The 144,179-nt window shown below is 39.3% G+C and overlaps 2 protein-coding genes, 1 long non-coding RNA gene and 1 pseudogene across 3 annotated transcripts; 2 read left to right on the top strand and 2 right to left on the bottom strand.

The window, feature by feature from the left end:
- Window positions 1-77,592: 77,592 nt before the first annotated feature.
- LOC147603712 (suppressor of mec-8 and unc-52 protein homolog 2-like) lies at window positions 77,593-93,881 on the bottom strand. Its single transcript, XM_086795785.1, has 12 exons — window positions 93,579-93,881; window positions 82,190-82,276; window positions 81,863-82,009; window positions 81,582-81,749; window positions 81,433-81,481; window positions 80,319-80,408; window positions 80,019-80,087; window positions 79,736-79,822; window positions 79,569-79,611; window positions 78,965-79,293; window positions 78,466-78,882; window positions 77,593-78,386 (listed from the first exon to the last, which is right to left on the bottom strand). The coding sequence occupies exons 1-12, from the start codon at window positions 93,782-93,784 to the stop codon at window positions 78,108-78,110; spliced, it is 1,971 nt and encodes a 656-aa protein (XP_086651911.1). The 5' UTR covers window positions 93,785-93,881; the 3' UTR covers window positions 77,593-78,107.
- A 3,484-nt stretch (window positions 93,882-97,365) lies between these two features.
- Window positions 97,366-97,771, top strand: LOC147603711 (uncharacterized). Its single transcript, XR_015265493.1, has 3 exons — window positions 97,366-97,451; window positions 97,538-97,631; window positions 97,739-97,771. It is a non-coding gene; the product is annotated as an uncharacterized LOC147603711 (long non-coding RNA).
- Window positions 97,772-100,617: 2,846 nt separating this feature from the next.
- On the bottom strand, window positions 100,618-101,461 carry LOC147603710 (uncharacterized; annotated as a pseudogene).
- A 36,247-nt stretch (window positions 101,462-137,708) lies between these two features.
- LOC147603709 (putative uridine nucleosidase 1) lies at window positions 137,709-141,507 on the top strand. The gene is made up of 9 exons (XM_086795995.1): window positions 137,709-138,777; window positions 139,326-139,441; window positions 139,522-139,581; window positions 139,703-139,885; window positions 140,003-140,107; window positions 140,323-140,419; window positions 140,590-140,697; window positions 140,848-140,983; window positions 141,095-141,507. Exons 1-9 carry the CDS (start codon window positions 138,645-138,647, stop codon window positions 141,201-141,203), a joined length of 1,047 nt encoding a protein of 348 aa, XP_086652121.1. The 5' UTR covers window positions 137,709-138,644; the 3' UTR covers window positions 141,204-141,507.
- The last annotated feature ends 2,672 nt before the right edge of the window (window positions 141,508-144,179 follow it).

The following is a 144,179-nucleotide window of genomic DNA, read 5'->3' as shown; positions in this document are numbered from 1 at the left end:
TACGACTACCCACATCCAATCATACATATCCATCCATCCAATCGTTCACCTATACGACTACCCACATCTATTCATATCTATCACTTCACATCCACATATATTCATGTCACATCACATCTCTTTTCATCACATCACATTCTTTCGCATACACATCCACATCACATTCTTTTATGTGAAAGAATGGATGTGAATGTACATTCTTTCTCATGTACATTCACATCCATTCTTTCACATACATCCACTCACATCCCATATCATTCATTTACATCTTGATTCACATCACATCTATTCATCCCTTCTTCACATCTATGTGATTCACATCTATCTAAATCACATCACACATCTCATCACATCTATTTACCTCACATCTCATCACCTCTATTCACATCACATCTATTCATCCCTTCATTCACATCTATCTGATTCACATCACACATCTCATCACATCTATTTACCTGACATCTCATCACCTCTATTCACATCACATCTATTCATCTGATTCACATCATTTCATAGAATTTAAACATAGAATTTAAGAGAATTCTGATATAAAAATTCTTTATGCATCTATTTATACATTAAAATGAACGTTAATGAGAATAACACTTTTGAAATAAAAATAATCCTTTATGCATCTTTTTGTGCATTAAATCAATTTTAATGAGAATAACACTTTTGAAATAAAAATAATTTAAATTCAATGAAAATAACACTTTTATAATAACAATATTTCCATTATGCATAGAAATTAAATTCAATGAAAACAACACTTTTATAATAAAAATATTTCCATTATGCATCTTTCTATGCATAGAAATTAATTTTAATAATTTTATATCAATGATATCCATGCATATTCATAGGTGAATATGTACATGGAGTAAATTAGAATATTTCTTTTAGAATGCACAAAAAGTGGGAATTACTCTTTAAGAATAACATAAAAATAAACTTTCTTTTTCACCAAATTCAAGAAAATTTTACCATAACCTCCTTTGTATGGCTGACCATTTCTCAATTTTTAACATTCTATTTTCAATTTAAATTAACCCCAATTAGATATAAAGGACTCTAATCGACACATTTTTTAGTTTCCAAGAGAGTAAACAATAAGAAAAGTTTAATTAATCTATTTGTTAATCATTCTAGGATAAAGAATGGCTGAATTGTAAAGAAGAGAAGGGGATGGTCTTTTCATCAAGGCATAGCATCAGAATTTACTTTAATCAACTATAAAAAACAAGAAAATAAAAAAACCATAGATTTGAAATTAAAAAGTAGAATTTTTAGGCTAACATGGAGTTGTAAGCTTTCCTTTAGCTTGAGGGATTGAGGGTTCTACTCTTGTTTGAAGCAAGAGTGGCCACCAATTACTTTGGAGAGGATTAAGTCAAAAACAATTGAATTATCAAGAAAATTCAATGTAATTGGCTCTAGGTAGGAGTAGCGTAACAGTGCATAAACACCATTAACCTTTTACAAAGGGGGAGGCTTCTATTTATAGGAAAAAGTGATCCTCTAACTAAGCAAATTGATTCTAGAATTTTCCAGATTAGTTTGGTCAATTTTTGACCATTTTTGGGTCAGCTTAGCTTACTTTTTGGATCTAGTTGAAACAGGAGAGAGGAGAGATGAAAATATCTCATTATTTTTTTGTTTAAAACTCCTCCACACATGTGAAATAGGTGCCTCCTTCATGAGGGGATATCCCCACACTGAGGTGTCAAAAATGCATCATTTCCTCTAAATATCTCTTCTTTTTTAACTAATAAACCTTGTCCTTAGTCAACTCTTCATCTTATGTGAGCATTTACTCATTTTCAGGGGATTTTCTTTTATTCTTCAATTTGTCTCCTCAGTACATTTGGATTAATCTTATTGGTCTATAGGAACCTTAATTGGTGCATAATTCAAAAATTTCTTAAAATCTAGACCCTTAGGCTAAGGTCCTTTATACCTATTTTTATTTAATTCCAATTGCACATTGGAAAGTTCTTTTTGAATTTCTGTTTCAGGGAAAATAATTTTAGACACTAGGAAGATTTTTATATCCAAAAATATCTTGATTTTGAATTACCTCCCTCTACACATTTTCTCTCTCCAGGCCAAAATAGATGGAAACAAGATTTGTTATTATTCTGAAAAGGGGTTGATTACAGGGGGAGAAACTGGACATCTTGAGGGGCTAGGGAGAAATCCTACATCCTACTCCACTTAAAAAACACGAGATGTCCTCATCTCGGAGGTGGAGTATGATCTCTTTCATCATCTTCTTCTTCTTCAATCACTTCCAGCGTTACTGCCTTGGAAGTGGACGGCCAATTTGGAAATATCTCTCTTTGACTTCCCCTATTCTGAGGCGTAGGTCCTGTATTACGTTGGATTGAGACTGGGGGTTGGTTAGAGGGTCTACCTCTTGGATTTCCTTGATTTTGGCGGAAAGAAACTTGATTACTCTGGAAGGAAGGACCTGGAGTCTGGAATCTTGATCCCTGATTTCACTGCGCCACGAAAACCTTGATCCAAAAGGAGTTCGGCAATCCATACTGTGATATCCAAATCCTTGATAGTTATAACATTTCACTCCCTTGTTCGAGGGTGGAACTTCTGAAGTTGAATTCCAAGGGATTGAGTTTTGGGAAAAGGACATTTCTTCCATTCTAGAACTTCCCATATCTTGGGCGACCCTGATATCTTTTAGGCGGAGGAAGGCTCGAATCACCTTGTGGAATTAAAAACCTTTTGAAAGTTGATGGTGCTGGCTTCGGGGAGACTTTGACATCAAAGGCCTTGGTGAAATCCTTTGCCATCTGCACTGCTTCAGCCATGGAAAGTGGCTTGGCAATCTTCACCACGATATTCAAAGGTTCGTTCAGTCCCCGAATGAACCTGGCCATCAACTGTTCTTCATCCAGCAGTGGCAAGTATTTGAGGAGAGGAGAGCGAATGCTTGATGATATAATTCAATAGTTCTGCTCCCCTGGGTTAACTCTAAGAATTCGTTCATTTTTGTTTCCAAAAAGGCGAGAGGACAGAATCTCGTCCTTAGGTAAATTTTGAGATCATTCCATGTCTGGGTATTTCGATCCAAACGATTTGTCTCATAGTGGTTTTTCCATGCCATTTTGGCTATTTCTACTATCTTCAGCCTTGCAAGAGCCATTTTTCTCTTCTCATTGTACCCGGTGACATCAAAGTACTCTTCTATTGCTTCGATCCACTTTTCCACAGCCTCACCCAAGTTTTTTCCTTCACCCTTGAAAGGTCCAAGCTGCAATCTATGAAGAGTTTTACGAACAACCAAGTCGAGCTCTTCCTCATCAAGTTGGGGGTTATCATTTCTACCACGATGACCTCGATCCATGCTCCTATCAATACGAAAATTCTTGTTAAGTCCCTTTATTTATGATTCAAATCCAATTTTAGATTCACTTGATTTTGGGGTTCTTTAGATTGGTCAGTTTCTCACAGAATCATGGGATAAAGATATTCATATAGAACTCATTATTAGATATAATAATTCATTCAGAACATATCATTTATATCTTTAACACAATAATGGTCCATTAGACTGAAATTTCCATCTGAACAGTCCTCCATGGGAATTTCAATTATACAGATTTTTAATTTGTCATCCCTTAACTTGATCCACTAAGTCAAGTGTTAACAGTAGCAATTTGTCAGCACAATCCACTAATCTTATAGTGATTTGCTGAAGTCATTATCGTCATTCTAGTTACAAACATCATCAGAGGGACTCATCCCATTCATCCTCAATGTGGTTTTGCTCAGCTTATCGCTTTTCAACCAAAATTCAAGAATAATCCAAATCAACTCATCAGTTCTCAACCAGAATTTTAAAATCATATCAACCACATTTGAATTCATCATCTAGATAGCATTTTTGCTTATAATTTCAAGAGCTTAGATTTACTCGTATATACTGCCAGTAAAGAGCTGCAGCTATACCCTCGGTATATACGGGTAATCATGGTCCTTGGAATTTTAAGGTAAATATCATCATGTCTAGGCCTTAAGAAAGTCAGGGATTCCATGTTATTGCGGTTCTTCCATCTGAAGACCCAATTACTAATTTATGAATTTCAGTCTGAATATCAATTTGTATGAATTTCATCACACAATTACAACCTTTTATTGTTACTTTATAAATTTTTGACATTTTTGGCTTCTCGGTTGATCCACTTTAGCCACTTTGCTCTGATACCAGCAGCTGAAAGATCCTTGGCCCCATCGCGCAACGAATTCAGGGGTGCTAGCACAATCAAAGTAGCAATTCTTGCATGGGGCAGGGTCCCTCACTCGGGGCCTCGCCCCCACAGATATCCGGACAAGAGACTAATCCATCGGTTCATCCAAAACCAAACCCAGAAAAACTTCCCTTGCCCAGAAAGCACGGGCGATTCCTCCAGGATAATTTTGCTCTAACGTAGTCAAAAGCTTTAACTAATTGAACTGATCTGACCAAACCCGTAAGTCCCATAGTTAGATCAGGGAAAAGATTGCTCTTGAATCATAGAGACCAACACTTTTTTCCTCATTGAGAGGCACAATCGTTGATTCTTTTCCATAATACAATTTTTGTCCGGGATTTACTTCATCTATCGTACCATAACAAAATTGAGTCTCAATTTAGGGATCTATCAGTCCAACCTAACCCCGTCCAGTCCCGTGGGTTAGCAACCACTGTAGTGATGGGATCCATTTAAGAATTTGGTTAGGTTTTGTCCCGGGTACCAAGGAGGAAAAGAGTTCCTAGGCCCCCTAGCCGTATATTCATACAAACTTAGAACTAGTCACACCACTTACACACCCAATATGAAATTGCCTTTTTCACAGAATCAGCTATCTTTAAAACAGTCATTTAATAAAACCATAGTGTCACTGATCATAATCCTCAAAATCTTTAATTGAATACTTATTTTCAATCATTCCTTCATCGGTGTACCTATGGCATCATTGGCAACCAGAACGCTCACCACCTGTCCACACTGAGGGGCCTTTTCGATGGTTCCTAGCTCATAGTACTCAGCAATATATTCACATATCAAAATGGAATATCGGTTGAAGATTATCAAGATCAACCAACAAATCCATATAAAAGAGACATAGACTCATCCATTGAGGATCAGCGAGGTCAATCGACGAGATCCATGCCCATATTCAGAAAACAACCAACAGATCCATATAAAAGAGCCATAGACTCATCCGTTGTTGAGGACTAGCAAGGTCAATCGACAAGATCCATACCCATATTCAGAAAACAACCAACAGATCCATATAAAAGAGCCATAGACTCATCAGTTGAGGACCAGCAAGATCAACCAACAGATCAACCAACATATCCATATAAAAGAGCCATAGACTCATCCGTTTGAGGACTAGCAAGGTCAATCAACCAGATCCATGCCTGAATTCAGAAAACAACTCTTGCTCCTTGTTCCCCACGACGCACGTGTGGGTATCTTTGGCGACCCAGAGCCCGAGCACCGTATGGTCAGCACCCTCTAGGATCCTTCACAGGTGACCTAGCGCTTCACTCATAGGCCGCTTCCTTGGTCCCTCATCCACCGTACTGAAAGCTCACCATCTCAAGACCTCGGCCGACCTTGCTACGCGAGACGTCCTCCATTGACTCTCGGTCAGCTGTTGCAATTTTATCAGATTAGGTCTCCCACGACCTCATTCACAAGATGGTCAAAATGCTTCCCCAGCATTCTTGACATAAAACAGTCATCATAAATACAGTTTCTATAGTGAACTCTCATCTTTCCACATTGTTCCACATCAATCCTCATTTATTTAATTTGTATTCCAATTCTCATCGCATCATAATCATTCACATCACATATCACATCTATCCCAATTTACATCACATCTCATTCATTCACATCCCGATTCACATGACATCACATCAATTCACGTCCATCACATTCATTTACATCACATCCATTTACACCCATCACATCACATTCATTCATGTCCATCACATTCGTTCGTTCATACCCACCACATACATTCTCATAACCATCCCATCACATACATTCTATCCACATTATATCACATCACTTCTATCCACATCATATCTCATTCATACACATCCATCACATTCATTCATGTCCATCACATTCGTTCGTTCATACCCACCACATACATTCTCATAACCATCCCATCACATACATTCTATCCACATTATATCACATCACTTCTATCCACATCATATCTCATTCATACACATCCATTCCAATCGTTCACTCACTTGTACGACTACCCACATCTATTCATACAATTATATCTATCACTTCACATCCACATATATTAATGTTAGAGCACATCTCTTTTCATCACATCACATTCTTTCGCATACACATCCACATCACATTCTTTTACATACATTCACATCCATTCTTTCACACACATCCACTCACATCCCATATCATTCATTTACATCCTGATTCACATGACATCACATCACATCTCATCTATTCATTCACATTTATCCGATTCACATCACATCTATTCATTCCTTCATTCACATGTAAGAGGTGTGTGGTTCTAATGAAGAGGGACAGAAGGATTTGGTCAAAGCCATTCTGAATATCAAGGATATTCTCTCAATTATTACTGACCCTCATCATCCTAAAATACGCCAAGCTATTATCAGCAATGTAGGGAGTGAGATTACCACCTCCATCGATTCTTCATTAATTCAACAATGAAAGGGTACCAAGCAATCCGTCAGGTTGTAAAAGATGCATTTCTAAGACAAGGAATCATTGGCAGTTTATTTCCTACACTCAAGGTGATTCACAATGTCAAGCGTATCAATAATGATGATGTGCAGCGAGCTATAGGACATTTTTTATCACGTTGAGGGCACACTAACATTAGACACAGGGTCGAGCAGAAAGAAAATCAAGACAACAAGTACAGAATTTCACTATGATGTTTACAATAACATCTTTATTCATATTGAGAGACTACAACAACCTATGGTGAAGTTCTATGGTCTTTCACCAGAAGGTGAGAACTTGCAATTGCTACTATTCATGTTTTTTCGTAGAAAATGAAGACGATTATTTTGTTTTGAATATTGTAAATTACCGTTTATTTACAATTTTGGGGAGCACACTTTCATTTGTACTCAAGCTAGATGAGTGCCAAATTGTGAAAGGTCGAAAGCTAGAACGTATGAGCATTACGCTCATGAATGAGACCATGATTTGTGCATGGGAAAAGATTACCAAACCAAGTTTTAGTGTGCAATCTGAGAAAGAGGTCTGGTGGCTTGGTGCATTCGAGGTACAGAAGGAGACACATGAGGTATTGACATGGATGTTTGAAAGGACTCCCTGGATAACAGATGTAATCAAAAAGCAAATTGATTGGTCAACTTTTAGATGTAGAAAACATAGGAAAGTTCAAGGTGGATTGGCATCTTGGGGGAGAGTTGAAGACAATTAAATGCATGATGGGTTGTGCTCAAGGCGCGACATCAAGATGGCCTTGTCCATACTGCAATGCTCAGATTGATATTCCTAGGTAGAAAAAGATAAATGGAAAAGGTATACATAAGGTTGGTTCTGTTAGGAGAAGGATGCCTCGAAAGGTCCCAAGAAAGGAAAGAAGCAACAAGAAGATGCAGTAGATCCAACCGAGTCAACTGATGATGAAGATGAGGAACAACCAAATGCAAGATGGGTGGAAGGTGTCATGTCTCGTGATATGCTAGGAGAACCAAACAGGAATTCAAATTGGAGCCCCATCATTAATTTTCCACTAAAGAATGTTCACTTTTGCACACTTCATGCATTCATGAGAATCTTTGAAGTGCCATATCGATTATGCATTCAACAATGCCTACACAAGAGAGGAAAGTTGCAACCCTTAGTAAATTAGAGCATCTTTTGAATTCTCTGGGCTGCCATGGCCGAAACGTGAAAATTGGAGTGAATAAGCAGGCCTCTGGTATGTCATACGAGGTTGCTCAAAAGGTCTCCACCCCCATGACTGGATCAAAGGCAAGGAGATTTTTGGAGAAGCCAGCAAACATAGAGAATTCAAAGAAGACTTGGGGACTCTAGAGAGACCTGTGTGCAATCACCACAAATGTAGATTGTCCAATGCCAGCTCTTGTAAATATGCGCAAACAGCTTTGGATAAATTTCAATAACATGGTTCGCATTATGAATCAAAGTAGCACAACTGCCCAAGAACGAGCATCATTCCAACAACATATCATAGAATTCACCAAAAGTGTGCTAGGTGCTTGGGGAGAGAGTAAAGTAACACACCATATGGTAAGTTGTACAATAAAAAAATAAACTGGTGTTTTAACCTTGACTTTTTCTAATTAAATTCTATGGTCATGTGTACATCACATAGTTTATGCACATGGTGCGTATTTCATGAACAAGTATGGATCGCTTGACATGTGGAGTACCCAAGGGATGGAGAAATCACATTATAAAGCAAGAGGGGTTTATTTCAAAAATACAAGACATGGAGGTGGAGCTTCTATAGGAGGAACACGTACAAACTATCTACAAGAGATGTTCAATTGGTTTTATCGCACAACCTTTGGAAGGGTATTGGTTAGGGAGCGGGCCCAACAATCTAAGCTTGCGCAAGAGGCACGCAAGGCTGGAAAAAGTCATGCTCAACTTGAATGGTTGCAGACCAATGCTCCCCATAGGCATGGTGCTTGGCGTGCACGAATGAGGAGACAAGGGAGGCATTGGGTTGTGCACGCACCAGCATAAATCTAGATGTAATAAGGCTAAGAAAATATGTTTAGTTAGGTTTTTTTTTCCCTTAAAAAAACTATTAATAGTTCCTTCTCTCACTTCATTTTCATTTCACTTTTTTAGAGAGCTTGAGCTCAAGATCTACGTAGACACCCACGTAAGGACACCAGCACACCACGTTAGCATAGATGTACATGGATATGGAACACACCAAGAACACCGGACGTGTTACCATGCCTTCACAAAACACAGTGCAAGGCACCCAACGACCACATACTGGGTGACACCACGGAAGAGAGTGACCCCTTGGATTCTAGGACATGCCCAATGGGATCACCAGAGTCCAACCCTCCTCCCACAGCAACACCAGCCCACACACATGCAGGCCCTTCTAGTGGGAGCAAGCGTGTGAAGAAGACCCCTCAATGCAGCCACCCCAGAGATTAAGACAGAGAGGCCAATGATGAGCAGTTCGACTCGGTTGGTGAAAACATTCCTACATTGCACAGCACCATAGGTGGCAAGACCCTACTACCAGGACAGGGTCCCCTACCTACCCGGGAGGAACTTGATTACACAGGTACCACAGCAACAGGAGGAGGAGGATTCAGACTATGAGAGAGATTAAGAGGAGGTTCCTGCAAGTGCGCGCAACCGTAGAAAGGTCAAGCTCTTCAAGCCAAGGAAGTCCCAACCTCGCCAACGCACTAACACAACACAGAGAGCTCCAAGGAGAAGGATGTGCCAAGGGCATAGGGCTCTACAAGAAATCAAGTTTTATCAGAGGAACATTGAGTTGCTTCTGATAAGAAGAGCCCCTTTTGCTCGCACAGTGAAGGAGATTCGCCAACGCACTAACACAACACAGAGAGCTCCAAGGAGAAGGATGTGCCAAGGGCATAGGGCTCTGCAAGAAATCAAGTTTTATCAGAGGAACATTGAGTTGCTTCTGATAAGAAGAGCCCCTTTTGCTCGCACAGTGAAGGAGATTCTCCAACGATATAGAACAGAGTTTCGTGTGCAAGGGATTGCCCTTGAAGCATTGCAAGAAGCCTCCGAGGCTTACCTTGGTGGGCTTTTTGAAGACACCAACCTCCTTGCAATACATGCAAAGAGGATTACCATATCTGCCAAAGACATGCAACTAGCTCGGAGCATTCGAGGCGAGCAAGCGAGACACGATCTAGAGATCTTAGATGTTAACCTTTTTTTTTAAGCAACTCTTTTGTTTCAAACCCCCTTTTGTAACAAGCCTATCTGGCTTTCATTTATAACCTTTTGATAATTAAAATTTTAAGTTTCTCTTACAATGTCTCGATGTCATCATGTTTGTTTAACATGGAGTGTCTATCATGTGCCAGTTTGTCACCCAAGGCATATCAGAAATACTCCTGGAGGACTGAGGAAGCTGTGCCAGAGCAGTGCAAATTTGGCCTCTACAACGGCGATGTAGGCTCAAAATTTGCACTGCTCTGGCACTTCTCCCCTAGCCACTCAGGATTATAATGAAGTTGAGCACACTAATTGTGAGAAACTGTAGGGGCGGGCATATTGTTGAATGTACTTAAGAAGCTCAACAGGCACCCATCAATCATTGGGGCAATGGGGAAAGGAGATGGAGTGGGGAACCAAGTATTTCTCCATGTATGCAATCTGCATCTCATAATGTTGGGACACAAGGGCAAGCGACTTTTTAAAGTCGACTTCACGAGAGAACATGACAAAGAGCTCGCTCTTGCCTGCCCACAGGGTGGTGGAGAGGAACTCACAAAAGTTGTCAAAGTGGGTAGCCCTCCTTACAAATATACATTGTTTTTGTTTGGTGCATTGGCATGGAATCAAACATGTGCACAAAAACATGTAAAGGACAAAACCAATTTAGCCCTATTGACCTAGATGCCTTTGAAAACTTGAGTGATGTCTTGATATCACTTACCATCTTAAACACTTGCTAAATAAACCTCGTTTTTTATCTACAAAATATGAGTGAGAAAAGAAAAAGATATTGTTCTATATACAAGATCACTTGGGCTTTGAGATACAAACATTGCCTCTCCAATGGATGCATGCATAGCATAGAAAACTCCAGTGACGCTTTGGAGTGGTTGTTCCTCAACATAATTAGAGGGAAAAATACCTGCAGAGAGACATAAGAAAATGGAGAATCATAAGAAAACAAAAAATCCAATATTAGCATGTTGTTAAAGCTGTGTTTATGTTACACTGACAATTTGAAGAAAACCTTGGTCGTTGGCCTTAAATGTACAGGTCTCCAAGGGTATACACATGTTGCACTATGGCACCTAGTCCTTCCTTCTTAGTATGCTTGAAGCCTTGTAGCCACCCCTTCCAATGATGTAGCATATTCCCCAGTTGACGCACTCGATGTGGTCCCTTAGAGCTTGGTTGCATGTAGACCCAAGCCCCAACCCTGAATCTTGTTGGAGAGCCCAAACTCCATTCTCATCTCTTGTGTTATGTAGCACAAGCTCTTCCACCTTCTCCCTAGGTCTTCTCACATTACTGGAAGAGGACATGGTGGTAAGAAAAGAGAAGAAGGGAAAAGAAAAGCTTGTTTTACAACAGAAGAGTGGAGAGGAGAGAAAGTTTAGGGTTTTCAGTGCAGCAATGGAAAGCTTAACAGAGGGTTAGAGTTTGAGAATAGGCTTCCTGAACCTAGAGTAGACTAAAGAGGTTCAAAATGACAAGGAGGGAGAGCTTGAGAGGTATAGAGTTTCTGCAGCAATGGAGAGCTTAAAAGAGGAAGAAAGAGGTTCAAAATGAGCTTTCCAAACCTAGAGTATGTTGGGGGGACGTGTTGAGAGGGAAAACACACTTTTGGAAAAAAATTAAAATTTTTTAATTTTTAGGGCTTTTCATCTATGCAATTCTAGGTGGGGGGACCTCTAAGTTTGGGCCCAAGAGGTAGGGGGACAAGAGTAGTAATTAGGCCCCATTAGCAAACCAAAGCCTAGGAGAAGTTAAAAATGTGCACCTAGCCCTCTTCCTATTGGTCCATTCCTAATCAAAAGTTAATCCAAGAGGCCCTCTTTGGGTCCAAAAAATTCCTAATGTGAGGGATTGAGGATTCTACCCTTGTTTGAAGCAAGAGTAGCCACCATTTACTTTGGAGAGGATTAAGCCAAAAACAATTGAATTATCAAGAAAATTCAATGTAATTGGCTTTGGGTAGGAGTAGAGTAACAATGCATAGACACTATTAACTTTTACAAAGGGGGAGGCTTCTATTCATAGGAAAAAGTGAGCATCTAACCAAGCAAACTGATTCTAGAATTCTCCAGATCAGTTTGGTCAATTTCTGACCATTTTTGGGTTAGTTTAGCTTAGTTTTTGGATCTAGTTGAAATAGGAGAGAGGAGAGATGAAAATATCTCATTATTTTTTAGATTGAGGGGAGATCCCCACACTGAGGTGTCAAAAATACATCATTTCCTCTAAATATCTCTTCTTTTTTAACTAATAAACCTTGTCGTTAGTCAACTCTTCATCTTATGTGAGCATTTACTCATTTTTGGGGGATTTTATTTAATTCTTCAATTTATCTCCTCCCTACATTTGGATAATCTTATTGGTCCATAGGAACCTTAATTGGAGCATAATTCAAAAATTTCTTAAAATCTAGACCCTTAGGCTAAGGTCCTTTATACCTATTTTTAATTAATTCTAATTGCACATTGAAAAGTTTTTTTTGAATTTCTATTTCAGGGGAAATCATTTTAGACACTAGGAGGATTTTTATATCCAAAAATATCTCAATTTTGAATTACCTCCCTCTAGACATTTTCTCTCTCCAAGCCAAAATAGATAGAAACAAGATATGTTATTATTCTGAAAAGGGGATTGATTACAGGGGGGAGAAAATGAACATCTTGAGGGGTTGGGGAGGAATCTTACATCCTACCCCACTTAAAAAACACGAGATGTCCTCATCTTGCAGCAGCAGGTGGAGTATGATCTCTTTCAATTTCTTCTTCTTCTTCAATCACTTCCAGCGTTACTGCCTTGGAAGTGGATGGCCGATTTGGAAATATCTCTCTTTGACTTTCCCTATTCTGAGGCGGAGGTCTTGCATTAGTTTGGATTGAGACTGTGGGTTGGTTAGAGGGTCTACCTCTAGGATTTCCTTGATTTTTGGTGGAAAGAAAAGCAGGAAGAAGGAGCTAGAGTCTGGAATCTTGATCCCTGATTTCCCTGCCCCGAAAACCTTGATCCAAAAGAAGTTGGGCAATCCATACTGTGATGTCCAAATTTTGACAATTATAGCATTTCACTCCCTTGTTCAAGGGTAGAACTTCTGAAGTTGAATTCCAGGGGATTGAGTTTTGGGAAAAGGACATTTCTTCCATTTTGAAACTTCCGATATCCTGGGCTGACCCTGATATCTTTTAGGCGGAGGAAGGTTGGAATCACCTTCTGGAATTAAAAACCTTTTGAAAGGTGATGGTGCTGGCTTCAAACGGGACTTTGACATCAAAGGCCTTGGTGAAATCCTTTGCCATCCGCACTGCTTCAGCCATGGAAAGTGGCTTGGCATTCTTCACCACGATATTCAAAGGTTCGTTCAGTCCCCGAATGAACCTGGCCATCAGCTGTTCTTCATCGAGCGATGGTGAGTATTTGAGGAGGAGAGCGAATGCTTGGTGATATAATTCAATAGTTCTGCTCCCCTAGGTTAACTCTAAGAATTCGTTCATCTTTGTTTCCAAAAAGCCAAGAGGACAGAACCTCATCCTTAGGTAAATTTTGAGATCATTCCTTGTCTAGGTATTCCAATCCAGACGATTTGTCTCGCAGTGGTTTCTCCATGCCACTCTGGCTGTTTCTACTATCTTCAGCCTTGCAAGAGCCATTTTGCTCTTCTCATTGCACCCGGTGAAATCGAAGTACTCTTCCATTGCTTCGATCCACTTTTCCACAACCTCACCTAAGTTTTTCCCTTCACCCTTGAAAGGTCTAGGCTGTGATCTATGAAGAGTTTTACGAACATCCAAGTCACACTCTTCCTCATTGATCCACTTTTCCACAGCCTCACCCAAGTTTTTTCCTTCACCCTTGAAAGGTCTAGGCTGTGATCTATGAAGAGTTTTACGAACATCCAAGTCGCACTCTTCCTCATCGAGTTGGGGGTTATCATTTCTACCACGACAACCTCGATCCATGCTCCTATCAATTTTAGATTCAACTGACTCTGGGGTTCTTTAGATTGGTCAGTTCTTTACAGAATCGTGGGATAAAAATATTCATATAAAACTCATTATCAGATAACAATTCATTCAGAACATATCATTCATATCTTTAACATAATAATGGTCTATTAGACCAAAATTTCTATCTGAACAGTCCTCCATGGGAATTTCAATTATATAGATTTTTAATTTGTCATCCCTTAACTTGATCCACTGGGTCAAGTGTTAACAGTAGCAATTTGTCACAGCACAATCCACTAATCTCATAGTGATTTGCTGAAGTCATTATCGTCATTCTAGTTTACAAATATCATCACAGGGATTCATCCCATTCATCCTCACTGTGGTTTTGCTCATCTTATCGCTTTTCAACCAAAATTCAGGAATCATCATTTTTTAATCAGAATCCAAATCAACTCATCAGTTCTCAACCTGAATTTTAGAATCATATCAACCACATTCGAATTCATCATCTGGATAGCATTTTTACTTATAATTTCAAGATCTTAGATTTACTCATATATACTGCCAGTAAAGAGCTGTAGTTATACCCTTGGTATATACGGGTAGTCACGACGGTTCTTGGAATTTTAAGGTAAATATCATCATGTCTAGGCCTCAAGTAAGTCAAGGATTCCATGTAATTGCGGTTCTTCCATCTGAAGACCCAATTACTAATTTATGAATTTCAGTCTGAATATCAATTTGTATGAATTTCATCACACAATTACAACCTTTTACTGCTGCTACTTAAATTTTTGACATTTTTGGCTTCTTGGTTGATCCACTTTAGCCAATTTGCTTTGACACCAGCTGAAAGATCCCTGTCCCCATCGCGCAATGAATTCAGGGGTGCTAGCAGTAGAAGTAGCACTTCTTGCGCGCGGTAGGGCCCCTCACTCGAGGCCTCGCCCACGGATATCTGGACAAGAGACTAATCCATCGGTTCTTCTAATACCGAACCCGAAAAAGCTTCCCTTGCCCGAAAAGCACGGGCGATTCCTCTAGGATAATTTTTCTCTAACATAGTCAAAAGCTTTAACTAACTGAATTGATCTGACCGAACCCGTAAGTCCCCTAATTAGATCAGGGAAAAGATTGTACTTGGATCATAGAGACCAATTCTTGTTTCCTCATTGAGAGGCACAACCATTGATTCTTTTCCATAGAATAATTTTTGTCTGGGATTTACTTCATCTATCATACCATACCAGAATTGAGTCTCAATTTAGGGATCCATCAATCCAGCCTAACCCCATCTAGTCTCGTGGGTTAACCAACCGCCCAACCACTGTAGTGATGGGATCCATTTAAGAATTTGGTTAGGTTTTGTCTCGGGTGTACCAGGGAAAAGAGTTCCCAGGCCCCCTAGCCATATATTCATGCAAACTTAAAACTAGTCACACCACTTCCAGACCCAATATGAAATTGCCTTTTTCACAAAATCAGTTGTCTTTAAAATAATAATTTAATGAAACCATAGTGTCACTGATCATAATCCTCAAAATATCCGGTTGAATCCTTATTTCCAATCATTCCTTCATTAGTGTACCTATGGCATCATTGGCAACCAGAACGCTCACCACCTGTCCACTCAGGGGCCTTTTCGATGGTTCCTAGCTCATAGTACTCGGTAATATATTCACATATCAAAATGGAATATCGATTGAAGATTAGCAAGATCTTACATCCTACCCTACTTAAAAAAACACGAGATGTCCTTATCTCGCAGGTGGAGTATGATCTCTTTCATCTTCTTCTTCTTCTTCAATCACTTCCAGTGTTATTGCCTTGGAAGTGGACGGCCGATCTAGAAATATCTCTCTTTGACTTCCCCTATTCTGAGGCGGAGGTCTTGCGTTACTTTGGATGATTGAGACTGCAGGGTTAGAGGGTCTACCTCTGGGATTTCCTTGATTTTGGTAGAAAGAAACCTGATTACTCTGGAAGGAAGGAGATGGAGTCTGGAATCTTGATCCCTGATTTCCCTGCCCCAAAAACCTTGATCCAAAAGGAGTTGGGCAATCCATACTGTGATGTCCAAATCCTTGACAATTATAGCATTTCACTCCCTTGTTCAAGGGTTGAACTTCTGAAGTTGAATTTTTTTAGGGCATTGAGTTTTGGGAAAAGGACATTTCTTCCATTCTGGAACTTCCCATATCCTGGGATTGACCCTGATATCTTTTAGGTGGAGGCCTGATTGGAATCACCTTCTGGAATTTAAAACCTTTTGAAAGGTGATGGTGCTGGCTTTTGCGGGACTTTGACATCAAAGAAAGGCCCTGGTGAAATCCTTCGCCATCCGCACTGCTTTAGCCATGGAAAGTGGCTTGGCATTCTTCACCACCACGATATTCAAAGGTTCATTCAGTCCCCGAATGAACCCAGCCATCAGCTGTTCTTCATCCCATGGTGGCAAGTATTTGAGGAGGAGAGCAAATGCTTGGTGATATAATTCAATAGTTCTGCTCCCCTGGGTGAACTCTAAGAATTCGTTCATCTTTGTTTCCAAAAAGCCGGGAGGATAGAATCTCATCCTTAGGTAAATTTTGGGATCATTCCATGTCTGGGTGTTCTGATCCAGACGGTTTGTCTCGCAGTGGTTTCTCCATGCCACTCTGGCTGTTTCTACTATCTTCATCCTTGTAAGAGCCATTTTGCTCTTCTCATTGTACCCGGTGACATCGAAGTACTCTTCCATTGCTTCGATCCACTTTTCCACAGCCTCACCCAAGTTTTTCCCTTCAACCTTGAAAGGTCTTGGCTGTGATCTATGAAGAGTTTTACGAACATCCAAGTCCAGCTTTTCCTCATCAAGTTGGGGGTTATCATTTCTACCACGACGACCTCGATCCATGCTCCTATCAATACGAAAATTCTTGTTAAGTCTCTTTATTTATGATTCAAATCTGATTTTAGATTCAACTGATTCTCGAGTTCTTTAGATTGGTCAATTCCTCACATAGTTATCGGATAAAGATATTCATATAAAACTCATTAGTAGATAACAACTCATTTAGAACATATCATTTATATCTTTAACACAATAATGGTCCATTAGACCCAAATTTCCATCTGAGCAGTCCTCCATGGGAATTTCAATTATACAGATTTTTAATTTGTCATCCCTTAACTTGATCCACTGGGTCAAGTGTTAACAGTAGCAATTTGTCAGCACAATCCACTAATCTCATAGTGATTTGCTGAAGTCATTATCGTCATTCCAATTACGAACATCATCACAGGGACTCATCCCATTCATCCTCATTGTGGTTTTGCTGAGCTTATCACTCAACCAAAATTTAGGAATCATCATTTTTCAATCAGAATCCAAAAATCAACTCATCAGTTCTCAACTAGAATTTTAAAATCATATCAACCACATTCGAATTCATCATCTGGATAGCATTTTTACTTATAATTTCAAGATCTTAGATTTACTCATATATACTGCCAGTAAAGAGCTGTAGTTATACCCTCGGTATATACGGGTAGTCACGATCCTTGGAATTTTAAGGTAAATATCATCATGTCTAGACCTCAAGCAAGTCAAGGATTCCATGTAATTGCAGTTCTTCCATCTGAAGACCCAATTACTAATTTATGAATTTCAGTCTGAATATCAATTTGTATGAATTTCATCACACAATTACAACCTTTTACTGCTAATACTTCATAAATTTTTGACATTTTTGGCTTCTCGATTGATCCACTTTAGCCAATTTGCTTTGATACCAGCAGAAAGATCCCTGTCCCCACCGTGCAACGAATTTAGGGGTGCTAGCAATGGAAGTAGCACTTCTTGTGCAGGCCTGGGTCCCTCACTTGGGGCCTCGCCCACCACGGATGTCCGGACAAGAGACTAATCCATCGGTTCTTCGAAAACTGAACCCGAAAAAACTTCCCTTGCCCGGAAAGCACAGGGGATTCCTCCAGGATAATTTTTCTCTAACGTAGTCATAAGCTTTAAGTAACTAAACTGATCTGACCGAACCCTAAGTCCCATAGTCAGATTAGGGAAAAGATTGCGCTTGGATCATAGAGACCAACGCTTTTTTTCTCATTGAGAGGCACAACCGTTGATTCTTTTCCATAATACAATTTTTGTCCGATATTTACTTCATCTATCGTACCATAACAGAATTGAGTCTCAATTCAGGGATCCATCAGTGTCTAGCCTAATAGTCCCGTGGGTTAGCCAACCGCCCAACCACTGTAGTGATGGGATCCATTTAAGAATTTGATTAGGTTTTGTCCTCGGTACCAGGGAAAAGAGTTCTCAGGCCCCCTAGCTAGATATTCATGCAAACTTAAAACTAGTCACACCACTTACACACCCAATATGAAATTACCTTTTTCAGTTGTCTTTAAAACAATCATTTATTGAAACCATAGTGTCACTGATCATAATCCTCAAAATCTTCGGTTGAATCCTTATTTCCAATCATTCCTCTGTCGGTGTACTTATGGCATCATCGGTGTACTTATGGCATCATTGGCAACCAGAACGTTCACCACCTGTCCACTCAGGGGCCTTTTCGATGGTTCCTAGCTCATAGTACTCGGCAATATATTCACATATCAAAATGGAATCTCGGTTGAAGATCACTAAGATCAACCAACAGATCCATATGAAAGAGCCATAGACTCATCCGTTGAGGACCAGCAAGGTTAATCGACCAGATCCATGCCTGAATTCACAACCCCTACTTCTTGTTCCAATATCTTCCACAACGCACGTGTGGGTATCTTCGGCGACCCAGAGCCCGAGCACCGTATGGTCAGCACCCTCTAGGATCCTTCGCAGATGACCTAGCGCTTCACTCATAGGCCGCTTCCTTGGTCCCTCATCCACCGTACCGGAAGTTCACCACATTTTAATCGAACCGATGCTGGTCAAGACCTCGATGGCCGACCTTGCTACGCGAGACATCCTCCATTGACTCTCCATCAGCAGAGCAGCTGTTGCAACTTTATTAGATTAGGTCTCCACGACCTCATTCACAAGACGGTAAAAATGCTTCCCCAGCATTATTGACATAAAATAGTCATTTTAAAAACATGTCATAAATACAGTTTCTATGGCGAACTCTCGTCTTTCCACATCAATCCTCCTTTATTTCATCTGTATTCCCATTCTCATCACATCATAATCATTCACATCACATATCACATCTATTCCAATTTACATCACATCTCATTCATTCACATCCTGGTTCACATGACATCACATCAATTCACGTCCATCACATTCATTTACATCACATCCATTTACACCCATCACATCACATTCATTCATATCCATCACATTCGTTCGTTCATACCCACCACATACATTCTCATAACCATCCCATCACATACATTCTATCCACATTATATCACATCACTTCTATGCACATCATATGTCATTCATACACATCCATCCAATCGTTCACTTGTACGACTACCCACATCTATTCATACATTCATATCTATCACTTCACATCCACATATATTCATGTCACATCACATCTCTTTTCGTCATCACTGATGAAAAATAGGTAGAGGGAGAGGAGACACACACACAGGAGCAAACCCTAACCATAGAGGGAAGCCATCTCCCTTCTCACACAATGCATAAAGCCATAATCCATAATACACAAGACACACTATGAGTAGTATCCACACACTACTAACCCTAGCTAATGTCGACACACTATGACCAGCTGGACGCGGTCATTTATGTCTCACACATGCTGCTACCTAACATGCCAGCACATAGCACAACTGGCACACACTGACATCAAGCTTGAATCTCAACAGCCCCTCTCAAGCGCATGATGTACTGCCAGAGATGAAGATGTAGATGAGCTTGGGCTATCAAAGCTCTTAACACTCCCCCTCAAGCTCATCCCACGTACTCCCAACATAGTACGGAAGTACTATGAGCTTGGGCTATCAAAGCTCTCAACACTCCCTCTCAAGCTAAGTGGCTTTGTAAAGATGTCGGCCAACTGCTCTTCAGTCTCTTCACATACTGCAAATCCATTGTACCATCGAGCACTTTATCTCTGACAAAGTGATAGTGGACCTCTATGTATTTGGTCCGCGCATGAAAAACTAGATTCTTGGCCAACTGTATGCTGCTCATGTTGTCACAATGAATGACAACCTTGCCATCAATAGGCTCACCCAAATCAGCTAAGAGATTCTTTAACCATATTCCTTCACATGTAGCAATGGCTGCACCCTTGTATTCAGCCTCTGTACTAGATAAAGCAACAGTAGGTTGCTTCTTGCTACTCCAACTCACCACGGCACTTCCAAGTGTAAAGGCATAACCACTAGTAGACCTCCTGTCATACGAGCTACCTGCTCAATCTGCATCTGTGTAGCCATGTATATCCAAGCCTTTACCATGCTCATAAAGAAGACCATAATGTGCAGTGGTCTTTACATATCGCATAATGCGTCTCACTACATCCAAATGAGGTTTTCTGGGTCTCTGCATAAATTGGCTTACTAGCCCCACAGCATAACTGAGATCCGGGCGTGTGATAGTCATGTAAATGAGACTTCCAACCATCTTTCTATACATAGATGGATTATCCAATTCTTCACCAAAATCAGCCCGCAACTTCACATTCTGCTCCAAAGGTGTACTCATTGGCTTACACCCTGTCATGCCATATTTTGCCAACATATCCAATGCATATTGGCGTTGCACTAACCATGTACCTGCATGGTCTTTGATCACTTCAATTCCAAGAAAATATCTTAATTCACCCAAGTCTTTCATGTCAAACTGCCCACTCAATGCCTTCTTCACATGCATCACATCTATAGCATGATCTCCTGACAATCAAGTCATCCACGTAGATGACAAGTAGGACGATCCCATGATCTGTTTTCTTCACATAGAGTGAAGAATCTGCTAAAGAAACCTATATCTTGGGTGTACATATCCTTCTGGCTTTGCCATATACACTTCTTCTTGTAGATCACCATTTAGAAATGCATTTTTCACATCCATTTGATGCATTTCCTAACCATTTGCTGCAGCCATAGCAATGACTGCCCTCACTGTTCCCATCTTTGCAACTGGACTAAATGTTTCATCATAGTCCAAGCCTTGGGTTTGTGCATAACCCTTAGCTACCAATCTCGCTTTATAGCATTCAATGGAACCATCTGACTTGCATTCCACTCTGTAAACCCATTTTGCAACCAATAACATTTTTGTCCTATGGTAATGCAACCAAATCCCATGTTTCATTATGAACCAAAGCGTCCATCTTAACATCCATTGCCTTCTCCCATACATGCTTTCCGCTTCTATATAGCATGTAGGTTCCACATGCTTCACCAAAGAGGTCATATATGCATAATGCATAGCAAAATCACGATATGTCAACCTGTCAACTGGATATCTTACCCTTTGGGATCTCCGCAATGCATGCGGATCATCTGAACACCTGTCACTCTAGCATGTGGTGGCACATATCTATCCTGCCTAGCACCAGGTGTGCATAAAACTGGTATTCCAAGTTCCTCATCCAAACTCTCTGAACTTGATGACTCATAACCTGTAATTCCAATTCCTTCAACTTTCTTTTTTCCTTTATCCACAACACTACTCCCAATGCTCACACTTTCATGTCTCAAGCGTCCTGACCATGGACGTATAGTGCTACTCTCAGATCTGCTGGCCCAGACATAGAAATAGAACTAGAACTTGCTTGTGGCAAGTTCACATGCACATCAGCATCAAGAGAATCAATGACACCCTCATCCTTTACTTTGTACCAACTAGCAAGTTCATCAAACACCACATCTCGTGAGATAACCACTTGCCTAGTTTGTGGATTGTAACATTTGTATGCCTTGCGATCCTGTGCATATCCAACAAACACACACTTTTCTGCCTTAGGATCCAACTTCCTCCTTATCTCGTCAGGCACATGTACATAAGCTATGCAACCAAACACTTTGAGGTGTCCAATGTCTGGCCTAAAACCTGTACCTGCAAGTTAATTGCCTTCTTATACCATGCTTTCTCAAGAAATGCTCAAAAGCATGTGAGGTGTATTCACCACCTCCATCTGTCCTCAAACATTTTATCCAAGAGCCATATTGCTTCTCTGTAAAAGCTTTGAAATCCATAAACTTTCCCAACACTTCACTTTTCTCTCTGAGAAAGTAAATCCAAGTCATTCTACTGAAATCATGAATGAATGTCACATAATATAAGTTGCCTTTAATGGATGGGTTTTGTGCAGGACCCCATACATCGCTACTATGAACTATTTCAAGTGGCCTGCTACTCATGTTGCCTTCTCTAGGAAATGGCAACCTTGCCTGCTTTCCAAACTCATAGGCATCATAAACATGCATATTCCCATCAAACTTGAATCTAGGCAACCCACTAACAATGCCTCTTACCTGCATGTTCTTTAACCTTTGTATATTCACATGTCCAATCCTCTTATGCCACATATCAATGTCATGTACCACATTTCGGCTTTTAGAGAACATGGCTGATTTCAACTCAGGAATCCCAACATCCAGCTTAAACAACCTGCCTTCTTTCTTGCTTTTAGCAATGACTCTACATCCATTTTTGAAATCCTCAACGAAGCAACCATGCTCGTTGAAACGAACCTGTAATCCATGTTCCACCATTCGACCAACTAATGCCAAACTTTTTGTAATAGAAGGCACATACAAGATATCTGCCATAGATTTTGTTTCACCATTATGCATAACCAATGGTACACTTGCAACATGTGTGATAGCATGTTGGGTATCATCTCCTGTCTCCACATAGCCTTTCACCTCCATAGGCTTCATATGCTCAAACCATTCACCATGACAAGTCATATGGTTTGATGCTCCACAGTCCATATACCAAGTGTCATCATTTTCACCATTCGAAATCATAGATCCCACAATATGTTTCATGGCAAGTGATTTGCACTGCCATCATTGTTGCTTGATGCATAATTTCCACCATGTTGTGCATAATGTCCACCATGTTGTGCTCTACCCCCTCTCAAATCTTTTTGTTTGTGAAAACAATCAAGTGCCATATGACCAAATTTCCTACAGTAATGGCAGTAATGGCATTCCACATTTTGCATAGATGTTTGTTAGCCTTGCCAACGTCCTCTACCACGAGGATTACCTCTGCCTCTCTGAGGTGTATATCCACGACCACCTCTAGCACCATATGTAGGCTGAAAATTCTGTTGTAGTGACTTGTCCTGCCATCCACGGCCACGTGATGCAAATCTCCCCCTGCCTCTAAATCCTCTTTGTGAATAGAAAGCCTGATCGATGGTGTAAGATTCCTCCCTCCGACTTTTGAGGTGTGCAAGTGTAAGAACCTCCCCTTCTGATCTTATAATTATTCCCCTGCCATTATCATCATGGCTAGTAGATGCATCATGAAAGGAGTCACTGAGTTTGATTTCCTCAACAAGCAAGAGTGAAACCAACTCATCAAAGTCTGGTAAACCTATACTCCAAACCGAGATGGATGTATCAAAAGACTTATACTCCTTGCCAAAACCACGCAAGGGAAAAATATCTCATTATTTTGAGTTTTAAACTCCTCCACACATGTGAAATAGGTGCCTTCTTCATGAGGGGAGATCCCCACACTGAGGTGTCAAAAATGCATCATTTCCTCTAAATATCTCTTCAAACCTTGTCCTTAGTCAACTCTTCATCTTATGTGAGCATTTACTCATTTTTTGGGGATTTTATTTTATTCTTCAATTTATCTCCTCCCTACATTTAGATTAATCTTATTGGTCCATAGGAACCTTAATTGGAGCATAATTCAAAAAAAATTAAAAATCTGGACCCTTAGGCTAACGTCCTTTATACCTATTTTTAATTAATTCCAATTGCATATTGGAAAGTTCTTTTTGAACTTCTGTTTCAAGGGAAATCATTTCAGACACTATGAGGATTTTTACATCCAAAAATATCTCAATTTTGAATTACCTCCCTCTATACATTTTCTCTCTCCATGCCAAAATAGATAGAAACAAGATCTCTTATTATTCTGAAAAAGGGGATTGATTACACGAAGAGAAATTGGACATCTTGAGGGGCTGGGGAGGAATCTTGCATCCTACCCCACTTAAACAACACGAGATGTTCTCATCTCGCAGGTGGAGTATGATCTCTTTCATCTTCTTCTTCAATCACTTCCAGCGTTACTGCCTCGCAGGTGGAGTATGATCTCTTTCATCTTCTTCTTCAATCACTTCCAGCGTTACTGCCTTGGAAGTGGATGGCCTATTTGGAAATATCTCTCTTTGACTTCCCTTATTTTGAGGCGGAGGTCTTGCATTACTTTGGATTGAGACTGCGGGTTGGTTAGAGGGTCTACCTCTGGGATTTCCTTGATTTTGGCAGAAAGAACCCTGATTACTCTGGAAGGAAAGAACTGGAGTCTGGAATCTTGATCCCTTATTTCCCTGCCCCAAAAACCTTGATCCAAAAGGAGTTGGGAAATCCATACTGTGATGTCCAAATCCTTGATAGTTATAGCATTTCACTCCCTTGTTCAAGGGTGGAACTTCTGAAGTTGAATTCCAGGGGATTGAGTTTTGGGAAAAGGACATTTCTTCCATTTTGGAACTTCCCATATCCTGGGCTTGACCCTGATATCTTTTAGGCGGAGGAAGGTTGGAATCACCTTCTGGATTTAAAAACCTTTTGAAAGGTGATGGTGCTGACTTCGGCGGGACTTTGACATCAAAGGCCTTGGTGAAATCCTTCGCCATTCGCACTGCTTCAGCCATGGAAAGTGGCTTGGCATTCTTCACCACAATATTCAAAGGTTCGTTCAATCCCCAAATGAACCTGGCCATCAGTTGTTCTTCATCGAGCGGTGGCAAGTATTTGAGGAGGAGAGCAAATGCTTGGTGATATAATTCAATAGTTCTGTTCCCCTAGGTTAACTCTAAGAATTCATTCATCTTTGTTTCCAAAAAGCAGGGAGGACAGAATCTCGTCCTTAGGTAAATTTTGAGATCATTCCATGTCTGGGTATTCCGATCCAGATGGTTTGTCTTGTAGTGGTTTCTCCATGCCACTCTAGCTATTTCTACTATCTTCAACCTTGCAAGAGCCATTTTTCTCTTCTCATTGTACTCGGTGACATTGAAGTACTCTTCCATTGCTTCGATCCACTTTTCCACAGCCTCACCCAAGTTTTTCCCTTCACCCTTGAAAGGTCCAGGCTGCGATCTATGAAGAGTTTTACGAACATCCAAGTCAAGCTCTTGCTCATCGAGTTGGACGTTATCATTTCTACCACGACAACCTTGATCCATGCTCCTATCAATACGAATATTCTTGTTAAGTCCCTTTATTTATGATTCAAATCCGATTTTAGATTCAAATGATTCTGGGGTTCTTTAGATTGGTCAGTTCCTCACAAAATCATGGGATAAAGATATTCATATAGAACTCACTATCAAATAACAATTCATTCAGAACATATCATTCATATCTTTAACACAATAATGGTCCATTAGATCGAAATTTCCATCTGAACAGTCCTCCATGGGAATTTCAATTATACAGCTTTTTAATTTGTCATCTCTTAACTTGATCCACTGAGTCAAGTGTTAACAGTAGCAATTTGTCAGCACAATCCACTAATCTCATAGTGATTTGCTGAAGTCATTATCCTCATTCCAGTTTACGAACATCATCACAGAGACATCCCATTCATTCTCATTATGGTTTTGCTCAGTTTATCGCTTTTTCACCAAAATTCAGGAATCATCATTTTTCAATAAAAATCCAAATCAACTCATCAGTTCTCAACCAAAATTTTAAAATCATATCAACCACATTTAAATTCATCATCTAGATAGTATTTTTGCTTATAATTTCAGGATCTTAGATTTACTCGTATATACTGCCAATAAAGGGCTGCAGTTATACCCTCGATTTATACGAGTAGTCACGGTCCTTGGAATTTTAAGGTAAATATCATCATGTCTAGGCCTCAAGCAAGTCAGGGATTCCATGTAATTGCGGTTCTTCCATCTGAAGACCCAATTATTAATTTATGAATTTCAGTCTGAATATCAATTTGTATGAATTTCATCATACAATTACAACCTTTTACTACTACTTCATAAATTTTTAACATTTTTGGCTTCTCGGTTGATCCACTTTAGCCAATTTGCTCTCATACCAGCTAAAAGATCCCTGTCCCCACCGCGCAATGAATTCAGGGGTGCTAGTAGTGGAAGTAGCACTTCTTGCACGTGGTAGGGTCCCTCACACGGGGCCTCGCCTATGGATGTCCGAACAAGAGACTAATCCATCGATTCTTCCAAAATCGAACTCAAAAAAACCTCCCTTGCTCGGAAAGCATGAGCGATTCCTCTGGGATAATTTTTCTCTAACGTAGTCAAAAGCCTTAACTAACTAAATTGATCTGATCAAATCCGTAAGTCCCATAGTCAGATCAGGGAAAAGATTACACTTGGATCATAGAGACCAACGCTTTTTTCCTCATTGAGAGGCACAACCGTTGATTCTTTTCCATAGTACAATTTTTATCCGGGATTTCATTCGTCTATCATACCATAACAAAATTGAGTCTCAATTTAGGAATCCATCAGTCCAGCCTATCCCATCCAGTCCCGTGGGTTAGCCAACCAGTGTAGTGATGGGATCCATCTAAGAATTTGGTTAGGTTTTTTCCCGGGTATCAGGGAAAAGAGTTCCTAGGCCCCCTAGCCAGATATTCATGCAAACTTACAACTAGTCACACCACTTACACACCCAATATGAAATTGCCTTTTTCACAGAATTAGTTATCGTCAAAACATTCATTTAATGAAACCATAGTGTCACTGATCATAATCCTCAAAATATTCGGTTGAATCCTTATTTCCAATCATTCCTTTATCATCAATGTACCTGTGGCATCATTGGCAACCAGAACGCTCACCACCTGTCCACTCAGGGGCCTTTTCGATGGTTCCCAGCTCATAATACTCGGCAATATATTCACATATCAAAATGGAATCTCGATTGAAGATCAGCAAGATCAACCAACAAATCCATATAAAAAAGCCATAGACTCAACCGTTGAGGACCAGCAAGGTCAATCAACCAGATCCATGCCCGAATTCAGCAAACAACTCTTACTCCTTGTTCCAATATCTTCCACGACGCATGTGTGGGTATCTTCGGCGACCCAGAGCCCGAGCACCGTATGGTCAGCACCCTTTAGGATCCTTCACAGGTGACCTAGCGCTTCACTCATAGGCCGCTTCCTTGGTCCCTCATCCACCATACCGAAATCTCACCATTTTAATCAAACTGAGGCTGGTCAAGACCTCGGCCGACCTTGCTATGCGAGACGTCCTCCATTGACTCTCCATCAGCTGTTGCAACTTTATCAGATTAGGTCTCCACCATGACCTCATTCACAAGACGGTGAAAATGCTTCCCCAGCATTCTTGACATAAAACAGTCATTTTAAAAACAAGTCATAAATATAGTTTCTATAGCGAACTCTCGTCTTTCCACATTGTTCCACATCAATCCTCATTTATTTCCTCTGTATTCCCATTCTCATCGCATCATAATCATTCACATCACATATCACATCTATCCCAATTTACATCACATCTCATTCATTCACATCCCGATTCACATGACATCATATCTCATTCATTCACATCCCGGTTCACATGACATCACATCAATTCACATCCCGGTTCATATGACATCACATCCATCACATTCATTTACATGACATCCATTTACACCATCACATCACATTCATTCATAGTATCGCATTTGTTCGTTCATACCCACCACATACATTCTCATAACCATCCCATCACATACATTCTATCCATATTATATCACATCACTTCTATCCACATCATATCTCATTATATCACATCACTTCTATCCACATCATATCTCACTCATACACATCCAACCCATCACATCATACATTCTATCCCTATTATATCACATCACTTCTATCCACATCATATCTCATTCATACACATCCATCCAATTGTTCACCTGTACGACTACCCACATCTATTCATACATTCATATCTATCACTTCACATCCACATATATTCATGTCACAGCACATCTCTTTTCATCACATCACATTCTTTCGCATACACATCCACATCACATTCTTTTACATACATTCATATCCATTCTTTCACATACATCCACTCACATCCCATATCATTCATTTACATCTCATCTATTCATTCACATTTATCTGATTCACATCACATCTATTCATCCCTTCATTCACATCTATCTGATTCACATCACACATCTCATCACATCTATTTACCTCACATCTCATCACCTCTATTCACATCACATCCATTCATCCCTTTATTCACATCTATCTGATTCACATCAAACATCTCATCACATCTATTTACCTCACATCTCATCACCTCTATTCACATCACATCTATTCATCCCTTTATTGACATCTATCTAATTCACATCACACATCTCATCACATCTATTTACCTCACATCTCATCACCTCTATTCACATTACATCTATTCATCCCTTCATTCACATCTATTTGATTCACATCATTTCATAGAATTTAAGAGAATTCAAGAGAATTTAAACATCTCATCACCTCTATTCACATCACATCTATTCATCCCTTTATTCACATCTATCTAATTCACATCACACATCTCATCACATCTATTTACCTCACATCTATTTACCTCACATCTCATCACCTCTATTCACATCACATCTATTCATCCCTTCATTCACATCTATCTGATTCACATCATTTCATAGAATTTAAGAGAATTTAAACATAGAATTCAAGAGAATTCTAATTTTGATATAAAAATTCTTTATGCATCCATTTATACATAAAAATTCTTTATGCATCCATTTATACATAAAAATCAACTTTAATGAGAATAACACTTTTGAAATAAAAATAAATCCTTTATGCATCTTTCTGTGCATAAAATCAATTTCAATGAGAATAACACTTTTGAAATAAAAAAAATCCTTTATGCATCTTTATGTGCATGAAATTAATTTTAATGAGAATAACATTTTTTTAAAAAAAATAAATCCTTTACGCATCTTTCTGTGCATAGAATCAATTTTAATGAGAATAACACTTTTGAAATAAAAATAAATCCTTTATGCATCTTTCTGTGCATAAAATCAATTTTAATGAGAATAACACTTTTGAAATAAAAATAAATCCTTTATGCATCTTTCTGTGCATAAAATCAATTTGAATGAGAATAACACTTTTTTTATTTAAAAAAATCCTTTATGCATCTTTCTATGCATAAAAATCAAATTCAATGAAAAAAACACTTTTATAATAAAAATATTTCCATTATGCATCTTTCTATGCATAGAATTTAAATTCAATGAAAACAACACTTTTATATTTCAAAATATTTCCATTGAGCATCTTTCTATGCATAGAATTTAAATTCAATGAAAACAACACTTTTATAATAAAAATATTTCCATTATGCATCTTTCTATGCATAGAATTTAAATTCAATGAAAACAACACTTTTATAATAAAAATATTTCCATTATGCATCTTCCTATGCATAGAAATTAAATTCAATGAAAACTACACTTTTATAATAAAAATATTTCCATTATGCACCTTTCTATGCATAGAAATTAATTTTGATAATTTAATATCAGTGATATCCATGCATATTCATAGGTGAATATGTACATGGAGTAAATTAGAATATCTCTTTTAGAATGCACAAAAGGTGGGAATTACTCTTTAAGAGTAACATAAAAATACACTTTCTTTTCCACCAAATTCAAGAAAATTTTACCATAACCTCCTTTGTATGGCTTACCATTTTTCAATTTTTAACATTCTATTTTTAATTTAAATTAACCCCAATTAGATATAAAGGACTCTAACCTGCATAATTTTGAGTTTCCAAGAGAGTAAACAATAAGAAAAGTTTAATCAATCTATTTGTTAATCATTCTAGGATAAAGGAAGGCTGAATTGTAAAGAAGAGAAGGGGATGGCCTTTTCATCAAGGCATAGCATCAGAATTTACTTTAATCAACTATAAAAAACAAGAAAATCTGAAAACCATAGATTTGAAATTAAAAAGTAGAAATTTTCAGCTTACATGGAGTTGTAAGCTTTCCTTTGGCTTGAGGGATTGAGGGTTCTACTCTTGTTTGAAGCAAGAGTGGCCACCAATTACTTTGGAGAGGATTAAGCCAAAAACAATTGAATTATCTGGGTAGGAGTAGAGTAACAGTGCATAAACACTATTATCCTTTTACAAAGGGAGAGGCTTCTTTTTATAGGAAAAAGTGAGCCTCTAACCAAGCAAACTGACTCTAGAATTTTCCAGATCAATTTGGTCAATTTTTGACCATTTTTGGGTCAGTTTCTAGTTGAAACAAGAGAGCGGAGAGATAAAAACATCTCATTATTTTTTAGTTTTAAACTCCTCCACACATGTGAAATAGCTGCCTCCTTCATGAGGGGAGATCCCCATGCCAAGGTATCAAAAATGCATCATTTCCTCTAAATATCTCTTCTTTTTCAACTAATAAACCTTGTTCTTAGTCAACTCTTCATCTTATGTGAGCACTTACTCATTTTTGGGGGATTTTCTCTTATTCTTCAATTTATCTCCTCCCTACATTTGGATTAATCTTATTGGTTCATAGGAACCTTAATTGGAGCATAATTCAATTTTTTTTGCAAATCTGGACCCTTAGGCTAAGGTCCTTTATACCTATTTTTAATTAATTCCAATTGCACATTGAAAAATTCTTTTTGAATTTTTGTTTCAAGGAAAATCATTTTAGACACTAGCAGGATTTTTATATCCAAAAATATCTCAATTTTAAATTACCTCCCTCTAGACATTTTCTCTCTCTAGGAGCCAAAATATATAGAAACAAGATCTCTTATTATTCTGAAAAAGCGGATTGATTACAGGGGAGAAACTGGACATCTTGAGGGGCTGGGGAGGAATCTTACATCCTACCCTACCTAAAAAACACGAGATGTCCTCATCTCCCAGGTGGAGTATGATCTCTTTCATCATCTTCTTCTTCTTCAATCACTTCCAACGTTACTGCCTTGGAAGTGGATGGCTGATTTGGAAATATCTCTCTTTGACTTCCCCTATTCTGAGGCGGAGGTCTTGCATTACTTTGGACTGAGACTGCGGGTTGGTTAGAGGGTCTACCTCTGGGATTTCCTTGATTTTGGGGGAAAGAAACCTGATTACTCTTGAAGGAAGGAGCTAGAGTCTGGAATCTTGATCCCTGATTTCCCTGCCCCGAAAACCTTGATCCAAAAAGAGTTGGGCAATCCATATTGTGATGTCCAAATCCTTGACAGTTATAGCATTTCACTCCCTTATTCAAGGGTGGAACTTCTGAAGTTGAATTCCAGGGGATTGAGTTTTGGGAAAAGGACATTTCGTCCATTCTAGAACTTTCCATATCCTGGGCTTGACCCTGATATCTTTTAGGCGGAGGAAGGTTGGAATCACCTTTTGGAATTAAAAACCTTTTGAAAGGTGATGGTGCTGGCTTCGGAGGGACTTTGACATCAAAGGCCTTGGTGAAATCCTTCGCCCTCCGCACTGCTTCAGCCACATGGAAAGTGGCTTCGCATTCTTCACCATGATATTCAAAGGTTCGTTCAGTCCCCGAATGAACCTGGCCATCAGCTGTTCTTCATCATCGAGCAGTGGCAAGTATTTGAAGAGGAGAGTGAACGCTTGATGATATAATTCAATAGTTCTGCTCCCCTGGGTTAACTCTAAGAATTCGTTCATCTTTGTTTCCAAAAATCTAGGAGGAAAGAACCTCGTCCTTAGGTGAATTTTGAGATCATTCCATGTCTGGGTATTCCGATCCAGACGGTTTGTCTCCTCGCAATGGTTTCTCCATGCCACTCTGGCTGTTTCTACTATCTTCAGCCTTGCAAGAGCCATTTTGCTCCTCTCATTGTACCCTATGACATCAAAGTACTCTTCCATTGTTTTTTATCCACTTTTCCACAGCCTCACCCAAGTTTTTTCCTTCACCCTTGAAAGGTCTAGGCTGCGATCTATGAAGAGTTTTACGAACATCCAAGTGGAGCTCTTCCTCATCAAGTTGGGGGTTATCATTTCTACCACAATGACCTTGATCCATGCTCCTCTCAATACGAAAATTCTTGTTAAGTCCCTTTATTTATGATTCAAATCCGATTTTAGATTCAATTGATTTCGAGGTTCTTTAGAATGGTCAGTTCCTCACAGAATCATGGGATAAAGATATTCATATAGAACTCATTATCAAATACCAATTCATTCAAAACATATCATTTATATCTTTAATAGAATAATGGTCCATTAGACCAAAATTTTCATCTGAGCAGTCCTCCATGGGAATTTCAATTATATAGATTTTTAATTTGTCATTCCTTGCCTTGATCCACTGGGTCAAGTGTTAATAGTAGCAATTTGTCAGCACAATCCACTAATCTCATAGTGATTTACTGAAGTCATTATCGTCATTCCAGTTACGAACATCATCACAAGGATTCATCCCATTCATCCTCATTGTGGTTTTGCTCAGCTTATCGCTTTTCAACCAAAACTCAGGAATCATCATTTTTCAATCAGAATCCAAATCAACTCATCAGTTCTCAACCAGAATTTGAAAATCATATCAACCACATTCGAATTCGTCATTTGGATAGCATTTTTGCTTATAATTTCAAGATCTTAGATTTACTCGTATATACTGCCAGTAAAGAGCTGCAGTTATACCCTCGGTATATATGGTAGTCACGGTCCTTGGAATTTGAAGGTAAATATCATCATGTCTAGGCCTCAAGCAAGTCAGGGATTCTATGTAATTACGGTCTGAAGACCCAATTACTAATTTATGAATTTCAATCTGAATATCAATTTGTATGAATTTCATCACACAATTACAACCTTTTACTGCTACTTCATAAATTTTTGACATTTTTGGCTTCTCGGTTGATCCACTTTAGACAATTTGCTCTGATACTAGCTGAAAGATCCCCGTCCCGACCGCGCAACAAATTTAGGGGTGCTAGCAGCAATGGAAGTAGCACTTCCTGCGCGCGGGGCAGGGTCCCTCACTCAGGGCCTCGCCCACGGATATCCGGACATAAGACTAATCCACCGGTTTCTCCAAAACCGAACCCGAAAAAACTTCCCTTGCCGACGAGAAAGCACGGGCGATTCCTCCATGATAATTTTTCTCTAGTGTAGTCAAAAGCTTTAACTAACTGAACTAATCTGACTGAACCCGTAAGTCCCATAGTCACATCAGGGAAAAGATTGCACTTGGATCATAGAGACCAATAATTTTTTCCTCATTGAGAGGCACAACCATTGATTATTTTCCATAATACAGTTTTTGGCCGGGATTTACTTCATCTATCGTACCATACCAGAATTGAGTCTCAATTTAGGGATCCATCAGTCCAACCTAACCCCATCCAGTCCCGTGGGTTAGCCAATCACCCAACCACTGTAGTGATGGGATCCATTTAAGAATTTGGTTAGGTTTTGTTTCGGGTACCAGGGAAAAGAGTTCCCAGGCCCCCTAGCCAGATTTCCATACAAACTTAAAACTAGTCACACCACTTACACACCCAATATGAAATTGCTTTTTCACAGAATTAGCTGTCTTTAAAACAATCATTTAATGAAACCATAGTGTCACTGATCATAATCCTCAAAATCTTCGGTTGAATCCTTATTCCAATCATTCCTTCATCGGTGTATCTATGGCATCATCAAAACGCTCACCACATGTCCACTCAGGGCGATGGTTCCTAGCTCATAGTACTCGGCAATATATTCACATATCAAAATGGAATCTCAATTGAAGATCAGCAAGATTAACCAACAGATCCATATAAAAGAGCCATAGAGTCATCCGTTGAGGAACAGCAAGGTCAATCAACCAGATCCATGCCTGAATTCAGAAAACAACTCTTACTCCTTGTTCCAATATCAAGAGAATTTAACCTTAATTGGAGCGTAATTAAAAAATTCCTGAAAATTTAGACCTTTAGGCTAAAGTCCTTTATACCTATTTTTAATTAATTCCAATTGTACATTGGAAAGTTCTTTTTGAATTTCTGTTTCAGGGGAAATCATTTTAGACACTAGGAGGATTTTTATATCCAAAAATATCTCAATTTTGAATTATCTCCCTCTAGACATTTTCTCTCTCCACCAAAATAGATAGAAACAAGATCTGTTATTATTCTGAAAAGGGGATTGATTACAGGGGGAGAAACTGGACACCTTGAGGGGCTCGGAAGAAATCTTACATCCTATCCAACATAAAAAACACCAGATGTCCTTATCTCGCAGGTGGAGTATGATCTCTTTCATCTTCTTCTTCTTCTCAATCACTTCCAGCGTTAGTGCCTTGGAAGTGGACGGCCGATTTGGAAATATCTCTCTTTGACTTCCCCTATTTTGAGGCAGAGTTCTTGCATTACTTTGGATTGAGACTGCGGGTTGGTCAGAGGGTCTACCTCTATGATTTCCTTGATTTTGGCAGAAAGAAACCTGAGTACTCTAGAAGGAAGGAGCTAGAGTCTAGAATCTTGATCCCTGATTTCCCTGCCCCGAAAACCTTGATCCAAAAGGAGTTGAGCAATCCATACTGTGATGTCCAAATCCTTGACAGTTATAGCATTTCACTCCCTTGTTCAAGGGTGGAACTTCTGAAGTTGAATTCCAGGGGATTGAGTTTTAGGAAAAGGACATTTCTTCTATTCTAGAACTTCCCATATCCTGGACTTGACCCTGATATCTTTTAGGCGGAGGAAGTTGGAATCACCTTCTGGGATTAAAAACCTTTTGAAAGGCGATGGTGCTGGCTTCGGCGGGACTTTGACATCAAAGGCCTTGGTGAAATCCTTCGCAATCCTCACTGTTTCAACCATGGAAAGTGGCTTTGCATTCTTCACCACGATATTCAAAGGTTCATTCGGTCCCTGAATGAACCTGGCCATCACGTGTTCCTTATCCAGCGGTGGCGAGTATTTGAGGAGGAGAGCGAATGCTTGGTGATATATATAATTCAATAGTTCTGCTCCCCTGGGTTAACTCCAAGAATTTGTTCATCTTTGTTTCCAAAAAGCCGGGAGGACAGAACTCGTCCTTAGGTAAATTTTGAGATCATTCCATGTCTGGGTATTTCGATCCTCCAGATAGTTTGTCTCACAGTGGTTTCTCCATGCCACTCTGGCTGTTTCTACTATCTTCATGCTTGCAAGAGCCATTTTGCTCTTCTCATTGTACCCGATGACATCGAAGTACTCTTCCATTGCTTCGATCCACTTTTCCATAGCCTCACCCAGGTTTTTCCCTTCACCCTTGAAAGGTCTAGGCTGCAATATATGAAGAGTTTTTCGAACATCCAAGTCGAGCTCTTCCTCATCTAGTTGGGGGTTATCATTTCTACCATGACGACCTCGATCCATGCTCCTATCAATACGAAAATTCTTGTTAAGTCCCTTTATTTATGATTTAAATCCGATTTTAGATTTAATTGATTCTAGGGTTCTTTAGATTGGTCAGTTCCTCACAGAATCATGGGATAAAGATATTCATATAGAACTCATTATCAGATAACAATTCATTCAGAACATATCATTCATATCTTTAACACAATAATGGTTCATTCGAGTGAAATTTCTATCTGAACAGTCCTCCATGGAAATTTCAATTATACAGATTTTTAATGTCATCCCTTAACTTGATCCACTGGGTCATCCCTTAACTTGATCCACTGGGTCAAGTGTTAACAGTAGAAATTTGTCAGCACAATCCACTAATCTCATAGTGATTTGCTAAAGTCATTATCATCATTCCAATTACGAACATCATCATAGGGACTCATCCCATTCATTCTCATTGTGGTTTTTCTCTGCTTATCACTTTTCAACCAAAATTCAAGAATCATCATTTTTCAATCAAAATCCAAATCAACTCATCAGTTCTTAACCAAAATTTTAAAATCATATCAACCACATTTAAATTCATCATCTAGATAGCATTTTTGCTTAAATTTCAAGATCTTAGATTTACTCATATATACTGCTAGTAAAGAGCTGTAGTTATACCCTCGGTATATACGAGTAGTCACGGTCCTTGGAATTTTAAGGTAAATATCATCATGTCTAGGCGTCAAGCAAGTCAGGGATTCCATGTAATTGTGGTTCTTCCATCTGAAGACCCAATTACTAATTTATGAATTTCAGTCTGAATATCAATTTGTATGAATTTCATCACACAATTATAACCTTTTACTGCTACTTCATAAATTTTTGACATTTTGGGCTTCTCGGTTGATCCACTTTAGTCAATTTGCTCTGGTACCAGCTAAAATATCCCTATCCCCATCGCACAACAAATTCAGGGGTGCTAGCAGTGGAAGTAGCACTTCTTACGTAGGGCACGGTCCCTCACTCAGGGCCTCGCCACGGATGTCCGGACAAGAGACTAATCCATTGGTTCTTCCAAAACCGAACCCAAAAAAACTTCCCTTTCCCGAAAAGAACAGGCGATTCCTCCAGGATAATTTTTCTCTAACATAGTCGAAAGCTTTAATTAAATGAACTGCTCTGACCGAACCCGTAAGTCCCATAGTTTGATCAGGGAAAAGATTGCGCTTGGATCATAGAGACCAACGCTTTTTTCCTCATTGAGAGGCACAACCGTTGATTCTTTTCCATAATACAGTTTTTGTCTGGCATTTACTTCATCTATTGTACCATAACAGAATTGAGTCTCAATTTAGGGATCCATCAGTCCAGCCTAACCCCATCCAGTCCCGTGGGTTAGCCAACCGCCCAACCATTGATCATAACAATTCATTCAAAACACATCATTCATATCTTTAACACAATAATGGTCCATTAGACCAAAATTTTCATCTGAACAGTCCTCCATGGGAATTTCAATCATACAGATTTTTAATTTGTCATCCCTTAACTTGATCCACTGGGTCAAGTGTTAACAGTAGAAATTTGTCAGCACAATCCACTAATCTCATAGTGATTTGCTGAAGTCATTGTCATCATTCCAGTTATAAACATCATCACAAGGACTCATCCCATTCATCCTCATTGTGGTTTTGCTCAGCTTATCGCTTTTCAACCAAAATTCAGGAATCATTATTTTTCAATCAGAATCCAAATCAACTCATCAGTTCTCAACCAGAATTTTAAAATCATATCAACCACATTCGAATTCATCATGTGGATAGCATTTTTGCTTATAATTTCAAGATCTTAGATTTACTCGTATATACTGCCAGTAAAGAGCTGCAGTTATACCCTCGGTATATATGGTAGTCACGGTCCTTGGAATTTGAAGGTAAATATCATCATGTCTAGGCCTCAAGCAAGTCAGGGATTCCATGTGACTGCGGTTCTTCCATCTGAAGACCCAATTACTAATTTATGAATTTCATTCTAAATATCAATTTGTATGAATTTCATCACATAATTACAACCTTTTACTGCTACTTCATAAATTTTTGACATTTTTGGCTTCTCGGTTGATCCACTTTAGCCAATTCGCTCTGATACCAACTGAAAGAACCCTGTCCCCACCGCGCAACGAATTCAGGGGTGCTAGCAAGCAGAAGTAGCACTTCTTGCACGGGGCAGGGTCCCTCACTCGGGGCCTCGCCCACCACCACGGATGTCCGAAGAAGAGACTAATCCATCGGTTCTTCCAAAACTGGACCCGAAAAAACTTCCCTTGCCCCGAAAGCACGGGCAATTCCTCCAGGATAATTTTTCTCTAACGTAGTTAAAACCTTTAACTAACTGAACTGATCTAACCAAACCCATAAGTCCCATAGTCAGATCAGGGAAAAGAATACGCTTGGATCATAGACACCAACGCTTTTTTCCTTATTGAGAGGCATAACCGTTGATTCTTTTCTATAATACAATTTATGTCCGGGATTTACTTCATCTATCGTACCATAACAGAAGTGAGTCTCAATTTAGGGATCCATCAGTCGTCCAGCCTAACCCCATCCAGTCCTCTACGTTAGCCAACCGCCCAACCACTGTAGTGATGGGATCCATTTAAGAATTTGGTTAGGTTTTGTCCCGAGTACGAGGGAAAAGATTTCCCAGGCCCCTTAGCCAGATATTCATGCAAACTTAAAACTAGTCACACCACTTACACACCCAGTATGAAATTTCTTTTTTCACAGAATCAACTGTCTTTAAAACAGTCATTTAATGAAACCATAGTGTCACTGATCATAATCCTCAAAATCTTTGGTTGAATCCTTATTTCCAATCATTCCTTCATCGGTGTACCTATGGCATCATTGGCAACCAGAACGCTCACCACCTGTCCACTCAGGGGCCTTTTCGATGGTTCCTAGCTCATAGTACTCGGCAATATATTCACATATCAAAATGGAATCTCGGTTCAAGATCAGCAAGATCAACCAACAGATCCATATAAAAGAGCCATAGACTCATCCGTTGAGGACCAACAAAGTCAATCAACCAGATCCATGCCCGAATTCAGAAAACAACTCTTACTCCTTGTTCCAATATCTTCCACGATGCACGTGTGGGTATCTTCGGCGACCCAGAGCCCGAGCACCGTATGGTCAGCACCCTCTAGGATCCTTTGCAGCAGCTGACCTAGCGCTTCACTCACAGGCCGCTTCCTTGGTCCCTTATCCATGGGAGCTCACCATTTTAATCAAACCGAGGCTGGTTAAGACCTCGACCGACCTTGCTATGCGAGACATCCTCCATTGACTCTCCGTCAGCTATTAAAACTTTATCAGATTAGGTCTCCACGACCTCATTCACAAGACGGTGAAAATGCTTTCCCAGCATTCTTGACATAAGATAGTCATTTTAAAAACAGGTCATAAATATAGTTTCTATAGCGAACTCTCGTCTTTCCACATTGTTCTACATTAATCCTCATTTATTTCATATGTATTCCCATTCTCATCCACACTTTCGCATACACATCCACATCACATTCTTTTACATACATTCACGTCCATTCTTTCACATATATCTACTCACATCCCATATCATTCATTTACATCCTGATTCACATGACATCACATCTCATCTATTCATTCACATTTATTTGATTCACATCACATCTATTCATCCCTTCATTCACATCTATCTGATTCACATCACACATCTCATCACACCTATTTACCTCACATCTCATCACATCTATTTACCTCACATCTCATCACCTCTATTCACATCACATCCATTCATCCCTTCATTCACATCTATCTGATTCACATCACACATCTCATCACATCTATTTACCTCACATCTCATCACCTCTATTCACATTACATCTATTCATCCCTTCATTCACATCTATCTGATTCACATCATTTCATAGAATTTAAGAGAATTCTAATTTTGATATAAAAAATCTTTATGCATCTATTTATACATAAAAATCAACTTTAATGGGAATAACACTTTTGAAATAAAAATAAATCCTTTATGCATCTTTCTGTGCATAAAATCAATTTTAATGAGAATAACACTTTCAAAATCAAAATAAATCCTTTATGTATCTTTTTGTGCATAAAATCAATTTTAATGAGAATAACACTTTTGAAATAAAAATAAATCCTTTATGCATCTTTCTGTGCATAAAAATCAATTTTAATGAGAATAACACTTTTGAAATAAAAATAAATCCTTTATGCATCTTTCTGTGCAAAAAAATCAAATTCAATGAAAATAACACTTTTATAATAAAAATGTTTCCATTATGCATCTTTTCTATGCATAGAAATTAAATTCAATGAAAACAACACTTTTATAATAAAAATATTTTCATTATGCATCTTTCTATGCATAGAATTTAAATTCAATGAAAACAACACTTTTATAATAAAAATATTTCCATTATGCATCTTTCTATGCATAGAATTTAAATTCTATGAAAATAACACTTTTATAATAAAAATATTTCCATTATGTATCTTTCTATGCATAGAAATTAATTTTAATAATTTAATAATAGTGATATCCATGCATATTCATAGGTGAATATGTACATGGAGTAAATTAGAATATTTCTTTTAGAATGCACAAACGGTGTGAATTACTCTTTTAGGATAACATAAAAATAAACTTTCTTTTCCACCAAATTCAAGAAAATTTTGCCATAACCTCCTTTGTATAGCTGACCAGGATAACATAAAAATAAACTTTCTTTTCCACCAAATTCAAGAAAATTTTGCCATAACCTCCTTTGTATAGCTGACCGTTTCTCAAATTTTAACATTCTATTTTCAATTTAATTAACCCCAATTAGATATAAAGGACTCTAATCTACATAATTTTAATTTTCCAAGAGAGTAAACAATAAGAAAAGTTTAATCAATATATTTGTTAATCATTGTAGGTTAAACAAAGGCTGAATTGTAAAGAAGAGAAGGGGATGGCCTTTTCATCAAGGCATAGCATCAGAATTTACTTTAATCAACTATAAAAAATAAGAAAATCAAAACACCATAGATTTGAAATTAAAAAGTAGAAATTTTTAGCTTACATGGAGTTGTAAGATTTCCTTTGGCTTGAGGGATTGAGGGTTCTACTCTTGTTTGAAGCAAGAGTGGCCACCAATTACTTTAGAGAGGATTAAGCCAAAAACAATTAAATTATCAAGAAAATTCAATGTAATTGGCTCTGGGTAGGAGTAGAGTAACAGTGTATAAACACGATTAACCTTTTCCAAAGGAGGAGGCTTCTATTTATAGGAAAAAGTGAGCCTCTAATCAAGCAAACTGATTCTAGAATTTTCTAGATCAGTTTGGTCAATTTTCGACCATTTTTGGGTCAATTTAGCTTACTTTTTGGATCTAGTTGAAACAGGAGAGAGGAGAGATGAAAATATCTCATTAATTTTTAGTTTAAAACTCCTCCATACATGTAAAATAGGTGCCTCCTTCATGAGGGGAGATCCCCACACTGAGGTGTCAAAAATGCATCATTTCCTCTAAATATCTCTTCTTTTTCAACTTATAAACCTTGTCCTTAGTCAACTCTTCATCTTATGTGAGCATTTACTCATTTTTGGGAGATTTTCTTTTATTCTTCAATTTATCTTCCCTCTACATTTGGATTAATCTTTTTGGTCCATAGGAACCTTAATTGGAGCATAATTCAAAAATTTTTGAAAATCTAGACCCTTAGGCTAAGGTCCTTTATACCTATTTTTAATTAATTTCAATTGCACATTGAAAATTTCTTTTTGAATTTTTGTTTCAGGAAAAATCATTTTAGACACTAGGAGTATTTTTATATCCAAAAATATCTCAATTCTAAATTACCTCCCTCTAGACATTTTCTCTCTCCATGCCAAAATAGAAACAAGATCTGTTATTATTCTAAAAAGGGGATTGATTACAAGGGGAGAAATTGGACATCTTGAGGGGCTGGGGAGGAATCTTACATCCTACCCCACTTAAAAAACACGAGATGTCCTCATCTGGTAGGTGGAGTATCATCTCTTTCATCTTCTTCTTCTTCTTTAATCACTTCCAGCGTTACTGCCTTGGAAGTGGACGGCCGATTTGGAAATATCTCTCTTTGACTTCCCCTATTCTGAGGCGGAGGTCTTGCATTACTTTGGATTGAGACTGTAGGTTGGTTAGAGGGTCTACCTCTCTAGGATTTCCTTGATTTTGGCGGAAAGAAACCTGATTACTCTGGAAGGAAGGAGCTGGAGTTTGAAATCTTGATAGCATTTCACTTCCTTGTTCAAGGGTGAAACTTCTGAAGTTGAATTCCAGGAGATTGAGTTTTTTGAAAAGGACATTTCTTCCATTCTGGAACTTCCCATATCCTGGGCTTGACCCTGATATCTTTTAGGCGGAGAAATGTTGGAATCACCTTCTGGAATTAAAAACCTTTTGAAAGGTGATGGTGCTGGCTTCGGCAGGACTTTGACATCAAAGGCCTTAGTGAAATCCTTTGCCATCCGCACTGCTTCAGCCATGGAAAGTGGCTTGGCATTCTTCACCACGATATTCAAAGGTTCGTTCAGTCTCCAAATGAAGCCATGGAAAGTGGCTTGGCATTCTTCACCACGATATTCAAAGGTTCGTTCAATCTCTAAATGAAGCGGGCCACCATCAGCTGTTCTTCATCCAACGGTGACGCGAGTATTTGAGCAGGAGAGCGAATGCTTGGTGATATAATCAATAGTTCTGCTCCCTTGGGTTAACTCTAAGAATTCGTTCATCTTTGTTTCCACCAAAAAGCCGAGAGGACAGAATCTCGTCCTTAGGTAAATTTTGAGATCATTCCATGTCTGGGTATTCCGATCCAGACGGTTTGTCTCCCAGTAGTTTCTCCATTCCACTATGGCTGTTTCTACTCTCTTCAACCTTGCAAGAGCCATTTTGCTCTTCTCATTGTACCCGGTGACATCAAAGTACTCTTCCATTGCTTCGATCCACTTTTCCACAACCTCACCCAAGTTTTTCCCTTCACCCTTGAAAGGTCTAGACTACAATCTATGCAGAGATTTTCGAACAATCAAGTCAAGCTCTTCCTCATTGAGTTGGGGGTTATCATTTCTACCATGACGACCTCGATCCATGCTCCTATCAATACGAAAATTCTTGTTAAGTCCCTTTATTTATGATTCAAATCCCATTTTAGATTCAATTGATTTCGGGGTTCTTTAGATTGGTCAGTTCCTCACAGAATCATGGGATAAAGATATTCATATATATATAGAACTCATTATCAGATAACAATTCATTTAGAACATATCCTATCTTTAACATAATAATGGTTCATTAGACTGAAATTTCCATCTAAACAGTCCTCCATGGGAATTTCAATTATACAGATTTTTAATTTGTCATCCCTTAACTTGATCCACTAGGTCAAGTGTTAACAGTAGCAATTTGTAAGAACATTCCACTAATCTAATAGTGATTCGCTGAAGTCATTATCATCATTCCAGTTACGAACATCATCACACGGACTCATCCCATTCATCCTCATTATGGTTTTGCTTAGCTTATCGCTTTTCAACCAAAATTCAGGAATCATCATTTTTCAATCAGAATCCAAATAAACTCATGAGTTCTCAACCAAAATTTTAAAATCATATCAACCACATTCGAATTCATCATCTGGATAATATTTTTGCTTATAATTTCAAGATCTTAGATTTACTCGTATATACTGCCAGTAAAGAGCTGCAGTTATACCCTCACTATATACGGGTAGTCACGGTCCTTGGAATTTTAAGGTAAATATCATCATGTCTAGGCCTCAAGCAAGTCAAGGATTCCATGTAATTACGGTTCTTCCATCTGAAGACCCAATTACTAATTTATGAATTTCAGTCTGAATATCAATTTGTATGAATTTCATCACACAATTACAACCTTTTACTACTACTTCATAAATTTTTGACATTTTTGGCTTCTCGATTGATCCACTTTAGCCAATTTGCTTTGATACCAGCTGAAAGATCCCTCTTCCCACCGCGCAATGAATTCAAGGGTGCTAGCAGGGTCCCTCACTCGGGGCCTCACCCACATAAATGTCCAGACAAGAGACTAATCCATCGGTTCTTCCAAAACTAAACCCGGAAAAACTTCCCTTGCCTGGAAAGCACGAGCGATTCCTCCAGGATAATTTTTCTCTAACGTAGTCAAAAGCTTTAACTAATTGAACTGATCTGACCAAACCCGTAAGTCCCATAGTCAGATCAGGGAAAAGATTGCACTTAGATCATATAGACCAACGCTTTTTTCCTCATTGAGAGGCACAACCGTTGATTCTTTTCCATAATACAATTTTTGTCCGGGATTTACTTCATCAATCGTACCATAACAAAATTGAGTCTCAATTTAGGGATCCATCAGTCCAGCCTAACTCCATCCAGTCCTCTAGGTTAGCCAACCGCCCAACCACTATAGTGATGGGATCCATTTAGGAATTTGATTAGGTTTTGTCCCCGGTACTAGGGAAAAGAGTTCCCAGGCCCCCTAGCCACATATTCATGCAAACTTAAAACTAGTCACACCACTAATTGGATCTATTAGCAGCAAGAAGGAATTTAGGATTGGAAATGAATTGACAGAGAATCCTTGTGATGGGATAAAAGGTGACATAAATCCTTATTTCCAATCATTCCTTCATCGGTGTACCTATGGCATCATTCGTAACCAGAACGCTCACCACCTGTCCGCTTAGGGGCCTTTTCGATGGTTCCTAGCTCATAGTACTCGGCAATATATTCACATATCAAAATGGAATCTCAATTGAAGATCAGCAAGATCAACCAACAGATCCATATAAAAGAGCCATAGACTCATTCGTTGAGGACCAGCAAGGTCAATCAACCAGGTCCATGCTCGAATTTAGAAAACAACTCTTACTCCTTGTTCCAATATCTTCCACGATGCACGCGTGGGTATCTTTGGTGACCTAGAGCCCGAGCACCGTATGGTCAACACCCTCTAGGATCCTTCGCAGGTGACCTAGCGCTTCACTCATAGGCTGCTTCCTTGGTCCCTCATCCACCGTACCGGAAGCTCACCATTTTAATGTGGTCAAGACCTCAGCCGACCTTGCTACGTGAGACGTCCTCCATTGACTCTCCGTCAGCTGTTGCAACTTTATTAGATTAGGTCTCCACGACCTCATTCACAAGATGGTCGAAATGCTTCCCCAGCATTCTTGACATAAAACAGTCATTTTGAAAACAGGTCATAAATACAGTTTCTATAGCGAACTCTCGTCTTTCCACATTGTTCCACATCAATCCTCATTTATTTCATCTGTATTCCCATTCTAATCGCATCATAATCATTCACATCACATATCACATCTATCCCAATTTATATCACATCTCATTCATTCACATCCTGATTCACATGACATCACATCTCATTCATTCACATCTGGATTCACATGACATCACATCAATTCACGTCCATCACATTCATTTACACCACATCCATTTACACCCATCACATCACATTCATTCATATCCATCACATTCGTTTGTTCATACCCACCACATACATTCTCATAACCATCCCATCACATACATTCTATCCACATTATATCACATCACTTCTATCCACATCATATCTCTTTCATACATATCCATCCAATCGTTCACCTGTACGACTACACACATCTGTTCATACATTCATATCTATCAATTCACATGCACATATATTCATTTCACAGCACATCTCTTTTCATCACATCACATTCTTTTGCATACACATCCACATCACATTCTTTTACATACATTCACATCCATTCTTTCACATACATCCACACACATCCCATATCATTTATTTACATCCTGATTCACATGACATCACATCTCATCTATTCATTCACATTTATCTGATTCACATAACATCTATTCATCCCTTCATTCACATCTATCTGATTCACATCACACATCTCATCACATCTATTTACCTCACATCTCGTCACCTCTATTCACATCACATCTATTCATCCCTTTCATTCACATCTATCTGATTCACATCACACATCTCGTCACATCTATTTACCTTACATCTCATCACCTCTATTCACATCACATCTATTCATCCCTTCATTCACATCTATCTGATTCACATCATTTCATGGAATTTAAACATAGAATTTAAGAGAATTCTAATTTTGATATAAAAACTCTTTACGCATCTATTTATACATAAAAATCAACTTTAATGAAAATAACACTTTTGAAATAAAAATAAATCCTTTATGCATCTTTCTGTGCATACAATCAATTTTAATGAGAATAACACTTTTGAAATAAAAATAAATCCTTTATACATCTTTCTGTGCATAAAATCAGTTTTAATGAGAATAACACTTTTGAAACAAAAATAAATCCTTTATGCATCTTTCTGTGCATAAAATAAGTTTTAATGAGAATAATACTTTTGAAATAAAAATAAATCCTTTATGTATCTTTATGTGCATAAAATCAATTTTAAGGAGAATAACACTTTTGAAATAAAAATAAATCCTTTTTGCATCTTTCTGTGCATAAAATCAATTTGAATGATAATAACACATTTTAAATAAAAATAAATCCTTTATGCATCTTTCTATGCATAAAAATAAAATTCAATGAAAACAACACTTTTATAATAAAAATATTTCCATTATGCATCTTTCTATGCATAGAATTTAAATTCAATGAAAACAACACTTTTATAATAAAAATATGTCCATTATGCATCTTTCTATGCATAGAAGTTAAATTCAATGAAAACAACACTTTTATAATAAAAATATTTCCATTATGCATCTTTCTATGCATAGAAATTAATTTTGATAATTTAATATCAGTGATATCCAGGCATATTCATAGGTGAATATGTACATGGAGTAAATTAGAATATTTCTTTTAGAATGCACAAAAGGTGGGAATTACTCTTTAAGAATAACATGAAAATAAACTTTCTTTTCCACCAAATTCAAGAAAATGTTACCATAACCTCCTTTGTATGGCTGACCATTTCTCAATTTTTAACATTCTATTTTCAATTTAAATTAACCCCAATTAGATAGAAAGGACTCTAATCTACACAAATTTCAGTTTCCAAGAGAGTAAACAATAAGAAAAGTTTAATCAATCTATTTGTTAATCATTCTAGGATAAAGAAAGGCTGAATTGTAAAGAAGAGAAGGGGATGGCCTTTTCATCAAGGCATAGCATTAGAATTTACTTTAATCAACTATAAAAAATAAGAAAATCAGAAAACCATAGATTTGAAATTAAAAAGTAAAAATTTTTAGCTTACATGGAGTTGTAAGCTTTCCTTTGGCTTGAGGGATTGAGGGTTCTACTCTTGTTTGAAGCAAGAGTGGCCACCAATTACTTTGAAGAGGATTAAGCCAAAACTAATTGAATTATCAAAGAAAAGTCAATGTAATTGGCTCTAGGTAGGAGTAGAGTAACCTTGCATAAACACTATTAACCTTTTCCAAAGGGGGAGGCTTCTATTTATAGAAAAAAGTAAGCCTCTAACCAAGCAAACTGATTCTAGAATTTTCTAGATTAGTTTGGTCAATTTTTGACCATTTTTGGGTCAGTTTAGCTTACTTTTTGGATCTGGTTGAAACGAAGAGAGGAGAGATGAAAATATCTCATTATTTTTTAGTTTAAAACTCCTCCACACATGTGAAATAGGTGCCTCCTTCATGAGGAGAGATCCCCACACTGAGGTGTCAAAAATGCATCATTTCTTCTAAATATCTCTTCTTTTTTAACTAATAAACCTTGTCCATAGTCAACTCTTCATCTTATGTAAGCATTTACTCATTTCTGGGGAATTTTCTTTTATTCTTCAATTTATCTCCTCCCTACATTTAAATTAATCTTATTGGTCCATAGAAACCTTAATTGGAGCATAATTCAAAAATTAATCTTATTGGTCCATAGAAACCTTAATTGGAGCATTATTCAAAAATGAAAATCTAGACCCTTAGGCTAAGGTCCTTTATACCTATTTTTATTAATTCTAATTGCACATTGGATAGTTCTTTTTGAATTTTTGTTTTAGTGAAATCATTTTAGACACTAGGAGGATTTTTATATCCAAAAATATCTCAATTTTGAATTACCTCCCTCTCTAGACATTTTCTCTCTCCAGGCCAAAATAGATAGAAATAAGATCTCTTATTATTCTGAAAAGGGGATTGATTACAGGGGGAGAAACTGGACATCTTGAGGGGCTGGGGAGGAATCTTACATCCTACCCCACTTGAAAAACACGAGATGTCCTCATCTCGCAGGTGGAGTATGATCTCTTTCATCTTCTTCTTCTTCTTTAATCACTTCCAGTGTTACTGCCTTGGAAGTGGACGGCCGATTTGGAAATATCTCTCTTTGACTTCCCCTATTCTGAGGCGGAGGTCTTGCATTACTTTGGATTAAGACTGCGGGTTGGTTAGAGGGTCTACCTCTGGGATTTTCTTGATTTTGGCGGAAAGAGACCTAATTACTCTGGAAGGAAGGAGCTGGAGTTTGGAATCTTGATCTCTGATTTCCCTGCCCCGAAAACCTTGATCCAAAAGAAGTTGGGCAATCCATACTATGATGTCCAAATCCTTGACAGTTATAGCATTTCACTCTCTTTTTCAAGGGTGGAACTTCTGAAGTTGAATTCCAGGGGATTGAGTTTTGGGAAAAGGACATTTCTTCCATTCTGGAACTTCCCATATCCTGGGCTTGACCCTGATATCTTTTAGGCGGAGGAAGGTTGGAATCACCTTCTGGAATTAAAAACCTTTTGAAAGGTGATGGTGCTAGCTTCGACGGGACTTTGACATCAAAGGCCTTGGTGAAATCATTTTCCATCCGCACTGCTTCAGCCATGGAAAGTGGCTTGGCATTCTTCACTGATATTCAAAGGTTCATTCAGTCTCCCTGAATGAACCTAGCCATCAGCTGTTCTTCATCCAGTAGTGGCGAGTATTTAAGGAGAGGGAATGCTTGGTGATATAATTCAATAGTTCTACTTCCCTGGGTTAACTGTAAGAATTCATTCATCTTTGTTTCCAAAAAGCAAGGAGGACAGAATCTCATCCTTAGGTAAATTTTGAGATCATTCCATGTCTGGGTATTTCGATCCCAGACGGTTTGTCTTGCAGTGGTTTCTCCATGCCACTCTGGCTGATTCTACTATCTTCAGCCTTGCAAGAGCCATTTTTCTCTTCTCATTGTACTCAGTGACATCGAAGTACTCTTCCATTGCTTCGGTCCACTTTTCCACAGCCTCACCCAAGTTTTTCCCTTTACCCTTGAAAGGTCCTGGCTGCAATCTATGAAGAGTTTTATGAACATCCAAGTCGAGCTCTTCCTCATCGAGTTGGGGGTTATCCTTTCTACCACAACGACCTCAATCCATGCTCCTATCAATACAAAAATTCTTGTTAAGTCCCTTTATTTATGATTCAAATCGGATTTTAGATTCAACTGATTGTAGGGTTCTTTAGATTGGTCAGTTCCTCACAGAATCATGGGTAAAGATATTCACATAGAACTCATTATCATATAACAATTCATTCAGAACATATCATTCATATCTTTAACACAATAATGGTCCATTAGACTAAAATTTCCATCTGAACAATCCTCCATGGGAATTTCAATTATACAGATTTTTAATTTGTCATCCCTTAACTTGATCCACTGGGTCAAGTGTTAACAGTAGCAATTTGTCAGCACAATCCACTAATCTCATAGTGATTTGCTGAAGTCATTATCATCATTCAAATTACGAACATTATCACAGGGACTCATCCCATTCATCCTCATTGTGGTTTTGCTCAGCTTATCGCTTTTCAACCAAAATTCAGGAATCATCATTTTTTAATCAGAATCCAAATCAACTCATCAGTTCTCAATCAGAATTTTAAAATCATATCAACCACATTCGAATTCATCATCTGGATAGTATTTTTGCTTATAATTTCAAGATCTTAGATTTACTCGAGCTACAGTTATACCCTCGATATATACGGGTAGTCACGGTACTTGGAATTTTAAGGTAAATATCATCATGTCTAGGCCTCAAGCAAGTCAGGGATTCCATGTAATTACGGTTCTTCCATCTGAAGACCCAATTACTAATTTATGAATTTTAGTCTGAATATCAATTTGTATGAATTTCATCACACAATTACAACCTTTTACTACTACTTCATAAATTTTTGACATTTTTGGCTTCTTGGTTGATCCACTTTAGCCAATTTGCTCTGTTACCATCTGAAAGATCCTTGCCCCCATCGCGCAAGCAGCGGAATTCAAGGGTGCTAGCAGCAGAAGTAGCACTTCTTGCGCGGGACAGGGTCCCTCACTCGGGGCCTCGCCCACGGATGTTCGGACAAGAGACTAATCCATCCGTTCTTCCAAAACCGAACCCGAAAAAACTTTCCTTGCCCGGAAAGCACAGGCAATTCCTCCAGGATAATTTTTCTCTAATGTAGTCAAAAGCTTTAACTAACTGAACTAATGTGACCAACCCGTAAGCCCATAGTCAGATCAGGGAAAAGATTGCACTTGACCAACGCTTTTTTCCTCTTTGAGAGGGAGAACCGTTGATTCTTTTTCATATTTATGCATAAACATAAAAATCAAATTTTCATGATTATAATGAGAATCATTCAATTAATCTAGGATGATCAATCCTAGAATATGGTAGGAAGTCCTCTTTTCATATTATGAATGAAAATGATTTATGTGTTAATTTTTTAAAATTTTGCCATAGCTCCGCTGCTATTATTGATAATTCTCAATAATTTGAAAGCATAAAGTTTAGTAAGATCCCTATGATTACAATAACCATTAATTGGATCAATATCTAATTATGGACTTGATCCTTAATTTTTCCATAAATTAAATAACATACAAGCATTAAAAAGTCACTTATTTGGCCTCAATTAGACAAGCATAGAAATTACTTTTAGATTAGAGAATTGCTTCATGTGAGAAGCTTCATTTGAATATAGAATAGGTCATAGGAATGACCATTCTTTGGGGGAGAGAGAGAAAATTATAACTTAAGCATAAATGAAAATTTATGTGTTTTATGATTACAATTTCATTAAAAACTTCAATTTTATTCAAAAGCCATTCAATTGAATGATTCTCAAGCTTGAGAGGGATTGAGAAGAGAGAAACATTTGGAGATTAAAGAAAAAAGACCATAAACCACATTTTACCTCCTAGATTGCTTGATTCTTTGATCAAAGTAGAGGCCCCCAACCAATCAATTGGTTTGGTATGTTAATGAAGTCTCCAAGGAAGATTGAAGAGAGAGAGAAGCTCCAATCTCTTCAATTTGTAGAGGGTTTTTAGAGGATAATAGAAAATAAGCTTATCTTAGAGTAATACCGGCATAGTTTAGTTCACAGATGAGAATACAAAAGAATGAGGGTCTATTTATAGGTGAGGGAGGCCACTAACTGAGTCCAACTAAGTTCTAGAATTTTTGAGCTTCAGTTTGGCTGAATTTGGATAAGTTTTGGACCAATTTCTCCCTTTTTGATTTGGTTTGATCTAGGAGAGAGGAGAGATAAAAATATCCTATTACTTTTGAGTTTAAAACTCATCCACTCATGTGAAATAGGCGCCTCCTTGAAGGGCCCCCTTCTCCTTACCAATGTGTCAAAAATGAATGATTACTCTAAAATATCTCATTTTTTTTATTAATACTTCTTAGTTTTTAACTAATAAATCTAGTACTTAGTCAACTCTTCATCTTATGTGGGCATTTACTCATTTTTGGGTATTTTCTTTTATTCTTTGGATTTATCTTATCCCAACACTTGGATTAATCTTATTGTTCCATAGGAACCTTAATCCAAAACGTTAAAAAAATCTTGACCCTTAGGCGGCTAAGGTCTTCTACATCATTTTTAATTAATTCCAATTGCGCCTTGGAACATCTATTTTGATTTTCTATTTCAGGGAAATATTTTTTTGATATTTGTAGAATTTATTTATCCAAAAATATCCCAATATTGATTTACCACTCACTAGAAATTTTTCTCACTAGGCTAAACAAGGAAAAATAATATTTTCTTGTATTCAGAAACATAGAATGATTACAAGGGATTGAAGTAGAGGCTTAATCAATATTCAGACCGAGGAGGAATCTTACACATCTCAACTAATTTCAAAAAAATAACAACCTTTGGACTCTCAAGCAACACCTCTATCCACTTTGTAAGCATTGGCATGTATGGGTATGTGTGTTGTGTTGTACTTTTAATTCCAGCCAATTCAAAAAAAAAAAACCTAAACCCTAGACCACACAACTTTTGGTCTCTTTCATTATATCTTGGGTATCACTGTCTTCTTCTTCCTTTCCCTTCTTACTTTCCCCTTCTTACTTTCTTCTTCTTCATTTCCTCTTCCTGGATTTGTGGTGTGGAGCTCCAATGGCACCAAAGAAAATTCTAACCAGGTGATTGGCCTCTCCCTTCCTTCTGCATCTCTACTTCCCTCTCTACATCTCCTATGCCATGGTCTTCTTCTCCTCAATCGCTTCATCTCCTATGCCATTAAAAAAAAAACCCCCGTGAGCAAGCTGCACCGCGTGGCCTGCTTACAGGGGGTTTTTTTATTTTCTAAGGCATGGCTTCTTCTTATAGAGAGGCATGGAGAAGAAGTAGAAGAAGCCAAGCCTTATAAAATTAAAAAACCCCCATGAGCAAGCCATAGAGGTGCAGCTTGCTCACGGGGGTTTTTTATTTTTCATGGCATGGCTTCTTCTTGTAGAGAGGCATGGAGAAGAAGTAGAAGAAATCTTACAAGTAGAAGAAGTAGAAGAACTATTGTAGAGGGTTTTTTCCATTTTCCAACTAAGTAGTAGAAGAAGCCATGCCTCTTGCATTGCCTAATCCTCTAATGCCATGGAAAAAAAAAACTGGATTAGGCAATGCAAGAGGCATGGCATTAGAGGATTATAAGGCATGGATTTTTTATTTTGAGAATGTATAGAGGCATTCGAGAATGTCTTCTTAACTTGTGCATGGCTTCCATACCTCTCCTTGCCATGGAAAATAAATTTAAAAATCCCGTGAGCAAGCCGCTCCGCGGCCGGCGGCTCACGGGGTTTTTTTTTAAATTTTCCATGGCAAGGAGAAGGTAGAGAGGCATGGCTTATTCCTTGCCTCTCTCCATCCTCTAATGACATGGGAAAAAAAACCCGTGAGCAGGCCGTGCTAGCGCGGTCTGCTCACAGGGGGTTTTTTTCCCTTGGCATTAGAGGATTAGGCAATGCAAGATGCAAGAGTTCTTCTACTACTCACTTGCATTAGAGAGGCATGGCACGGCATGCTCACTGGGTTTTTTTAAATTTTGCATGGCATGAGAAGAATTAGAGAAGGCTAGGAGAAGGCAAGGAAGCTGTGATGTTGGAAGCTCAATAGGGTTGATTAAGAAGTTAATTAAGAAGGTGATTAAGAAGTTGTGGTAATAAATTTGGCAAGAAGGTGATTAACAAGTTTTCTCTTTTTTTTGTTGTAACAATCCTACAAATAAAAGCAAAAGAAGATGGGGACAACGACCATGCGCCTTTACCCAGTGACATGGACCAAGTTAGCCGTGTATTGGAAAGTTAGCCGTGTATTGGAAAGTCAGGCAGGAGAAGATGCTGGGGGTGAAGTGGAGAGCCAAGTGCTTGATGCAAATGCCACACAATGTCAACATGAGGTAGAAAATGAGCTCACACCGCATGAGGTAAATCTTGCATTGGTGCCTTATGTAGTTTGTCCGGAGATTCCTAGTGATGAAGGGCTCGAAGCAAACTTGTACCTTGCCAAAGGGGAGGACATCATGAAAAACACCAATTCTGTTATACAAGATATTACCTTATGCCAAAGTTAGAGGACTTTGGAAAGATTTGTCGGGTTTGAAAGTGGCATTTGGGAAGGAGGGATGTCCCTGAAAAAGGAGCATTCATTGTGTCCTCATGAACTTGCTCCCATGAGGAATCCATGGTCATGGATGTGGTGATGTTTTCTTGGGATCCATTATGGCAAGCAATTAACAGGGAGCTTGAGGATGAGCTCTCTAGATCTCCAACTCTCTCACTACTCTCCAACCCTCTCAGTACTCTCCAACCACATGTTCTATGTGTGGGAGGGAAACCACCGATTGGTGGCATGGATTGCAGCAATCAAGGAGAGGTTCTCAATGACAAAGGAGAAACACTATCAAGTCCTTTGCACGATCATTGATCCGTGCAAGGTGAGCGAGATTGCATTGCACTCAAGTTTGCAACGCATGAACTTGTGAGTCTCTTTTTTCACTATAATTAACATGAATTCAATGTAATTCATGGGAACTAACATGACGTGTTGTTTCAGTCTCAATACACATACCTTTGTTCCCACTACATTGAGGGATGAGATTATCGACTATATAAATATATATGCAGTTGATCGTCCTCGTACATGCATGACTTATTAGAAAGGGATCGGAGGCTCATCATGGAGATTAGGAAAAAGTACACAAAGGGTGTTGAGACTTGGTATCCATTGACACAAAGATATTTAGCAAAGCTTATTTACAATAAGTACTTTGCAATCACTGTTGTTTGACTGTTCATGCTTCTCTTCATGTGATTTTTAAACTACCTGCTCAATGGCCATGGTCATACACGTTCAAATGACACTGCTTTGAATAAGAAGCTTGATCTTAAAAGGGCGGCACTAAGCAAGAAAGAGTTACAAAAGGTGAGGTAGTGTCCCTTGCATCACGTTATGGTGATCGGATAGGCTATTCTCATGGCTAGTGAGGTATTTCATTGTATATGGTTTGTCAAAACTAACTCTCATATTCATCAAAATATCCAAAGATTCTCAATATCATCGACGCTTGACTTGGGGTGGCATGGTGTGACAAGGTATTTTCATTAAAATGGGATTACAAGAGCTATGCAACATTGGAGAAATTGAATCTTCTCGCAATATGTGAAGCCCCTGTTGAATCAAAGGTCTTATGGTTTTCTCTATTGGAGGCAAGTGGGGCTACTAAATCCATGTACCACCTTGCCCGTGGTGATCATTTGTATAGACAGTGAGTGATTTTTCCCTAAACTTGTTTCTCTTATAAATTGATCATTGTGGTTAATGTGCTAATCTTTTGTTCGTGTAGTTGGATACATATGGAAGTCTTGCTCAAGAATATCTTGCATTTGGCAAGAGATATCTTGAGGGACTTTGTTGAAATTCCAGGGGGCTTAGTCTTACCTGCGGATTTGTCCTTGTCAGAATACTATGACGAAATCAAATTGGAGAGAAGAAAGGTCATGTTTCCTCTAGAGACACGTATGAAGAAAAAGGAGAAGGGAGTAACCGACAAGTCTAAGAAGAACAAGTAGTTAGTGTAGTTGGCCGCTCAGAGATTGGTATTTAGATAACTCCAATTCTCGGCTATTTAGACACTAGTCCTTCAACGTATCAATACTCAGCTATTGTGCATGCGATGTTATATGTGAAATTTTTCAACTAGGTATTTTTCGACTTTGAAGGAGAGAGGATATATTGCATCGATCCCAGAGCGATGGCTAGGAAGAAGTGGACAGATGCTGCAGAGGAGGCCACTTGTATTTACCCTGAAGAGATGGAAAATCTCACAGAGTGGGAAATGGCAAATTGTCCTTGGTGGCTTGACATGGCAAAGGGACATGTTTTAGTAAAGGAAAAGGACTTGTTTGAGGCTAAGGAGCAAAGAGGTGAGTGTGGAAAATATAGTATCGATCAAATTATGATACTTTTATGTTTGTTATCTTGTGGACATGACCACACTTTATTTTACAAGGCCAGTGAGGCTTTCATATAATACTATTGTATGCCACGCAAAGCATGAGGCCTTGAAAGGCCTATGGTTGTTGTCTTGGTTTTGAAAATTCGTTGAGTTTACAAAGAAAACTCTGTCCATTTTTTTCCAGTGAAATGTGACTTGATTTGTAAACCCTTCTTGCCTATTTTGGGTTTAACGCAAGCGTCTAGTAAATTGGCTAATTTTACATGAGCCATGTGACATGACATGCAAGATGTGTGGAAAGAAGAGCCATCACAACCATTTGGTATGCATGTATCGATTTCCTTTTCTTTGCTTTTCAATCTCTGCAAAATGATTCTTTGTAACAATCTTTAAGAATTCTATTCCTTTGCATTATGTGTCTATGTTTTTTGTGTAGGTGGGCGTGATAGGCTACATGTCAAGAAATCCATGTCCTATGTTTATTGTCACAAGGATACCATAGGCCCTGCTATGCAACTCAAAGAACCCAACCGTATTGCAGTAGTTCGTGATTTTGTGGAGATAGGATGTGATTTCGTTCCGGGATTGAAGAACACAACCTACACTCAAGTCCATGAGCATATGCTTAGGTGTGCAAGTAAGGGCAGACAGTATTTAAGGAAGGGTAGATTAGTGTCATGGGCTGCGGATTTGGTGTTCTTAGATCTCCCATTTGGCAGAGTTCTCCACCACGGACAAGTTCCATGTCCACAGTGGGATGCGCATTTAGAGGATCATTTTTGCTATGGTGTTTCATATTGGTAGCTTTCTGGAGCGCTGTTTGTGATGGCATCCACAGGAGGTAACAATCCCAGCCACTCCACAAATGTCTAGTTTCTATTACTTTGTTTCATAATGTCCCTTGCATTGAATAGGAGACACTATTGGTTGGGTGGAGCGCTATTGTCATGTCTCTGACTTGGAGATATCGAGGAGAGTTCTTGTGATGCATCCCTCCCCATATGGCTATTACGAGAGCTCGAGACTATGCACCAAGGCAATTGCTTCACCCTTGGCCACTTTTTTGCATTGTCAATTTTTCATGATTGGAAAATGTTTACAATGTCTTCTTGTGTCCTTTGTAGTATTGTACCTCCATGATATTCATTGCATGGAGGTGTGGGATGGTTGTAGCTTCATTTCACCAGGAGAGCATGCCTTGCTTTGAGGCTTTGGGCATGAAGCCCAAGGATTCTGTAGTCTATCACCACTTGACATCCGATGTGCGGGCCAAGTCACATATGGGGGAGGAGTTGCGTGGTGTGATGGAGTGTAGTGTGCCCTTTGTAGCATGCTTCATGGAGATGCTTTCTCCACCAGATGGTATATGCTCAGAGCTTGGTTATGGGACAGTGCCACTTTTCTGAGCACGCCTACGCATAGGCCGTGTTTGTGCAATTGTTGATAGGGATGAGCATATCATGTCTACCTTTGTGATCCCTATGCTACATAGGAGTCCAGGGAAGCAGGCAGATTTGGGTACCTCATGGAATGTTGGAGATGATTTAGATGTACATGCTGGAGAGAACCCCTATGACTAGCGAACTTCCCCATGCCACTTGGTTTTGGATTGCCATTTTTTGCTATATTACATTATGGATTTGTGGATTTTTGGATTTTTGCTTCTCCATTTGTTTGAATATTCCATTGAGTTATGTGTGACATAAATTTATTCTACCCTTTCTTTTTGGTTTCGAAGTGTACTCCTACAGTATGCAGAGGCGATGGCTTCAACTATGGCAACTGATCGATGCTATGATGTAGATACTCGAGAGTTTTCTCAAGATGCAATCCCTTTTTGCCGATGAATGTATATCTAATTGATTGATGCATATGGATACATGCCATACTTGGAATTCCATGTTTTATTTTGACTATATCTTTTTTGTATTGTGGCTTAGTGTTAGAATTCGATATGTGCTTATGTTATTGTCATTTTTTTGCTTAGTGTTAGAATTCGATATGTGCTTATGTTATTGTCATTTTGTGGTGAATTTATGTTGCACACCTTTGGTGATCACTAAAACATTGTCGCAAGCTTTTCCCCATATGCTTTGATGTTCTCATTTCTCATTGTGATGTTGTAATTGATTTGTGTTGAAATCCATTCCTAGATGTGTTGAATTTGTGTTGCACATTACTAGGGTGTGACTGTTCCTTGGAATGTGTCGCTCAATTTTCCTTCGTTCGAAAAGTTTCGCTCAAAGAACGGGAGAACCCAGACCCAAGGACTTCTTACTCCTCTACCAATCCCTAATGATACTTGGGAACAAATATCTATGGACTTCATTACAGGTTTGCCTACTACATCGAGTCATAATGATATGATTTGGACTATAGTTGACTGTTTAAGTAAGCAATCATATTTCTTACCTTGTAAGAAAACTTTGACTTCTTAGCAAGCCGCAATTATGTTTATCAAACAAATCTTTGTACATCACAGATTGCCAAAAGTCATTATTTTTGACAGAGACTCAAGATTTTGTAGTAACTTTTGGATCACTCTTTTCTTCAACTTAGGCACTTAAGTAGACTTTTCCATAGCTTTCCATTTGAATTGAGAAATGTGGTGCCAAAGAGAAGAGGTAGGGAGTGAGAATGAGTAGCCAAGAAAGTGCAAAGCATAACATGCAGCCACATCTCAGCAAAGGGATTTATCCCACATTGATGTACAAGCCCAAGGGTGTACCTCCTCATATAAAAGGGGGCCATTTCAAGCAATGAAATCATATCACTTACACACATCTCAAGCCTCTTTATTATGAGTACAAGTCTTAATCTTGTAACCTAATTGTGCTTGAGTCTATTCATCAACATGAGTAAACTTAGATTATATCCACCTTAGATTAATTCACTCTAATCATATTAGATTAGTATAAGATTAGCACTAGTCACCTTGTACATGTACATAATATCCATGATTGTCAACATGGTATCAAAGCCTTCCCTATCCCCACATCACTAATCTCAACTCACATTAGTCCAATTACTTCATGAATCATCTAATTATCCCACTAATCTCAACCTTATCCATAGCTCCCACTTGTGGCCAAAATTTCTCTAGCTTGATTCTCCACACCCACTTTACCATTGATAAATTCCCCTTAGATATATCTTTTTGACTTCACTGCTAAACTACAGCCCCAAAGGTTTAGCTCAATTATACCCAAATCATTTGAAATTCGTAAATTTCTGCCGACTGTGTTTTTTCTCTATTTGCTTTGTGTAGTGCACATTAGCTCAAGCCCTTTTCAAACTAGTTAGCAACTATAACAAGGACTACATAGCCCAAGTCTCAAGCAATTTGATGCACTATACGAGCCGGGAGACATGAAACTACAGACACTCTACAAACAGGCTCAAATTTGCCAATTTCTTGCGGTTTCAAGTTGAACCTCCCACTTAGGACATTGGTCCTCATCAAGGGCAAGAAGCTAATACAAAAATCCCCATCAAATTTGACTTCCTCAAGCTCAATTGAAGCCTCCAATAATCAGCCTTGTTAATCATTATGATTAAGTACTATGATTAAGCAATAAACAGCCCTACTCAATCACTATGATTAAGCACTAATCATTATCATTAGTGTAACATTAGCAAAAAAATGAGCTAATTAAGGTTCAAAATTGGAAACTTAAGGTGTAAATATATAGTGGGAAGTTCTCTCTTGCATCAAAATCCATCGCACGCATCTCCATTGCTCAATTTGAGTACATTTTTATTCAAGAAAATCCAGAGCATATTGCCAACCTTGTACGAGATTAGACACTACCAGTGAAGCAAAACACAAGCTCGTTTTTTGGTAAGACCTTCTCAAATGGCAAACATATTGCACTTCAATCATTTGGGGAAGGGTTGAATCCTTGGGAAACTCATCATGGAAAAATACATGTGCATAAACATCAAAAGCAAAGAAAAGATGCATTTACATTAAATCTAAACATGTCTAAAGCACTAGTGCATGAGATGACCAAAGCTCACAGCATGGCATCCACACTAAATGCATTAAAGGAATCATTAAATCACCAAGCATCAACTGGCAACAAGAAGAATGATGTTCACACCAAAGGAGCTGTCAAAGAGCCAAGAGTGAAGCCAAAGAGCAAAGACCAAAGAGACAATAAGCATCCAACAATGCAAAGAAGAAAAAGGACACAATATCGACATAAAGAACAAAGAAAGCAACAAGGGATCTTCATCAAGCAAAAGTAAGCAGATCTCGACATCAAGCTATCGACCACTACTCTAACCATGATATGTTGTAAAAGCCACCAAATGAGTAGGCACATTTGTATGTTTTGAGCACACTTAACTACTTAACCACTTATGAGTACCCAGAGAGCGCCTAGGGGAAGTGATGCAAATGTAAAATACTCGATCACCACCAGAGAGTAGCCAAAGTAGCACCTTGGGGGAGTGAAAATCAACCCACCCACCTCTAAAAGTAACCTATGAGCTAGAGAGTAACCAAGCTAAAGAGCCTTTGAGTTACCCACCCAAGTTAGAAATGAGCGGGGGTAATGACATGTTGTAAACCTCACATCAAAAAACCTTGAGTAGCCCAAAGATTTGGCACCAAGGGGGGTGTTGAGAAATGTGGTGCCAAAGAGCACAAGGAAGAGCTAGGGAGTGAGAATAAGTAGCCAAGAAAGTGTAAAGCATAGCATGCAGCCACATGAGCAAAGGGATTTATCCCACATTGATGTACAAGCCCAAGGCCGTACCTCCTCATATAAAAGGGGGCCATTTCAAGCAATAAAATCATATCACTTGCACATATCTCAAGCCTCTTATGAGTACAAGTCTTAATCTTGTAACCTAATTGTAACCTAATTGTGCTTAAGTTTATTGCACTTAGTCATCAACATGAGTAAACATAGAGTACATCCACCTTAGATTAATTCACTCTAATCTCATTAGATTAGTATAGGATTAGCATTAATCACCTTGCACATGCACATGATATCCATGATTGTCAATAGTCCTTGTGTGCGATCCTCTTCTAGTTGTGTTGACATGAATAAATATCGCCACAAAACCCAACCAACTCCATTCTCTCTGCACCCTAGCCAACCGGGCTACCTACACTTGCTCCTCCTTCTTCAAGTCTTACTCCTTCATATGATGGGCCTACTTCCACATGCACCTTACCTTTGTCCTTTATGTAACTGCCTGCTCTCACTACCCTAGAGGTGACTACTAGCCTACCCACACCTTATCTCAAGCTCTTCTTTCCCCCCTCGATCATCTCTAAGCTCTCCCTCCTTCCACGTCTCCTTTTGCTTCTTATTGCTACCCAAGAATGCTCCCTTCCGCACCCTCCTATGCCTTCTTCCTCTCCCTCTCCACTCTATGAAGCCTCCTTCATAGGCACTTTGTTTGCTTTCCGTAGTCGGCTCTTAACAAAAAAAATTGCACCCACCCTTGCTGAGAGCCCATGCCTCCCTCCAACACGAGTATACCAAGTTTGAACTTGTTAAATCTTTCCATCACCTTGCACTCCTCACATGTCAATGCCTCTCTCCAACACGAGTATACCAAGTTTGAACTTCTTAAATCTTTCCATCACCTTGCACTCCTCACATGTCAATGCCTCCCTCCAACACGAGTATACCAAGTTTGAACTTGTTAAATCTTTCTATCACCTTGCACTCCTCACATGTCAATGCCTCCAATCCCCCCTGTGTGCTAACATTACTCAAGGAGCTTGGATGCCTTGCCGAAGCATGTGTCTTTAGGTCTTTCTTTTAGTTGCCATAAATGCAACTTCCCATTGTGGATATGCTAGCTCGTCCGTCACGTCCTCACTCTGTTGTCACACCAAAATGATCCTTGCCAAAGGGGTGAAGGGAGAGCTCTCAATGATGCCTGGATGGAGGCAAGAAGATATGGTCCTTCCTAATGGTTTTCTCTCACAAAAAGTAGAAAAAGAAGAAGATAATGGAAGAGGAAAACCTACAATCAAATCTATTGAAGTAATCATTCATCTAGCAAGCATGAACTAATGGAGCCTATAAAAAGGCACTCTATCTAATGGATTAAACATATGTGCTTTTGAGCTAAACCACTTATCTTGTCATTATGCTTCATTTTTGTCATTAGCATTATCATTAGTATTAATCTCTTTCTTGTTTTCTAGCATTCTAAGATGTTGATTATTATCCATTTATACACACTCTAATCAACTCTAGATACAAATCTAAAGTAAGAAAAGGAAAGGAGAGCTCACAAGCAAGGGAATTATTGTTTCTTGCTTATTGTCAAAAATGACTTGCTGATAAAAGTTAAGTATTGTGCTCGTTCACGCAGGTAAGATGGCAAAGCGCCTTATGGCCGGTAGGTCGGGCAAGCAAAACCGTGTTAACCTACAGTGGGTGGTTAATAGAGATGGAGTGTTGAATTTTCTTCTTCTGTTTTCACTTCTTTACAACCATAACAAAAAGATAAGTGTATACTATATGAGAGGGTGAGCTTAAGTTCCTTGTTTACAAGAAAACTTCTTCACACACACACATAAGAGGAGACTAGTCCACAAGAGACACATAGATGGCTGAATTTTCTTCTTCTTTTCTTCACTTCTCTACAACCATAACAAAAAGATAAGAGTGCATACTATATAGAAACTACTCTACTACTAAAACATGCAAGATCCATAATGTGAACCTGACTCTATAAGTCGGTCTTATAACTATGCCATAATGTGAACCTGACTCTATAAGTCGGTGTTATAACTATGCCATAACTTTAATAAACCAAAGTGACTATCATACAACCTATAAACCACTGGTGGTACATCAACCATAATCTCACTAACAATGCCAATGGAATACTTGTGGAGGTGTCATCCTCGTGCGCCATCCATATCTGCACTAGTTGAGCTCGATATCTCAACAATCCCACTCGAGCGCAACTCCATATCATGCACTCCAAGTAAGCTTCTAAATCTATGAAACTTCTATGTACCCAATGTCTTCGTGGATGAAGATGATCTTTTGCATGAAAATAAATCAAATGCACGTCACTTGCTAGAACCTTCTCCCTCACAAAATGATGATATACTTCAATGTGCTTTGTCCTAGCATGATACATTGGGTTACTGGCTGGGGGTCACTGGCCAACTGTATGGTGCTCATGTTGTCACAATAAAGACAACTACCCTATCCATGGACACCCATATCTGCAAGTAACTTGTGCAACCAACATGTTGCCATAACAGTGCCCCTATACTCATCCTTTTTACTCGACAAAGAAGTCATCAACCGCTTCTTGTTGCTCCAGCTAATAATAGCACTCCCAAATGAGAATGTTGCTTGCAAATGAAGATCAATACCAGGATGCAACAAAAACGATACTTAGGGCTCTTGAAAAGAGTTCCACTTTGTAGATGAATGTGGGAGAGGGTTTGATAATAATCCCACATGGGGACTTATGGGAGTTCTAGAATTTTTGTATAAAAGGTGGCTCATTTGAGAGCTTAGACACACTTTGGGCTTAGTTCATGCAAGAGCTCCTTTGAGAGACCTACTCTCCCTCTTCTCCATAGAGGTGAAGACTCTTCTCTCACCCCATCTACATTATTGTATGAGGTAAATCTCTTCATTGAATCATTAGCAATGTCATGAGTCTTTCTCATCCTCTTCTCTAATCATTTTACTCTTATGCATGCTTTTAGTATTTCATTTTTGAGTACATGGATTGATTTGAAGCTTTCATGGAAGCTTGATGCTTGAATGTGTGCATGCTTGTAGGAAGATAGGAGTGGAGTGAGGTCTTTCTCTTTGCTTGAGTGCATAGTGATTGTATTCCTCTTGCTTGTATTTGTGAATGAAGGGGTGTGTAGGAATGAGGACAAGTTGAGCTTGTGTGCATGCTTAGTCTAGTGTCAAGTGATGGTAGCCATGAGCATTCTCTCCATTTGTGGATAAGCTCTTGTGCACCGGTACGGGTCGAATCCCTAGCTCCGAAAGGGATGCAAATCCCATTGGATTGAGCTTAGTGTGGATCGTACTCCTCTTGCTACAAGAGAGAGAGTTTTTCGTCTCTCCATTGGCGCCGCTGCCGGGGAGAAGACTCAAATCCGGTTGAGAGTGTGTGGAAACCACCACTATTTCCTCTTTTGGTTGCAAAACCATTGAGTGATTAGGTTAAGTTCGGGTGTGTGATCCCGGTGAGTGGATAAGGTTAGGATAAGAAAAAAACCATTGAGCGGTTGAGGTTTTTCCCGCATTGTTTTTTATGTTTTATTGCTTTTTCCAAGTACCGTTCATTAAGTTTACCTTCATTGTTTTTTGTCATTTCATTCTTTCATGCTTTTCGTTAACATGTAATTAGTAAAGAAAAGAGGTGCGTTGCTAAGCTCATCCATAGCTTATGCAAGCCCCATAGACTACCAAGCCTGAAGTCCTCTTAAGGATGAAAGGAAGAGAGGTAGGTTGAAAGCGTAGAAGGCGACTTTTCCTTTATGATTTTGTTGTTTTGTTGGGAGGCATCTCCATCATTAGAAGCAAAAAACAAATAGATATACATATATATATATATATGTATATATATTTGTTCACGGAGGCAGCCAGCTAAAAAAAGAAAATTACAAATCTATTTATATTTGCAGTGATGTGAGTGCTGCATCAAACGCTGCATCGTGTGTAAACGGGCTGAAAGCAGTGTGGAGGAGACGGCTTTTAATTGTTTGAATCGTTATATACTTTGGCATAAGCAAGTTAAAAGCGCAGCAAAGAAAACTATATATATATATATATATATATATATATATATATATATATATATATATATATATAGTTTTCTATATACGCTAAGGCTTTGGAGGCGAGCAGTGGAGGGAAGGCCGCCGGCGGTGGCCCAGCCAAAAATAAATAAATAAATTAAAAAAAAATAAAGTGACTACTGTGTGGCCAACGTTGGCGAAGAAAGCTTAGCCTGTGTAGGAGGCTGAGGTGGCAGCGGGTGCTTAGGCTGCAGCTGTGCGAAGGCGTCGGCAAGAGCACAAGCGAAGGCGCGGTCTGAGGCTCTGAGGCGACTGGAGCTGAGGAAGCGGGCAGAGCAGGCAGTTGGCGGCAGCGTTGGCAGAGCGAGCAGAGCAGAGCAGAGAAGAGCAGCTGGCTGGGAACAATCGAAGGAAAGAGGCAGCAGTCGGCAGAGGGTGGCGAGTGAGAAGCAGAGCGGCGGGTGAGGCGAGGACGCCTGGTTGAGAAGGAAGCTGCGCCCGCAGAGAAGAGAGGCGGCTGGCTGCAGCAGCTGTGCGAAGGCGTTGGCAAGCATAGCAGGCGGCAGCTGTGAGCGTTGCGGAGGAGACATAGGCCGACTGCAGCGGTGAAGATGAAGGTGAGCGATGGCGGTGAAGAAAGCGGGTGGTGGGGTCCGGCGTCTGCACAGTAGACGAAGGCCGACGAGTAGCTGCAGCAACGCACGTGAAGTCGGCGCAGAACCCGGCAGGCGAGCGGCGAGGCGAAAGGATAAGGTAGGTGGAAATATTCTATTTTTTTATTTTTTTTATTTTTTATTTATTTTTATGTTTTTTTGTATTTTTAAATAAAACAAAAAACAAAAAAATATATATATACATTTTTTTAATAAAAAAAAAGAGATTAAAAAAGAAGAAAAGAAAAAGAAAAAAGAATTAAAAAAAAGGAAAAAAAAGAGATTTTTAAAAAAAATAGAGAGAAGAAAGAAAAAAAAAATTAAAAAAAATTAATTAAAAAAATTAAAATAAAAAAATTCTTTTTATTTTTTTAGGAGTCCATATTGTGTGCATATTTTTTATTTTTTTCATTTCTGTATTTTTTAGCATAATTGGGTAATTTGCATTGTTTTAAATTTTTGTAATATAACAAAACAAAACAAAACAAAACAAAAAAAAAAGAAAAAAAAAGAAAAAAAAATAGATTTAAAAAAAAGAATTTAAAAAAAAAAGAAGAAAACAAAAATTTTATTTTGTAACCATTGTTCATTAATTTTGCATAATTTAAGTAGTTTGCATTTTTTTTAGAATTTTTGTACTTGCATGCATAATTAGTAGATTTATATTTTTAACAATTAGGCACGACATTTATTAGTAAAAAAAACAAACAAACAAACAAACAAACAAACAAACAAACAAACAAACAAACAAAAAAACCAACAAAAGGGTAAAAAAAAAAGGAGGAAAAAACAAAAGAAGACAAAAGAAAATTGTTGATTTTTTAGGAGTCTATTATTTTTTTGCATATTCTGTAATTCTTCATTCTTTAATTTTTTTGCATAATTAGTTTAACTTGCATTTTTTAAATTTTTGTAACTTTGTGCATAGTTAGTATTTTTTAGGGTGATTCATAATTTTGTGTAAATTAAAAAAAAAAGAGTAAAAATCAAAAAAATCATAAAATCATTTTAAAAATAAAAACAATTAAAAAAATAGGTTAGATATGTACACCATACATTTTCTTTTTTAATTGTCTCTAGTGGTTAGGTAGGGTAAAAAATATATATATATATACCTATATATATATATATATTTATCAAAAAAAAAAACAAAACAAAACAAAACAAAACACAACACAAAAACCAAAAACAAATTTTGACCTTATGCACTTACGGTCGGGACGTCGTGTAGATTCTGCCATAGGGCCTAGGGCACCTTCTCAAGTACCTACGCAAGAAAGTGGAACCCAATCAGTAGGAAATTTGGCAGATATTGCTGAAACCCTTTGGGAATCCCAATCCGATACCCTTTCCTCCAGAACAACTAGTTCATTGTCCATGGACAATCTAGGGCCATCAACTAGTTATCCCGGAGCCCAAAATAGGACACCCACACGATCCTTTAATCCATTTGAAGCCGATACCATGGGGTTAACATTCAATGTGAGAATCCAATATGTCTACACAAATGCTCAAGGAGCTGAGATCTTTAGGGATCCACAACAACGGTATCTTGTTAAGATAGCCGACATATTCTCAGAACTTGACAGAGCACCTCTAGTCAATGACCAGGGTAACATGTATATGGGTGGAGATGGTGTTCGCTACGAAGTCACCTACCATCCAGAAAAGGTAGACAAATTAGGGGAGCTCTCTAAAACCGAGTTCTTAGACTTATCAGAACTTTCCAGAGCAAAAGAGTCTAGAGATGACTGGCTTATCGAGCCGGACATGCCTGGACCATCCAATGCCCAGTCCTCAAAGCCATCCATAGATGATTTACTTCTTGTAGATCTAAATTTGGAAAGGGATAGGAAAGGCAAGAGCAAACTGGATCAGGGGGCTGAATGCCAATGGGAGTTTGTACGACAAATTCCTGTGACAAAGGTTTTACAGGATGACCAACTTCAAGAGGTCTATAAGGATTCGTTAGAGGGATACTATGCCACAACTAAATCGCCAAAGCTGGATCTTACTCTAGCTTATGTAGTGGTAGTTGAGAAGTGTGCAGGACACATGAACAGAATAGTTGATAAATGGGCCAATGAATACCGAACCTTAGATTGGAAGGAGATTCGGGAACTCACGTGGAAAGGACAACCATTATTTATGGAAGTGTTCTCAACACATACAGCCAAACCAGGAGAGACAGCCTTTCTTGGAGAAACTGTTGCTCCTCCCCTACGAGAGTTTACTAGAGAGGGACCTTCAACATCTAAGTGGACCTCTGCTAGTAGCCCAACTCTAGCACCACGATATCGTCCTACACCAAATGTGCGACCACAGGTCACACCACAACAACATCTTTCCCACTATGACAATCGGATGAGAAGGGAGCCAACTCGGCCTCCTATAAGTGCACCTCCTGTAATGAGGGTGACAAGATCTTTGGAGGGGTTTGGTGAGGCTGGTAAAAGGGTACCCACACCAATTTTGGAAACATGTGGACCATCTTTCCAAAGAGAGGAACAATTCCCACTAAGAGCGAGAGGCCGTAGGCCCTATGATGAGTATTCACGACAAGTAAGGCCATCAACTCTTCAGAAACTGGTAAAGAAATATGAAGGGTCGGGAGATCCATACGATCATGTAGCAGCTTTTAGGCAAGCAGTTCGAGCTGAGCAAGCTGCTGATAAGCATACTCAGATAGAAGGGTTTGGACTCACTCTTGAAGGAAAAGCCCTTGCTTGGTTTCAGGCATTAGAAGCTTCTGACAAAACTTCTTTACGAGTTTTGGAAGAGAGATTCATTGCTGCTTTTTCTTTGATGGGAATTCAACATGACACGGTAGCACACATCTACTCTTTCAAGCAAGGAGAGAATGAGAGTGTTAGAGACTGTGTAAATAGAATGAAGCAGTACATTAATCGTTGCCCAGAAGATGAGAAGCCCGCCCAAAGTCGATTAATTTCTCTCTTCTTAAAAGGCCTCAAAAATTCGACACTGCATACACATCTCTATGCAAAGAAGCATACAAGTTTCAATGAGTGTTGCCATGATGCTATGGATTTCACCGATAACTTCAAGTTCCAAGATGGTTCTGGCCCTGAGGTGAAACCTAGAAATCAATGGGGTGATGATCAAAGTTCAGGGTCTAGCGCGCTGGTAAATCCCGATCAGATAGCTAACCTAGTACTACAGAGATTGGGACAGACTTATCGTCCACCCATGCAGCCACAACAACAGCAGCAGAGAATGAGGAGTATACTTCCTACAGGTCCTCATCTTTGTGGAGCATGTGGCGGTGACCATAAAACAGAGGACTGTAATACCTTTTCTCCTCTAGTCACAAACCAACCCACAAAGAAGTGGTGCCAAGCCTGTGCTTGGAACTTTACTCATACCACACAGGATTGTACTCGCATTGCGAGAATGAGACAGGAACGTGAGCAGCCGAGGGGTGGAGTGGCTCCACAAATGTATCAACAATATACAAATTTTGCACGTAAGCCACCGATGACACAAGAACAAGCACGACCTGTTCTTGGTGCTCAACCTCCTGCTCCAGGGACTGCTCCTGTGAGGATTGTCGACTACGACAACTCAAATATGTGTAGAGAATTGGTAAACCCAGGCTATGTGGAAGAAGAATACGCATCATATTCATCCAAAGAAAATATCTTTGAAAGTCCCGCATACCCAAGCCAAACACTGGAGACTCAACCAGGGGAACAAAACTCTTTAATGTTGCTAGGCGGCTACCAACCTAGGACTCCAGGCCCCTCAGGTCAATGGCAGCCAAGGAAAGTAGAGACCAAACCAATGGGCCCCTGTTATGAGTGTGGAGAACCCCATTGGGCTCGTGATTGTCCACATCGCTCAAGGCAAGCATCTCGGTCAAATACAACAGCACAACAATTTCCACCAATAGAAAGATATTGTCTGGGGTGTTGTGTCGAACACTTCCCGAAGGATTGTCTGTTGAAACCACATGAGGAAGGCACCTCTCAACCAAAGGTTTCACTCAACCTTGTAGGTACAGTTCCATCCCCACCTTCATCTGAGAATGAGGATGTCGTGCCACTTAGAGTCATGACTCGATCACAGACACGAAACGCTGAAATACAGACTGATGAGACACCTCGAACTAGGGACGCAAAGACAAATCTAGTGGACAAGACCCTACAGTCCAATAGAAAAAAAACCACTAGGAGGAAGAAGAACCGAAAAAAGCAAACTAAAAGTACATCCACTAGTTCTCAGGAGACCTCTAAACAAAACATACGGGATAAAACTTTTACATCCCAGGAAGTGCATCAACCTCAACCTGAGCCTAGTGCTAAACAAGATGAGGCTAGTACGACTGAGGTTAGTTCTGGGGGTTCTGTTTTTGTGGATAAAGTAAATGAGACTCTAGAGGCCATCATTGATGCTCATAGAAGTCGCATTGCAGCTTTATCTGAGCTACCCACGAAGCTTCAAGAATACCCAAACCCTCGTGAGGAGAAGATCAATCTAGCTGTACATCAGCAAATCATTAGGGAAGCTCAGTCGATACTTGAGGGACCACCACCACCTATTCCTCGGGGCCCAACCTCTCTTAAGCCAACATTAGAAACTATACCGGAAGTGTCATCAAGTAGAGAAATGAAAAGTGAATTCATTTCACAAGCTCAAAGCGAAAGATCGGCACCAAGTGACACTCCATTGAAAGAAGAAAGTCTACCATCACCTAGCCTTGTCTTCCCATGCAATGATGAAATTATTGATGCTAATGAGGACATGGCAAATGAAATGTGGGCCGCAGTAACTGAGAAAATTAATGAGAACATGTCTTCTGTTAGTTCGCCTCCATTCTCTGAGGTGGATTTTACCAGAGGCACGGAAAACAAATTTAGACACCCAAGCATCCCGGAGGAAGTTCAAACAATTGTTTCCCCTAGAAGTAAGCATACAATGAAAACCTTACCATCATATCTGGGAGAATATGAGAATTGTTCTCAAACCTTGAGGATACCCTCCATGCATAAAAGTTTGACAAAGGAGAAAGATATGAGTATGGTGCAGGCTATTTTGTCAGCACCAGTGGCTTGTACCTTACCTTTGCTTGAGTTGATAAAGCTTAAACCTGAGTTGTGGAATGATATTGCCACATGTTTTTCAGAGCAGGTATTGCTACAAAAGGGTCACCATGAGTGTACTATACACCCTGAGACAAAGCATGTAATGCCAGTTCCTATCAACAAAGTAGGAAAATTTTGTGAAGACGATCAGGGAAATGCTACCCTCCCATTAGAAGTGCGAAAAGTATCTTCAATTGCAATACTTGATAGTGGTGCAGGAGTGGGCATTGTGACAAGGTCCATTTGGGAAAAATGGGGCAAACCAGCTATTAGGAGTACCAGGATGCGCTTGCAGCTAGCAGATGGAAGCTTAGAACATCCCCTTGGGCTGCTCGAGAACATATTGGTCACCACATGTGGGATTGAATATGAGCATACCTTTGCAGTAGTGGATTTCGGAAAGCATCCAAACTATGAAGTGATATTGGGTAGACCATTCATGCGACAATTTAAAATGATTCAAGATTGGGGATACAACTACTTGTACCTCCGACATGATTCTGTCATCACAAGGGTCAACCTAAGGAATCACTCATATCGTGATGTAACAAGATCTCCAATAGATGAGTTTGATTCTGCTTCATCTGAGGGCTCAAGAGTTACATTGTCAGATGGGCGAGAAGATCTATGGATGTGTGGAGCCTCATGTAGGGGTTTCAACACTGAGAGACTTAAGGGTAATCGAAGTGTATCAGACGAGGCATACATTCCACAACCCTTCCCTGAGCATTTAATTGATCCATTAGAATGGAGTCATGTCCTTGCAACATTATCGACATGTGCTTTACCGAAGCCAATTCAATTTTGTGACTCAGATGGATATGACATTATTCCTATACGAATGGTACAACCACGTGACCTTTTAGATGATTTGTACTATAGGAATGCATCCACAATTGCACTGCATGTAGAGAAAGTCTCTGCTACACCGCGAGCTTTATCGTGTCAAAAGGGTAATGTTTCTACCTTACCCAACCCACAATCAAAATCTGCTCTTGAAGCTCCAAAACAAATGATGTGGATAATTGATGAGTACTCATGTGAGGGCCACGGCTGGCATGTTCCAACTACTTTAGTTGCTGCTCAAAGAAGGCCAGGCAAGAAGGAATTATCAATGTGGCTACCCAAAGATGCATACAAAATTGTACCATCTAGTCCAATTGCCAAAACTCCTAAAAAGCACATCATTTCCAAGCCTAAACCTCGGACTATTACTCGATGGGTCCCAAAACGGGTTCTTAAAGCACAAGGTTATTATGAGGGTGCAACAGCAATTTGGCTTCCAAAATGCCATGGATTGCTAAAGGTAAAAGAGTGTTTCAAAAAGATTCCAAAAGCCACCCTTGATTTTCCATACCAGTGGGTGCAAAAGAAATCAACACAAACTCTTCAAGATAAGAAAGGTGGCTGTGATAGCACCTACAAAACTACTTGTGTTGATCTTCCTAAAACATGTATTGAGACACCTGTTGTCCCTATTTCTCCATGTTACACAATTCCATCATCAACTGGTGAACCTAAGACAAGTCCAAAGGAGTCTCATTTGAGCATAGATTCTGGTACTCCAATGCCTAAATCCTCTTATCTTGCTCAAATTCCTCGACAATTGATGAAATTCCCACCCAAGAAGGACATACCTAAAACCAAAGATAAGGCATTAATACTACAAATGAAGCTCTTTGGTCGATCAATGTTTGAATAGTGTGGTGCCTTACGCCTTTAAAGGATTATGTTCTTTTTGAGATAATCTCCACCACCAGCGCAAGGGTAAGATCAGTGAATCCACAATAAGATCGACAAGCCAGGGTACTTTTTTCCCATTGGGTTTTTTCCCCTCGGCTATATTCGGTGATTGGCACCACTAACAAATTTTACTCTTTTGTTTTCTTTCTTTGTTGGTTAATAAAACTTTGTACAGAGATCTCAGCTTAAGAAGAGCATCAGATACGCCCCTACAGTCCACCTATCGTGCACACAAATTAGGAAGGGGGGAGATATGCTATGTCTACAGGGATCAAGGAGAAGCAATCTGCACAAAATCAGCAATTATTCAAGGCAAACGAACAACATCAACAGGGCACTACATCAGGTGTATGCAAATCTTAATCTTTATTTCTTTAAGTGCTCTTATCTTTCGAATATATGGTTTGCATGTACACAATATTGGCTGGTTTGAGTTTTTGATTTGTAGTTAAAATATGGTGAGTGAATTCTAGAGTCTTAGAAGACTTAGTAAAAGATATGTCTATCCAAAGACAGTGTAGGATATATACCAAGGGAGTATGCCAAGTACTTATGTCTTCAAGGTATATTAGTTATCCCTAGTGGTAGTTATCTCTTAGATATGAGCTAGGTGCTATGAGTAATAAAAATTTATGAAAATATACCCTACAAAAATATATATATACAAAGTGAATTGCGACATGAAGTGTCTACTGCCATGCGAAGTGCTTGGTAGGACCTGGGGATGTCTCAGCACCTTGGGGCCGATGCCTTGGTTTCCATGGGGTGAACACTGATGTCTAGAAGCTTCAGAAGAAGACCTTTGAAGAATCTATCGCCTTGATAGATGTTGGTAGGACTCGGGGGTACACTATGGGCCCTCGAAACCGATGCCCTCATCTTCAAGGGGTACTCCTTAGGTCATAAAAGGAAAGAAAAAGGGTCTGTCGCCCTTGAGATACTTAGCGGTCTTTGGATTCTCTTGGCGGAGGTCTCTTGGCCATTGCTCGGGTCTCATGGGGATAGAACCTTAATCTTTATCACCTTCTACACATATATCCAAAAAAAAAAAAATAGCAAGAGAGAGCTCCAATCACCTTTGCTCATACTTAGGAGTAGGGTTGCCACTTAGGAGTAACTTACATACTGATAGGACATTGAGACTGCGGTCATAACCGGAGGTGTACAAAGACACTTGCCTTTGCATAGCATTATCTACTACCTAAGTCTCACTTTGACTAGTTTTTACTCACCTCTTTTAGTATTCATTAAAACTTTAATCAGCCTTGCACTTGTATGCTCACGTGTGTAATTATTATTGCTGATTTTTCTTTTCTTTTCTTTTTATCAATAAAGGACTTTACTTGTATCAATTGTTTTTTTGTTGCAGCTCTTGCTACTACCGCGCTCGAGGACGTGCGCAAAATAGGAAGGGGGGAGTGTTGCTTGCAAATGAAGATCAATACCAGGATGCAACAAAAACGATACTTAGGGCTCTTGAAAAGAGTTCCACTTTGTAGATGAATGTGGGAGAGGGTTTGATAATAATCCCACATGGGGACTTATGGGAGTTCTAGAATTTTTGTATAAAAGGTGGCTCATTTGAGAGCTTAGACACACTTTGGGCTTAGTTCATGCAAGAGCTCCTTTGAGAGACCTACTCTCCCTCTTCTCCATAGAGGTGAAGATTCTTCTCTCACCCCATCTACATTATTGTATGAGGTAAATCTCTTCATTGAATCATTAGCAATGTCATGAGTCTTTCTCATCCTCTTCTCTAATCATTTTACTCTTATGCATGCTTTTAGTATTTCATTTTTGAGTACATGGATTGATTTGAAGCTTTCATGGAAGCTTGATGCTTGAATGTGTGCATGCTTGTAGGAAGATAGGAGTGGAGTGAGGTCTTTCTCTTTGCTTGAGTGCATAGTGATTGTATTCCTCTTGCTTGTATTTGTGAATGAAGGGGTGTGTAGGAATGAGGACAAGTTGAGCTTGTGTGCATGCTTAGTCTAGTGTCAAGTGATGGTAGCCATGAGCATTCTCTCCATTTGTGGATAAGCTCTTGTGCACCGGTACGGGTCGAATCCCTAGCTCCGAAAGGGATGCAAATCCCATTGGATTGAGCTTAGTGTGGATCGTACTCCTCTTGCTACAAGAGAGAGAGTTTTCCGTCTCTCCAGAGAACATACAGCCACTAGTAGATCTCATGACTCTACTAGCCCAATCAACATCCTAACCTGTGTATATATACCTATATCCTAACCTCATAGAAGACTCAATAATGTACTATGGACTTTATGTACCTGAATATCCTCCTACCTATATCTAAATGTGACTTACTTGGGGCCAGCATAAAAATGATTCACCAATCTAATTGAATAGCTCAGATTTGTTCTAATGTAAATCAAACTTATCATTCTTTACATCCATATAATGTAAAGACCATCGCTTAGCTATATCCATAGCAATGACTACTTTGTTGTGCTATCCTAGAAACTGAGCTAAATGTCTCCTCATAGTCAATGCCATATGTCTATGCATATCCCTTAGCAAGCAATCTTGTGTTGTACCTACTAAGAGAACCATCTAAATTATGCTTCACTTTATAGACCCACTTACATCCAATAGCCTTCTTTTCTTTAAGCAAAGGCACCAAATCCTATGTCTCATTAGTATCTAACATAGCCATCTCTTCATCCATGGAATCTTTCGAATGTGTATATGCCCAAGTGCCTCTTCAACACATGTGGGCTCTACCTCTTATATAGCATTGACCATGTATGGATAATGATAGGATGTATACCCATCATATCTCAACCTATCCATTAGATATGTGACTCTAGTAGACCTATGTACACTGAGACAGTCAGGATCCTAAACTCCTCATCAAGGCTATGCTTTGAGCCACTATCTCCATCAACAAAGGAGTGACATGCTGAAACACCATACATTATAAAAGGTTGATCCAAATTTTCTTTTCCTATCGCGAGAGTGAGATTTTTTAGATATTTTATTATGTAATTTTTGTAAAAGAAAGCTTATAGAGCAAGCAAGGACTAAAATAGCTTTGTAACCTATTTTTGTAAAGTAATAAAAACTATAAATACTTAGGCGAGAATGCTCTTGACACACACGTAGGGGGCAGTTGTACCCAATCTGGTGTTTTTCTCTCGCACTTGTATTTTCTGTTTAGTATGCTTCTCGAGGTTCATTGTTTTCCGTTCCAGTGGTATCACAGCTTGGCTACACTCCTCCATCAAAAGGTGTGTGTTTGGGTCACTCAGACGGCCCAGGACTAGGGGTCCAGTGTGTTAACGTGCATAGAGAAACTACGCAGGCATCAACGCGCAGCACAAAGTCCAAGCATCCATCACGAATAGGATAGGTACAGGTGGGCACAATGCGTGTCAAAGTACAACATCCGGCATACTACACGGTGCGCGTAGTGTGTGCAGGCCCTACAGTCACTAGAAGCAGCACGTAGTAGGGTCAACACAAACAGAGCACCAAACGATCGGCTACAAGCACCGACACAACACGGTAACAGAGTCAACAGAACTGACACATAGCAGCGTCAATGGGAGTGAATCCAGTCAACTCTCAGACACGTGAGACGCGTGTAAAGATTGTGTGAGTTTGATTGTGAGTGGATCAGATCAACTCTAAGACACATGAGACGCATGTAAAGATTGTTGTGACTGAAACCAATCAACACTAAGACACATGAGACGCGTGTAAAAATTGTGAGTTTAATTATGAATGAATCTGATCAACTCTCAGACACGTGCGATGCGTGTAAAGACATTGTGAGTGAATCCAATGCGAGAGAGGATCCAATTAATTATGTGTGATGCCATATGTGAAGTATATAGATCGGAAAAGAGGGTATGTTAGTCATAACCTCTATGGTCAAATAGGTATGCCTATGTGATTATTGCTTACACACGGGAACGATTAATGTGTGATGTCATATGTGAAGTATATAGATCGGACAAGACGGTATGTTAGTCATAACCTCCATGGTCAAATAGGGATGCATATGCGATCATTGCTTACACATGGGAACGATTAATGTGTTTAATCACCCGTGTATGCTGATATTTACAATCGAGGACGGTTCTCTTCTCAACCGAGAGGACTATCACGAGAGTGAGATTTTTCAAATATTTTATTGCCCAATTTTTGTAAAAGAAACCTTGTAGAGCAAGAAAGGGCTAAAATAGCTTTGTAACCTATTTTTGTAAGTAATAAAAACTATAAATACTCAAGCGGGGATGGTTTTGGCTCATGCTTGGAGGAGGGGTACTTGTACCCAATCTAGTGTCTTTCTCTTGTGTCTGTATTTTCTGTTCGGCACGCTTTTTGAGTTTCGTTATTTTTCGTTTCATTTCCCATGCATGAAGCATGTAAACTTACTGAATTTTTAGCACTTATAGAACCACCACATGACACATCAGAATGCTAAACATTCCTTTTAGAGTTTATAATATGCCATGTGACATATATTACATCAAATAACAAAAATTAAAGTTTTGATCTCATGTACTTACCAAGTTTTATTGTTGGCAAAGCATTTGCACAAAGCTCCACCCTAGTGTTGCTATATAAACAAGTGATTCCCCCCTCATTTTTCTTTGTTTGTCTCTAGCCTAACCAAAGTATTGCCAGTTTTCCCAACATGAGATGCGAGGTGGGATAAATACTATGTGATGTACCTCCTCGCATCATCTCCAGCTAAAAAAAGGATGCACAAGAGTTTGTTGTGCATAGAGATTTGCTTGGCCAAGTCGATATTCTATTGTAAAAATCAGCCCTGAGCTGTTTGTTGACCTACATCCACTAGATACCCTATGGAAAGAAAATGAGAGAAAAATAAATAAAAATGAAAGATCGTTGATTTTAAGCATCTTTCCTCTCGTTTAACACTTTAGACGAGGTTTGTGAGGAGATGGAGCTTGGAGAGTGAGAGCTCTATGGGCTAGTAGTGGTCATGTGGACACCCGAACACCCGACAGTCTCATTTTAGATACTGGATGGTAGCCAAATACGGCTAAATGATTAGGAGACGACTTATATAAACTTAGCACTCACAACCATCAACTTATACTCAAAGTTTTACTCTCCACTTCTTTCTACAATTCAATGCTTTGTATTGTGAAGATTATGCTTCCCCTATTGTGTTTTCTTGCATTCACGACAAACTTGCACTCAAGTATAGTATACACATGCAAAAATGAAATGAAACAAAATAGACACATAATAACAAATACTTTGTAGCAAAATAAGGCCACAATGAATACTGAGTCAAAGGCCGCTGGGCTGTCGACATTCGATATATAACATAGTAAGACGAGCAAAGGCTTTTATTTTTAAAGTAGTATATCGTGAATAAAATTACAAGCCAAATTACAATTGAATATCGTTCACCTCTATAAAATCTTATGTTGAGTGCAAAAGCCCAAGCTAAAAGATAAGATGAAATAACTACATGATGTTTGTTCAAATATAATGAACTAGGGCAAGGCTATCTTGCATAGTAAACATACAGATAATCCCCCTCTACTATTCAATAAAGTCATACTAAATTTAGATAATAACGGTTGCTATGTTGAAGCTAATCAATCTTTGAAATTGCATTTTGAAAAAACTACAAAATGTGCCAAGAACCAAAATTTTGGATTAATGAAGATGTTGAGCTAGCATCGCATGTATGAATTCTCAAGAAAGAAGTCCAATAGACCCTCGTCGAATAGAGTAGGTCTAGCATACCTTCGGCTTGAAGAAGTCATTGAAGTGGATATGATGTAATGTTCTAGGTCTTTAAACAAAACAAGAATCAAATCCAGTCAGTCACATTTCTATACACAACGAACTGCCCACCTCCATCACATGCAATCTTAGATTGCATGATGAGCCTTTTACCACACAAAGCTTCGTAAACATATGTCAAAGAGACTCATTGAGGCACGCAAGCATGTATAGTATAGCAACATTGAATCATATATATACCAATAAGAATGATGATGCCCCCTTCAAGATAAGTCTTCTCTTAACTTGGTTATAGTAAACTTCTAGTGATGCATTGAACAACGCGCCTGACCAAACGCATGGATAAAAAATCCTATATGCAGTCCTCGTAAAGAACCAAGCCACTACCAAACAATAACTTCCACACTTGTTTGGGCATCTTAGCCCTTCATGGGCAAAGATGTCCTGATCAATACACTTAACATCACAGCTACATTTTCTTTGACAATTACATTACCAACATCCTCTTTACCTTCTTGGGCACGTTTTTGAGGTATTTGAAGTTCTCTCTTAATATGGATAACAACTGGACCCACATGGATTCTCTGTAACTTCATAGCTACACTTTCTTTGACAATTTTATCATAGTGATCCTCTTCACCTTCTTGGTCCATGTTTTTGAGGTATTTGAAACTTCCTCTCAACATAAATAACAAATAGTCTATGGTTGACTGGTATGAATACTCAGACCCGCAGCCTTTTGACGGTATGAATCTCCTCATCAAAGTGACCAGCTTCATCATATACACCCGGCTTCTCCTTCTTCTTCCTGTCTATGATCTTATTGATTTTATGGAGCTCATTGTTCAGTTTCTGATCCTTGTTCTGTTTGCGGGTCTTCCGCCCATCCTGCATCTTAACCCCAAACTGGAAAGCAGCCTTGGGCATGGCTTCCTTCTGTTCATTGTATTTTGCCCAATCTTCTTCTGTCTCAAAATCCCATCTATGCAGCCGACCTTTTGCCTGCATAAATATAACAAGGATGCAAAGCTAAGCCAGCACTAAGCAATGAGCAAAAAGCAAAATGGTGCAAACTTCTTACCCTTCCACCCATATCCATCTTGGTCAAGTCTTCATCTTCATCACTGTCTACGATCTCCCGATTGTACTCCTGGTAGCCCGGATAGCACTCCGAGTAGCTTGCAGAAATGAAGTTGGGATCCTTCTCACGGGCATCCATTTCCCTGCGTTGCTGCAAACGCTGATCATCCCGCTTGAAAACGGAACCAAACCCACGATCCTTCTCCTCTTGAGTCATAAACCTGGGATCCTTCGTCGGTAAAGGTGTTGCTTGCGACGTGAAGTCAGGAACCTGACTCTGCAAATACTGCTCGGGGTAAGGTAACTGATCGGGAAGCCATGGGCCTGCGTATGTCTCAGGAGGTGCTGCAGGATACTCTTGCCATTCTCCTTGATAAGAAGACGGTAATAACGGGCCCTGCATAGCATCATAGCCAGCCTGTAAAACACCCCATTTGGTTAGCCGTGATGAGCATTGACTATGGGAAGTCAGAAACAGTTGAAATAGACCTTGCATGTACCTGCTGTGACCATTCTTGATTTGTGTCAGGTGGTGGCACTGGTCCGTAATCCGGCTCGGCAAAATAGGTAGGCCGCTGTACCTCTCTAGGTGACTCTTCCATATCCTCTGAAAGGGGGCTTTGATCATTATTAACAGTGGGTACATAATCGACTCCCAAACCTTGAAATATGTCATTGTCAACGATGCGAGGAGCTGGCATTTTCCTAACCAATGGTGGAGGCGGTAAACTGCCATGATCTGGCTGTTTAGATGACCCGTTCATTACATCCATGTCATGCTTCCTTTCATGACCACCATCCTCGTGCGGAAGGGTGGATGATCCCTTCACTGCTTTTAAGATAGCATTAATCAGAGAAAAATGAGAAGGGGTGTGTGTTGCGTGCATGCACGTGCATTAGTGCCTATAGTGAGGTAAACAAGAGGTAGTCTTGGCCCATCTCCAAGACTCAATTACTAGAAAAAGACACAAAAGGAGGAGGGGTGCATGTTACGTGCATGCGTGCTATAGTGAGGTAAAGAAGAGAGAGTCACCACTTGGCCCATCATCAAAAACTCAATTACCAGAAAAAGACAGATTACTACAAAATATTTACCAAAAATACCTTGATTATCTCGAGTCGGATCCTTCTTCTTTTTTTTCAGAATCTGCAAGAGATCTACTTAGTCAGACACCACGCAGTTTTTAAACTGTTACCTCATCCTGATTCTGGAAAAGGCCTCAACATATCATGAAAAGCCCTCTGACTAGGTGTAAAAGGAGAGCCTGCACCTTTCCAGAGGAGCCCAGCCGAAGATAAGTCATTATCTTAGCAATGCGTTCTAGTACACTCCCGTCCACCCCTACAGTCACCATCTCCTGTAACAACACAGAAACTAGCTTGCATGTATGCCACCATTTCATGTTTTGTGGTTGTTAAGATGCTAAGGGGGGTGTTTTGAAGAAGGCAGAAGAACAAAAGTAGGCAAGTTACACTTTGTTTACTACACCTGCTTCACAAAAACTGGCTTATGTTTGGAAACTGACAATAAAATAAGCATTTGTAGTAGCAAACCTGTGGTACCGGACAATCTGCTTTGCTACGATGTACTGTGGTCGGGATGTCATGTGAAAACTCCTCATCCTGCAGAGTGCATCAAATCCTTCTTAAACCCAAAGTGTACCATGTAAAGTGAAACAAACTTCCTTAAAGGATTACTGATGATTCAAGCTGTAATTCCCTCCAGGCAGGCTAAGTCCAAAATTTGGATAGTACCCCTCTGAGGGCATAAGCTTGCTTGAAGCTGGTCAGATCAACAAGCAACCCTGGTCCTTAAATTATTCATTTGAAAAGAAAAAAAAATGACCGACTTACCAAGTCGTAGACAAATGCCGTTCTTCCAGGCAGAAACATCTCGTTTGTTTTGTGGAGATTTTGAGGCTTCACTATCCACTGATAAATCAGCTGTAAGTACAAACCATCTTTTCAGAACGTTGTCCCCAAAGGCATAAATTAACTTGCAATACTGATAAGGTAAGATTAGTGGTTTGATTAGTGGTTTGATTAGGACACTTGGAATGCAAGGCCGCCAGAAAATGTGTCTCGCTCCCCTCCTTGTCCAGAGCTCTGAAGAATTATTGTGTGTTCGGCTACTCACAACAAAGAGGTGGGCATAGTAACATCGGGCGCTTGTTCTAGTGGTTGATGGGAGTGGCTTGTAACCTGGAGGTACCAGGTTCGATCCCAGCTGGACACCCGATAGTTACCTTGCCCTCGCTGTAGAGGATATGAGGGGTCCTCACGGAGTACTTTACTCCCTTCTAGTAGTCGCCAAAAATTTTATCTAAAAAAAAAGAGGTGGCATAGTGGGTTAAAGCGCAGTTGGTGCTCGTGTAAGTTGGTCCTGGTGTAGGTTTGAATCCTGCAGGGCCAGTTATGAGTGGAACTTTTGGTGTGTCGGCACATGGCCAAGCTGTCCAGACTAGATGAGACAGCTCAAATTGTTTCCACCAGTGATGGGCCCTCCACAAGCATGGAATTGGACTGTAAAGACAAAACCCAATGAACACTTTTTCCACACGTGAATTTTTGCCACATCAGCTTCAGGTGACATTCTGCCGGACACCGCTGAAGCCTCTGCCGGACACCGCTGAAGCCTCCTTCGGTACTAATCGAGTATCTGTAAGTTATCAATGAATGAGCTAGCGTAAACTGATCTTAAAGTTCAATGGGCTCTCAGGCAACATCTACATAAGAGAAGATTAGGCTCATTAATGGTCTCTCCTGCATCATATAGATATCCTGGTAGTTGGTATACAGATCAGGCCTTGAACCTGGATGACGGTGGTATTCGGTGAGGGGTTCAGGTATGGTGTCAGTCTGATGTCAGTGGTCGGGGGTGCTCCTATAGAGAGCTATGATAGCTGGGCGTTGAGCAACCATGATGGTCCATGAATTTACAATTTATTTAGAAACAATAACCTCTTACCTTGGCTGAAGCTGTGCGGAATACCATTGAATTCTCTTCCTTTCGAGATCTGAGTCCGTAATCAAAAAATGCAGGAAAGAGTTGAATTTGTTAGTCTTTGGGCTACTTGTATAATGACAATACAATTTTCATGAGGATGCATGACTTGCCTGAGCTTTGCTTCTTCTGCATCATTCTCCTCCTCTGGCAGTCTATCTATCTCACTCCGAACCTTGTGTAGCAAAGCGTAATCGAGTCCCTTCACAAGATGGGTGTGTTCAACATCACCTCCTAGAAATTTGCTGTTTTCTATCGATATTCTGTGAGCATCCGTGGTTCTGCATCCACCAAAAAATACACATTCGTTCAAAATCCATGAAGAGTCAAGGCTGGTTAACATGAGTCAAAGCCTGGTTAACGCTGGTCAAACCTGAAGGGACTGGTCAAATACCTCAAATCAACTGTGCCAGGTGGAGCCACCGCGTGAAGAGAACCCAATTCAGTTGCCGTGTGGTCGTAATCCGGATTCTGATCTTCTCTGCGTTCCTTTGCTCGGTCCCGATATTTAGGCAGTTCTGGCTCTTCTTTCTTTTCCTCCCTGCATAGAATGCAAAAACCAACAAGGAAATAAACTGTACATTTAGCAAATGCCTTCACAAAAATTCTTATGAACACCACATAAATGTGAAAACCTACAAAAATATTATGTCTAGCTCTAAGCATTAAAAAAACTAGGTATCCAATGTATTGCTCTAGTTAAATGACTCTGAATACTTACTCTTTTGGCTTAGGACGGTACTTCCTTTGACTGTGATTGCGCTTATCAGCCTCCCCTTCATCATCATCGTCAGCTCGCTTGACACGACTGCAAAGAAGAGCCCGTTATTAACCATTATTTGATGATAACTTGGGGTTCATTCAAAACAATCAGCTAACCAGTAACCCTCAAATAAAGCTCAAACTTCTGTATCCATAGTACATAACCTCACCAAAACCAGTCAACCCTGAGAAAGCCCCATGGCAACCCACTCACACAGCTCTCCCTTACTACATTACCCAGGCTTGGATTGAGGCACAAGGTTCATTCTCAAGGTTTGAATTCATTAAAAAGGCTTTAGTTTATGGAGATTGCCACCCATATTGACTCCGTACAGCCTGTACTCCATTCCTACATCTTCATGCAGCACCACTGCAGGTCAACCTGTACTATCTACAAACCTTGGTGTACCTGCTGTGTACCACCTGTACTTGAGTTTGTACCTGCTGTACCACCTGTTTTAGGGTTTTTGTACCTGCTGCAGTCTCTGTACCGGATGTACCAGCCTCTGTACCGGCTGCACCAGCTTATGTACCAGCTGTACCAGGTTCTGTATTTGCTGTACCAGTTGGGAGCATTTATACTGGTTGATTTGGTGCCTTGTATCTCACCATTGGGTTGCAAGAAGATTGGAGATATATTAATATGAAGGCCTTGTTTCTCCATGGGTAATGCAAATACTCCAAGGGGGGGGGTCCCATTCCGCTCCAGTGTGGTCCCTGTGCATATCTTCTATTTTCAACATTTAGGATTAAGTTTTGTGGAATTTTGGTCATGTTTAATGTTTAAATATGCATCGAGGGTCTTGAAAAGTGTGTCAAAGGCCGTACTCCTCCCTGGGTAGTCTCCGGTTACACTGCCTTGGGATTAGGAGATAGCAGGCAGATACATTGGGCTAAGGTTCAGAATTAATAGGCTACTGGCTATCTATAACAAGTTAGCTATTTATAGCGGCAGTTATCACTTTATAAGTTATGCCTTGTGTTATTATTGTGTGTCACTTGTGCGGTACACTTTTGATAGGTCTGTGCCTGGATCAAAGTTTCTACTCCTACCATGGACATGGCAAATCACACATAGTCTTGCCAAGGGGCCCTATGGTATGGGATGCCAATGCTGACTGGCATCTATCTATGGAGTGGGACCCTAGCCCCTAGCTCGAGGGTGGATCTAAGTACTGATCCTACGGTTGGGTGGTGAGCTTGCTTGCACCCTTTCTATTTGGTTTTCTCTAATCTTGTGTTGGACTATGTTTAGAGGAGATCTTGGTTGGACAAGCCTGGGAGGCCTTTTACACTTGGTTTCAGAACGACCTAGACACGGAGTTTGCAAAGGTTTGCGTGTCTTTCATGGTTTATCTCACGTCGGGATTCCTAGGTATTTCTCTTGGCACCACCGCTGATTGTCTCGTCAAGATGTATGCTTTCTAGGGTTACTGCCAGGTAAATGTATGTGGATTCTAGGAGGGGGGGAATTTGGAGACTCGTGCGTATAGGAAGGATGTGCAGAAATTTCTGAAAAGTCTTCTTCCTCTGGTCGACTCTTTGATGGCTGTGTATTAGCGTTTCGAATCCTTGACCATGTACGGTACGTGGTGGGTTAATCTCAGCCTGCGCATCACATCAATAGGGGCTAGGTGCCTAGGTGAACATGAGCTGCTTGTGCAGCCACATGTTAGGCACCAGGCGCAGAATCATACAGCCGGCTGCTGGGGTGCACAGCAGGTTGCCCCAGCACCTAGTATGGCACCAGCATCTGGTGCATGGAGCATCAGTTGTTGACACAGCATATTTGTGGGTGGAACAGCATAGCACAGCACAGAGAGAGAGAGAGAGAGAGAGAGAGAAGACAACAAGGCGGCCAGCAGATGATGCAAGGATCAGCTATGGGACATGTACGCTATTGGATGCCCATTATGTTGCAAGACCACTCTAATCTCGCATCAGTAAGAGCACCTCAAATGGGTCATCCTAGGAGGCTAATGCTAAACAACAAGCCTCAAATAATGCAACCTTGAGGTCCTTGAAAGCCTGCAAACCCCAAGGAGTCATCTTGATCTTTTGCCTCCGAGTCTTGATGCCTGAAGCATATCAGTCAAAGTTGCCAAGACGTCGGATGCACCATGGTGCCTTTAGAGGTGGAAGGACAACTCTGCTGAGCTGAAAAAGTGAGGGAAGTGATCGTGAGAGCTCGAGTGACCCATCTATCAATGCCCTTAAGCTCTCTGTGAAGTTGTCTATACATTTCTCCTGCTCATCATGTACGATGTCGCTCTCCTCAGCATGGAGCTGTTTGCGACGTTCAAGCTCCTCAACATCAACCTACATACCATGTATTCACTAATAGTTATTAGTGACTAGTCACTTTAAACTTTTTTTAAAGTACGGGTACGGAAAGCATGGTACTAGCATGGTACGTATTGAAAGTACCGAACGGATGAGTATGAGTATGAGTGCAGGATGAGTATGAGTACAGAATGCAACTATGGTCTAGAAAGCCATATGTGGCTACAATGTCACTTATCTCACATGGGGACTTATCTGCCATGCATGAATTGTACCATATAAATCCTGATTTGGCCATATTTGGACTGTTTTAGTGGCTGGCCACGCACATGCCTCCAGTGTGATCAAAGAGGGGTATCTCATGGAAGATAAGCATGAGGCAAAAGGTTATTGATGAGTGCCATGGTCCTCCATATGCAAGACATAGAAGTATCATACCTACTACGTGCATGATTAAGCGCTATTTCTTTTGGCCAAGTATGCGCAAGGATATTGAGGCATATGTACGTGCATGTTTCACAGTAAAACATTTCATGCTAAAACAGCTTCCACGCATGCACTTATACCACGCAATGCACAAAATGTATTAAACAATCTCCCTTTCATTTAGCTTATAGTTGGCGGTCATTCCGGGTATAGACAAAATGTCCCCAGCCGATGACTAGAATACCATACTCTGGATCTAGGCGCGAACGAATGTCCCCAAGCCTACCAGATCTAGCCCCTTGGCCCTAGGCGTAGACGGAAGTCCCTGTCAAATCCCCACGGATCCCCTCGTGATCGATCTTGGTTCGAAACTCGAATCCTGCAAACAAACGAACAACAGACAACATAGGGGGTGCAGGCCTGACTCACCTCCCAACCATGACAGCCGTGGGCGAGCCCACAGTCTTGGCTGTCCCCTCCGAGCCACGAGCTGAGCTAACTAGGATGACGTACTGACCAATCTCCTCCTCACGATGTCCCATACCGCCGTGAAGCTGCCCTTGCGGGCCTCGAGACTGCTGCCGGCCTCGACTGCATAAAGCAGGTGCACGTCTGCACTTGATCCAGGCTCCAAGACCATAGAGCTCTCACAAACTCGCGAGACACTCTATGCACAATAACTAACCTTGGCCACCCTTTTATAGGCTCTTGGCCGGTCATCGGGCGTCCACACTTCGTCCATACTTGGGTGCCCGCCCGTTAGTATATCCCTAACTCAGCTCGTCAACCAGCCTGCCTAGTTCCAAGCTTCCCCAAGCCTCGAAACTAGTCTTGCATGCGTATAGCACACGGTAGATACCCACTGTGCACATGACATACTCCCCTTCCTCTAAGAGCTCACTCCTGAGCTCACTAAAAAGCCAGGGTAATCTCTCTGAAGAGAAGTCAATGTCTCCCATGTAGCGTCCTCCTCAACACGATGCTTCCACTTGATCTTGTATTCCGTGATAAGCGTATGACGCAATCTTCGTTCACGAAATCCAAGAATCTTTTCAGGTTCGTGCGGAACAAATGTCATGTCCTGGACATCTATAATTTCTTGAGGAGTAACTAACTGATCTGCTCCACCCAGTACTTCCTTAAGTCTACTGACATGAAATACAGGATGAACTTTCACATGAGAAGGCAAATCCAATTCATATGCAACTGAACCAATCCGTCGTGTAACACGAAATAGTCCACAGTATCTAGGGGATAATTTCGGAGATCTACCTGTCCGTAAAGTCTCGGAATCTTTCGGAACTCGCAAATACACCATCGTTCCTTCAGAGAACTCTCTAGGTGAACGATGTCTATTAGAATAAAACCTATCTCGGTCTTGAGCACTTCTAATAGATTCCTTTGCAACTTGTAACATTTCCTGCATATCTTGTAAAAAATTACGTGCTGCATCATGCTGAAGTCCTGAGAATCCTACTGTAACAGGTGATCTTGGTTGAAAACCGTACATAAGCATGAAAGGACTAAACCCTGTACTCGTATGCTTAGTACTGTTATATGCAAATTCTAACATAGGAAGATAATCCTCCCATGAACTTTGTCTTTTGGATACATATGCTCGAAGCATATCCTCCAAAATCTGATTCACTCTTTCAGTCTGGCTATCAGATTGAGGATGATCAGAGAAACTCAAATTCAAAGTTGTTTCCAACTTCTCGAAAACAAGTTTCCAAAAGTCACTCGTAAACTTAGAGTCCCTATCACTGACTATGTCCTGCGGTAACCCGTACAGTCTAAACAATTGCTCGATAAACTGCCGAGCTAATTGCGTAGCTGTAATAGTCTTCCGGGTCGGTAAAAATCTAGCCATCTTTGTCAAGCGATCTACCACAACCCAAATAGAATCGTGGCCTTGATGTGTTCTTGGCAATCCGGTAATAAAATCCATGGAAATACTTTCCCATTTATTACCTGGGATTTGCAAAGGATGCAACAACCCAGCCTGTCTAAAGCGTTCAGCTTTATTTGCCTGACAAATCTGACAGTTGAGAACATAATCTTCTACATACCCTTTCATCTTCGGCCAATAAAAAGTGTGTTTCACTAATGATAGTGTCCTGTGTACCCCAGGGTGTCCAGCAGAAGGGGCGTCGTGACACTCCCTCAGAATCTTGGACCTAATGTCCGAGATCTGTGGTACACAAATTTTGTCATTACGGAATAGTAAACCATTCCGAATCATCCACTGACCTCCTGCAGCCTGAATAGTAGACTGCGCAGTCACCGAGTCTTGGTCAATCAATGAGCTCCCGTCCTGGATCTTCTGCCAAAATGGACCAAAATAACTATCAGTCCTGCAAAGCCCTCTCAATGACTGAAATAAGTCAGTAGAAATCTCGGTGAACGACAAAGTATTCACCTCTCTAATCCGACTAAGCGCATCTGCAATATTATTCATGGACCCTTTCCGATAACGGATCTCAAAATCAAAATCTTGCATTAACTCTGCCCAACGAGCTTTCCTGCCTCTCAAATCATCCGCATCACACACATACTTGATTGACTGATGATCAGTCAATACCACAAACTTGGAGCCATATAAATAATGTCTCCAAACCTTGAGAGCATGAATCACAGCATAAAGCTCCTTCTAAAGGGTTGGCCAACGAGATTGAGTGTCGTCTAGCTTTTTACTTTCAAAAGCAACCGGTCTACCATCTTGAAATAAAGCAGCCCCGATAGCATAGTCACTGGCATCAGTTTCAAGAACATAAGGCCGACTAGGATCAGGTAATGCTAAGATAGGTGCTTCCTTGACTTTATCTTTCAAAAGTCTAAAGGCCACATCCAAATCGTTATTCCAAGTGATAGGCTGATTGGACTTACGTCCACGACCTTTCAATAAGTCGGTCATCGGTAGTGTGAGCTGAGAGTACTCCCGTACAGATTTCCTAAGAAAAACAACAAAACCGAGAAAAGAACGAAGTTGTTTCACTGTTCGTAGTATAGGCCAGTCCAAAACCTTCTGAACTCGGTCATAGTCAATGCTCAATCCATCTCTAGTGATCTTGTGTCCCAAGTAAATGATGTCGGTCATAAAGAACTCACATTTACTGAATTTAGCATACAGTCGATTCTGTCTTAAAATAGATAAGACAATCGTGAGGTGTCTGACATGATCCTCAAGAGTACGACTATAAATCAAAATATCATCCAGGAACACCACCACAAATTTTCCCAAATGTTCACGAAAAAGATCGTTCATCATTTGCTGGAAAGTGGCTGGAGCATTGGTTAACCCAAAAGGTAATACGAGAAACTCGTAATGGCCATACCTAGTCCGAAAGGCGGTTCTTTCGACATGCCTTTCATGAATACGTATCTGGTGATAGCCAGTACGCAAATCTATCTTCGTGAAATATTTCGCTCCTGCTAACCGGTCAATTAGGTCATCTGATCTAGGGAGAGGATAACGGTTCTTAATAGTCAGCTTGTTCAATCTTTTGTAATCTATACACATTCTCCAAGTATTGTCCTTCTTTCTCCTAAGCAACACAGGTGCACCCCAAGGTGATTTACTTGGACGGATCTGGCCCATCCTCAAATAATCTGCGAGTTGTTTAGCCAACTCATCTTCCTCAGCTTGGCTCATCCTATAAGGTGGAATACTCACAGGATGAGCACCAGGGATCAAGTCAATACGATGATCTACTGCCCGTTCAGGTGGTAAACCCGATGGCAATTCCTTAGGAAATACATCTTGAAACGAATTAAGTATCTTCTGTAATTCTTTGCTTTCAAACACACTTAATTCATTCACATCCATGGAAGGGATGAGAAAAGAAGAAAGTGGAATCAAGACACAATGGAAAGCGGTGTACAAAGAAGAATTCATTATATTTCCAAAATCAATTGTATTTACAAGAGGTCCCTGAGAGGGATGGATACAATCACCTAAAATACTATACTTGGTGTCCCTATGCTGAAAAGAAAAAATATGACTAGACCAATCTATCTGGACATCAAGAGTCTTAAACCACTCAATCCCTAATAACAAGTCTACATTTTCCAGATGCATAACATAGCATTCCAGAGTATCTTTGTAGTCCTGAATCTGGATTGGAAGCATCTCCACCTTGCGATCCCAAACTTGTCTGCCCGCAGGTAGACGTACCTCATAGGTATGGTCGCTGAGTGTCGTATCAAGACTCAATTTCTGCACAAGTTTGTAGTTAACAAAGTTATGCGAACTGCCAGGGTCTAAAAGAATGTGAATTTTATGGCCATTCACTTCTTCATAAACTCGGAGAAGATCATGCATGCCAAATACTTTAGAATTGAACAGACAATCAGAACAAGTACTAGGGCGAGAAAGTACAGTAATTGACGTACCTGTCAAAGACAACTGGTTAGCTGCCTTTGGCTTGGGTCCTGCGTTTGACTTGGTACCCTTTTGCTTCGGGCACTCATTACGCATGTGTCCTTTTTCTTCGCAGATAAAACAACGTCCTTCCTTCTTAAGCTTCAAAGCCCTAAGGAGTCGTTTCTTCTTCGCTGGTGTCGAACTTGTATTCTTCGAAGGTTGGTCCGAAGACTTGCCTTCAGTCGTGTTAGCCATAGGTGCGGAGAACTTTCTTTTATGCTTGTTCCCCTGCTCGGTAACGGGTTTTGACTTGGAAGAGACCATCGTATCATCATAGATACGAGCTGAATGAATGGCCTCGTCCAAAGTTTTACATTTGTTATTTTTAACCTGTAATCGGTACGAGTCGGGTAAACCAGCTACGAAAAACCCCAAAAGAGTAGTGGGATCCATCTTTGTAGCCTTCATCTGCAAGTCACGAAATTTCTGGAGATAGACCTCATAAGTGAGGTGCTGCGAGGTCATGGTCAAAGCTGAAAACCGGGCAACATCGTCGTAGTCATCCTCTTTCTTGAGGAATTCTTTCTTGAAAATGTCTTCGAATTGTGCCCAAGTCGTTGGCTTTGGGTTCAGTTCCTTCCACCAAAGCAAAGCTTTGCCGGACAGGAAACCTGCTGCTAACTGTATCTTCTTTCCATCATCATATGGATGAAACTGAAAGTGAACTTGCCACTTGTGTAGCCACGTGTCCACGATCTCCTTGGTTCGCTGCTTTTGCTCGCCCCCAAACAGTTCCGGAGTAATATTGGGGCCTAAAGCTGAAGCCAAGGTATCCATTCCCGAGAAAGTAGAGAGGGTAGTGGTCAAGAGAGCGACGGAGTTCTGCAAAGCCTGCATCTGGGCTGCGATTTGTGCCTGACGTTCCGACGAAGAAGCTTCGAGAGCTACTTTGAACTCTTGGAAATCTGATTTTGACACAAACTCGTCAAAAAGATCGGCATCAGTGCCTTCCGTAGCCGGCAAGCCTTCGCGTTCCACGAGGGGCTCCAACTCTGATTCTTGGGTCGACATCGTGAAGAGGGTACGTGGAGAGAAAATTCGGTCTTTGCACAATGAAAGTGCGAGCGAACTCGAGAGCTTGAGAGCTTGAAAACTTGAGAACTTGAGAACTCGAGAGATGTGTGGCAAGAAGCCCACTAGAGGGGTTTATAAAGGTTTCCCAAAAGCCAAAAAAACTCGAAAAGCTATGCATAGCTTTTGCTTTAGCTTTTGTGTTTTTTGTTTTTTTTTTCTTGAATAAATATATATATTCGCTTTTCTTAAAAAAAATAAACATCTTGAAACCTTTGAGGGGGGGTTCTTTTAAAATTTAAAAATTTTAACCTCCCCTAAAAAAAAAAACAAAAACGAAAGCATAAAAAACGTTGCTTTCCTTACGTGTGTTTTTTTTTTCTTCGCTTCCCTCCTAGCGCCTGGATTAGCCGGCGCTTGCTGCTGACGTGGGGAGCTGGCCGATGCTGCTGTCGTCATGGCTGCCGGCGCCAGAACTGTCGCACCAGCCTGCACGCGCCTGCGCCAAGCGGATGTGGTATCTGCGATGGCCGCCTACAAGGCGTGGCTGGCGTAAGCGCTGGCCTGGCTGCCTGGCGTAGGCGCTCCAGCGCTGCCTGGGCTGGCTGCGCAAGCTGCCTTGGCCGCCTGATTGCGCAGGCCTAAGGTGCCTGCAGCCGCTTATAGCTCAACGCCAGCGACACCTGTCCAGCCTGCTAGCGTGCAAATCCCGTTAACATGCCACCTTCTCAAACGCTGCTCTCCTTCGCTCACGTGCTCAAAAAAGCATCGAAAATTATCATGCTTTTTTCTTTTTTGTTCTCTCACGTCTGTACATGCGACTGCACAACAAGGCCTCTTCTTTGCAAAAGCAATCAACCCTATTCAACCTACCATCACCCATCAACATGGGGTTCTTTGATGAAGGAAAAACACATACAAAATCTGAAAACTGCAGTATGCACAGAAAAAACAGCAAGTTTTTTAACACATACCGTTCTTCGACCTCTTCTTCTCTACCTACCGACTTGCTCGTTCACGAGGTATGCTCTGATACCACTGTCAAATCCCCACGGATCCCCTCGTGATCGATCTTGGTTCGAAACTCGAATCCTGCAAACAAACGAACAACAGACAACATAGGGGGTGCAGGCCTGACTCACCTCCCAACCATGACAGCCGTGGGCGAGCCCACAGTCTTGGCTGTCCCCTCCGAGCCACGAGCTGAGCTAACTAGGATGACGTACCGACCAATCTCCTCCTCACGACGTCCCATACCGCCGTGCTTGATCGAAACTCGAATCCTGCAAACAAACGAACAACAGACAACATAGGGGGTGCAGGCCTGACTCACCTCCCAACCATGACAGCCGTGGGCGAGCCCACAATCTTGGCTGTCCCCTCCGAGCCACGAGCTGAGCTAACTAGGATGACGTACCGACCAATCTCCTCCTCACGACGTCCCATACCGCCGTGAAGCTGCCCTCGCGGGCCTCGAGACTGCTGCCGGCCTCGGCTGCATAAAGCAGGTGCACGTCTGCACTAGATCCAGGCTCCAAGACCATAGAGCTCTCACAAACTCGCGAGACTCTCTATGCACAATAACTAACCTTGGCCACCCTTTTATAGGCTCTTGGCCGGTCATCGGGCGTCCACACTTGGCCGCCCGCCCGTCCATACTTGGGTGCCCGCCCGTTAGTATATCCCTAACTCAGCTCGTCAACCAGCCTGCCTAGTTCCAAGCTTCCCCAAGCCTCGAAACTAGTCTTGCATGCGTATAGCACACGGTAGATACCCACTGTGCACATGACAGTCCCCGACCATCCACGTGCTCATCCAATGACCCTTGGCGTAGACATAAGTCCCCTGCCAACTAGGTGTCATGTCCACAGCATAGAAAATGCCCAAATGATAACCCCAAATGATAACAAAGACAAGAAACACACTCCGTAATTTAGTCACTTAGTGCATGTGAAGGATGACAAGACACCACATATGTCAAACTTGGGCACAGTTGGAGAAGCCTCAACTACATGGAACCTTAGGGCCTTTACATATGCCAAGGGCGGGAAAACTATCCATGCATGGGTGATATGCTTGGCTGCTCCATGCATCAAAGATCTCACAAGGTAATGATGGTTGAGAGATGTAATCTCTAAGCCACTTGTCATTGCCCTAGAGATGGCCATGGAAGCTCTTAGAAGGATGTGCATTAACACATAAGACATAGGAAGTAGAGGAGAGGCTTGGTGCATCTTTCATAAAGTATGCCTAATTACTTCAATTCTTTGTTTCATTAGTTTTCATAGATGCGAGAGGAATCTCTGATTACAAAATATATAGACATGTTATTACTTTGCTCTCATATATCGATTTGGCATTCGTCAGACACGAAACCCTCTCTCTCTCTCTCTCTCTCTCTCTCTCTCTCTCTCTCTCTCGGATGACCTTTGGACTCTCTTTTGTATCCACGAGCTCACGCAGTATGTGGGCCCGTTTTATTTGGTGGCTGTTTATTTTTTTCATGTTTCCGACATCCACTTATTCATGGATCAAATGTACTCATTTTCAGTCCCATAAAACCTTTGGGTCTTTCGTAGATGTTTAATACAATCTTTCTTTCAAACCCTTGCCGCCTTCAGTAGAGGTGCTCCATCGCGGGGAGAGCTGTCAGTAAGCTTGTTTACTATGCTCATGATCCATTGTTGATTGGGTCTCAGAGACCATGTTATGCCTCAGAAGAGAGCAATATGATCTCTCTCTCTCTCTCTCTCTCTCTCTCTCTCTCCAGGTTCAAGTCCCATCCCCACACTTGAATGCCATCATATGGATCGTGTATGGTCCGCTTGGCTAAGGCGTTACTACTCATCCTCCTCCTCCTCCTCCTCCTCCTCCTCCTCTCTCTCTCCATTTAATGTTTTAATTGAAATAGCAAGGCCTCGGACAGATGAACCAATCCACAGTTCCCATGATAATCTAACACGCATAGAAGAATAAACAAAATTCAGGTTTTAAAAGCCTAGTACTTGAACCCTCAACACCGAATACGTGCTAATCTCACAAGCAGAAGCGGAGTAGATCAAAATCCACACGCCGAGATCCAAAAGCAATCTCACAAACAGGGAACCAAAAAGCGAGGAAAATCCTAAAAGACATGCGAAAGGGTAAAAAATCCAAGAAACCCTAAATTGAATTGTTAACCCAGAATCGTCTAAGAGAGAAACACCTGCGGGAGCGATCTTTGTGATGGGGCTCGTCGCTTCTGCGAGGGGTTTCCATGACCATGCGGCGGAAATCGGCATTGGACAAATTCTCTGCGCGGGAGGAGCTTCCATTGTTGTCCCTGCGCGGAGGCCTGGGAGGCGGCGGCAGAGGATTAGACATGGGCACGCTCTCGTTGTAATCATCTACGGAATCCATCGCAACCCCCATCGCTCTCTGCTCTGCTCACTTCTCTATCTCTCACTCATAAATCTGTGCTCTCTTGAAATATTTATCTTTGAAGTCAGAATTTGTCATTTGCAAGTGTTTCAACAAAATGATTTGAGAGCTTTATAATAATAGATAATTTCAGGTCTCTCCCGGCGGGCAGGGTAACTGCCCGCGCCACCCGCGTCGCTATATCACACGGTGTCTTTAAGAGGCACCTCAAGTGGGATCGACGGCTGAGATGATCGCGCGGATCTCAGCCATCGGATCACATGCGCGCAAAAGTAAACTAGGACAAGCGAAGCTAAACTGGGAATCGATCTCAGCCGTCGGATCACATGCGCGCAAAAGTAAACTAGGACAAGCGAAGGTCAACTGGGAATCGAGGATCGTACGTGTGAGATGAGCGGGCGAAACGTGGCCGTCGGATAATACCGCTAAAACCTAGCTGGTGAGGGATTTGGCGGACGTACGATTTGGAGACGTGGGATTTGGCGGTGCTCCCGTCTGAGGGATTTGGCGGAACATCCACTGGGTTGCCTCCACCCGTTCTTGCCCACGAGGAACGACGACGTTGGACCACCGGCGGTGATCTCCATGACCTGCACGTCGGCTGCACGTCCTCTGTCACAGAAGTCCGTCCACCGCCGGTGATACAACGTGACTTGCACGTCCTCTGTCACAGAAGTCCGTCCACCGACGATGTTGGACCACCCTCCCACCGGCGGTGACCTGCACGTCCTCCGTCAGCCGTCCATCAACGATCCTTCAAACGCCAAAATCCCACGGTGCCTTCTTCTTGCAGTCTTCCTTGACCTTTTTTTTAATTTGTTTAGAGACATAGTTGAGAGTATCATCATTTGTTGTGTTCCAGGGAATACAAATACTTGTCATGCTTGCTAAGCAAGGTTCTTGTCGCTATGCTTAATGCATGCAGTAATATGTGTTCATGCATGCATGACACACTTAAAGCTTTTGCCAGGGAATACAAATAATTGTCATGCTTGCTAGGGTGCTTGTTGCTATGCTTAATGCATGCAGTAATATGTGTTCATGCATGCATGACACACTTAAAGCTTTTGCCTAGTTTAGTACACAGACCTAGTTTATCCCTAGTTTACTACACAAACCCAGTTTGAAAATCAGCCTTAGTTTATCGATGGTGCTTATTGCATGCATGCTTTATAGCCATGCTTGGGTTCACTTATTGCCATGATTAATGTCTTGTTGCCATGCATGTATTTTAGTAATATGTAATCATGTATACATGACACACTTAAAGCTTCAACCTAGTTTAACCCTTGTGCACTAGTTCTTGTAGTCTTTCTTTTTGCTAAAAGTATGTGGTACCAATTTGTGTATGTCACTTCTTTATATTGATGGTTGTTTGGTACTCATTGCTATTAGATGGCCCTTGCAAACCCTCCTTATTATGAGGAGATTATTCTTCCTTCTGGGAAACTTGCTCGGCAATGTCGAGTCTTAGATATGTGTCCTAGATGGAACACGAACTATTGTAAGAGAATTCACATGATTCGCCACTTGAAAGTCGACCACGGCTTAGAGGTGGATATCCCACTTCAAAAGATAGGACGCCCCTTGGGTGGTGGAATGCAAGGAGCTTCAAAGAGTGCTGCAAAGCAATCAAAGACAAGGTTTCTAGATGCACAACATAAATTTCAAATCAACATGAAAAACAATGAAAAGAAACAAAGACTTTTGGCCGAAGATGCTTGGGAAAAGAAAGCTCCATCCAACTTGTCCAAGAGAGCCTATAACATGCAAAAGGAAGCATTTATCGAGGGATTTGTTGCCAAGGGCATGGAAAAATACATGGCGAACAAGGAGAAACGCATTCAAGGGATTGAACGGCGCATTAAAGAGGGATATTCCAAACATGTGAGATTTTCTCTTGTCCTATTAACCTTAATTGTGAAATATATATATATCATGAATATTCTTAAGCTCTCATTTTGCATCTTGTAGCGACGCAAAAAAGAAAGTGATGATTGTGACAATGATGATGGTGAAGTGGCTTCTCAACGGATGGAAAACCTCGATGAGGACATATTGACAAGCGACAAGGATGAAAATCGAAAAGAGTCTCTTCCTTTGGTATGCAAGAAATGATTTTTTGATATTTTTAACTTGTTTGTTGTGTGTTTTCTTTACTTTCATAACATGCCACTCAACCCATTTTCCTCCCTCTTGAAGGAAATCATTAATGAGGCGAACCATGAGCATGTGGCTCCATCTCAAATGAAGAAGAGACAAAAGTGTGTTGTTTTTTCTCCTTTGAAGGTAAGAGATAGATGTACTAGTTGGTCAGAGGGCTTTTGATGTACTAGTTGGTGAGAGGGCTTCTTTGTAAACATGGTACTAACCTTAAATTGTATTTACCATGGAACTTTGTAATCTTCCAATTCAAAAGACTCGATCAAAGAAAAATGTCCAAATCCATGATAGTGAAGGCTCCTCACATGGAAACAAAAATATCGATGAGGAAGTGTCGATGAGAAATGTGGAATTCAAGGGAAAAGCCTCCCTCACAATGGTATGAAAATACTACTTTTCAACCTTTGTACTACTTTATTTCTTGTTTTCCTTACACTAATATACATAAATATGCATTGTTTCTTGTTTCCTCACTTTAGGAGAAAATTGTCAACAAGGAGGTTCATGTAGTGCTCTCTAAAAAAAGTAAGAAACGGAAGAAGGTAAGGGGTGGAAGATGTCTCTTTGTACACAATTTAAGAGTAGGCTTTATTTTACATACCTTGGCTCCTTATGTCAACTCTTGTTTGTTTGAACTTGAAGGGGATGGCTTGCAATGTAAATGCATCTTATGTTGATATTAGCTCTCCGAGTGAGAGTAGGCCTTCAAATGTAATAATAACAATATCCACTAGTGAGATTAAGACGCACAATGTCTTGGGCAAGGTAAAAGATCTAAGTGCGGTCTATGAAAGGTATACTTTATTTAACTCTATGGCTTGAATATTGAATTATCTTAACATATGCATGGTTTCAATCTACGCAAGGATTGATTTTTTGGTTATGTAGACTTCAACACGGAGAGACTATTCACTTGCACTCTACACGTTGGGGATTCATTTGCCGAGGTGGATGTGCAACTAGCCAAGTCAATCATGCATGTGGAAGCGTCTACTCGTGTGCTTAACCTATTTGCCATGTCGGTAAATTTTTTAATTCTGAAATATAGCTTTTGGATTTGCAGCTCAAAGATGCTTAAAGCATGTTGATTTTGTAGGTGGATGGAAAAAACCCTACCTGTAGATGCTCTGGAGAAGGTTTCATTCGTGGATAGTTTGTGGTATGAATATGTGGCTTCACGGCGTCCAACGAGGAATACTTCATTGCAAAATTTCTTTGGACATATTGATATGAGCAAGCATGTGTTCTTGTTTCTACCTCTAGTACATAGGTAAAGTCAATAGTTTACTCATATTGATGCATGTGTTCTTGTTTTTGTCATGAGTAGACAAAGCACTTACAACTTCATGTTTTTCAGGCACCACTGGACTCTTTTTGTGGTCTATAATTACCACAGCATGAAGGTGAGAGGCTTGTCATCGAGAAAAAATATTCTCCTGCATCTAGACTCACTGCATGTAGGGAATTCGGGCGAGTATGTTTCCATTGTGCAACGGTAAGACAAGAGCTTTACTTTGAAGTTCATGAATCCATAATGCTTGGGTAAATGCTAACTAACATTTTACATCTATATATTATTAGAGTTCTTGAGTCAATTTCTTCAAGTTGCACACATGGACCATTACAAGAGTCTCTTGCATGCCCATCCACTGGGTTTGAGTTGAAGTGTATAGAGGTATGTGAAAATTAATTTTGGCTTTCAATATTGTGTCCTTTATATAGCATGATATATGGCATTTTTTGGATTGGATCAATTGAGACATATGTAGATAAACATTGTAGGTGCCAAAACAACCAAACGCAATTGATTGCGGATTTTATGTAATGGCATTATCAAGAAACTAATTGATGGGAGCCTTATAGATACACCTCCAAAGCATTGGGTATGCACATGCTTATTAAAAAGCTTCCTTACGAAATCTCTTGCTATGTATGTGCTTAATGTGATTTTGGTGTTCTAAACTCTAACATTGCTTTTTTCCTTGTGTAGCTATCATAGAAGTGGTTCGACCATGGATATGTCATGAAGTTGAAGGATGAGTTCAGTTCTTGGCTTAGCCATGTATTGGAAGAGCATCTGCATCGTGACCTTCTTAGTTTGCTATGTTAGTTTTTTGGGCACTTAGTCAATGGAAGGCTTATGCCATTTTATGATATATGACATTGTATGTCTCCACAATAGTGAAGATAAGTCTTATTTTGGGATTTTATAGTTGGTACAAAATTACATTTCGAGATAAGTTGTACACTTCTTGAAAGGCTACACTTCCATGGAATGCTAAATCTTTTGGTTGTAAAGATTTTGTATTAGATGAGTTCAATACATGTGTCAATGCAGTAGTTATTTTTGGTTTACTCCTTTATTACTTTATGCAAAACTGCGCTTTTTATCGATGTGAGGCTACTTGCAAACCTCATTGGCTTTATGAGTCTTCAATATCATCCATTGGCAAATTCAAAGGCAAAGTCCATTGTCGCTTACGCTATAAATATTACGTGAGACTTCCATTTGTACTTCCGCTTGTCCTAGTTTTTGCACAATCCTAGTTTACTGCACAGTCCTAGTTTTTGCACAATCTTAGTTTACTACACAGTCCTAGTTTACTACACAGTCCTAGTTTACCAATGAGATCACACACCACACTGGAATGCTACAGAAATACTGGAAAACAGGACAGTACTTGCCACCATTTCAAAACATTAGTTTCCTCATATATATCACACCAAAGCATTTCAACCACTCTATTCCACATGATTGATATATCAAGCGTACAATATCTTAAGTCTAACGCACGATGCATATATCTTTTTGAGTCAAAGAAAAACGTCTCTCCTCATCCTTACAATCACCATATAAACAAGACATGATCTTGCATTGCAAGCTTGTACTTCCGTTTGTACTTTCGCTTGTCCTAGTTTTTGCACAGTCCTAGTTTACTGCATAGTCCTAGTTTATGTGAAAACGCTTACCAAGGACAGATCATACACATCCAAACGCTTACCAATGAGAGATCATACACACTTACCAATGAGAGAGATCATACATACATCCAATGCCACACAAATACTTCCATTTGTACTTTGGCTTGTACTTGCCACCATTTCACAACATTTGTACTTTGGCTTGTCCTAGTTTTTGCACAGTCCTAGTTTACTACACAGTCCTAGTTTATGTGGAAAGGCTTACTAATGAGAGAGATCATACATACATCCAATGCCACATAAATACTGAAAAATAAGACAGTACTTGCCACCATTTCACAACATTTGTACTTTGGCTTGTCCTAGTTTTTGCACAGTCCTAGTTTATTGCATAGTCCTAGTTTACTGCACAGTCCTAGTTTATGTGGAAAGGCTTACCAATGAGAGAGATCATACATACATCCAATGCCACACAAATACTGAAAAATAACACAGTACTTGCCACCATCCTCATATAGCTTTCACCAAAATAGTTCAACCATTCCATTCCACATGATATATATCAAGTGTACAATAGCATAAGTCTAACGCACGATGTGTATATCTTTTTGAGGACTTGTCTACTTGGAAGAGTCAAAGAAAAGTGTCTCTCCTCATCCTTACAATCACCATACAAACAAGACATGATCTTACATTGCAAGCTTTGTAATCCATCGCATAATAGCACATCCTTGTTTATGAGGATGCCTTTAACACCGACGGGAGCATGTCTTTCAGTTAAAGGCAATAAACCATGGCAAGTGTGACAAGAGAGGGTAGAAAGGGGGTCTACCATCAATGTTTTTGTGCAGCAATGTGGGCACCAAATACGTGGTCTTTTATCAAAGTGAATACGATGTCTACCACGTTGATGTTTTCTTCTCAATACATCGTTTACATGAGCTCGTTTGTTGGGGGGACACAATTCAGCTTCCTGAAATGAAGTTGGATTGGTATTGAAAGGCTCTCTTGGCCTTCCATGGCCAAGCCTAGTTGTCGTCACATGTGCTTGAATTTGACGAACACTCCCTCTTGTAGGCATGTCAATCTCCTTTGGCTTGATAAGATTTGTAAGGTACTCCTTTGAGGTTTGTAGCTGTGTCAAGCATAATTCTTTTTCTGTAGAGTCCTTTGTGTCCAATTCTTCCTCTATTTGACTTAAAATTCTTCTAAATTCCTCAATGCAGAGATGAATGTCTTCACTTGTGTTGGCCTCTTTCATGTCCATCTGATTACAAGGGCTTGCATTGTCTTCACTTGTGTTGGCCTCTTTCATGTCCATCTGATTACAAGGGCTTGCAGAAGTCTCACAAATCTCATGATCCATAGAAACCATTCCCAAGGTGCGTGCATTGTCAATAATGGGAAGAAAGTTGTATAACTCAGGAAAGTGATGCCTCATTATCAATCTTATGCCATATAAGTGCTTGCAGTCACTTGTCCAATCGGGGCAATCACAATAATTAGATTGCATACTCACACGATACCATTGGCTTGAAGAAGAGGTGCTTTGAATCTTGAACGACAAGGCCATTTCATTGATAACTTTCAACGATGAGGGGTCACTTTCAAATCATTGTAATATTCTCTCCCCTGCATACAACCTTGAAGTGTGCATCTTTGATGATCCATGAATACTAAAGTGCCCAGAATCGGCTAGATCAAGAAGTACAAATGTCAAGAAGAGGATTTAAGATACTTTAAATGAATACAACAAAAATGTTAAAAGAACTAGTGATATTACCTATTTCTTGCTTTTGCTTGAAGAACTCAAGCATAGTTCCACCCATGCGCCTGCCAATCTTGGAATCGCCCACAAGAGCATGTATAAGTTCAAGCATGGACCGGTTGATTTGTGAATCCAAGAGAGTGTATTTTATGTACTGCCATAGGCGCTCCACCAAGTTAGTAGTATCAACATTCCCATAAGAGAACAATCGGCCAAATTTTGGCCATCGCCTTCGCCATACACAAGTAGACCCACACCAACCATTTGTTACATATCGAATGATATTGTCATGTGCATTGTAACATTGTAAGAAATGTTGATACTTCTGTTCAAATTCCATTTCTGTAACTGAGTGCATGAGATTTGACATTGATGTGTAGATCTCATCTTGTAGTTCTTTGGGAACCTACATTTTTCACATTTTTGTTAGAGGTTAAATTATAACCCAAAACTCATATTAAATCAAATATCCTAAGCTACTCTCAATTACACAGTCCTAGGTTACTGCACAGTCCTAGTTTACTACACAGTCCTAGTTAATGCACAGTCCTAGTTTACTATCCAGTCCTAGTTTACTGTATACCCACAGTACATAGCCTTGAAATATTGCAATCTCTTACTTGTGGTAACAAATTCTCAACCCAAGCTTTCTTAGCATGGAACCAACATAGGATGACATGGCATGCAACTTGTTGGCGAGTTTCTTGCTCTTATTGAACCCAACAATGGGGATCTTCGTCAACCACCTTAAGCAATGGCTCTAGTTCTTGTGGACACTTGTCAATGACTAGAGCTGTAGGACGAATATCTCCCATTCTTGAAAAAACCATTTTCATAGTAATCTCCAAGGCAATGCTCTCTTGAGAGCCTGGGTCATTAGTGCACATCATACACCACACTGGAATGCCAACTCCAAGTTGGTTTGGTAGTATAGCTGCATATAATGGTAGGCCAAATTTATTTGTCTTGAAAGTACTATCAATAGCCCATGAGTTATGCAAGGAGAATCGAAGTGCCATTTGTAACATCCACGTATCTTGAATAATAAGAATGAATGGTTTGTCTTTGTCTTCCTTTGCTTGAGGATTGTAGGGCTGACAATATAGCACCTATATCCACGAAACATGCAATTAAGAATGTATGGTAAGAAATAAAGGAACTCCAATGATGTCAAGAAGAACCACCAAACTTACCTTGTTTTGTGTCTTTAGTTTCAAGCATTCCATGTACATCAATGCCCAATCATCTTCTGTAGCTTTGTCTGCAATAACATGAATGTCAAGAATATCTATTCACATAGAAAAGAAACCAAGAATGTCAATGAGTATTAGAATGCTACCTTGATTGCGTACTTGGTATGACAACATGGAGACCTCTTTTGGAATCGTGAAAAACCTAAAGATCGTGCGATCTAGGTCTGAAGATTTCTCCATATGCAATCTCTCTTTTGAGAGTGACATCCTTGATACATGGCGAGAGCTACCAATGTCAAACAAATCCTCTATACAACGCTCAATGACAATAGGATGGACTGGCAAATGATATAGATCATTTCGAGTGCCAGGAACATGTCCCTTATGAGAAGCATATAATGAAATAATTGCTTTGTCTTTTGTATTCAAATACTCCACTTGTACCTTAAATGGACAGTGACACTTATTTGAGGTCCTCAATCTCCTTAGTGTCCCCTTTTGACTAGGTTCTCCACCTCTATGGCAAAAGTAATCAACAACCCTCTTTGATGGCCCTTGGTTTTTTGTTGAGCGAACTTTCACAAGCCTCACTTTGTGCTCTGTCATTATCTCTATCAAATGCCTCTCCACATTAGAGCTATCAATATTCAAAATGGTCGTGGGTTCTCTTTTTGGGTTCTTTTGAAGCCAACGTGGAATAGAATCTCCATCAACTCCTTTTACCATGTTTCTGCAAGCACAAGAATTAATGAAGTCCTTTACATAAGAAATAGGGATTCCATGTTGACGAATGTCAACACACCATGTTTCTTTAATGGTTTCAAGGGTTTCCTTTATTCCTCTATGATCTCCACACTCCAATATATTATGACATGTTAGGACAATATTTTCCCATTCCTCTATGCATGATATCCTTAAATTTGGAAATGACTTTAAGCAAAGCACAAGGGAGCCATCTTGATTTTGATCCAAGCACAAGGGAGCCATCTTGATTTTGATCCAAGCAAAGGTTTTCCTTCATTCGCCTCCATTTCTTCAGATCAAGGATTCCTCTAGAATCGAAAGTCTTAAGACTCTCAATGGTCATCGACAAATTCCCTTGAATAACACTGACCATCACATCATAACTTCTCCTATCAAAGGAGAAATATATAGGCGATAGATAAAGTAGTGGATTAAGTGACTCTTTGGCACTTTCTTCAATTTCTTTGCTTTCAACCCTTTGTGCAAAGAAACCATCCTCTCCTTGACTCCAACTAGATTCTTGGCTACCTGTATCAGGCACCAAGTATTCTTCGATCGTAGTTTGCTCACTTGGGCCATCTTCAATCCCAGGATGTTCAATCCACAAGCTCATCCTACACACACATGGACATATTTAGAAAGTTATCATGCTATTCATCTATCCCTTTGACCGTCGTAGTTTGCTCACAGTCCTAGTTTACTACACAGTCCTACTTTCCCTACTTTTCCTAGTTTACTGCGCAGACCTTGTTTTTTGATTTTCCTACCACATATCAAATAGACTGTGTGATTTAGAGACAAGGGAGAGAGAGAGAGAGAGAGAGAGAGAGCAAATTACCTTCAATGTTTAGTCAATAGCAAGCTTCTTTGAGTAAAAGGGATCAAAAGGGATGGTGGAAGGAACATATGACAAGGTGGAAGCGGGCATTTTTTGAATGACAATGAAAGACGCTCAAACCTGATTAATTGACCACTACATGCAACCAATAGATTTCTTAAGAAGAAAATCTTGAAAAATGATTAAGATTCAAAAATCTCTAAACCCAATTGCGTTTGGTTGTTTTGGCACCTACAATGTTTATCTACATATGTCTCAATTGATCCAATCCAAAAAATGCCATACATCATGCTATATACATGACACAATATTGAAAGTCAAAATTAATTTTCACATACCTCTATACACTTCAACTCAAACCCAGTGGATGTTCTGCCAAATCCCTCGGACGGGAGCACCGCCAAATCCCACGTCTCCAAATCGTACGTCCGCCAAATCCCTCACTAGCTAGGTTTTAGCGGTGTTATCCGACGGCCACGTTTCGTCCGCTCATCTCAGACGTACGATCCTCGATTCCCAGTTTAGCTTCGCTTGTCCTAGTTTACTTTTGCGCGCATGTGATCCGACGGCTGAGATCGATTCCAAGTTTAGCTTCGCTTGTCCTAGTTTACTTTTGCGCGCATGTGATCCGACGGCGGGCTGAGATCCGCGCGCTCATCTCAGCCGTCGATCCCACTTGAGGCGCCTCTTAAAGACACTGTGTGATATAGCGACGAGGCGCGCCACCCACTCTGCCCGTAATCAAGGGAAGTCACATTTAATTAATACAACCTTAGTATATGAGGCTATGTCTTGAGGCCTTTTATAGAGAATTGTGAGACCTTAATTAGAAAGAACATGGGTACCTATATCCCAAGAGTGAGAAGTTCTTGGGGAGAATAGGTAAATGGGTGGAAGGCAACTTCGGGGTGAAAGGGTATTGGGGGGACTGGCTTCTGGGGGAGAATAGTCAAGGCGACAGATGAGATAGATCTAATATTTTATATCATAAGATATTGCTACTTTTGGAAATGTGGGTCTTTAGGAATTTGTTGATATTCAATAAAGGGGCTCCTCATGGGGTAGATGTGACAGAGATGATGTTCAAATGTGTGCACTTCTGTTGGTCTGTATGATATGTTAATAAGATGAATAATAATCTATATGATGCTGAGGCAGTAGTGCAAGCATTACAGGAAGGGATTAGGTGATTCGGGCCTCCAATAATAAGATGTTTTTACATACTAGGGTATTCTAATGTAGATTGATTGAAGGCAGGTATATAATTGGAAAGATGTCAGAACCAAATACCCCAAATTTGGGCCCAGATCTAAAACATGGTATATGAAGGCTAGCAAACATCTTTATGGCCTTGATTGAAAATCCCTTGGGGAGAAGACCTATGGTTAAGATATGGACAAAAGGGGAGTATTTTGAAGAGCAGACTCCCAAGGGTTTCACCTTTGAAGTGTTGTTGATTGCTTGTATGCAGTTGGGATTTCATTTTTCTTGGGAAATGTCTTCTTTTGTGTGGGAAGATGAGAATGGTATGTGATCTTCTTAATAGGGATTGGGACTAGAGGGAATCTACGAGTGGCTAAAAGTTTTTTCTGTTAGTCTATAGATATTAATATATTATTGTTCCCAAAAAAAATTCATGGGTAGCTTTTGAGAGATAAAAGGATGGTCATGATGTAATAGCTCTTATATAATATAATATATATTTCCCAAAAAAAAGGACATGGGTGAATGCATGCAAATAGAAAGGCTAAGGAGGCTCAACATTTTTTTGACTTTTTCAAGCATTAATCATTACATACTAAAATAAAACCTTAGAAAAACACTCCTCATAGAATATATTTAATGGAGCCTTCAGGCGTGTAGTTGAGTTGGTAGAACTGTCGGGTTCCATGATGGGGACCCAGGTTCGATGCCTGGCAGCTACATGGCGAATGGCATGCTTGTTGACTTGATGGACTCCTAACAAGAATATATTTAATGGAAATGCAAGACAACGTTTTGGTGCCCTATTTATATTTAATGGAAGTGTAAAACAATGTTTTGGTGCCATATTTTGGTTTTTTTTCTCTCTCAACTGAAAAAGACAAACTTAAAACTAAAACCATAGTTTTTTTTAAATATTAATGATAAAAAATCCATGGATTCAATTTTGTAAAAAAGTCATAGTAGAAGATGTGAGGATTTTTTAGATGAAAGATTCGGATATAGGCACACAACATAGTTGCTATAAGGCCTTGTAATGCCTCTCATTTATGCCACCATAGCTACAAAACAAGCCAATAACCAACATGGCAAAGAATCCAAATCAACCACAATTCTCATTTTTTAAATCGATAGCAATTGAAATATGTTGTCGTAGGTGGTGGTGCCATGGCTGAGATGGTACGATCAGAACTACAAAAGGAAGTGGTGGTATGGTAGGAGGTATCACACGTTGAGGCTGGCACAATTGGTAAATTTGTTTTATCCCAAAACACACAGCATCATTTGTGGTAGAAGAGGATGTTGAAGTATCGATATATGTTTTAAGTGTAGCGGAATTACAGGCAATGCGATAGAGAGAAAATATGCGACGGTTTAATGAGAGAGAGTCATTACAAAAGCATTTAATTTTTGTAATTTCAAAGGTTTTACATTGAACCTCTTTTTAAGTAATTAATTATTTACATTATTCACTCATACGTACATTTATAAATATATATGTGTATGTAATATAACCACACTTTCATGTGGGTCACAGGTGGAAAGTTGATATACTTTTAGAAGACCTAAGGAATGTGCGCTTCAAGATAAGTTCTCACCAATACTTTGTAATATAACCACAGGTGGAGAGTTGATATACTTCCATAGGACCCAAGGAATGTGTGCTTCAAGATAAGTTCACACCAATACTTTGTGGGCATAAACTTCCAACGGCCATGATATTGCCTCACACTACCATAGATTGTGAGTTTGGTTTGTGTAATTAAATTCTCCAAACTGAGGTTACTAATAGTACTATCATGGATCTACTCAGAGCCTATGTTGCCCAACAACCTAATTCATGGGATAAGTACATTCATCTTACTTACAATAATACTCCTCATTCGGCCTACTGCTCGAGCACCTTTCGAAATTGTATATGGAAAACCCTTGCCTATTCTCGGCAACTAGACTTTCCCACAAAAGCAAAGCTACTGATCAATTCACTATCAATTTTAGTAGCATTTTGAATGATGCAAAACATTCTATTGCTCGTGTTGCTCAAGAAAAATATGTTAAGAAAGCAAACCGTAAACATAAAGCAGTATCTTTTGAAATTATAGATTATATACTTTTGAGAATTCAAAAGCGTTGACTTAAGAATGTTGAAAAATTCCGAGCTGTTGAGCTTGCCCCAAGATTTTATGGACCTTTTAAAGTGATTCACAAAATTAATGATGTTTTATATAAAGTTGAATTGCCTTCTCATTGGCAAATTCATAACTCATTTCATGTTAGTCTGTTAAAACCTTTTAAGGGATCACTTCCCACTCATCCAGTGTATGAGTGGGATCACTTCCCACTCATCCAGTGTATGAAGAACCACCTCTTATTGAGGGTGAGGAAGAATTTTTACTTCTAGACACTATCATTGATCATCAGATTACATCAACTTAAACTGGAAATCAATATAGCAAATATTTAGTAACTTTCCAAAATCATCCTTGAGAAGATGCAAAATGGGCGCGTGATAAATATTTTCATGCTTTCCCTGAGATCCTTTGTTCTTTTCAAACAAACCGACAATTGAGGGCAATTCCAAACTCAAGCAAGAAGGAATGTTATGGGAATATATTTGAAGCCCTCTTAAAAATATTATTCTACCCTCTTAGATAATTCCAGGACGCTTGGATTATCTTTGTGTCAAGTCATGTCATGTTAATATCATGGGTAATGCCATTATAAATATTAATATATTTGGTGGATATTGATGTATGTTTGGGACCTCCAATGTTTGTTTCAGTTGGTTTGTATGGAAGGGTGATTCCTCGGTTACTTACGCGTGGCAAACATGTGTGTGGTTATGGTTTGTATACTTATAGAATATTTGTTTCACCAATTTATTGTTATAGGTGAAGAGGATTCCGAAGATTGAGGAGAATTCGCACATATTTATTATATGGCACACCATTTTTGTAAACAAGCTTTGTATATACATGTGCTAGCTTGTGCACATTTTGATTTATTTGAAAAGCCTTAGTTTATTAAGCATAGACTTGAACTTTAATATTTTGTAGAGCATGATATGCTTTAAACCCTAGCCTCAATTTATGGGCACTCTATTTTGATCATAAGAGAGTGTCATGTAAGAAAAGCACCTTTTTGTATTTTTGGAGGCTATGGCCTAATTTGGAAAAAAAATATCTCGTAAATACTCATGTGTGGGGAGGCCACACACATGAGGGGGGATGATTGCACCCAATCTTGAAGTCGTGCTTTGTGAGCTAAGTATTATTTGTTTTTCACTCAAATATTGAATATAAGTTTAATCAAATTCTTACAAGTTTCTTTTTTCTATTTTCCTAGAAATTTAGATCCGTAACAAAATCTTAAAAATTTATTTCAAGTGCAAGAAGAAATAAACCAAAATCAAAGGAAATTAAATTGGAAACTTATTTTTAGCCATGCAACTCGAGCCGAAGGATTTCTCCATGCTCCATTACATCAAAGTAAGCAAAATAAACCATAAAAAATCAATAAACAAAGGTTAAAATTGGTGGACTTGCACTCTAATCGGGCTATGTCAATACTCCAAATGCAAAGTATATCAAGGGAGTCCGAAGTAAAGGGACTTTCCTCTGGTAGTGACGCCAAAGATGTTCACAAGAGAGAATATTCAAGCCTTGCAAGATAGAGAGAAGGAGAGGAGAATGCAAGGGTCATACCGGTTTACACCTCAAGCCACTCTTGGCAGAGTCACTCTCTCTTGTGGAGAGCTAGGGTCCTTAACCTTGCCTCCTTTATTTTCACCACAAAGGGGCTTTGCAAAGGGGTGGGGAGAAAAGAGAGAGAGAGCTATAGAAAGATCAACCTCTACTTCTATGCTACAAAGATTGAAAGCATGAGAAGGTAGATAACAAAAGGAGAAAGGGGAAAAGAGAGCATACATCAACAGGCTAGTCTAGGCTAATTTCCTAGCCTAATCATTCGGCATTACACAAGTCATAAGCTCAGAGATTTCCCATAATCATTTTACATGAAGGGATTCTGCAGTACAAAAATATGGATTGAAGAAGTTGCCACGCATGGAGTAATGTTAGCCAATATGGTTTAATGATTGTCCCTCTCTTAATCTCGCTCTCCCACTCCCTACCTCATACACATGGAAATAAAAACAAAGGCATAAATAACCTAGTCACTCTCTCTCTCTTACTCTCACATGGAAGCAAGCAAGCAAACAAGAGGCATAATACATAACCTTATTACTCTCTCTCTCACACACACGCATGCGCACACATGCAAGAGTTGAGCCAAGATGCATAATGTTTTCTCATACAATAGTGAGAGTTCACCTATATACTTTGGCCATGTGCTCACAATATGTCCACTCCTAGAAAGATATAGACCCAGTTAAGATGTGAAATTATAGCACCACGATGCTAAATGACATGATCTAATAGAGTGTTATATTGAGTAGTCAAAACAGCTATGTGTTCACAATGTGGCCACTCAAAACATAGAAAGTGGCCTAAAACTACAAGGTTGTTAATCCATTATTAGGAAAAGTGTTGTAGTAAAACTCCTCTTGCATTTTTTGATAAACTTCACTATAAGCTATCTTTATGTTGTGACCAATATTGTTTGACACATCCTATATGCATTATGTAATCCTTGGTGGTCATCAACTATAAGGCCACTTTTTATGTTTGAGTGGCCACATTGTGTTGCCCTAGTATTTCTCTATTAAAAGATATGTTTTGAAAACATTTTTATATCTGCCCATGGAGGGTGTGGGGAAGGGTAGCTTGGAAGTAGTGGCATGCCTATGTGCTGGCAATCTGTAACATTTCATCATAAAGTTGTCATTCTCTCTTGTGACTCATTGTCATACATCTGTAGTTACAGAAACTTACCAAATCATGCTTGTAAAAAAAAAACCTTCTACACTTGCAACAAATCTACAATCTTCAATAGTGGTATTGTAAACCTGTTATAATGCCACTATATATAAACTAGTCACATACACATACATCTGTCAACACCTGTTATAATGCCACTATATATAAACTAGTCACATACACATACATCTGTCAACACCTGTAACAATTAGATTCTGCACAAATTGTCATATAACCAAATTTTAGTGGCAACTTTGCACCGAACCAAAAATTAGACATATACAATCAAAATCAACACTTTATAGATTGCCTGCAAAAAACTTATAGAGCCAAAACGAGGCTTGAAATGTGCCCGAATCATGTCGAAATACTAAAAAATGGAGTTAACCTTGTTCTCTACATATAATATGGTCTTTTTCCTTCACCCAAGAGGATGCCTCAATATGATAAGATCTTGACTTAAACATATTTGTTGGCGTTACTACTATCGGTCTGGCCTAGGGCTTAGCTCCAGCCTAGGGCTTAGCTCCATTCCAAGCTATTGGGATCACCCAATATTGCGTGCTCCACTGGTGTTGATGATTAGGATGTTACATTCTGAAAAACATATGGTTTTGGAGCACTGAATATGTTGGTTTGTTGTGTTTGATTTTGATTTGGAGTTTATTTTACATTAGGGCATTCAACTTTAATTTATTGGTACGGCAAAACCCTAGTTCTTTGGTGATTTTCATGAAATTGGAGCCCAAGTGGCTTAGATTTCATTGCTTTGATCCAAGAATTAGCTTAAAAATTGTGATTAAGAGTGGAATCTCTTCAAAAACATGATTATTGAGCTCCATTTGGTTGAATTAGAGTGGGATTGTCAATTTTTGTTTATGCATTTCATATTTTTTTTCATAATCTATTCATGCATTGTTGGAATGATTAGATTACAAGTATGCTAAACTATTAAAAATAAATAAAGAAAATACTTAATTAGTTGTATCACAACCATTAATTAGAATTAAGATCGTTAATCATACCCCATGAAGTCCAAAAATTAAGAAAAAACCTAGGCAAAACTAGTTATCAGTGGGTAGGGGGCATGAGCTCACAGAGTCCCGCGTAAGAAGAGTTGAGTCTAAATATGTGAGAGCCTGATATGCGAGCCATAAGTCTGGATATGTGAGTTATGAGCATGCACATGTAAACCGAGTTTGGAGGTAAGTACACCTAATATAGTACGAATGAATTATTATTACCATAAAGACTTGTACGGACATACCTACCAATATCCTTGGAAGATTTTCTTGTAATATAATCTGTACCAACTATAAATTCCAAGGAAAATTCTTTTTCTTCACAATTATTGGAGAATTGAGCACACTTATTATCCCAAAAATTACACACCAACCCTGTCTCATAGGCCCAATTCCTAGATTTTTGTACCCCGTGTAGGCTTATTTAATACAAGGGAAGTATGTGTAGGATCCCTGACCCCACTTCGCAACGAATTTGGGGGTGCTAGCAGCGGAAGTAGCACTTCTTGCACGGGGCAGGGTCCCACACTCGAGGCCTCGCCCACCACGGATATCCAGATAAGAGACTAATCCATCGGTTCTTCCAAAACTGAACTCGAAAAAACTTCCCTTGCCCGGAAAGCACGGGCAATTCCTCCAAGATAACTTTTCTCTAATGTAGTCAAAAGCCTGAACTAACTAAACTGATGTAACCAAACCCATAGTCCCATAGTCAGATCACTAGTCGCACCACTTACACACCTAATATAAACTTGCCTTTTTCACATATTCAACAATCTTTAAAACAATCATTTAATGAAACCATAGTGTCACTGATCATAATCCTTTAATTATCCAGTTGAATCCTTATTTCCAAACATTCCTTCATTGGTGTACCTGTGGCATCATTGGCAACCAGAACGCTCACCATCTGTTCACTCAGGGACCTTTTTGATAGTTCCTAGCTCATAGTAATCGACAATATATTCACATATCAAAATGGAATCTCCGTTGAAGATCAGTAAGATCAACTAACGGATCCATATAAAAGAGCCATGGACTCATCCGTTGAGGACCAGCAAGGTCAACCAACTAGATCCATGCCCAAATTCAGAAAACAACTCTTACTCCTTGTTCCAAAATCTTTTCCGACGTACGTGTGGGTATCTTTGGCAGCCCAGAGCCCGAGCACCGTATGGTCAGCACCCTCTAGGATCCTTTGCAGGTCACCTAGCGCTTCACTCAAAGGCCACTTCCTTGGTCCCTCATCCACTGTACCGGAAGCTCACCATTTACATCAAACCGAGGCTGGTCAAGACCTCGGCCAACCTTGCTATGCGAGATGTCCTCCGATGACTCTCCGTCTCAGCAGTTGCGACTTTAACAGATAGGTCTCCACGACCTCATTCACAAGACGGTCAAAATGTTTCCCCAGCATTCTTGACATAAAACAGTCATTTAAAAACAGATTTCACATACAAATACAGTACCAACAATATTTTCATCTTTTCTCATTACTCCGCATCCTTTCACATTAGTCCCCATCTTTTCTCATCTTACGACAATTTTATTTTCTTCATCGAGCCCTATCACATCACATCATTACCACATCAAATCACATCCAATCGCATCATCCACACATCAATCCACATCATCCATACATCCATGCACATCAACCACATCAATCCACATCATCCATACATCCATCCACATCAATCCACATCAATCCACATCATCCATACATCCATCCACATCAATCCACATTATCCACACATCCATCCACATCTTTCATACATCCATCCACATTATTCATACATCCATCCACATTATCCACACTTCCATTCACATGATCAATACATCCATCTACATTAATCCACATTATCCACACATCAATCTACATTCATTTCATAAGTATTCTCATTCTCATCTAATCACATCTTTTTCTATCTCATCACTTACTTCCTCATTTATCCTCATTAGGTCTCATCCACGTGTATCTACCCATACATCTCATCACTTCACTACTTATCGTTCATTCACATCTTGATTCACATCACATCACATCCATTCACATCCCTTATCATTCATTCACATCCCAATTCACATACTAACACATTCATTCACATCCTATATCATTCATTCACATCCCGGTTCACATGTTTACATCCTGATTCACATGCTATCACATTCATTCACATCCCTTATCATTCATTTCTATCCAATTTACATCACATTTCATCGCCTCAATTCTTGTTCATATCCATCACATTTACATCCACATGTATTCTCCCACATACATCCACAATCATACTTATCACATACACATCCACATCTATCCTTTCACATACATCCACATCCATTCTTTTACATACATCCACTTCTATTCTTCACATACATCCACAGCCATCCTTTCACATACACACATCCACATCCATTCTTTCACATACATCCACTTCTACTCTTCACATACATCCACTTCTATTCTTCACATACATCCACATACATCTATCCATTCATTCACATTTATCTGATTCACATCACATCTATTTACCTCTCATCCTCATCACATCATTCTCATCACATCTATTCTCTATTCATTCCCATCTATCTGATTCGCATCCCATCTCATCACACCTATTTACCTCTCATTCTCATCACTTCTATTTCCATCACATCCATTCTCTATTCATTCTCATCTATCTGATTCATATCACATATCATCACATCTATTTACCTCTTATTACTTCTATTCTCATCACATCCATTTATAGAATGTAAGAGAATTCTTATTTTTGCTATGAAGATTCTTTACACATCTATTTATGCATAAGAACAACTTCAGTGGGAAATAACACTTTTATAAAAATCCGTTTAGGCATCTATGTATGCATAAATTCAATTTTAAGGAGAATAACACTTTCAGAATAAGAATAAATCTTTTATGCATCTTTCTATGCATGAATTCAAAACTGATGAAAATAACTCTTTTGAAATAAAAATAAAATTTTTAATGCCTCTTTCTATGCATAAAATCAAAATTGATGAGAATAACTCTTTTGAAATTAAAAAAAATTCTTTATGCATCTTTCTATGCATAAAATCAAAATTGATGAGAATAACTCTTTTGAAATAAAAATAAATTCTTTATGCATCTTTCTATGCATAAAATCAAAATTGATGAGAATAACTCTTTTGAAATAAAAATAAATTCTTTATGCATCATTTTATGCATAAAAATCAATATTGATGAAAGTAACACATTTATAAAAACAATTATCCAATATACATCTTTCTATGTATAGAATTTAAATATAATGAAAATCGCTCTTTTATAATTAAAAATAATAATCAATATGCATATTTCTATGCATAGAATTTAATTTTAATGGAAATAACACTTTTATAATAAAAATATTTCTACTATGCATTTTTCTATGCCTAGAATCAAAATAACACTTTTAGAATAATACACAAACGATGGGGATTACTCTTTTTGAATAATAAAAGGTAATACTTATTTCACAAAATTTAAGAAAATTTTGCCATAACCTCCTTTGTATGGTTGACCATTTTTCAAATTTTCTTTTCTTAATTTACTTAAAAATTATCCCCAATTTGATTAAAGCATTCTAAACTAATCAAATTTCACTTTTAAAAGAGAAACAATATGAAAAGTTTAATTCAAATAATTTGATTAGTTAACTAGAATAAAGAAGGGCTGAAATTTAAGAATGAGAGAGGGGGAAAACCTTTCCAGCAAGGCATAGCATCAGATTATCATTTTAAAGATAACAAAAAAATTAGAAAACCATTAAAAGAATAAGAAAAAGTAGGATTTCTAACTCACATGAAATTCTAGGAGCTTTCCTTTGGCTTGATGGTTTGAGGGATCTACTCTTGTTTGCAACAAGAGTGGCCACCAATTCTTTAGAAGAGGGAAAGGTCAAAAACTAATGAATTATTAAGAAATTCATAGTTTTTGGCTATGGGGAGGAGTAGAGTAAGTAATAGTGCATAAATCACTATTATCCATTTGCAAAGGGGGAGGGTTCATCTATAGGAAAAAGTGAGCCTCTAACCAAGCAAACTGATTCTAGAATTTTCCAGATCAGTTTGGTCAATTTTTGATAATTTTTAGGTCAGTTTAGCTTACTTTTTGGATCTAGTTGAAGTAGGAGAGAGGAGAGATGAAAATATCTCATTATTTGTGAGTTTAAAACTCAACCACACATGTGAAATAGGCGCCTCCTTTATGAGGGAAATTCCCCCACACTGAGGTGTCAAAAATGCATCATTTCTCTAAATATCTCTTCTTTTTTAACTAATATCCTTGTCCTTTGTCAACTTTTCATCTTATGTGAGTATTTACTCACTTTTGGAGGGATAGAATTAAAGGGAAATCTAATTTTGATATAAAAATTCTTTATGCATCCATTTATGCATGAAAATCAACTTCAATGGGAATAACACTTTTAAAATAAAAAGAATTTCTTTATGCATCTATTTATGCATAAACTCAATTTTAATAGGAATAACACTTTTGTAATAAAAACTTCCTTTATGCATCTTTCTATGCATAAAATTTAAATTTAATGAAAATAACACTTTTATAATAAAAAAAATTTCCATTATGCATCTTTTTATGCATAGAATTTAAATTCAATGAAAATAACACTTTTATAATAAAAAATTCCCATTATGCATCTTTCTATGCATAGAATTTAAATTCAATGAAAATAACACTTTTATAATAAAAAAATTTCCATTATGCATCTTTCTATGCATAGAAATTAAATTCAATGAAAATAACACTTTTATAATAAAAAAATTTCCATTGCGCATCTTTCTATGCATAGAAATTAAATTCAATGAAAATAACACTTTTATATTAAAACATTTTTCATTATGCATCTTTCTATGCATAGAAATTAAATTCAATGAAAATAACACTTTTATAATAAAAAATTTCCATTATGCATCTTTCTATGCATAGAAGTTAAATTCAATGAAAATAACACTTTTATAATAAAAAAATTTTCATTATGCATCTTTCTATGCATAGAAATTAAATTCAATGAAAATAACACTTTTATAATAAAATAATTTTCATTATGCATCTTTCTATGCATAGAAATTATTTTTAATAATTAATATCAGTGATATCCATGCATATTCATAGGTGAATATGTATATGGAGTAAATTAGAATATTTCTTTTAGAATGCACAAACGGTTGGAATTACTCTTTTGAAATAACATAAAAATAAACTTTCTTTTCCACAAAATTCTAGAAAATTTTGCCATAACCTCTTGTAAGCTTTCCTTTGGCTTGAGGGATTGAGGGTTCTACTCTTGTTTGAAGCAAGAGTGGCCACCAATTACTTTGGAGATTATTAAGCCAAAAACAATTGAATTATAAAGAAAATTCAATGTAAATGGCTCTCGGTAGGAGAGTAACAGTGCATAAACACCATTAAGCTTTTACAAAGGGAGAGGCTTCTATTTATAGGATAAAGTGAGCCTCAAACCAAGCAAACTGATTCTAGAATTTTCTGGATCAGTTTGGTCAATTTTTGACCATTTTTGGGTTAGTTCAGCTTACTTTTTGGAACTAGACTTGAAATAGGAGAGAGGAGAGATGACATATCTCTTTAAATTAATTTAAAATTGGGGGGTAATGATGAGAAAAAGGTGCCTCCTTCATGAGGGGGAATCCCCACTCCGAGGTGTCAAAATTCAGTTTTTTTAAATGTTTTCTTTGGTCCTTAGTCCACTCTTCATCCTATGTGAGTATTTACTTTGGGGGGTTTTTCTTTTATTCTTCAATTTATCTCCTCCCTACATTTGGATTAATCTTATTGGTTCCTCTGAACCTTAATCCAAAATTTTCAAAAAATCTGGACCCTTAGGCTAAGGTCTTTTGTTCAGATTATAATTTATTTCTAATGCACCTTAGGAATTTCTTTTTAAACTTCTGTTTCGGGGAAATTTAATTTAATAAGAAAGGATATTTTTCCATCCAAAGATATCTAAAAACTAAATTATCTCTCTCTAAAACATTTTCTCTCTCTAGGCTAAAACAGGTAGAAACAAGATCTTTTATTAGTCTAAAAAGGGGATTGATTACAGGGGAAGATACTGGACATCTTGAGGAGCTGGGGAGGAATCTTACATTCTCTCCCACTTGAGAAACGCGAGATGTCCTCATCTCGCAAACTGGAGAGGTAATCCCGCATCAGTTTGGCTTCTTTCTCTCAGGTGGCATCTTCAAAAGGATAGAACTTCCGTTTCACTAATAATTCTCTTAGAATATTGTTCATGAGAACCTTCTCTCGAACATCAAGGATTTCTTCAGGTTGGAGTTCCATTTGCCCTTGGGTTGAAGAAGTTAAGAGTTCATCATTAAGCACATGATTCGTGCTTGGTACATACTTTTTAAGTAGGCTCACATGAAATACATTATGTACTTTGAGATGAGGAGGCAGAAGAAGTTCATAGGCTAAGTCACCTACTTTCTTTGTAATCAGATATGGCCCAAAGTATCTGGGGGATATTTTCTTGTACTTCCCAAGAGATAGAGAACTTCTTTTGGGGCGTACTCGAATGAAGACCATATCTGCTTCTTCGAATTTTCTGTCTGACCTCTTCTTACCTGCATACTGCTTCTGTCTATCTTAGGCAGCTTTTATATCTTTGCGGATTGACTGCATCTGCTCTATGTTGTCAAGCATCTGTCTGGACATCTCGACCCTAATCAATGGGTCAGACCAAGTTAATGGTGTTAGGCAGTCTTGTCCATACAGAGCTTTGAAAGTGCTCATCCCGATACTTCGGTGATACGAAGCATTGTAGGCGAACTCGACTAGGTGCAGATAGCTTAGCCACTTCTTGGGTTCCCTGCCACCACAGCATGACCGAAGTATATCTTTGATTACTTAGTTCACTCTTTCTATTTGACCTCAGTCTCGGGGTGGTAAGCTGTGCTGGGATCCAAGAAAGTTCCTACTGCTTCAAAAAATGCAGTCCATAATCTTGACGTGAATTTGGGATCTCGATCACTTACTATTCTCCTGGGTAGGCCATGCGATCTGAAGATTTCCTTGAGGAACACTAGCCACATCCACTACAGTGTAGGTTTCTTTTACTGGAATCAGATGGGCAACTTTGGTTAGTCTATCAACTACCACGAAGATGGAGTTGTAACCTGATTGCACTGAAGGTAGTCCAGTAATAAAATCCATACTGATGCATTTCCACTTCATATGGGAGATGTCTAATGGATATAACTTCCCAGGCATTTTTACTCTCTCGGCTTTGACTTTGTGACATATCAAGCAGCATTGATGTACATGATTAAGTACATCCTTTTTTAGTCCAGGCCAAAAGAAGCTTTTCTTTACAGACATGTAGGTCTTGATGAAACCTGGATGTCCTGCTATAAGGCTATCATGGGCTTCATTCAGAATTTGACCCTTAGTCCCCTCATCATTGGGAATGCATAGCCTACTATTATAATACATAATTCCATCATCCAAGTTGTACTCTGGAACTCGGTTATACTCAATCAATTAAAGGATGCCACTATAATGTACCACTATAATGTATCTTTCATTTATGATCACACTAGAAAGGTGAGGTTGTACTTCATGAAAGAGAAAAGTGAAGTGTTTATGCCACTTTTAGAGATTCAAGGCTATGATTGAGAAAAACAAAGGCATGCACATAAAATACCAAAGAGCATATGTTAGGGGAGAATATTTCTCCAGTGAATTTAGTGATTATCTAAGAGAGCATAGGATAAAGAGGTGATTTACATGCAAGTATACCCCACAATAAAATGGGGTTACATAAAGGAGGATCATACATATATTACAAATGTTATCGATGTGTTAATGAATGAGAAAAGGAATGCCTATTACTTTTGGGTTAAAGAAGTATGAATTATAGTTTATATTTAGAACCCCCACTACAGTTGATGCCATGATGCCAAAACAAAAATTTACTAGATAGAAAACCAGATTTGGCACACTTCAAAGTGTTTGGGTGCATTACATATGTACATGTACCAAATGAGGTGATAAATAAATTGAATCTAAAGGTAGAAAATGTATCTTTATTCCTTTGGGTACAAAGGTTATAAATACTATAACCCCACTATGCACCCCACTATGCATGAGATGTGAGCGAGCAAGATGTTGTTTTTGATGAGATGAGCACCTGATATAGTGAAGGATTCCATCGAGCCTGATGTAAACAATAATATGGTTGCAATGAATGGGGAGCACCAATCACATGTGCTTAGTGGACTAGGAGAGTCCTCTAGTAGTGGCAGGTCTATTTTTAGACTTTAATAAGGAAGGTTAAGGCATAATGCTAGGAATTCTAACACACCATATGGTGATACTATAGGTGCTAACAAATTCACATGTATCATGTAAGGGAGAAGAGAAGGTGGATCAGCTTTTCATAGTGCCTGATGTTTCAACGTCATTCCTTTATTCATGGGGATAGTGGCTCAAAATAATAGAGCCTTGATGAGGAGTTTAGGATCCCAGCTATTAATAGTGAAGCAAGTAGTGTTAAGAACACCTCACAGTGATCTAGGTGTATGCAGGTCTACAAGGGTTCTAGATAGGTTGTGATATGATGGGCAAACAACCCATCATTATGCATATGTTAAAGCAATACTACAAGAGATATATCCCATCATGTTTTCAGAAGGTATGATGGGCAAACAACCCATCATTATGCATATGTGAAAGCAATACTACAAGAGATATATCCCACATGTTTTCAGAAGGTACTTGGACTTAAGCATGGGAAGATGCCATGGATGAAGCATTGGATGCAAATGAGACATGGGAGTTGATGCCTTTATCTAAGAAGAAGAATGCAATGTGATGGGAAATGGGTCTGTGAGCAAGTACATGGCAAGATTGGTAGCCAAAGGAAATGCACAAACCTATGATGAGGAGACTTTTAGTCCTTCCTGATGGGAAAAGGTTACTGGGACTACATTGAAGGAAAAGTCATGTATTGGCTTTCTATTAGTATACAGGATACCATGATTGGGCATATATAGGATGCTAAGTCGCCTAAGGAGACATGGGACACCTTGGTGAAGCTGTATGAAACTAACACCAAGGCGGGCACAAAAGATTCAGTTGAAGAATGAGCTTCATACCATGGAGAAGAAGAATATTTATATGAATGATTATGCCTTGAAGATCAAGGGAATTGTGGAATCCCTTGCATCAATTGGTGTTTCTGTTAATGATGATGATAAGGTGGAAGTGTGTCTATGTGGTCTCAGGCCACAATACAAGGCGTTCCAAGACGTCTATTTAGACTTGGGAGAACATTCCCAACTTCACAGATTTGGTGTCAATGCTGATCATTGAAAAGAAGAACTTGGGTGAAGATCAATAGTCTTCACAAAACAAAAACCGTTTAGAGCATCAGGCCTTCTACACAAGTGCAAGTAGAGTCTACGAGGTAGAGGTCGTGGACGTGGCCAAGGTGGTGGGGGCCAAACAGGTAATCAGAGTTATGGTTAACAGCAGTCCCAAGATTCACAAATAATAACACACAGGTGGAAGAGACCAGTTTAGAGGCAGGTAAAGGCAGCATAATGATACACGAGGTTGTTTTTACTGTGGTAAGCCTGGGCATGTGCAGGCACATTGCTATAAGAAGCAAAGTGACATGCGAAATGGAAAAGCGCAGCAAAACAACTATGCATCCTCTAGCAGAAATAATGAGGATAATGAGAGGTTGTTTGTTATGCATGTGGTTTGTGTTTGGAAATGATGTAGCAGCATGTAAGGATGACGTATGGTATGTTGATTCAAGTGCTTCGAACCACATGATAAGTCATTGGTGAGTGGTTCAAGGAAATGAAGAGTCTTGAAAGACCAGGTTTTGTTGAAACAAGGGATGACACTGCTCATTCGATTGCCCATGTTGGAGATGTGCCATTGTCTATGCAGGATGGTAAGGTGAAGTACCTTGTAGATGTACTTCATGTTTCGAACATTACAAAGAATCTGGTTTCTGTTGGCTAGATGCTTGAGTAGGGTTTGCAGGTCCGGTTTAACCTTGATGGTTGTTATGTAGAAGACTTTAAAGATAAGTGCAAGTTGGTTGCAAAAGGCAATAGAGTGGGCAGAATATTAACATTGAATATAAATATGCCTAAAGTGAGTGCTGAAATGTTTGCAAATGGTTCAAGAGTTGTTGCAAATACAAACATTTGGCATAAGAGAATTGGGCATGTAAATGTGCAAAGAATGAAGTCTATGTAGACTAAAGAAATTGTGACAGGGCTGGCTAAATTTAAAGTTGAAGGTAAGCAGAAAGTTTGTGAAGCATGTCAATTTGGAAAGCAAACAAAACATGTATTTCCACATGACAAAAATGTGAGAAGGAATGTACTAGAGGTTGTGCATTCAGATGTATGGGGTCCTGCGAAGACTATGTCTATGGGTGTGGCTATAGGTACTACGTAACATTCATTGATGACCACACAAGGAAAGTGTGGGTGTACTTCATGAAGGAGAAGAGTGAAGTTTTCACTCATTTTTAGAATTTCAGAAACAGATAGGAAAGTATGTGAAGTGCCTAAGGTCAGATGGAGGGGGAGAATACTTCTCCAATGAGTTCTCTAAATTCTTGCAAAATAATGGCGTTTAGAGACAATTTACACGTAGATACACTCTACAGCAAAAATGGAGTTACTGATGAGTGGAAAAATAGGCACATTTTAGAGATGGCACGAGCATTGATGGCAGAGAAGAATATGCCGCATAGCTATTTGGTTGAGACTGGTGTCTACAACAGTTTATATCATGAACATGACTCCTACTGCAGCCATACATGATGTAATGCCAGAGGAGAAGTTTACTGGTAAGAAACCTAATTTGTCTCACTTGAAAGTTTTTGGATGTGTTGCATATGTGCATGTGCCATATGAGTTACGTACTAAGCTGGATCCAAAGGCAAAAAATGTGTGTTTATTGGGTATTCCCTTGAGCAAAAGGGATATAGATGCTATAATCCTACTACACGTGAAGTGAGGGTAAGCAGGGATTTTGTATTTGATGAGATGAGTAGCTGGTATGCTGCTGAAAAAGATGTTGTTGTTGGGACTAGTGTAAGTGGAAATGTGGTTACACAAAATGCAAGTCAAGAATCACAGTCATTGAGTGGACCAGGAGAGTCCTCATCTAGCGGTTATGTTGATAAACCATGAAGTGGTAGGCTACGTCATAATACCAGTCCTGAAAATGTAGTTAGTACATCACATAAAGGCAAAGAGAAAGTGGTTAAGACCCTTGTTGGTATGCCTAATATTTCTGTAGGGAATTCTCTTATTGATGGAGATTCTAAGATGAGCCTTGATGACGAGCTTGGGATCAAAAACCCTATGCAAAGGTTGACTTATGATGGTTATGTGAGTGGCCACATCACTATGCTTATATGGCAAAAGTTGTGCAGGTTGTAGAACCCACATCTTTTAATGAGGCTATTGGAATTGTGTGTTGGGATAAAGCTATGAATGAGGAGATGGATGCATTGTATGGAAATGAGACTTGGGATTTGGTGCCATTGCCTGAAGAAGGCATGAAATCTATTAGTTGTAAGTGGGTGTATAAGGTGAAACATAACAGTGATGGTAGCATAAGCAGGTACAAGGCTAGATTGGTAGCCAAAGGATATGCACAAAAACATGGGATTGATTATGAGAAGACATTTTTCCCAATTGCAAAGATGGCAACTGTGAGAGTTGTGATTGCGGTGGCAGCAGCTAAAGACTGGTTTTTACATCAGATGGATGTAAAAAATGCCTTCTTGCATGGTGACTTGCAAGAAGAGGTGTATATGGATCAGCCACCACCAGGTTTTGAGGATATAGGTTACCCAGAGTATGTATGTAAGCTTCGTGAGGCCTTGTATGGATTGAAGCAAGCTCCACGAGCATGGCATGACAAGATTGTTGAGTATCTTGTCACTATTGATTTTCATATGGCAGATGCATATCACTATTTGTATGTGCGCAAGAGTGATAAGGGTATTGTGATTATCACCATATATGTAGATGGTCTTATTGTTGGGGGTGACAACTTGGATGAGATTGAGCATGTGAAAAGTCTTCTTAAAAGGAAGTTTGAGATTAATAATTTAGGAGATCTGCGCTACTTTTTGGGAATTGAGGTCATCGCACACTTGAGGGTATTTAGATGTCACAGAGACAGTATGTATTGGACATGTTGTCCAAGTATGGGATGGCTGATTGTAAGTCAATCTTGGTGCCATTAGATCAAAATGGCAAGCTTAGTGTGGATGCAGGTTATGTGTTGGAGGACCCCACTATGTACAGGAAGATTGTGGGAAGTTTGATCTATGTCACGATCAACAGGCCAGATTTGAGTTACAGTGTTAGCTTAGAAAGCCACTTTATGCAAGTTTTGCACAAACCACATCTTGACAGTGTGATTTACACTTCGGTATTTGAGGGCCACTGTTGATTATGCATTGTTTTATGCAGCAGATGTACCATTGGAGCTATATGGGTACACAAATGCAAATTGGGCAAGTACCATCTCAGACAGGAGATCTACCAGTGGATTTATGTTTTCATTGGGGAGTGCTGCTGTGACATGGAGAAGCAAGAAGCAGCCCACAGTTGCCTTGTCGAGTACAGAGGCAGAGTACAAAGGAGTTGCCTTGTTGAGTACAGAGGCAGAGTACAAAGGAGTTGCGATGGCAGTGTGTGAGGTAGCTTGGTTACGCAAGCTATTTGCTAGTTTGGGTTGCATGTGGAGAGAAAGATTGTCATATATTGTGACAATCTTAGTAGTATATAGTTGGCTAGGAGCCCAGTTTTCCATGCACGGATGAAACACATTGAGGTACATTACCACTTCATCGGGAAGAGAGTCGTGGGGAAAACGACATCGACTTGGCCTATGTCAGCACACAGGATCAGGTCGCTGACATCTTCACGAAGGCCTTGGGAACTAAGAAGCTCCGTAGATTTTGAGATATGCTTGGAGTTCATGAGATGGAGTTGAGCTTGAGGGGGAGTGTTGAGATGTCAAGCTCAACATGAGCTGACACTCACGAGGCGCCTGCATGACCATTTGACATTTACATCACTAGCGGGTTTGGTAGCTGGCACCAACATATCTTTGCCAGAGATGGACTGCACCGACTAGTGCACATCTACCCACTCTTCTTAGCATGTTCACATTATGGACTGCTTGTATATGCTCTATTATGTGTGTTAGTCATCTTATCTTCTTTGTAGACCTCTTTTGTTGTGTGAAGAAGAAGAAGAATTTTCAGCCTCTCACCTTGCGTGTTCTCTTCTAGGGTCTGTGTGAGTGTGCGTGTGCTTTGCAAGAGCTCAAGCTCTCTTCCCCCCTACATCTTTTCATCTTTATACCAAAGAATACCTTTCTACATTGGTAATTTAGGAGAAATTCTACATCGTGCAACCACTAAGATATAAGGACATGCATACCCCAATATTTTATTTGCAGGTTGCATAAAGCCTTGTATGGCTTGAAGTAGGCACCTAGAGCATGGTTAGACAAGATAGGAGATTATCTTCTTGTCACTATTAGATTTCACATATCTACAATAGATCTTTCACTTTATGTGAAAAAGACTGACACTGCCATTATTCTAATAATTATCTATTTGTACATGTGGCTAGTAACCCAATGTATCATGTTAGAAAAAAGCACATTGAAGTGCATTATCATTTTGTGAGGGAGAATGTTCTAGAACAAGTGATGTGGTTTTGGTTTATGTCAGAACAATGGATCAGGCAGGCAGGTAAATGATATCTTCACAAAAGCAATCACCAAAAGAGGCCCAAAGGCCTAGAAGAGGACTGGGTCAGTAAAGAGGACTTAGTCCTAGCACATTCCCCATCCTTGGAGGAGATAATAGCATCGTTAGCACAACAAACCTTCAAGCCTAGGAGATGAACTTTAGTATCCTTAGCTTTGCAACCACCACTAGGAGGACATAATAGCATCGTTAGCACAACAAACCTTCAAGCCTAGGAGATGAACTTTAGTATCCTTAGCTTTGCAACCACCACTAGGAGACAAGGAACCATTAGATGAGAACAGTAGATAAATAAACCTCCATATCAAGGAACACCAAACGAGGGAACACTAGTATCATCAACAAAACAAACCTTCAAGCCCATGAGATGAACTTTAGCATCCTCAGCTTCACAACCACCACTAGAAGACAAGGAACCATTAGATGAGAACACTAGATAAAGAAACCTCCATATCAAGGAACACCAAACGAGGGAACACTAGTATCATCAACAAAACAAACCTTCAAGCCCATGAGATGAACTTTAGCATCCTCAGCTTCACAACCACCACTAGAAGACAAGGAACCATTAGATGAGAACACTAGATAAAGAAACCTCCATATATCAAGGAACATGAAATGAGGGAATCCTACCATAAAAAGAACCACTAGATGAGGGAGCATCAAAGACTCCCATATTCCTCAACCATTATATTTTCCTATTCCTCAACCATTATATTTTCCAAACCAAAGTGCAAAAAGCCTCTAAAGACCATCAAGAAAAAATATTAGCCTTTTCTAGGCAATTAAGGGCTTCTATATTAACCCCTTGATCTAGCAATGCAAAAAAAAAAAAAAAAACGTTCTAGCTAGTCCACACCTCCCACACAAGCATGTATATCTAATGGTTAAGAATAAGTTGTTAGATTCCTTTAATGGTCTGATTATTTTTTTTCTGACACCCAATGAGACCAAGATAAACTAGGACACGTAATAACCAAACATGTCCTTGCACCACCTAGACATGTAGGCCCACATAGGTTTAAGAATAAGGCAGCTCCAAAACCTATCCCAAAAGTCTTCCATAGTAGTCTTGCACCTAGGACACTTGCCAAAAGAGATACCTCTATCCAAAATTTTGCACCACATGGTAAATTTTTTCAAAGGAACACCATCATGTGCATAAGAAGGTGACATGAGGTCTAAATTGACATATATTTAGTAGACCATCTATTGTCATTCATATTTATTCTTCATATCCTTTGCAAATTTGAGAATTCCACCTCCAAATCTATCAAGTGCAAATAGATTCGGATAGTGTTAGGCATAAGTAAGGTAGCCCCTTCTTGCCACCTCTAGTCCCTTGTCCACATCACCTAATTAAAGTAGGTATTGGAATACAAGGTTCTCATTCTAATCAAAGAAATGATTAGAAAGTGACATTGTTGGAGATGCAATCCACACTTCTAGAGATGCAACCGGAATCTTATTCTAGGAATTGATTGTGGAAGAGTAGAGAATTAATTCAATCATAAAAACCATTGCTTGTAAGCTTTAACTAAATCAAATCAATTGGAATTTAAACACTTAAACAAAATTAAAAATACTTAGCTCATAGACCATATTGGGTGCAATCTTCCCCCCTCTTGTGCGTGGCCTCTCCCCACACAAGAGTATTTCTTTATTAGCTTTCTTTTCACCAAAATTAGGCCATAGCCCCCAAAATATACAAGATGTGCTTTTTAGAGAGCACGGCACTCTTCTTTTACAAAAATAGAGTGTCAAATATTGGGACTAGGGTAAAGCCATAGGCTTTAATAAATTCCACATAAATAAATGTATATTTCCTAAAGTTTAAAATGGAAAAATCATTTGATAAGGTTACAAGCTATTATGCTTGCTAAAAATGAAATGTGATGAACCAAGACATTTCTTCCAAAGTAAACTCTTCAATTCCCATAGTCTTTATCACCTGAAAATATAAGCTCAATTAATTATTAAATTAATCCCACAAATATTAAACAGGTGTGCAAATCATCACCAACTCATGACTACCAGGCGTAAGTATCCCAGGAATCACCCTGCCATACAAACCTAACTGAAATAATCATAGGTGGCCTCAAACATACGTCATATACCGCACGTATTAATATTTATAGTGGTGTCACCCACGATATTAACCTAGCCGGCATGACGCAAGAGTAATCTAGGCGTCCCCAAATTACTCAAGAGGGGATAAATAATATTTTTCTAGAGGACTTAAAATATATTCTCATGACATCCCTCTTGCTTGAGTTTGCAATTGTCCTCAATTGCGGATTTGCTGGGTTTGAAAAGAATGAAGAATTTCAGGGTAAACTCGGAAAAATTTCTCAGGCATCCATTTAGCATCTTCTTGTGGATGATTCTTGAAAGTCAAAAGATACTTGAAGTATTGATTACCTGTTCTTGTTGTTGTTATCTCTTGGTCAATGATAGCATCAGGAACTAATACTTCTTCCTCTCCTTCAATAAGAGGTGGTTCCTCATATGTTGGGTGAGTAGGAAGTGTTCCTCGAAAAGGTTTCAAGAGATGGATATGAAAAGAATTGTGGATATTCCAATTAGATGGAAGCTCTAGTCTATAGGCCACATCATTAATCTTTTGAAGGATTTTAAATGGCCCATAATATCTAGGCGCTAGCTTCACTGCAGGGAATTTTTCCATACTCTTTAATCGACGTTTTTCAATTCTCAAAAGTACATAATCACCTTCTTGAAATGAAAAATCTTTGTGCTTCCTATTTGCTTGAGATGTATACTTCTCTTGAGCTCTTGCAATACAATCACGCACTTCAGATAGAATGCGATCAAAGTCTCTAACATATTGGTCGGCTGCTTCAATCTTATGAGAGAGTCTAGTAGCCGGGAATAGGCAATGCTCTTCCATATATAATCTCGAATGGTGCTCGACCAGTAGCAGTATGAGGAGTATTATTATAAGCAAATTGGAGTAGGTGTATGTACTTATCCCATGCACTATGTTGCTGGGAAACATAGGCTCTAAGCATATCTAAGATAGTGCTATTTGTAACTTCGGTTTGTCCATTCGATTCCGGATGGAAAGCCGTGGAAAAATCTAACTTAGTGCCTAAGTTTGAGAAAAGAGCAACCCAAAAGTGACTACAAAATTTAGAATCTCTATCAAAAACTATCACTTTGGGTAGTTCATGATGAACAAAAATTTGCTTAACAAATATGTTCGCGGCTTGCTGAGAAGTTAGTGTCTTTTTACATGGAATGAAATAGGCTTGCTTACTAAATCTGTCCACTATTGTCCAAATCATGTCATGGTGACTGGAAGTAGTAGGAAAGCCAGTAATGAAGTCCATAGACACTTGTTCCCATGGTCTATCAGGAATAGGTAGAGGCATAAGCAATCCTAAAGCTTTGCCTTTGTAGCTTTTAATTGTTTGGCAAATGTTACATTTAGCTACATCATTCTTCAAATGAGGCCAATAGAATTCTCGAGAAACTACTTGAAGTGTTGCGGAAACTCCTCTATGTCCCACAAATGGTGGTTGGTGCATCTCTTCCAAGACAAGTTGTCTATAAGGTTGAGTAACACACAATCTCTTCTCAAAGAAAAGATAGCCATCATTATGAGAATAACTTCCGTGAGGTGTCCAATTGTTTTCACGCAATTTGATCCATATTTGAGAAAAATCTAGATCAACTTCGTAATTTTCTTTCATAAGTACAAATGGTTCACTTTCAATTATGAAAATGTTGTTGATATTTGGTCTTCGACTCAAAGCATCGGCAACAACATTTTCTTTTCCAGGTTGATATTGAATCATAGGTTGGAAACTTTGAATGAAAGCTGCCCATTTGATATGCCTATCTGAAATAAGAGGTTGCGTAAGCAAATGCCTAATGCTTTGTTGATCTGTCTTGATGAGAAATTCAGAACCCATTAGGTAATGCTTCCAGATTTTCAAAGCATGCACTACTGCTGCTAATTTCTTGTCATATGTGCTATAATTTTGCTCTGCGGGCTTAAGCTTTCTACTTTGATAAGCAATAGGATGGTTGTCTTGCATAAGAACAGCTCCAAATCCTTTGCCACTAGCATCAGTCACTACTATAAAGAATGGTCTTTGAAAATCAGGTAGTGTTAGAACTGGTGCTTATGTTAAAGCATTCTTGAGTATTGCAAAAGATTTATCTTGCTTTTCAATCCAATTGAAATTTGTAGCTTTCTTAAGGAGTTCAGTCAAAGGATGAGCAATACAAGCAAAATTCTTGACGAACTTCCTATAATAACTACATAAGCCAAGAAAAGATCTAAGATCATGTATGTTTCTAGGCGTAGGCCAAGAAGCAATACACTCAATTTTCTTAGGATCTACACGAATCCCTTCAGCCGACACTATATGACCTAAGTATTCAATCTCCTCTTGAAAGAAAGAACTCTTTTCAGGATTGACATACAGTTCATTTTCTCTCAAAAGATTGAACACTTGTTCCAAGTGTTGTTCATGCTCTTGTCGATCCTTGCTGAAAACAAGAATGTCATCAAAGAACACTATAACAAAACTTTGAAACTTAAGGAATATACGATTCATCATACAGCTGAAAGTAGCTGGAGCATTGGTCAAACCAAATGGCATAACCAAAAACTCATAATGACCAGTTTGGGTTCTAAAAGCTATCTTGAAAATGTCAGATTAAGTCATACGAACTTGATGATACCCAGACTTTAGGTCAATCTTGCTAAAGACCTTTGATCCTCTAAGCTTGTCAAGAAGATCATCTACCCTAGGAATAGGATATCTGTTCTTGACAGTAATCTTATTTAATGCACGATAGTCTACACACATTCGGTAAGTTCCGTTCTTCTTCTTAACAAAAAGTACTGGAGCTTCAAAAGGTGAACTACTAGGTCGAATAAGGCCTCTCTCTAGCAAGTCTTCTATTTGGCTTTGGATTTCTTTTTGCTCTAAATTGTTGACTCTATAGGGAGCTTTACAAGGCGGGGAATTTCTAGGCAATAAGTAAATACTATGATCCTCAGGCCTAGACTTAGGTAATCTTGGAGGCAGATCTTCCATGAAACAGTCACTAAATTTGGAGATAAAAAGATCAAACTTTGGTCTTTTGGATGTGTCAAACTCAGCATCAAGCTGGTTAACCCATACCATATAAGTCTTGTCTCTTTTTCTTAGAGCTCTCTTTGCTTGAGTGTGACTCAACAAAGGACTCATTTCTCCTTTGACTTGACACTGGAGGATAATATCTTCATTGTCCTTCCTTAGAGAAATGCTATGAGTGTCATAGTCTATAATAGGATTGTACTTGTGTCTCCAAGGCATACCCAAAATTATATCTACCCCTTGTAAAGGTGCAACTAAGAAATCCCTCTTTTCTGTTAAAGGTTTGATGCATAAATCCAAATCTTTCACCTCTTGCATGCAATTATACTTTGTTCCAGTAAATGCTGCTTTGACTTTATAGTGCGTAGGTGAAGAATGAAGATTTAATGCTCTAAGTACCTTTTCAAAAATGAAATCATGTGTACTACCATCATCATGCAAAATAAGAACTTCATGTCCATTTATCATTCCTTTTATTTTAAGCAAAGAATGAACATGAGATTTACCTTCTTGTTCTGAGTAATCTCGATCGGAATTACCCTCTTGCTCGAATGATTCTTCTTCATTGTCGTCTTCTTCAATCATATTGACTCGAGCTGCTCTACCTGCTGGTGTTGAATTCTTGGTACGCTCCGGACAATTCGGTGCTATGTGACCTTCTTTGTGGCACTTGAAACATTTGATAGGAGATGTCTTCGGTTTGCCACCATTGACTTTCTTATTGGTACTCATGTTGCCTTTAGCCTCGTCCTTGCCTTTGTCATAACCTGGTTTATACATCTTCTTTGAAGCATAAAAAGATTTAGTAAATGGTTTAGAAGAAGTTCCCTCATGTGCTTTAATCTCCTTAGGAAAACCATTTTTACGTTCTGAATTAGTTGCCAAAGATATTGCAGAAGATAGTGAATGAGGTCGAAACATATTCACATCGGCCCTAATGGTAGATCTAAGGCCCGATATGAACTTCCTCTTTTGATCCTTCTTGCTGACTCTATCCACAACCTGCACCTGTAATAAAGTATTCCAGATCTTTTCTACATACTGTGACATAGTTTCCTTTTCCAATTGATGCAAAGTGTTCCATTGGTGCCTAACTTTGGACTTGAATTGTGAGGGTATAAAGTGCTTTTTAACCAGCCGTTGAAATCTTTTCCAAGAGTCTGGCTTGTCACGACCTTGCTTTATTACACTCCACCATAAAGCTGCACTGTCTACCAAATGATTGACTGCACATTTAATCTTATCACTCTCTGAAAATTTTTCTCCAGAAAAATAGTCATCTAGTTGACTAAGCCAAGCTAAAATGACCCTAGCATCCTTCTTTCCATATAATTTTGAAATGTGAAAGCTTTCTGACTAATCTTGGATTCTTTTTGTGACCTTTGTGCTTGCAATGTAGCATTTACAGCCCTTTGAATAGTGTCATCTTCGTCATCAAAAGATAGCGAAGAGTCACGCTTGCGTCTACGACTCGTGAGCTGTCTTTCCAATTCAATACGCTTCTCTCTTTCTTCTACCATTTGATGTTGTAAAGAAAGGAGTTGCTCTTGAATTGATGGTGGCGAGATAGGCAAATCTGCCATAGTGCTTGTGCAAATGATGTAGATAAATAAAATTTTACTTTATTTGATGTAAATAAATAAAGCAAAAATAAGTACTTATCTTGTTTTTCTCCCGCAATTTGATCTTGGTTGAAGCTGAACAAAGACGTTGTTCAATGGCTGAATTGAATTCTCGTCGCCTCAAACAAATCCCGAACGATTCCGCGTGATTCAAGAGTCTTGGGCTAGTGGAGTTGTTGATGAAATAATTTTTCTGCACTTTAAAACCTGCTGAAATAGTCCTGTAAATCTTGCCCAATCTCTGTAATATTTTTTGAATTTTTTCAGAATTTTTCAGAAGCGATTTCGGAATTTTCTGGCCTTTTCTAGGCAATTTTCAAGCCTTTTAAAACCTATAAATCACTTTTCTGCACCCAAAAATTTTCAGAATTGAAAACCTTTGAATTTCTCTTCAAATTTGAAAATAGGAGAAGTAAAGGTTCAAAAAGGTGATGTGACTTGTATGGGGATTGGGAAAAGTAAGATTAGGATTAGAAAGTGGATTAGGCTTATGGAGAGGATTAAGCTTTTGATTCTTTTTTTTATAATCTCTCCCACACGCCGTTTTGGGCCGGCAGGCTGCCGCCGTGCGCCTCCTTCTCCATGAATTTCTTGTGATTTTTTTTGTTGGCTTTTACATAGATTTACCTCCTCCATCCATTATAGATTTGCTAATCCTTGAAGCTTTCTGATTTCTGAGAGAAACCCGTGAGGTTTTTGGCTATGAGGATTTCATCCATACGGTCAGATTTTGATTTCACTGAGTATTTGGAAAAACCATTTTTTGGTTTTGCAGGGTGGTGAGTGGGTTTGACAGTAGATCTAGTTTTGAATCTTTGACCTTTGGGTAAAGACCTACAAAACACCCTCTGTCCACTGGATAAATTCCTGCACTTTCTTGATTTTTGAGAAGTTGAAGCCCTTTCCTACCTTCTCCACAAATCTCCTAGCCCAAGCTCTGATACCACTGCAACCGGAATCTTATTCTAGGAATTGATTGTGGAAGAGTAGAGAATTAATTCAATCATAAAAACCATTGCTTGTAAGCTTCAACTAAATCAAATCAATTGGAATTTAAACACTTAAACAAAATTAAAAATACTTAGCTCATAGACCATATTGGGTGCAATCTCCCCCCCTCTTGTGCGTGGCCTCTCCCCACACAAGAGTATTTCTTTATTAGCTTTCTTTTCACCAAAATTAGGCCATAGCCCCCAAAATATACAAGATGTGCTTTTTAGAGAGCACGACACTCTTCTTTTACAAAAATAGAGTGTCAAATATTGGGACTAGGGTAAAGCCATAGGCTTTAATAAATTCCACATAAATAAATGTATATTTCCTAAAGTTTAAAATGGAAAAATCATTTGATAAGGTTACAAGCTATTATGCTTGCCAAAAATGAAATGTGATGAACCAAGACATTTCTTCCAAAGTAAACTCTTCAATTCCCATAGTCTTTATCACCTGAAAATATAAGCTCAATTAATTATTAAATTAATCCCACAAATATTAAACAGGTGTGCAAATCATCACCAACTCATGACTACCAGGCGTAAGTACCCCAGGAATCACCCTGCCATACAAACCTAACTGAAATAATCATAGGTGGCCTCAAACATACGTCATATACCGCACGTATTAATATTTATAGTGGTGTCACCCACGATATTAACCTAGCCGGCATGACGCAAGAGTAATCTAGGCGTCCCCAAATTACTCAAGAGGGGATAAATAATATTTTTCTAGAGGACTTAAAATATATTCTCATGACAAGAGAGAACCAGCTCGCATGGTGAGACTGGGTTTGAATCTTAGCAAGTTGAGGTTTCTACAAATTGGATTACAAGGTTCTCATTCTAATCAAAGAAATGATTAGAAGGTGACATTGTTGGAGATGCAATCCACACTTCTAGAGAGAACCAGCTCGCGTGGTGAGACTGGGTTTAAATCTTAGCAAGTTGAGGTTTCTACAAATTGGATTATCGGAGGTCACCTAACACCTTAAGGTTTTGGGGTCTGGATGGCTAGACCAATTTGTGGAATACCTCAGTTAAGCGCACTTGCGCATGAACACAACTGAGATGGGTGGCCTCCCGAGAAGTGGGAGGATCCATGTTTCCAACATGGTATCAGAGCCCAGGTTGTGATGTTGGAAGCTAAGACCTCAACCAAAGTGTGGCTTGAGGGGGAGTGTTGGAGATGCAATCCACACTTCTAGAGAGAACCAGCTCACGTGTTGAGACTGGGTTTGAATCTTGGCAAGTTGAGGTTTCTACAAATTGGATTACCGGAGGTCACCTAACACCTTAAGGTTTTGGGGTCTAGATGGCTAGACCAATTTGTGGAATACCTTAGTTAAGCACGCTTGCGCAGGAACACAATTGGGATGGGTGACCTCCCGAGAAGTGGGAGGATCCATGTTTCCAACAGACATGAGGTCTAAATTGACATATATTTAGTGGACCATCTATTGTCATTCATATTTATTCTTCATATCCTTTGCAAATTTGAGAATTCCACCTCCAAATCTATCAAATGCAAATAGATTTGGATAGTGTTAGGCATAAGGAAGGTAGTCCCTCCTTAGTCCCTTGTCCACATCACCTAATTAAAGTATACAAGGTTCTCATTCTTCTCAAAGAAATGATTAGAAGGGGCTTATTACATTCATAAAACCTAAACATCATTGTCAATGGCTTAGCACTCGACCCCCCCAAAGGACCATCCAATAAATCTTGTATATGACATATTCAACAATAATACCCCTAGCACAAGTACATTGAAACTAGATGAGATGGATAATCTTGTTTTACAATTTAACTCTTACAAAGACATGATATTTAAGGAAGTCAAATATAGTTATGTTAAATAAGAAAATTCTTGGCCTATGAAAGAAGGAGGTTCCTAAAGGTGGTATAACAAAAGTATGTACCAAGTATGTACCAAGTGACTTAAAGCTTATCAAATAGCATTTACCTTTACAGAGCACTAATAAAGATGCTTCATCCATGTTATTTGGCAATGCATGCAATTGATGCTGTTATAGATAGCGCCAGTGAAGATGCTTCATCTTTGTTATTTTGCAATGCATGCAACTCATGATGTAGATACTTAAGGAAATTATTCTTTGAGAAACACTTCACTTACAAGTAAAGAGTTTTTAAATTACCCTTTAATTTTTTTTTTCAATAATCTTTTAAATATGCCAAATCTTTCTCCTTAATGGTTGATATTACCCATTTAATCTACAAGATTGGATAAATAAGCTTAACAAGTCTCTATTCCAAAGAGTCAAATGTATGTGACCGCTTATTACAAGTACAATGAGAGTTTAAACCACCTTGGTGTGATTAGGGCGAATGTAGGGAGGTGGAGATTATTTTGGAGTCTAAGAGTTAATTAAGGAGCTTCCCCATGAATTTGGAAAGTCATAATGTGTCTTGTAAAATCCTATACAGTTGGAATCTCTTTATTAGAGTTGGAAGAAAAACAAGAACCATGCTATCTCTTGAGTAGGGTTGGAAGAAACACAAGTACCATGCTATGTGCATGAGAGATTCATAAGTTGAATCTTTTGATTAGTTCAATTTGGAATTAATGTGCTTCCTTTGTGTCTTATGTTTTCTATAAGATTATAGATTGTGTTAAATTTCCATTGTACGAATCTAATTCAATTTTTTGTCATAGTGTCAAACCATTATTTCCTTGGGTGGTTTCTCTTATGTGAAATAGCTAAATTTTGAGTGTCTAGTGAAAATTGGGAAAATTTCTTAGGAGTTCCAAAATTTATAGCTTATATAAAAAGTTTGAATTCTCCCAATTTTAAGTGGAGTTTGAAATTAACCCCATATCACATCACATTGGCAATAAGAAACCCAAACCCCATTCTAATGAGAACTTTGTTGAGGAAGGACTAGTGGAATATGCTTTCTCCAAGTCGATTAATTGGAGCATAACACACCTTTTCTTTGCCACTAGCTATTCACCCAAAATAATAGACTAGATATTGCCATAATTTATCTACCTTTGATAAAACCATATTTCCTAGGGAAAACCACCTTTTGAACTAGCAGAGTGATTTTGATAGCCACAACCTTTGCCAAGACATCATTCAAAAGTGACACCATTGTAGTGGGTCTTTAGTGAGAAAAGGTATCACATGGTATTTGGTTGAGAATGAGTTAAATAAGAGCACATGGTATTTGGTTGGGAATGAGTTAAATAAGAGCACATGCTATTTGGTTGGGAATGAGTCAAATAAGAGCACAAGCTATTTGGTTGAGAATGAGTTAAATAAGAGCACATGCTATTTGGTTGGGAATGAGTTAAATAAGAGCTTCATGCTATTTGGTTGGGAATGAGTTAAATAAGAGCTTCATCAAATTTAGGTTCAAATATGTGCTACTTGAAGCTTTATTGACCAAGAAAGAGATTGGTCCTCTATGATCCTCCCAAAATGTAATAAAAGATTTAGTTGTAAGGCCATCCCATCTAGGAATCTTATCACTACCCATTTGCTTGAGGGCATGGTAACTTTCATCCTTTGAATCTCTCTCTCTCTCTCTCTCTCTCTCTCTCTCTCTCTCTCTCTCTGAGTAGCTTGACCCTCATCCACCACTTACCACTCTAGCTATAATGTTGAGAATCCATTCCTCATCATGAAATATATTATCCTCTTTAAGGCCTTCCTCTCTACATTTACAAGTGTGTATGTAGCCACACAATAGCACTTCAAGCTAGCAACAATGCCCCCTCAACTATAATAAAGCATAGCCCAAACGTGGTCAATCTCTCTATAGAGACTACAACAACCTAACAACTTTGTCTTGTGAAGAGTCCGTAGACCTTATAAGATGCTAAAATGTCCTCTTCTAGATTTGGCGTGAAGACGTCCAAATTAAGGGTTGTCCCCATGTTCACACTTTCTCACATAAAGCCTTGTAAAAGATTAGCTTTTCATCACACTTGTTGGGCTTTACCAGTGTAAATAATAAAGCAACAACATGCTTACACAACGTGTCAACCACCATCACCACCAATAGTTCCCTTACTATTGCACACAAATTGTATCTTTATATGGCAATTTATAGATGCCACCCCATTTGTAGCAAGCACGTGATTACTACGCCCCCCCCATATAAGGTGTGTGATTAATGAAAATGAACCTCTTACCAAAAAAGGATGGGTTTTGTTAACTCACGCATCATATACACAAGTTTATACGAGATTCTATAGTATCCTGATTCTAAATGGCCAAGCTAAGCCATATATGAACGATAATTTTTAGTGTGAGGGTGATTTGGAAATGTAGATAAAAAGATTCTCTTATGATGCAGAGTGTGCGCACCCATGTGGAGGTGCTATGTTGGCCTATGTAACATATCCCTATGTTGTTGTAGGTGGTCGAGTAGGCTTAGACCACCAAGACAATGGATGATAGGGTTTGAGATGTAAGTAGGAGACTGCATAATGAAGGAAATGCAGATGTTGTCCTGCATGGTTTGCACTTTAAGGGGAGGTAAGGTTTCTCCCATTGTGTATTTGTTGGATGGTTCATTAAAGCAAAGGTTATTTGATGATACATAAAAGGAAAAAAGGTGTAGATGTATTTTTGAGTCACATGTAAAGTGCTAGCACAGCCACTTAAAGTTGTGGTAGTTACATGAATTGTATAGGTGGTCACATGGTTTGCACTAGTGGGAGAGGTAGATTCATGTGGGATCTAGAAGTCTTTATACAAGACTACATATGGTTGTACTTAGGAGCCAGGACTTTCACTTTGAGGCAAATTATAAATGCATTATCTTTATTATTTTTGTTTCAATTTATCATTGTGCTTGTTATCAATTATGGATTATATGCTTTGCTTGGATTCTCCCTAGCCATCATGACATTTAGCATTGTGTAGCTTAGTGGTGGAGCTTAGTGGTGGAGTGAATAAGATTCAATAGATTCGTTTTGATTCTAATCTGATTCTTCCCACTTTCATAAAAAGGGCATAGAAAAAAAAATCCCCTCACCCCAAATCACTGGGACCTTGCATGCTCATTATTTACTTTTTCTGCAAAGGGGAGATATAATATATACAAAAATATGAATTTTCCAATTTTTTTTGAAAAGCCATCAAAACTAATATATATTCATGGGAATGAATTGGGAGCATTAGAGAACAAGAAAGCTAATTAATCAATGCTAATAATTGATTCACCATAACTCTTTTTTACTTAAATTTAAAAGAATTGAATTCACCAGACAAACTTCTCTAGTGCATAAATATAATCACAAAAAGAAAACCTTTCACTGCAATTGAGGCTTACACAATGATTTAATTAATGTTGTAAAGCCTAGGCTAAAACGGTACTAACCACCACCATTGGCTACTCCCAAGCGCCATAGGTAAGGCTACTTCCCAGCTCAAGGTCCCTTAAAATACTTAGACTAAACGCACTAACATGCCATACCTTAATTAAATCAAATCCAAAAACAAATGTTTATTTTATGTGGTAATTATTTCATGAGGAATGATTTCACCATACTTGTTTTGGGGGTAAGGTAGTATCCATAAATAATCACATCTCTATCTCTATCTCTATCTCTATCTCTATCTCTTTCTCTATATTTTTATCTTAAGGAAGAATTTGGAGGTTCGGGAAGGAGAGGAGGAGGTTTGCGTAGAATTTGATTTTGGGAGCCTCAAAAGAAGTGCGAAGCATTCGTACAGGTTTCCAACTAGAGTTTCACAAAGCTGCCAAGTGGCAAGAATTTGGTGGAGGTTAGGGAAGGGGAGAAGGAAGTTTGAAGAGGTTTGGAATCTCTCAAGACTTAAGAAGTACTAAGCACGGGTTGCCCACTAGTTGTTATTTAAAGGATCCACTGATCCAGGTATGGTGTACCTGGTGTTTGATGTGGACCTGAACCTGCCACCACCAAAAAGACGTGCGCTTCGGTGCGCCATTTCAAGAATAACTGTTGAGCAATTTCTTAAAAAATATCCATGTCCGCATCATCATCTCTGTGTGCTGCTCTATTCCTCCTCCTTTCTGCTCAGGGACCCTATCTGCTCTCTCCAATGCAAGTTTAATTAATTAATTTTCACAGATAATCAGATGTTCCAATATATATTTTAGAATGTGGGTTTTCAAGATAATTTTGAATTCCGGATGTGGGCTCTCAAGATAATCAGAATTCCAGATTTGGGTCTTCAAGATAATCAGAATTCCAGATTTGGGTCTTCCAGATTTGGGTCTTTAAGATAATCAAAAACTTAGATTTGGGTTTCAAAGATATTAGCGAATTCAGATTTGGGATTTCGAGGTGATCTTTGGGAGTTTAAGCTAATCACAATCTGAGTTGTGGGCTGCTTTTTTAATTTAGTGTGGCGTTTGGGCTTCTTTTTGTTTGGCTGAGTTTTCCGAAGAGCCAAGCAGAATTGTACCCTAAGATATACTCGCGGTGCTCTTTGGGCTCTCCGAAACGCAAGTGTGTGTGTGTGTGTGTGTGTGTGTGGGGCCTTGATTCATTAAAAAGCAGCAGTGCTCTTGAAGCTGGAAAAAAGCAGGGTGAGAATGGTGCTGGATTGCAACCCTCTTCATCCTGTCCCCAACACGGACCCTATTGCCAGCCAGCTGCCTGAACACCAACCTGCAATCAAGAGTTCGACCCGTACAAAGCTCATCATCGACACAGATCCTGGCATTGGTTAGTACTTATTCTTCAATGCATGATCCCATTCAACAGATGATTCAAAATAAATTGAATCTCTCTTTTGTAGAAGTAGATATTTAGCTGCGTGTCTACATCGTGCACACATCATCATGACACATCATGCCTAGATATGTAAGAGTGTATGCATGCACATATATGCATACAATCATCATGCATGCGCATACATATCATGCCTAGATATGTAAGGGTGTATGCATATACATGTACATAAACATGCACATACATCATGCCTAGATATGTAAGGGTGCATGTATGTAGATACATTCTTATATAAACATACATGTCCATACACATAATCATGTTTGGTTGTTTGTATGTAGATACATGCACATGCATGCATATACAAACGTAAGCATGTGCATACATCATGCATATACATTCGTGCATACTCATGCATCATGCATAGGTATGTGTTGTCTTAGTAATGTGATTGTTGTGATGGGTCCCCTGTCAACAGAGATCCCGTCTTTGTGCTGGTGTACAATGTACATACCCGTTTATTTTGTTGATTTTTCTGGCAGATGATGCTATGGCCATTTTCATGGCCTTCCAATCACCGGAGCTGGAGGTGATTGGTCTGACGACTACATTTGGGAATGCTACGACACCAGTGGCTACACGAAATGCTTTGCATCTGGTATGATGTGATTGCACATGAATACATCTTTTCACGAGAGTATTTTGCATGTGCATGCTTTGCTTATCTACAATCATCAGTGTGAAGTTGCAGGATACCCAAACATGCCGGTGGCAGAGGGTTGCTCTGAACCTTTAAAGGTAATGTTTTTAGTTCGTGTTTGTTGTACATGTTCTCGATTTGTCTAGGCTTAGATATCCATCACTGTGAAAAGAGTGCCTGACTTTTACTCTGCAAGCTACTTGTTTGTTGTTTGTTTAGGGAGGAGCTCCTCGTGTGGCAGACTTTGTTCATGGAAGTGATGGATTGGGCAATACCTTCCCACGGCAACCGAAAATATGCAAGATTGACAAGAGCGCTGCCGATTTTTTGGTAGAGAAAGTGAGAGAGTTTCCAAATGAAGTCACCGTTTTGGCACTGGGGCCTCTAACAAACATTGCAGAAGTAAGTCCATAAATGATTGGGGATCAATCTATCCAAAATTAGCCCTACGCCTTGAGGTTGCAATCGTGCTTTGTGCAATGGTCAACCTCTGAGAACTTTAGGCTATTTTGGTTCCAGGCCATGCAAAAAGACAGGTCATTTGCAAGCAACTTAAAGAAGCTTTTTGTGCTCGGCGGATCCTTTTTTGCAAGCGGAAATGTGAATCCTGCAGCAGAAGCTAATGTGAGTAACAAGGAATCTAAACCCTTATTCACACGACCATGGTGTTTCGCACGCATCCTACATGTTGACCATGCCCGTTTCAGATCAACATGATCGTGCTCATTTCACATTCCATGTGACTGTCGGTTCCACAATCACATGCCCAAGACTGCCTGTTTCATATCGCATTCCACCTGACCATGAGCAGGCATCTTACTCTTCTACCCATTTCGTAGATCTATGGTGATCCCGAGGCAGCTGATTTGGTGTTTACCAGTGGAGCAGATATTGTGATCATTGGTATCAACTTAACCACACAGATCATACTCACCGGTAAGAATGCATGGCTAAGTTGGGATCATTGGTATCAACTTAACCACACAGATCATACTCACCGGTAAGAATGCATGGCTAAGTTGCCTTGGGAAAGCGTCTTTCGAATTATTTTGAGGCTACTGTTGTTACAAATCGTTCTAAATTCATATATTTGATTTGTGTTCCAGAGGTAGACCTCCTTGAAATAAGAGATTCTAAGGGAAGATTTGGGAAGTACATCTATGACATGTGCATGTTTTACAAAAACTGGCATTTTCTGTCAGACGGTCTAGAAGGTGTGGACTTTTTATTTGTCCATTCCTCCCTTTCAATGTTCTCATTAATGTTATGGGGCATGGAGGAGCAACCTTAGTATGGCTTGAAGACATTTATGTGAATGGTCTTGTTCTCGGAATCGGAATTGACTAGGTCATTGGCCAATGCAGGCATTTTCCTCCATGATCCTAGTTGCCTTGCCTCCGTTCTGGACCCGAGTCTCTTCACGTATAGGAAGGGAGCCGTTCGAGTTGAAACCCAAGGAATTTGCATTGGGCATACATTGCTTGATCTAGGTCTTAAAAAGTAAGTTCCTTCCTCCATATGAATGCATATGATGTGTGTTTAATGTCCATGCATTTTGATGACTCCTTTATGTGTAAACTAAGGTAGTTTCTATTTGGTTTTATGCGTCAGATGGAATGGGACTAATCCTTGGACTAATCAACCACAAGTAAGCGTGGGCTGGACCGTGGACCACCAAGGTGTGGTTGCACTTGTGAAAGACCGGTTGAAAAGGCCCTAGTGAAGGGTTCTTTGGAACGTCGCATCACTCTACCAAATTATTTCCTAACCCTCTTGGTACAGTTCATTTGTAAGTGTAAATTTCTAGCAAGAGACCAAAATCAGGGCTTTTGTAAGATTAAAGATTAGTAAGAGTAGGCTGATCAAAAACTAAAAGAAATTTGCTCAGTTGTGAAACTGGGATTGGCTCTCTCTCTCTCTCTCTCTCTCTCTCATAGGCCATATATTTGGCCTCGTGGACTTGAAAAGTTACCCATCAATAAAAGTTACGTGTCACACAAAGAAGTGGCACAATGAGAGTAGGTATATATATTCGCTTAACGGGAACATTTTGAAAATGAACACATTAGAGAACTGTTGCAAAACCACTCTAATGAGATGAGAGTCTAAAAAGAAGGGGTGACTCTCTCCATCACCAGCTGCTAAGTTACCATTTTTTTTTTTTGGGGGGGGGGGGGGGGGGGGGGGGGGGGCATATCAAGGGATCAGTGCTCTAGAAGGGGCAAGATGTGACGGGACAGGGTTCTACAAGTGTCCTCAGTGCATGCCCTTGAGGTGCCCTGAATTGACTGTGGAGAATGCAAATGAGGTGGTTTCGTATGGAATGGATGGACCATGCAGGTGGTCCTCGGGCAACGACTTATCATCTCCCAGCAGGGACGTTGATCCTCCTTGATGGTGTCATAAGAAAGGATGATCCTCTTTGATGGTGTCTCAAGAAAGGGTCAGGTGATGAGAAAGGGTCAGGTGGTTCTTGAGTTGTATTGAAAAGACCAGTAGGGGAAGGTCTTCGCAGATGCCAAGGACGCACAGGGATGTGTCAGGGAGAGAAGATTGCCAACCATAGAGGTGGGAGAGGAGAATCAACCCCTCTAGAAATGGTCGAGTTGATGGTGGCAACAAGGTTTCGGCATCAGGAGCAGTTGTGTTGTGCTGATGCTAATGTCCCGCAAGAAGCTGTGTGAATCATAGTGAGGGCTGTAGGACTGAGCAACACCAGAATCCCAGGGGCAGTGTCCACTTGGTGGCCACAAAGGCTAGACAAGCCAAACTGCTCCAGAGAGCAAGGGCTGTTTGATTACCTTTCTAAAATGTTTAGAGGGTGTAAAAGAGAGCTGGTCTCAAAGGAGACTGGCTCCAAATGGATCCATGTGACTCCTAGCAGAGCCAGTGTCCCCCTCGGCTAGGAGTGCCACCTGATTTCATTCAAGGCTTCAAGCTGAAGACCTCAAACATTGAGCTTACAAAGTGAGGCAAGCGTTGACGGATCAATGGTTTATGAACTATATGCCACATCGACATCATTAGTGCAATTTTTTGTTGCTTGGTGGAAAAGCAAACTGCACTTCTGGGTTTCCTTTTAACATCAAATTCCGAAGAGACATTGAAAAATTAGCAGTACATCCTATCCAGCAGTTCTATCTCTATCTTTGCCTTGTAAGTCCATCTTTAATTTCTAATGCATTATTAACAATATTTTGGTTTTAATAAGCTTTTGCACCATAGTATAAGAATTCAATCTTCTCTTCACAATGTACTTAGAGGGTTGCCATTGCAATCTTAATAAATTTTGTAACCAATCCTTGGGCGTATGCCCTTCATTCAATGCACTTTTGTATCTTCATGGTCGCCAATCATCAGAGGTCTAATCAAGGCCGTCGGAATGATTGCAAGACCTTGAGAAATCAGCCTTTGTACATTATAAGAATCCCATCTGTGCTTTACAATGTATCTAGAGGGTTGCTTCCATCTCTTTGAATCTCAATAAATATAATTTGCAGCCAAAAGGCCGTTCAACTCAAGTACATTATGTGTTGGAATGATTGCCAGACCTTGACAAATCAGCCTTTGTACATTATAAGAATTCCATCTGTGCATTACAATGTATCTGAGAGTTGCTTCCATCTCTTTGAATCTTAGCCGATTTGTGCTCTTCATTCAATGCACTCTTGTATCTCATGGTTGTTGGTAAAGAGGAGGTTTAATCAAGGTCTTACAACCAAAGTACATTATGCTTAGGAATGAATGAGTGAACCTCTATGACCCTTATGGATCATTATCCTTTGAACATTGTGAGTTGAGATGTAACAACCCCATCACGAAGAGAAGAGACTTATCATGTAGCAAGGAAATTCCACAACCTCCACAAGTAGCACACAACTGCTTTAGTTACCTTAGTTGTAGCATTTTTAACTTATCTTTAGATATCAACTATCTGGATGGGTACTATATTTTCGTATTCTAACTGATGTAACTATGTAAGCACAAAGTGTAATCTGTTATAGAAGAAGATTCTTTCAGAGGCAATATAGTTCAATGTTTAGTAATCCTTGTCTGTCTTCTTTGCATGATTGTTTATTTGCGATTATATGAATATTGCTTGTTAACAGTATGTTAGTTTCACAATGTTGGTCATCTGCCAACACTATTGTGCTTGCTTTTCTGTTCTTTGGTTTGTTATTTTTAGTATGTTAGGACCTTACAATGGATTTGTCATTGGTTGAGGAATTGTCCCTACCAGCCAAATGGGCAATCGTTTGGGCCTTATAGCCATGAAGGATGTTGAATTATATCCGCATACCTACCCCATTTACATTTGGGTCTTGATTGTTGACGCTTATTCTTTATCCTATATTTTTTATTATCTTAACAATTTACTTGCTATACAGTTACCCAGTCACACTGGGGCATAGTTGATCGTATAGAATTTAAAACCATTCATTTTTTCAATGAGTTGGGTCATTTCCAACAATCCCATTCAGGTGTGATTCCTTGCTCCATATGGTTTTTTTGTCAATTTTTTCCTTTGTTGAGTGGGATGCTTGTATCTTTTGATCTGACCACCAAACAACAATTAGAGAATATGGACAATTTCTGGAATGAGTGTGGTCATGATGACCAATAAAGGGCCGACTCCGCTGTTTTATTGTTGATCAAGATGCCTAGATATTGGATGCTGATACAGAACAGGCTGTTC

This window comes from Cibotium barometz, chromosome 63 (genome assembly GCF_041138505.1).
Source record: "Cibotium barometz isolate CiBa-2024 chromosome 63, ASM4113850v1, whole genome shotgun sequence".
NCBI classification, from domain to species: Eukaryota; Viridiplantae; Streptophyta; class Polypodiopsida; order Cyatheales; family Cibotiaceae; genus Cibotium; species Cibotium barometz.
Note: the sequence above shows the minus strand (reverse complement) of the source record. Positions and strands in the feature narration are given on the sequence as shown.

Bases quoted from the DNA above. Each gene is read 5' to 3' on its own strand.
- LOC147603709 (XM_086795995.1), top strand. From the start codon at position 138,645: ATGGTGCTGGATTGCAACCCTCTTCATCCTGTCCCCAACACGGACCCT. The intron at 140,420-140,589 runs GTAAGAATGCAT...TTTGTGTTCCAG, and splicing joins CACACAGATCATACTCACCG to AGGTAGACCTCCTTGAAATA. The intron at 140,698-140,847 runs GTGTGGACTTTT...TGGCCAATGCAG, and splicing joins TCTGTCAGACGGTCTAGAAG to GCATTTTCCTCCATGATCCT.
- LOC147603712 (XM_086795785.1), bottom strand. From the start codon at position 93,784: ATGGGGGTTGCGATGGATTCCGTAGATGATTACAACGAGAGCGTGCCC. The intron at 80,409-81,432 runs GTAAGAGGTTAT...TTGTACTTACAG, and splicing joins TCCGCACAGCTTCAGCCAAG to CTGATTTATCAGTGGATAGT. The intron at 78,883-78,964 runs GTACATGCAAGG...GGTGTTTTACAG, and splicing joins ATCAAGAATGGTCACAGCAG to GCTGGCTATGATGCTATGCA.